At 42.2% G+C, this 144,179-nt stretch overlaps 1 protein-coding gene across 4 annotated transcripts; it reads left to right on the forward strand.

Moving 5' to 3' along the window:
* The first annotated feature begins 27,987 nt into the window (after positions 1-27,987).
* On the forward strand, positions 27,988-96,412 carry FAM53A (family with sequence similarity 53 member A). Of its 4 annotated transcripts, none has more exons than XM_061994068.1 (5): positions 27,988-28,102; positions 47,882-48,128; positions 53,776-53,830; positions 56,064-56,863; positions 95,214-96,412. In XM_061994068.1, the coding sequence occupies exons 2-5, from the start codon at positions 48,051-48,053 to the stop codon at positions 95,538-95,540; spliced, it is 1,260 nt and encodes a 419-aa protein (XP_061850052.1). In that variant the 5' UTR covers positions 27,988-28,102; positions 47,882-48,050; the 3' UTR covers positions 95,541-96,412. The 4 variants fall into 4 exon arrangements, with proteins under 4 accessions (XP_061850052.1, XP_061850049.1, XP_061850050.1 ...); XM_061994065.1 differs by having other exon boundaries at positions 27,991-28,102; positions 56,061-56,863; XM_061994066.1 differs by having other exon boundaries at positions 28,059-28,123; positions 56,061-56,863.
* Positions 96,413-144,179: the final 47,767 nt, after the last annotated feature.

Here is a 144,179-nt window from a genome sequence, read left to right on the forward strand (position 1 = left end):
CTGTGGGGCAGGGAGGGCGACACTTGGTATGGGGTTGGCACGTGGGAGCCGGCAGCAGCCCACACTCATGGGCGAGTCGTTCCATGCACAGAACAACCCAGGCCTGGAGCAGCACAGCCGCCTCTTCTGGCCACTCTGCCACAATCCCAGGCTCAGCCTGAGCTGAGGCCTCTCTGCTTTGTGCTCCTGGTGCTGTGAAGAACAGAATGGACTTCAAGATGATCTGTAGAGGTCCCTTCCAGCCCCTACCATTCTGTGATTCTATGAGCGCTGCACCCATCAGGCGTGACGTGGGAGAGCGCACAGGCACGTCAGGGACTTGGGAACCAGCCAGGAAGCAGCTTGCCCCATTCCCAGGCCCGATGCCCTGACTCCTCTCTCTGACTTGAGGCTCTTGGGCAGGTTTCTCACACAGCACATAAGGCTTGTTCTTTTTTTGTTTGCCTCGGTTAGGAAATACCTCCTGTATGCCATGTCTGGGAGAGAAGGAGGGAAACAGATGGAATCACAAGGAGGAAGGGGGAAAAAGAATCATGGGTTGCATTGTGTATGAATGTAGAACAGAGGAGAGAGGACTTGAGGAGAGACTGGCTGTGGAAATGTGATTTCTATGCTGCTTCTGAAGCATATTTAACAAAGGGCAGTAAAACCCTGCAGCCTCTGAAATATCATAGCAAAATAGTCTCAGATAGTTGCCCTCTCACAGCTGCACCATCAAAGGAATTGCATTTAAATGTTTCATGTGGACTCTTCCTCCTCCCTTCTCAAATCCCTGAGCCCTTGCTCCCACACACATGGAATATAGGAATCCTGCAGCGAGGGTGTGAGGGTCCTGTCACTTGAGCTTGAGGTAAGGAGCTTTCCCTGCACTCCAAGGCAATTTTGTTGCACTGAACAAAACTGATTACTTGTTGACTTAACCAACTTCTTCCCAAAAAGCTTGGGCATCATGTGAGACAGTGGTACTTGGTTTGTAGAGGTCTGTTTGCTTTACCAGGCTTCCTGCAGCAAGGGAAAATGGAAGCAAAGGGGACACCTTGTTAGAGCCCCTCAGCTGAGATCTCTGTACAGCATCCATTCTTAATCTATTCTTTACAGAGTCATTTGCTTCCACTTCTTCTGGTTTTAATCTCCATTGCTGTGTGTGTCCTTTTAAAGAGGGTGTCCTGTGTGCCCTGAGAAAGACAATCAGCAGTGTGAGAATGCAGAGTGCAGAAGGGGAGGGCACTGTGCAACATGAGGACAGAAATTACAAGATCTACCAGCTATTTCCAGCAAAAGAGCATGATGTGCCACATGTGACAGCTGTTTAAGAAGATACAGCTTGCTGGAGAGACCCTTGGGGAGGAGAGTAAATCCAGACTTACAGCCCCTTCTCCTTAGCACAGAAGTGCCTCAGTGGATGTGCTTGCACTGTGTGGCTGCTGGTTTATGAGTGAGGTGATGTGGCAGGTCAGTGAGGTGAATGTCCTGCCTGGCAGGGAGCAGGCAGTTAGCAGATGATACCAAGCTGGGCAGCGGCACAGATCTGCTTGAGGGCAGGAAGGCTCTTCAGAGGGCCCTGTCCAGGCTGGAGCAATGGGCCAAGGCTAATTGTAGGAGATTCACCAAGGCCAAGTGCTGGGTCCTGCATTTGGGCTACAACAACCCCAGGCAATGCTACAGGCTTGGGACAGAGGGGCTGGAAAGCTGTCCAGAGGAAAAGGAGCTGGGGATGTTTATTGACAGCAGCTGAACATGAGCCAGCAGTGTGCCCAGGTGGCCAAGAAGGCCAATGGCATCCTGGCTTGTACCAGAAATAGCGTGACCAGTAGGGCCAGGGCAGTGATTGTCCACCTGTACTTGGTGCTGGTGAGGACACATCTTGAGTGCTGTGTTTAGTTCTGAGCCCCTCACTACAAGAAGGACACTGAGGTGCTGGAGTGTGTCCAGAGATGGGCAGCGAGGCTGGTGAAGGGTCTGGAGCACAAGTCTGATGAGGAGCAGCTGAAGAAACTGGGGGTGTTTAGCCTGGAGACGAGGAGGCTAAGAGGAGACATGATCACTGCAAAACTACCTGAAGGGGAGTTGTAGTGGTGGGGGTTGCTGTCTTCTCTCCAGTAACGAGTGATAGAACAAAAGGAGATGGACTCAAGTTGCACCAGGAGAGGTTTAGATTGGAGATGAGGAAGCACTTTTTCCCTGAGAGGGTTGTTAGATACTGTCCCAGGCTGCCCAGGGAGGTTGGGTGTCCTCATCCCTAGAGATATTTAAAAGCCGTGTAGATGAGGTGCTGAGGGACATGGGTTAGTGATGGGCTTGGCAGTGTGAGGTGAGTGGTTGGACTTGATGATCTTAAAGGTCTTTTTCCACCACAATGATTCTATGATTCCTGCCCTCAGCATGCCTTTGTCAATGGCAAATTCCTCAGTTTTGGAAGGTGGTCATTTTGGTTTTTGATCACTGTAGATGTGGAGGATGGTGGTTAACTGCAGAATTGGCTTAAGCTGTGGGTACTGTCAATGATTTGAGTGCATTCATATCAAAGACCCATGGAGTAAGGTGGTAGCTTATATGTGAGCCAACTGGGCCATTATCAGGGTTTGGCTGTGGGTTGGTGCATCTCATCAGCTGAGTGGTTTATAGTGATAAACAGCTCAGTGCTGCTTTGTTGCTTTGTTTGTTTTGGTTTTTTTTCATTTTGCTGGCAGAAGACAAACCAGCTTCAAAAGGCAAAATTCTCTGTACCTGAAGAAAACAACAGTCCCATAAGGCCTGTAATATTAATACTGCTTGAGTACCAGATTTTTCATCTTCCATGGGGAAAAGGGTGAGGGAGTCCTGGCACAGGCTGCCCAGGGAGGGTGTGGAGGCTCCTTCTCTAGAGGTTTTCAAACCCTCCTGGACACATTTCTGTGTCTCCTGATCAAGGAGAACCTGCTTTAGCAGGGGGTTGGGCTGGATGCTCTCTAGAGGTCCCTTCCAGCCCTCACCATTCTGGGATTCTGTGAAAAGGCAGAATCGTACCAGCTAGGCCCAGACTGTGAGAACAGGCTTCCCTCCATCACTTACATGTAGATGGCTGAAATAGCTCCACACAGAGCTAGTCTGGAGTAAAGGTTCTTTCACTCTTTAGATAAAAATAATTGTTCTCAGAATAAGTCACTTATATGCTGGGACAGAGCCTAGATTCTTCTATATAAAAGGGGTTTTTTTTTGCTGTTGCTGCAATAGCAACAGCCACAAATAGACCTATCCAGAACCAGTTGCACCAGCCAAGCCTTCTTGATTAGCGGGCACAATGTGGGTGAGATGATAAGGAGCACATGGCAAACTGCAAACAAAAATGATGCATTGTTCTATAATTCAGAGGCTTCACTTTCTGCCTATGTGCCCTTCATGCTGTCTTCTTTCCAGGGGAAAAAATACTCTCATTCTCCTAAAACGCTGGTGGTCACTCAACCATGGTGAATGTACTTGAATCTTAAGATTTATGATCACAATCCTGTTATCTGCAGTGTCAGGATGATTATCCCAGCAGTCCTATGAGATCAACCTAAAAATTGTTGGACAAGAAAATTATTTGTTGGGAATTGCAGCAAGAAGATGATTTGTTCTGAATTTGAAACAGACATAGTTATTTGCAGCTGCTCTGGCTGTTCCCCTCCCCTTCCTCGTTGTTCTCATGCTGCCCAAATGAGATGAGATACAGGTTCTTGTCTCTTTTGTCAGCATGTGTAGGCTGACTGGGACAAACTGTGTATATTCTCACTCCTTTATTTTACAGCCATGAGTACACAGCAACTGCACTGTATGTTACATACAACTGAAATATATTTTATCTTCTGTGTCCAAGGGTTTAATCTCTTGTGTTGGGGTGGGTTTATTTAACAGAGCAGACTTAAAATACTGAGAAGTCTCTTGTGTGTAGATATCTGAAGAAAAGTGTCTCTTCACCACCCCAAGCTTAGCACTGCCCGAGTTCTAATCTCTTTAACCAAACAAAAGACAAGCCCAGTAATGTCTTAAAGCCTCTGTCAGCTTTCTGCAACACTTTCTGAGCAAATGGAAGCTGGCCTTCAGACCAAGGGAGTGTGGAAAGCCACGAGGTTTCCCTGACAATGAGAGGGAAAAAAATGCTTTCACACTTTTAAAAAGAACTTCATTAAGATTCCTTCTCTAAGCACTCTCTCCCCTCAACTGTGCCTAGACCTCATACTACAAAACCACTTCAGCACTGGTACAAATTTGACCAGATACCTGATCCAGTGGCCGCCGAGGACTAAAAGATACTGCTGTCTAAATGCTTTGTGGATAAGTTGTCTGATAGAAGACCTGCTGTAGTAAATGGCAGCCCCACTCCCCCTGAGCTCAGGTGGCTCCCAGATGAGGTGCTTGGGAAGGCCACAGACACCTAATTCAAGTTGTATTCTATCAGGTGTTCTGTCTCTGTCTGATTTCTCATTCCAGGCGATGGCACCATGTTAATTGTGCTGGGCTGCTCTCCTTGGGAACTTGCTGAATAGGGCTTCTGAATGTGGAGCCTTCGCCAGGCACCTGGCTGGCCCAGCCAGGTGGTCAGATTCAAATTCTTCCAGCTACAACCGTAACCTGTCTGTCTTTAGCATCTTTCCTGAACTGCTAGGGGCAAGATGAAGGTGTCTGTGAGGTGTGTCACAGCAACTACCAAAAGATTTTTGTGGGTTTTCTGGGAACTTGCTCCTCCATCCATTGCAGCTGCATTGTATTGCCTCACTAGGCGCCTGTGAGGAGAGTCTGCCTCATGTCCTTCATAATCCTCATTAGATATCCACAGCAGGGGATTTAGTCCTTTCCAATCACTGAGAAGAGGGCAGAACTGTGGAGCAGAAATGTTGTAGTCCCAGCCTTCTTCTCTTTCCTTCTTGGGATGATTTTCATTGAATAATGACTTTGCTTGGGACTTTGGGGTGGTGTTTGGGCACAAAATGGAACACGGGAAGTTCAACTTCAACATGAGGAGAAACTTCTTTGGTGCTGAGCTGAGGGAGCCCTGGCCCAGGCTGCCCAGGAGGGTGTGGAGGCTCCTTCTCTGGAGATTTCCAAACCTGCCTGGACACGTTCCTGTGCCCGCTGATGGAGGTGAACCTGGTTTGGCAGGGGGTTGGGCTGGATGAGCTCTGGAGGACCCTTCCAACCCACCATTCTGTGATTCTGTGATTCTGTTCCTTTCACTTTTTCACTTTTTATTTTTTTGGGCTCCATTGACATCATAGGGGTTTTTTTTTCAGGAAAGCTACACTCTGCCTGGCTTCTTATTTAGCCCCCAGTGCCATGATATGGAAATACTGTTATGAGTTTATCACCACCTGCAGGGACACAGGACAGATAGTAAGGACGTGCAACAGAGCCCCTGGGTTGGGTAAGAGGTTTGAGACCTCTGCAGTGCACCCCAGTGCAACAGAGGCCAACGGCAGCCTGGTGTATGTTGAAGGCTCACAGACATTTTCTGCTGCTTCTGGATCCCTGTTGAATTGCTGAGCTTGAGGATAGGATCAAGGTCACGATTAGATCAGCTTCAGAGGACTTTGCTGGGGTGGGATAAGCTTCTGCTCCCTGCTTGTCTGCTTCCCCTTGTGTGGGAGCTCAAAGCATGTCCAGTACAATTGTGTGCCAACTTCCCAATCACCCTGAGAACCTGCTGCCTCCCTTCCTGGCCTGTCCTCAGCCATCTGTGTGAAGGTGTTGGGCCATAACCTGTCAGCCCAGGCCCTGTGATCCACTGCCAACCCCCACTATGAAGTGCAGCAGCACTTCATAGAATCACAGATGGTGGGGTTGGAAGGGACCTCTAGAGATCATCCAGCCCAACTCCCTGCTAAAGCAGGTTCCCTTCGATCAGGGGGCACAGGAACATGTCCAGGTGGGTTTGGAACCCTGCAGAGAAGGAGCCTCCACACCCTCCCTGGGCAGCCTGTGCCAGGGCTCCCTCACCTCAACAGTGAAATAGTTTTTCCATGTGTTTAAATGGAACTTTTTATGTTCCAGCTTTTGTCCATTAGTCCTATCACTGGACACTACAGGAAAAAACTGTCTCTCCATCCTCCTGACATTCACTATTTAGGTACTTATAAGTGTTGATGAGGTCCTCCCTCAGTCTTCTCTTCTCCAGGCTGAACAGACCCAGATGCTGCAGCCTTTCCTCATCAGAGAGATGCTCCAGTCTCTTCGTCATCTTGGTGGCCCTGCACTGGACTCTCTCCGGAAGGTCTCTGGCTCTCTTGAGCTGGGAAGCCCAGAACTGGACACAGGACTCCAGATGAGGCCTCACCAGGGCAGCATTGCATCTGGATCTGCTGGAGTTTCTCTATCTCAGAGTCCTCTCTAAAGCATTAAGATGGCAACAGATAGTTTATCTTCTGCAAGAAAGGAAAGCCTTGCACCAGAGCCAACTGTGTTGCAGTGAAAGGCATTTGTTTCAAGTCATGACTTGGTCCCTGCAGGCGAATGAGCTCTGCTGAGTGAGAGCTCCCTGGTGTGATTTGCATCACTGTTTTCCATGCATTCAGTAAAACCAGAGCAAACCTGTCCATGGGCGCTCCTTGCTCTGGTTTAGGTTCTCACCAGATTAAAGGGAATGGGTAGCAGTCTGCTTTTAATACAGCACAGGAGCGTCTGTCCCTCTGCTTGCTCCAGGGTTTGGATTAGGTTAATGAATTGCTTTAAATTAACATCTAGTTGAATGAGTACAACTCTTTCATGTAGATGAGGCCTGAGGCTATGAGATAAACAAGAGATGAGGTGAGAGGACCTTTAAATTCTTCACAGCCCAAGAGAAACTTCTATGAATGAATTGAGATCTATTTTTGTCTTTATTCTCCTGCCTTTTAAAAGCAATCATAAAATGGCTGGAACAACTCTTAGAAGAAAGACAGGGCCAGGGAGTAGGTGGAGAAGAACGCCAGGAGGTCATGGGTGCAACTTTTGGAGCTCATACCTGGGAGTGCCTCATCCCAAAGGCAGGGAGCTGCCAGCAAGCTACACATGTGTAGCACAGGGATGGGTAAAGAGAGGAAACACAGAGGAAGGCTGCAGGGCTAAATCCCAATCCTGTTTAAAGTCGGTGGCAAAGCTCCACTGACTAAGGCTGGCCCTCAGCCCTGAATTTGTTTGCTCTGAGGGTTTGCTTGTGCAACTGTTGAACTGTGCTGATGAGCAATAATTGCTGCAGGAAGGGAAAAGCGAGGAGGAGGCAGCAGCAGCAGTACAAGAGCCGTGGAATCCATCCTGACCCTGCCTGGACATTTCACTGCGTGGCTTCACTCTGTGTTGCTGGAGGGGAGCATCCTCTCTGTACCAATGCCACATCAAATGCAGTGAGTGGTGTGAGATTTCGGCATGGCAGGGTAACAGACAGGAGCAGCCTGAGCTGCCTGTGGGATGAGCTGGGATATGGGACTGCAGCCGGACAGAGGCTCACCTTCCTTTTGGAGATGTTTGGGGAAACATAAAATCTGATCAGTCACACAGAGGGATTCAGGAAATTCTTACTGTACAGAGAAAATGCACGTGACAGTCACACACAGAGGTTTGAGGTACCGCTGCTTCCCCAAGGAAGGTGGTTAACATGAGCCCCAGTGACTGATGGGAAGCTGAAGCACAAAAGAGAAACAACTCACCTGCTGTCATAGAATGATAGAGTAGTGAGGGTTGGACAGGTCCTCCAGAACCCATCGAGCCCAACCTCCTGCTAAAGCATGTTCCCCTCAATCAGGGGGCACAGGAATATGTCCAGGTGGGTTTGGAAACCTCCAGAGAAGGAGCCTCCACACCCTCCCTGGGCAGCCTGTGCCAGGGCTCCCTCGGCAGCCTGTGCCAGGGCTCCCTCAGCTCAGCAACAAAGAAGTTTCTCCTCATGTTGGAGTGGAACTTCCTGTGTTCCAGCTTGTGCCCATTACCCCTTGTCCTGTTACTGGGCACAACAGGAAAAAGCGTCACCTCATCCTCTTGACATCCACCCTTATACTTAAGTATAAATACTTAGATATTTATAAGCATTGATAAAGTTACCCCTCAGCCTTGTCTTCTCCAGACTAAACAGCCCCAGTTCCTGCAGCCTTTCCTCATAAGGAAGATGCTCCAGTCCCCTGATCATCTTGGTGGCCCTGACCTAGCTCCTCTCCAGCAGTTGCCTGTCCGTCTTGAGCTGAGGGAGGAGGCTGAAGCAGGAGGTTAGAGGCATGGCAGAGAGACAACTGCCCTGGTCACACATCTGCCTTCTGCTTTATCTGTCAGACAAAAATGACCTTCTGCATTAGGCAGTAAATATCTAACAAATACAGATATTTCTTTTTAATACCACAATATAAATGGAAAAGAATTTTAAGGTGCACCACAGACCAAGGGTTTTTCCTTGGTGTGGTTCTGGGGTGGCTGGAGCACTGTTTTTTTTCATTGCTGCTCATGTTGAAATGAGGCATTTATAATGACTCCTCCTAATAAACATCTGTTTTCATGAATCCAATCATCTGGGAAGCATTGCAGATAACGTTGCTTTTAAAGATAGCTGAAGAAACTGAAGATGAAGCATCAGTTGTCCACAGCCCTGTTAAATATCAGGATATAGGGATTAGGTTTTTTCAGAGCTCTCTTGAGTTTTAGCCAGAACTGAAATTGAAACCCTTCTTAAGGAAAGGAAATAAAGCAAGGCTGGTTGTGAACACTCTGGGGAGGTTAAAACTGTCTCATTTTGCTGCTCTCAGTGGGTCATAGCCTTAATTTAAAGTAGACATAAATCTCGTGTTTGTAAATGAACAAACATCTCCTGTGGCTGTGTTACACTGACCCTCCTTGGTTTCTCTCCTCCTGTTCTGAAGCACCCAATGCCTGCAAATGTTAGGGGATGATCCAAGAGACAAATTCAGCCTGACTCTTCAGTCTGCACATCAACATCCACACCAAGGCATGGTGATGTCTGTGCAAACTGAGCTCACTCTCTGGTGGTTCCAGAGACAGGAGAGCCTCTCTCACAAATTTACCTTCCCCAGCCTTACAAGTTGCTCTCTTTCAAACCCTTGGCCGAGCCTCATGTGCTCTCCTCAGCATAAGTCACAGTGGGGCCTTATCCATCACTGCTGTTTCCAAGGCTGTTTCCCAGAGTTTCTAACTGCATCACTTGTTCTTGGCCCCAGGTGAAGGCTGTGGGTGTAACAGGAGCCCAGCTGTCATTATTGTGGGTCAGCTGTAGTCTGGTAGTCGGTGATATTTCTCCTGGAAGAGATGATTAGATTGTCCTATGCCACTTCTAACTTCACCAGCTAACTGGGTTTCCCTCTTGAGGATCCTTTTTTCATCTCTAGCTGTGGTGGGCCAATGGTATAACCCCTGGGGCCTGGGAGGTAGCTCAAGGTCAACAGCAGCTCTTTTCCCCTTTTACTTCTCCATCCTGTACGTGGAAGAGCTGGCAAGCTCCCATCTCTCATGAATGCCTGAGACTGCATAACTTCTAATCTTGGATATCTGGCGCATTTTCATCTGAAAATCTTCCCTTCCTCCCTCCAGCCAGCCAGACTTAACATCTGGAGGTGAGTTGGAAAGATTACCATCATGCAAAGGCTTGAAATTTCTCTGAACCACACAAGTCAGGAGGCTGTCCCTTACTGCTGCTTCCTCTTTGAGCAATATCCCACCTAGTGTATGCTGCAAATAGTAGGTAGCTAGTTTTGGTCTCTCATGATTCCTTGTCCAGACTTTATTTTCAAACTGGAATGGAAATATCAGTATTGATTTAATTATTGTCATTAATCTTAGCAGCAGAAAGACTCTGCAGAACTTCTGCAGTTACCAGCTCAAAGTGTGTTTTCAGAGTTTGTCAGAGTAAATACCCAGAAGTTTTTCTCATGTTTCCTCCCATTCTCATTTCAAGTATTGAAAATAGAATTCATATATAACTATTAAACAAAGATTATAATTAAACACTATCTCCTCATTAAACCTACAACCTTCTGCTTTGCTTAGAAGAGATCTGCCCAGTAAAGCAAATGTACCTTCATAGTATCTATTGCACAGATGGGCAATCTGTACTGAACAGCTACACAGAAGAGTATCAGAGCTTAAAAAACATGGTTTTACTTTTGAATTAATTGGAATCTTTACAGTTCATGAATTACTTTTTTCCTCCTTGCAGGGTTATACACAGAACAAACATCTGCTAGATCAAGAGATTAATAGGGACACGGAGTGAGGCTTTAATGAGTCTCCAAGTCCAGCCCAGATGATATAGGTCCAAATGTCCACTTTATCAAACACTCTCACCTTTCATTACTTGCAGCAGGGATCACATGTTACTCCACAGAGCTGGGACCTGTTGGTTTTGCCTGCTTCCAGTAAAGCTTAGTGATTTCAGTCTGGCTGGTGAGGAGGCAAAGTGCAGTGGGCAAAAAACCCAGGCCTGCCTTGGGAGAGGCCAAGAGAAGATGGAAACTGAGGTAGATTCCTTAAACACAAGGAAAAACTTTGCTGTGAGGAAGCCCTGGCACAGGCTGCCCAGGGAGGATGTGGAGGCTCCTTCTCTCGAGGTTTCCAAACCCACTTGGACAGGTTCCTGTGCCCCCTGATTGAGGAGAACCTGCTTTAGCAGGGGCTTAGGCTGAATGAGCTCTGGTGGTCCCTTCCAACCCCCATCATTCTGTGACACCAGGTGATTCTATGATTCCTTCTGTCACAACACCGTGTGACTGTGTGGGATGTCTGTTCTGCTCTAATGTGGAGTAACTGTGCTACAACACTTCAGAGTCCCAGGCTTGATGTTTCATAGCTTCCATCAATGAGGATGATGCAGTTGGCTTACTTGGTTTATTTTATAGAATCAGAGAATGATTGGAAGGGACCTCTAGAGATCATCCAGTCCAAACCCTGGCTAAAGCAGGTTCCCCTCAATCAGGAGGCACAGGAATGTGTTGAGGTGGGTTTGGAAACCTCCAGAGAAGGAGCCTCCACACCCTCCCTGGGCAGCCTGGGCCAGGGCTCCTTCATCTCAACAATAAAGAAGGTTCTCCTCATGTTGAAGTGGAACATTTTGTGTTTCAGCTTGTGCCCATTTTAACCCTTGTCCTGTCACTAGGCACAACAGAGAAAAGTGTTGCTCCATCCTCTTGACACCCACCCTTTAGGTACTTTGTCTGGAAAGAGAATTATCATAGAATCATAGAATAGTAGGGGTTGGAAGGGACCTCGAGAGATCATCTAGTCCAACCCACCTGCAGAAGCAGGTTCACCTAGATGAGGTCACATAGGAACATGTCCAGGTGGATCTTGAAGACCTCCAAGGAAAGAGACTCCACAACCCCTCTGGGCAGCCTGTGCCAGGGCTCCCTCACTCCCACAGTGAAATAGTTTTTCCTTATGTTTAAGTGGAACTTTTTGTGTTCCAGCGTCATCCCATTACCCCTTGTCCTGTTAGTATCTACTATCTAATTATCTAATTATATACTATCTAATTATTATATTATCTACTATCTACTATCTAATTATGATTTATGAATGTCCAGAAAGAGACCAAAGAGCCCACCCTGCCAGTGCTGCCCAGCCCCGTGACTCCAGCAGAGGACAGCCGTGTCACTGTATCTCAGCAGCATGCACTGCCTTCCAAATACCTCTCCCCTCTGGCACTGTCACACCTGCTGGGGCAAAACTGCTGCTCAACATCCTCACTGCTCCCCTCTCATCCCAATTCTTGCAGGGGCAAGGTTCTTGCCTTTTGAGGGCAACATCCTTTTTTTTCCCTCCATGAACCCAGTGATACTAAGAATGAAGCCAGAGATGGCTGCAGAGAAATGCTAGTCTAATGAACATTTCCATGCAATACTGAAACACCTTTTCCCCATTGTCTGCCTGCCTTTCACTCCCACCTTCTCCTGCTTTTGTGCAATAGGAATTGCTTTTCACCAAAGGCATTGACCAAAAATTAAACATTTTCCTTAGACACCTTGTTTTAAATCTTGTTATCTCAAACTGACTTGGCTTCTTCTTGCTCTTAGAGTATGTAACCTACTAACCCTACTCAGTGAAGTAAGCCTTTTATTTCTATCCAATAGAACCATCCCAGAGCAATTTCAACAATTCTGCAGCAATTTCAATAATTTCTACTTATAAGCAAAAAAACCCCACCCCACTCCAACCCTAGAGCTCAGAATGCCAAGGTGTGCTTAGCATCCATTTCTTCCTCAATCTGTTGTTTCCCAATTTGTGCACCTCTTTCAAATCTTTGCTAATTCATCAAAGGGTCATCTGCCCCTCTGTGCAGCCAAATATTTCAGTGGACACTATTGTCTTCAGCCAGATGGTATCTCATTGTCAAGGTCCTCTGCAATAGCTGGAAAATGGAACTCAAAATGTGAGGAGCTGCAGCTCCTGTGGTATTTTGCTTTGCATTGGAGTCTGAGTGGTTCTGCAGCTTTTATTCCTTCCTGCACTTTATCTTTCCTTGGTTACAGCTGAGGGGTGAAATCAACGCAATGCTCAACTACATGCAAAGGAAGCTGGTGTGATTAGAGATAAAGGTTGCCATCCATCTCTAGATGGAACTACTTCTGGATGGATGAAGATCCCCCCCCACGTAGTAGGTATGCAAAGCATTAGTATACTAATGGCTCTCTGTCATTTAATAACACCATAAAGTAATTTTTCTGTACTTTTCCACTTGTGCTAGACTATTTTTTCTGGCATCTGACATTCCCTGTTGTCTTATAACCTCCCTGTTCTCATTGCCTCATCAAAAGAAGAGACCAAGTCTTTCACTGTGTCCTTCAGTGTTTCTGAGTCAGGGTTTTAATTCAGGGCATCAGACTTTGCCCTGTGGTAAGTCCCAGAAGGTGACAATGTTCCTGTCCTTGGTGACACCTATATTGCTAAATAAAACAGCAGCAGGTGCTGTTCTGGCCCAAAGAAAACTAGCACAGCCTGGATACATATAGCACATCTATGGTGTTGTGTTCTCCTCTGGGCCCATGTGGTGGCCTTGTAGGCCTAAGACATCATGCTCTTAGGTTCATACTATTAAAATAGTACAAAACTAAGGGTGTGTAGGTTTGCTGAGCCCTGACCCAGAGCATGAGGCAGTGTCAGATATCCTTGAGGATGAAAAGCCTACTGAAATAGTGCTGGAGGACCATGGAGGGAGCCAGAGCTGGCCCTGGCCTGTCCATACTGCCTTTTAGGAATGTCCCTCAAACCATGCCAGGCATTCCCTGGGAAGGTACTTATGGGCACAATGGCCTTACAATGAAAGGCATTGCCAGTTTGGCAAGGAGTACAATTAATAGTCTGTAGTTTGAGTTTGATTCAGCTCTGGAATTAAACACACCTGATATATAATTTATAGATATATATTTATCTTTACATTCAGGCAGACTGTGTGTCCCTCCACATGTTGATGAGGGCTGATGACAAGGTTATTTTCTCTGTTGTGGCTTTGTGTTGTTTTCATCACAGAATATTTTTGTCAGTGGCACAGACTGACCCACAGCACATGCTGAAACTGCTCCTCTTAGGTGTTGTGACACTTCCATGGTCATCTTGTTCTGAAAGAGACGTTTGATGGGGTGGGAGGTGTGTGGATTTTTTTCAGGGTCACTAAATATCTTCAGCTGCTCTAAAATTTGCTGGAGCTGTGAAGAATGGCAGTTCTGAGGACTAGGTCTGAAGAAATTATTGTTAAACATTCTGCTGTGCAAGGGAAGAAAAAGGGAGGGGATGGGAAAAGGGAGATAAGGTTTGTCATTTAAACCTAAACACAGAATAGCCTCACCTTATATCTTTAAATCTGCATCAATTATAATGCCTTGTTCACTTGCAAATCTCACTTTAAGATAAAGAACCTAGCCTGGTTTGTTTGCCATTCCTATAGCCAAAGACAAGCTTCACTTACTCCCCCTTTATTTTCAATTACTAAGACTAAAAGAGCTAAATTACATTTCCTTTCCCCGCTATGGAAACCTGATGAACCAGTGTGAACCCACACCTGAGAAGCCCCGGGAACACCGAGGATTTGGCCACACAGATCGGACAGTTGGATGCTTAATTGTGTTCTGGGCAAAAAGCCTGTTTGGATTTGTGTCTTTCATTAAGTGCGTGGGAGGCCAGCACAAAAATTAGACCCCACTAAGGTGCCAGAAGGAGGAAAGCAGTGCAAAGACTTTGTAGTGCCTGTCTCCACTGTGCTCAAGAGCCACAAGCTGCCCAAATCAGAAGCCCTCTGAAAAATGTACCCTGAGCTTGGTCAACATGGAACTCGTAAGCAAGAGGCAAAGATTTGCTGCAGGTGCTGGTGGAGACTTGAGGGAAAACTTATTTGTGGAGCTAATGAATCAGGTTGGTGCCAGAAACAAGAGCAGAACTGGAGCTAAAGAAAAGAGAATGATGTAAGGGGAGCAGCAGAGCATGGGCAGAGCAACAGGACTAGCTGAGGTGTGCTGAGAGCAGATGTGCCCTGCAAGGGAGATGATGGTTCAGTGAAAGGGTTCAGCCAGTGATAGGGATGAGAATGAGACTTCAATCAAGATGGGGAAGCAGTGAAGAGAAAGAAACATTCTATGATTCTATGACCCAGTGGTGTAATAGAATGAGTCCTGGAAACAAACATTTTTATGAGATAAAAGTGTTATGATTTTTCAATTTGTTAAAAGATTAAATTAGCAGTGGAGTAGTCCCTCCAGATCTGGGTTGAACTTTCCCAGGCTCTGCAAAGTAGATGATTTGGAACCTCTTTTCTATAGGGGGAGCTGGTGGGGCGGGGGAGGGTGTGTGTGTGTGTGTGTTACTATTTTGTGCATCTTTGCATGAATTGCTCTGCATGATGAAAACATCCTCACTTGTTGAAGGAGCAAGATCTGGGCCTCCCTTGAGAGTAAAGCAGCCACTTGTGGTTTTCCCCCCTCCTGTCCTCTCGGTCTCAGTGCAGAGGCATTGCAGTGCCGGCACAGCAATGTCTCAGCTCCCGTCCTCGTGATAAAGCACAGTGCACTACAAACACAATGTTTTACTATTTTGAGTACCGAGACCTTTTCAATCGACTCCTCCTTCTATTTTGCAGTTGCAACCCGAGTGGAACACAATAAGGCTGTGCAGTTAGTGTCCAATCTACCTGACGGTGTTCACTCAGGATTTGTAACTCGGGTCTGTCCTTGGACTCTAAATCAGAAGATGAGTGAAACGCATTGAATGATCCCATTAATATAAATAGCACTAAAGTTAAAAGCAGGGCTCCGTGAAAGGACTTTTGATACAGTGGCTACTGCCGCCCTCGAGTCAGCAGGTGGCATTATAGAACAATCAGGAATCACCAACCCTTCCCCGCTTCCAGCTCGCAGCCCCGGACCTGCGCTGCTGAGGAATGAGCATGAAACCCGCCTCTTCAAAACACATGAAAACGCACAATGAGCACTTGCCAATTAGGGCCGGGGCTATTGTCTGCTAAAGGTCAAGTGTTGGCCTCGCTGAAATCTTTCAACGCCAGCTCCTGCGAGATTGGAATTTAATATATTTTATACAGCTGAAAAGTTGCTGGGCCCTATGCGGGGCAGAGCCAGCCTTTCCTCTCCCCTTCCCTGTATTCCCCAGGCCGGCTGTACGTGCTGGGAAACCTCGGGGAGGGAGGAACCTGCCTTTTTAATCTGCTACCACCTCCCTCCCTGTAGGTATTGTGGAAGAATTGAGCTGTTGGCAGGGCAGTAGAAAAGGAGGTGGTTTGGCAATGTGGGCAAGGGGAAGGCGTTTGGGACTGGGTTTGTTTTAACTGTCTCCCGAGAGATTTTCTTTGTAACTCTGGTGGTACATGTTTTTACAGCTTACTACTTTTAGTATCTGTCACTTGAAAAGAATAGATGGTCTAGATACAGGGGAAAAAAAAGCCAAGTGCAAGCAGAAACACGTAACCAACACAAAGAGAACTTTCCCATGGAGTACCCTGGTGATACAGATGTTGCAGGGTGCTTAATGACCTGCAGGTTAGGGAAAGACTCAGGGCCTTCTGGCTGCCTTCTGGATCCAGAAGCGGCACATGAGAGCCTTTCCCCTTCCTCGGGTCTGATGCCAGACGATCCATCAGTCTAATGACCGTGCCAAGACACTGTACCTTCCAGCAGCTGCAGCTGGCAAGGATCTCTTCCCAGACTCCAAACCACAAGTTAGGAGTCCGTGTTTGCCTGTAGCTCCCATGCTGTAATTGCTGCTGCGTGGCAGAGTTACTGCCCGGTGGGGTTCCCAGTGGTGCAAGGGCTTCAACTCACACGGAGGCAGAAGTAAATCCCCTCTCTCATTTCCCAGTGTATGATGAGCTGCGGACGTTGCTCTTTTGCCTCTCCATTTGGGGCCAGTGTTTGTTAAAGCAGATGGTGACTTTGCTTCCTAGGCCACAGTGATTAGTGACTGAGGTGTCCCCAAGGGCTCAGTGTCCCCATGCAGTGCAAGTTCAGCTTTTAAATCCCTGTACAAGAGCTGATCTTTGTTTCCACCAGTGGCACAGTTAGGATGAGTTCAGGGTGGTCCTGGAGAGGACCACCCTTTACTTGCTGGTGACAACAGCCACAGGCTGGCAATGGGCATTGCCCATGTACCTGTATAGTCTATAACACTTTGTGAGGGTGTTTCCCAGTGGACATTGGCTTGAAGCTGGGCCACAGCACAACTTACTTCTTAAACCCACAGTCCTAACAGGACAAGGGTTAATGGGATGAAGCTGGAACACAACAAGTGAAAAAACTATTTCACTGTGAGGGTGAGGGAGCCCTGGCACAGGCTGCCCAGAGGGGTTGTGGATTCTACTTCCTTGGAGGTCTTTAAGACCTGCCTGGACATGTTCCTATACAACCTGATCTAGGTTGACCTGCTTCTGCAGGGGGGTTGGACTAGATGATCTCTAAAGGTCCCTTCCAACCCTACCATTCTATGATTCTATGATCCCCTAGTTTGAACTACCTGCACTCTGTGTGTGTGTGTGTTGTGTATGTGTGTGTGTGTGGTCTTGAAAACTTACCAGTCTACGTGCAACAGAAAAAGAAAAATGAAATTCATAATATTTGCCCATTTGTTGCCACGGTGATGAGGGAGTGTTGGACAAAATAGAGATATTCCAGTTGCCCCAGGCCTGTGAACAAGCAGAATTGGAAAGAGTTGGTGAGAATGTGCTGTTAATTGTAACCAGAACCTCAGTAGTCAGCCACCATCACTGCAAAGTATTCTTCAAAGCCCCTTTTCATGTCCTGCCACAGCCAAATGACATCCTCTAAAAGCCGGGTGACAATGGAACAGATAGCTGGACTTCCATTGTCCTAGGCTAGACTTGGCCCATAAATTAGTCAAACTGAAAATCTAGCCTTGCTCCCCCAAGGTATTCGTTTCCTAACTTTATCGATGACCTGGCAGGAGCAGATCTTGAATGACACGTTATCTCAGCCCTGCCAGGACTTGCAGGGAAACTGGAGGGGGAAGGCAGTGCCCTGGCTCCCAGAGATAACAGGTGGAATGCAACAGTCGTTGATTTTTTTCTGCCATAACTTTACTTAAGGCTCTCAAATGCTGCCAGACTCTTGGCTGTTCTATCCCCTAGACCATGATAGATATAACACCCTCTTGATAGCCTGGACAAAGGCATGCAAGAGAGATCCAAGGTATTTCACAACTTCCAGGTTCTGACAACATTGAAAAAAAATGCATAAAACCCCTCTATAACCCTTTCCCCATGCATTTGAGGCGACAGTTGCTGCTTCCTGGGTATGGAACATGGGCTTAGGAATGAAGACATAGAATCATTTCATTTGGAAAAGACCTTTAAGATTGTTGAGTCCAACCGCTAACCTCACACTGCCAAGCCCATCATTAAATCATGTCCCTCAGCACCTCATCTATGTGTCTTTTGAATATCTCCAGGGATGGTGACTCCACCACCTCCTCAGCAGCCCATTCCAATGCTTAATGACCCTCTCAGTGAAAAACTTTTTCCAATTGTAATTCTGTGCATTTCATGCCAAATGTTGCACATGTACAGAACTAGAATTGTAGTGGTTGGTACACATGCAACGTTTGGCATGAAAAGCATCTGCATCTTCCATAAATCCTTCTTCAATTAGCACAGAATCCCAGAATAGACAGGGTTGGAAGGGACCTCTAGAGATCATCCAGTCCAATACCCTGCTAAAGCAGGTTCCCCTCGATCAGGGGGCATAGGAATGTGTCCAAGTGGGCTTGGAAACCTCCAGAGAAGGAGCCTCCACACCCTCTCTGGGCAGCCTGGGCCAGGGCTCCCTCACTTCAACAGCAAGAAGACTTTCCTTGTGTTTAAGTGGAACTTTTTGTGTTCCAGCTTATGTCCATTACACCTTTCTATTTGGGAGAACCCATGAAACCTTCTTATCAAGTCCATTATTGAAAAAGCTGGTACACTTGATTCATGCGCCATGAGGATGCCTAGGGACACTATTTTTAGAGGCAGTGTAGTAGAGTTCTTGCTAGGTAAAGTGGATTTTTCAAGAAGTGAAAGGGTAGTGGGGTAAAAATGAAATTAAATGCAGTCTTACTGATGCAGTTTTAAATACACAGCTGGACAATATAAAGATCACAAGATCTGGCTTATAGTCAGAGATGGAAAGATGCTTATCAGATAAAGCTGTGTAAGAATATAAAATAATATGTAAAGTTCCTTCCTAACAGAGGACTGGCTCTCATCTTTCATTGTTCTTTCTTCCATTAACTTGATCTTTGATCTCAGTTCCTGTTAGAAATAACTGTAAGCACTGATGATGTTCTAGGCCATTAAGCAGATGTAGAACATAACAGGATCCCCGCTGCTAACAGACCATCTGAAAAGACACATACAAGAGTAATGCTTGAAGAACAATAGTATTGTCAGGAAAGAAGATGCAGCATTTCCATTTCCTGCAGGGTCCATCTGTCTAAAGCAGACCAGGCTGCTGGACATGTGGTTCACAATAGCCCTTCTAGAACCATCAGGCACAAGCATTCAAAGCCAAGCTAATGTTTCAGTTTAACCATCAGAAGTGTTCAGTTCATCTATATTGATAATTTGGTACCCATTCCACCAGCAAGTTCTTGACAGAAAAGATACTTGATTAACAGATGTTACAGAAATTGATCTTAGTGTCATCACGATCTTAGTTTATCCTGGATCAATGAAGGGTTTGAATCTTAAAGCTTCCAGCCCCATACAGGTGATGTGCTGAGTGGCTCCTGGAGCACAACCAGTGCTGGGGAAAGATCACATTCTGGAACAGAGCTGCCCTGGAAATCCTGCCCAGAAAAGACCAGGCTGAGCCCAAGCTGATGGTGTTCAGATAAAACCTCAAAGTGCACCTTTTAATTCAGAAAGCCTTCTGCCAATCTAAGCTATAAATAAACCCATGTAGGAAGTCTTCTTCACCGGGGAGAGATCGTCAGAAAAAAAGCCTTGCTTTGAGCTTTTATAGCCTAGTGATTTTGTACAGAGTGACAGGCAATATAGAAAGGAAAGATGTGTGGAAGAATCAGGTTAGAGACTGAAATGGTATGTGTTATGCATCCAGTATTTATAGGCTTTTGCTAAAGCATTAATTAGTCCCATTCGCAATCCTGAGTATGTAAAAGCTGAATGTAAGGCCCATCACTGGAAAAATGAAGCAGAGGAGGAGATCTGCTCCAAATGTACTCCTAAGTACTGCTTGACGGCTTTTATGAAGAACAGACCGTAGCACTTCCTTTTGGTTTCTATTTTGTCCTGTTTCAGAGGCTTAAGGGTGATGTCATAACAGGGAGAAACTTGTCACGGACACACATTAAAACCCAAACGCACGGAGAAGACCTTTGATAGCAGATATCTGGATGCATAGATGAGTAATTCAATAAGGGGAGGAAATGCTGAATTAAAAGACATTTTTAGAGTTACTTATATGTACGTCTCAGAAATTCTGCCTCTATTCAGAGAGGCACATGCTGAACTGCAATCAAATTACTACGGCCAGCTCTGCAATTTCAATCATTCATCTCATTTATAGGGGTCTTTTTGTCTTGAATTAGGCAAAATGTGAGCCCAACAGGAAATTAAGCAAGCAAGCAAAATCAGGAAATTCACTCAAGTGGTTAGCCAGTGGAATGCCACTGCTATCTTCAAACTGAAACTCCAAAGAGAAGAGGTCCAACTGCAGTCAGATTCATTTCCAAAGTGGCTAATGTGCTTTTAATTTGTACAAGGTTGGTAACCAGGTGAAAAAAAAAACAGGCAGAGCCTTACATTGCTGTTATGAAGTTTGCTTTTGCTTTTTTTCCCACATGAGGCCTTAGGAAACAGACATACAGATAGATAATGAGTTTAAAAATGCACCACTTGTGAAAAAATTAGGACAGTTATCATGATGACAAAGTGCTTGTTATAAATGAAGCACCTACTGGCTTTAGAACACTAAAATTGAACCAAAACAGGAAACATACACTCAAAGATTGCACTTCTTCCTCAAAAAACGTATCTGATGATAGCTGGAGGAGTGGAGGCGGGGAGAGAGCAGCTCTTTTAGCTGTTTACAATGGTCTCTGCATCTGGGATCGGCAGATCTGTATGCAGAATATTTTAACTGATTTAGCGGGGAGCAAGCTTCAGTTTTGGTTCACAGAAGATAAACTCCTCCTCACATCCTCAAAGCAACTTCTTGCCTGCGGATTATCATTGTTATTTATCAACTCAAAGGACTTATGAACGATAGCCATGGGCCAGGCCCAGCTTGTGCTGGGCACTGCACCAACGTGGGCTAAGTGTATAGCCCTTGCTTGAATAATTGCAACAGGAAGGATGAGGGAGAGAGCAGGCAGTCACCAGAGTTAAGGGAAAAGAGTATGTGCATGGTGACATCTTCGTGACATCTTCAGCCCTGTCAGGCTTTGTCAAGCCTCTGTTGATCTCAAAGCTTGTGAGGGGATGTGAGATAACAATGTAACCTTGCAGAAACCTCGAGGGAGCTTCAGCCTGAAGCACAGGAGAAAGCCAAGAGGTGTCTGTTGGTAGCTAAATAAGATAGATAGATATTCCACAGCTGATCTTTATGTTGGACTGTGGTGGCCCTCAATGGAGTAGATAAAGTGGCATTTGAAATCACTTACACTTCAAAACTGTGACTGTAAATATGCATCGCTGCTTACTTAATTGATGTAAACCAAACCAAGAGATGCTGCATTAGCTTCAAGAAGAAAACCATGGTTGTCCACGGTTAGACAACCTCAGCTGAATTTGGTAAAGGTTTAGAGGCCTTTTGGAGGTTGCACACAAGTTATGGAAGTAGCCAAGTGAATAGAAGACAAGCTACAAATGTCCCATTGAAGACAAAGTCATTTAATCAGCTCCTGCAGTCTTAGACAATAGAGAACACAGTAGTGATGAGGAAACCTGTCTTTCTGCAGGACTGAGGGATGTCTCTTGCTCCCTTGCACAGGGCCAATTGGGGGTCAGGAAGACATTTTCCTCCCAGACAGGGGAGCAGGGACATGAAGGTTCATTTGTCTTTTTTTATCCCGCTCCTCTACAGCCAATGGCCTGGCTGACCTGAATCATTCAGGCCACTGTAAAGCCTCTGGCAATGGTGATCACTCTTGTTTTCTGCTTGTGAAACACAGGTTAGTCTCATGAGAATTAAAAAGCTTTAGTTTAATCAAAATCTTTGGGTTTAATAGGAGTATCTTTGCTACACATAAAGGCCTGAGGTAAAGAGAGGTCACAATGGGTGAACTTACGGTATAGTTCATAGCGTCTGGGGGGCTCAAGAGCTGTCTTTGCTCAGTAAAAGGTAGAAAAAGCTGGAATAGGCTATGAAAGGCTTTGCAAGGAAAGACAGGGAGCGTGTGGCTAATACAACAAAAATAAAGCCAGAGTTAGAAGGCTAGTGTTGCTGAAGAACACTGCAGCAGCAGTTTGAATGGATTTGAATGAGATGAGATTGTATTAGTCAAGGGAAAAAGTGAGAGAAAATGAAAAGTTGCCTTTGAGTCACAAGGGGCTCCACCTGTCAATTATGTATCTGGATGGAATTTCTGAGAGACAGGCTGCAATTTCAGTCTGAGCAGAGGAGGAAGGTCTGGGAGCATGGGCAGAAACGTGACATTTGATTTGCCTTCAGCAGGGGAAATTATCTAGATTTATAAGATGCAAAAGAAAACCCTTCAGTACTTGAATATACCTGATGATTAGTATGTACAAACCTATGTGAAGAATCCATGTTAAAAATCTCAGGTACACATCAATCTGCTTGGCTGAAATGCAAATGAAAGTTCATCCTTAAATCCCTGTTTTGATTTGATGATTAAAACAGTTCTTTTATCTAACCACAGTCAATTCAGGAATGAGATGAAGTGAAACATGGTTATTATGGGTTTGCAACAGCTTTACTAGACAAGAAACTTTACTAAAGTTTCATGTCAGAAAGATCTTCGTTTCCTGGAAACTAGTAAAAGATATTAAGGCCTGACACAATGCCACTGCTCAGTTCACATCTTCCAGCACTTCTCAGCAGACTTGGAGGGAGAATAAAAGCAAATAGTATCTATGCAGGTATAAACAAATCTTACACCAATAAAGTATTTATCCAGTGTGTTTCCACAGGAAAATTTATTTGTTTCTTGCTCCCTCAGATTCCTGGATAAGTAATAACAGAAAAGCAGAGAACAGTACAAACTACTATCTCCTTAAAACAAAAGAATCCCAAACCAAAATGGAACAAAACCAATTAAAAAACCTCAAACCAAACAATCCCCCCCAACCAACTCATAAAAAACGAGAAAGAGATAAAATGGCTCACATAGAAATTCTGTTTATTTGGTAGTGATCTGTCTTTCCTGGGCCTTGCATTGCAAATCACTAGAGGAGTTTGCAGAAGCCCTGGCCTGGCACCAAAAAAAACCCCACAAACCTGACAACTCAAGCAGCCTTCCTGACTGCACCAAGATGCAAGTGACTGAAGTGCCTGCGCTGCCCCTGGCTTTTTTCAAGGAGAGATGAGTAAGGGAAAAGTTTAGGGGTAAGAAAAGGTCACTCAGGAGGTGAAGAAGCCATTTGGTAATGCAAGGGAGTGTAGAAAAGGTCTAGGAAGGAAGTGCTGTATGTTGCAAAAATGAACAAGGTACCTGGAAACGTATGTAGGACTAGAAACTTGAGTAGGCAGAAGATGCCTTGGCTGAACTCTCAGTAATTTAGAGTTCTTATGAGTGGGACTGCTCCTGGGGGACTGCAGGGGAAAGCAGAACACTGCTGTGTTGGCTCAGCACTCAGAGCTGGATTTGCCCTTTTTGAAATCCTATGGCTAATTCATACCCTGAAAAATGAAGTATATCCTAGCCAGATGGCTCAATTTAAGAAGAAGAAGGCACCTGTGTAGCTGGAATAGCAGGTAATGGGGGTGAAAGGCTGGGTGTAGGAAAAGTCAGCTGTGTGGAGGGAGCACGGGATGGAGTCACCCTTCCATGAAATCCAATAAAACCTGATCTGGTCACGATTAACTCAACATTTTCAAAATCCTTTTAAGAGTTAACAAAGAGCATAATGTCTAGCCAACTTGCAGTGGTATATGAGCCCCTTGACTCTAATATCCCAGGATGTCAGCCTTCTAGTTGTTTCAGGTTTTGATGCTGAACACTGCTTCACTTCTCAATTCTGGCTTATTTATTGAGCCTTCTCATCACATTATCTCATTTACTACAAGCCCTTGAATGCAAGTAAGGAAAAGGACCTTACATAGAAAACTTGAACACTCTGAACAAGGTTTAGATTTAAACCCTGCAATTGGTAATTAGTGTCTGAACTTCCTCAGACTGAACCTGTATGCTCAGCTGTGAAACTGCTAAACAGAGACAATGGAGAAGTGTGAAAAGCACCTTTGATGAGGCTCAGCCATGCTCAAACATCCCCTCAAAACACGCAGGATATCACAGGACCCTTCAATACCTAAGCACTGTACCTTCTCTATGTCAGACTCCAAAGTCAGTCAGTTCCTTTCTTAACTCCCTTGTGTGGGGACTCTCTGGGCCATGAGGTGGAATCCACATTGTCCACTTGTTCCTGGGAGTGATTGTGAAGTGACCTTGAGGGAAACAGGATCAGTCAAGGATTTTATTGGATCTGGAACCTTTCTGACAGGCCTTCATAAAGTCGTCTTTTAAAACAGAGGCCCTTTTTTGCATTAGACCTGCTTTATGGGGAAAGAGATGAATGACAACAGTGATTGCTACATGAAGAGAAATACCGTGATTTGGGGTAAATTTACCCTAGACTTGCTGTCAACATTCCAACTCACTTACTTGTATTGCTTCTATAACTCACTGTAAGAGGACCACAGTATGTAGTAAATACACTAACTTTGGGCTAATACTGTGCTAAGCACACAGCAAAATACCTTTCAGCCAGTTTAAATTTTGTTGGAAATGCTCATTTGAACCTTACAAGCAGCTGTGCAAGTTACAGTGTCTGAACTATTTTTGCACTTTATTCAACTACATCAGATAGCTGCTGGGCTCCTCATCTACAAACAGCATGAAAATAATAACAAACAAAGAAGAGTTGCATAGTCTCCTCTGTTTCCCTTCTTGATCTTGGGTGGTAATTTGCCTAGATTGGCAGAAGCTTAGCAGTAACACACACGGAGCATTAAGGACTATCTGTTGTTCTCATGAGGCAAAGCCAGCATGTCACTCATGCCATGTTCTGACTAAGAAGGGAAAAACATTCCCTTTTTTTGAATGACTGGATCTAGAAGCTAGGTGTCCAGACAGGATGTACAAAAACCTGCTATTCTGTTATGGAAAATAGGGGTCAAAATGGACCAAACTGAACATATCATCTGTATAGTGAAGACTCAGCTGCATAAAACAATTCCCAGAAGAGTGTCTTAGAGCAACTATGCCATACATCACCTCCCCTAGGAGAAAACCTTCTCCTGAGGTTCATTCTGATAGCACCTGTTTCAGAATGTGCTTTATTGTAAAAGACAGCTTTCTGTCTCTCTTGAGGGTTTTTTTTGTTTTGTTTTCTTTTTAATTTAGAAACCTGTCTGCATTCATGTCTCACTGTCTTGCTGAAAACAGATGGCCCTTCCTGGAGACACACAGTTGAGTGAACAGACACCGACCACTTTAACATGTGGTAGCATGTTTGTAATTAGATATTTAAAGTGCTAGACAATCACTATCAAAACCTTGTCAGGAGGGAAATTTAGGTCCATGTTTACCCAGATCTGAATTACAAACTGGACCCCTGCCAGAGCTTTACTCTTGGGTATAAAATAAAAGATGACTCCAGTTGAATAGTGAGTGACGTTGATTAAAGCCACCACCTGCCCTCTCTCAGATAGGATCGCACCCTCCTAGTTTTTGACCGTTGCATGTGATCTGCCCACGTAGATAAGTTTTGGGATGCAACCAGCTGATCATTGGAGGTACCACCTCTGCAACATCACTAGTTTAGGCCTCAGCTTCCCACATGTTTATGAGCTACAGGCAGGTAAAATCAGCTCCACCCAAGAAGAAGAAGAGAGTATCAGCAATTGTTGCAATGGGAAAAAAAGGCTGATATGGTTGGAGAAAAGAACAGAAAGTGCTACAAGAAATCAGGGAAGAAATTACACGGGAGCATTACAGAAGATGAGATGGAAGAATTAAGGGTTATCTAATCCATAAGATAATTTCATTACTGCAAAGTTTGCACTCTAGTTGGAAATATCTGGCCTGTGGAAGTTGAGAGCAGAAGTGCTGGCTGCTGGGGGCAGTGTGCCTGCAGATCCTTTCATGTGCCTCCCCCACCACTGCAACCATGGCTGCAAGTAAACAGCCAACAACTGAGAAACAGTTCAGTTTCAGAAACATTGAGTTCCCTCTGGTTTTACCTTTACTTGCAGCAGAAACAGTGCAGGGGGCAAGTATTGTGGCTTAACAGAGAGAAACATTAATGTTTCAAAACTTGTAGGTGAACTTGTAGGTGAGGGGAAACCAGTTTTATATCAAATGGTGATGCCTGAGCTGCTAAACTCCAGTGGAATACTGAAGACACAATGATTGTGAAAGAGAAAATTATATTATGACTTAATTTTTTAAAAAAATAAATTGCTAACTCTAAGTTTGGGTAAGAATTTAGCAAAGAAATGCTTCAGGGATAACTTGTTTTCAGTGTGGAATTCTGTGTACAAAACTGATTACAGGATGGGGCCAAATTGGTGCCAAAGTTACGGGCAGGATCATGAAAGTAGATGAACTACTGTTTCCCATGCACTAGAACTCACAGTAAGGCCAGGAGCAAAATGAGCACAACAAGAAAGTATTTCAAGAGCCAGGACTGAGCTATGGGAGAAAGTTGTGCACTTTCTTCATGCACCTTTAATCGCTTGTAAGATCTTTCTAAAGAGAGGTAGGTGTTGATCTCACCGAGAACTAGTACACTGATTTAAATACTCATTGTATAATTTGGGAAAGCTATCTCGGAAAATTATTTGAACAAAGTTCTGCCTCAGGTTTATCAAAATAAACACACAAGTGTTTAGTTTGTTGTTTTTTTTTTTTTTCCAAGAAACTGGGTACTGTAGGGCTGTACAGAGTGCAAGCGAGAGGATGGTGATGATGAACAAGCAGCAAAACCTGATAATGCTGTTTCAAGTTAAATTGGTTTTAAGTTACCTGGCATTTCAGGTTAAATTTTGAAAGGCTAGAAAGTAAGCAAGCTCAAGACACGATTTCCCAGGAACACAATTTTGGTTTGGACTCATCAGTGCAACATTAATTTGGGTATCGATTGCAGCATTGTCTTGTAATTCTGCAAAATCTTACAGAAAAATAAGGCAAAGTCAGCTGAAAAACTTTTGGGTCAAAGGAAAGATGAGGGAGTGAAATACAACGCCATGTGCAAACAACTGAAGAACAGGTTGCTGAAGGCTGAAGTAACAGATGCTTGTTAAAGGGATGAGAAGAGCTTGGTAATAGTTACCATTAATAAAAAAATACCTGTACCTCAGTAATGTCAGGCCTGTAGGCAACAGTAAATCAGGGTTTGGTTTCTCATGATGTTAAGGATTATGCACCCACATAAAACAGTCTCTGCCCTGACAAGTGCACAATGTAATTGTTGTCCAAACACATCCCACTTCCTCACTACGGCTGACTCACAACTCCTGTTGAAAAACTCCCATAGGAACATTTCTTGCAGAGTAAGAAGCAGATGTTGGGGTTTGGTTGGGTTGGGTTGGCTGCTATTTAGAGAGCCAAGAAAGGCAGCACCAGTTCGGGCCCATGCGGGACTCCTCAGGGATGAGGCACTCCCAAGCCTGGAAGCCGCCAGCGGAGGGAAGCAGGGAGCAGGCAAGCAGAGGGCACTGTAACCACACCGCTACACGGCCGCGGAGCGGCAGCAGGAGGGTGGGAAGAGCCAGCTGCGGGGAAAGGAACATCAGCACTGGGAGCTAGTTAAGGCACGGCACGGCTCGCGGGGGATGCCTCGGGTGCCATCCCTGCGCCCACTGGGATGCCGCAGCTCCAGCTGCCCGCGACTCAGCCTTGCTGTAGCGAGGCTGACAGCGGCGCCAGGCTGCGGGGGCAAGCCCAGGGGCCGGACCAGGCTCCCCGCTGCCTGACAGGGCCCAAACCCGGCAACACGGCTCTCCTAAGAGGCGTCAGACCCGCCGCGCGCCCGCGCGCCGAGCCCCCTGCCTGCGCCACGCGCGCCCCCGCGCTCTTCTGCGGCTCCATCCGGGCACGCGATGACGTCATCGCCCCCTCAGGCGAGAAGCCGCAGCTTCCCCCCCCCCAGCACCTCCCCGCACGCGCTCTGGCCAGCCAATGAACGAAGGGCATTGCGCCACCGCAATGCATCCTGGGTGTTGTAGTCCGGCGCGTCTTGTCCGCCCCGGCCGGCGCTACAGCTGTGCGGCGCTGCCGGGGTCCGGCCCACCCCCCGCCCCTTGTGGGCCGGCCCTGCTCTCCCGGCCGCCCTATGGCAGAGCGGGTCAAGGTTCGGCGGGGGGCGGCCTAGCCAATGGGCACGGGCGTGTGCAAGGAGGGGGTGGAGCCGGCTGTGTTTTGTTCAATTGCCATTGAGGAGCCCGGTCCATAGGCGGAGGGGAGGCTGCCCGTGCGGGCGCAGGTACCGGTGACCGGCGCTGCGGTGAGGGAGTGGGGCGGCGGAGGCCCCAGGGGCATCACCCGTTGTCCGAGAGCGAGCGCAGCCGGCGGCAGCAGCTGCTGCGGCGGCCCAGAGGCGGAGGGGAGGCGGCCAGGCCCGGACCCGACCGCTTCGCGGAGCCCTGGGCGGCTGTAGGGACCGGACAGCTCTCGCCGGGCGGGAGGGACGGGGCGAGCGCTGCCTCGGGGGGACCTTGTGGAGTGGGGAGGGGATGTGTGTGACACCCACTGCTCCCGGCGCTGCCCTTCCCCGCGGCGCAGCCTCCTGCAGCTGCAGAGCTGAGGGCTGCGCCGCCCTTTAATTAGGCGAATAGATAGGTAGAGGTGTTATATGTTTTATTGTCATCGATGTTCAGACTGGAGGCCGCGCTGCTTCATCGCAGCTGGAGGTAAAGACTCGCTACCTTGCGCCCTGCCGTTAGCCAGAGGCTTCGCGTGGAAGCGAAACGGCGGCTGTCCTTAGCCCTGACAGAAGAAAGACATCCTCTTCCCACCCCCAAAAAAATTCCCCTGCTTATTAATAATTGCCGCTCGGGATGGGAGCTGGGTTGGCTGTGCGGCGGTGCCATGTGTCCCAGCGGGGCTGCTGTCGGCGCGGGCTTCGGCCTGGCCCGGCGCGGCGGGGAGCGAGGGGAGGAGGGGACGGTGCCGGGCCTCGGTGGGGCCGGGCCGGGTGCCGGCATTCTTTTGTGCCGCTGCCCCGCGGGACCTACGTCTGCGGGCACGGACCCTGGGATTTCTGAGGCGATTCTCCCCTCTGTTGCTCAAGGATAGGGTTACGTCAGAGTAGGTGCGTGCTTTTCCACCATAGCTGCCTTCCACAGCGATTCCTGGGTGAAAATGGAGGTTATTTTTTCCTTCATCTCCCTCAGCAATAGGAAAGTTGATTTCTAATTTATGGTTCGTAAGTGTAAAGGCCAGTGGGGTTCAAAAGTCCGGTATCGGTGAGTGAATAGGCTCTTTGTGTTATTCTGTCTTTTTTAAGGGCAGTTACATGGCTTTGTTCTGCTTATTTGGCATATTAAATGTCGTCTTGCCTGTGCAGAGGCTAAACAGAGCCGTGTTCTTGAAATTTCGGATGCTATTTAAGCAGGTCGCTTTAGGTCTTGTGAGACAGAGGCCGCCGGTTGTGTATGATCCTCTGGCGTTGTGTCAGTTATCTGAACTCTTCTGGTAAAGCCCTTGAAAGTTAAAGGCGTTTTCTCTTCAGGTAAACGATCATAACCGTTCAGAAAAGAGCCGTTATGGAAATAGTGCTTTGTAGTAGCACTGTAACATTGAGCTTGTGGGGTTGAGAATGGCCCGGTGATTCAGCCCAGGTCAGACGCTGGTTTTTAATGTGCATGCCGAGTTCTAGGCCTCGGGATGAGTTGAGCCAGCTGGTCAAATCTATTTTCTGGTTCACTGTGCTTACATTAAAATTAGCTCCTGAGAACGATTATTACAGCCTTTGCTGTTACATTGCCTCCCATTCATATGCCTGACTGCTAAGAAATATTTTTGTCAAAGCCACTTCTGGCAAGAACCAGTAAGTTTGTGTGTCTCGTGGCAAGCTGAAATGTTTCTGGATGTGTTTTAATTATGAGTAGTCTGTTTGCTTCAAGTTGGGCTAATGAAATCTGGAGTGCAGTGTTTGCCAAATAGCAAAAACTTTTCTAATGAAGCATGTGACTTGAGTTTTACTGGAGATGTATGTGGCTGATCCCAAAGAGCTTATATCTTTATAATTATTGTAGTTCTGAAAATGCCTGGGAGAATTTCACTTGGAGGCAAGAGATCAGTATGTGAGAGGAAGTAAACCACACATTTCAAATAATTCTACATGAGCTGGTGGAACTCCTGACTAGCAAATGGGTTTACTACTAGCTCGTTTTGAATTTCTAGGAAATGCTGTTCATATTAATGTTCATTAATCATCCCTAGTTTTTTGTCAGTAACAAGATGCTGCGCCTCATCATATTGGAAGCATGTGCTGCTTATTAGGCATAAACTTAAAATACTGATCTGCAAGATCATTCCCCTAAATATCTCCTTTCAGGGTCCTCCATGCTGTCCTCTAGCAGCATTTACCTGCCAGGTTGTAACCAGTTATTATCTCTAACTTGAGGATTAAAGTTGATAAAATAACTACAGGGGGATATTTTAAATTTGGCACAGTTAGACTTCCCTACTTCCTCTTGAAAAGCTGTTTTTCTGCAGGGTGCTATGATTCAGAAAAACGAGGAGGCTGAAAGAAGAAATAGTATTTGTGATCACAGCCATTGTGTTTAAAAGCTTTGGAAGTTTAGTATAGGCATAAAACTGTATTTATTAAAATGTGGTGGGCAGATAAACTGAAAGCTTAACGTTAGTGAGAAGACTGCAACTTATGGCATGGACTGCTTCATTTTAAAAAACCATGAAGGATTTATTCTTTCCTATAGGAATTCCTTGAGGGTCTGGTAGCCATTACTGTAGCTCCCTTTCTTAGTTCCTTCTTTTCCCTTCCCTGTTCTTTCTCCCCCTTCCTCTGTTGCCTCCCCCCAATCTACATTCCTTTGTGTTAGCAGTGATGATGGCAGTTCTAGTCACCTCCTGTGGTTTGATAGATTATTCCCTTTAGAAACATGGTGTACTTAAAACTTTCCAAACACAATTCTTTCCTTGCCCCTACACTTTTTTTGGATGCTTTTTTTTTTATTGAGTTTTGTTCTGAGACTTTGTCCTTTCTGGTTCTGCTTTGAGTTTTCTTAAGTAGTAGCAAGAAGTCTTGTTAAATCTTTAGTGGAAAATATGATACTAATATTTTATATGGTGATTTACATGTATTTTTGTGTATTTTAATTATTATAGTATAAACAGAAATCTTGCCTTTTGGCAGCAGTGAGTTTCCCTCTCCTGCATGCACACAAGTCTCTGCTTTCTTTTCAAAGACAACTTTGCTTACTTTAAACTTTGATTTTTATAAAGTAAACTTCTTGGACTATTTTAGATTCCTGCAATCCTGAGATCTGATATTCATGTAAGAATGATCTTTCAGGTAAAAGTTCATAGGACCTTGTCTTTAATCTTACACAATCTACATATAAATTTAAATTTTGAAATAGATTGTGGTAGGACATGTAAGAGATTACTGACCATTGTGAAAGTAGCTGTAATTTTTATTCTAGATACTGTAAGTAACATAAGCTTACTGGGGAGAGGAATGAAACTACACACAGAAACCTGTGCAGGACTTTATGAACACTCCTGAAGGAAGAGTTAATGAGCAGGAGGCAACCGTGCTCATTAATTCTAGGGAAGAAATTCACAGCTAGGAAAACAGCTACTGGACCTCAGTGTGGTGGCTGGTAGGTTCTTGGTAGATAAGTTGTTGTAATCCATTGACTGTGTATACCTGAGAGGCAGTCATTTATGTTGACAATGTCATGAAATTTGTGTAGTTAACATAATCTTAGCAGTGAAGTGTTAAAATCTCATGATGAGAGTGTCGGTATAAAACCAAAAAAAGCACTTTGTTGATTTCTCTTAACTGTAAACATGCTGTTGGGGAGTTTGAGGCAGTTGTGTTTTCAGAAAATGATTTTCTTTGAGATTTTCTTTCTCCCCCAAAAGAAGGTCTGTAAAAAAAACCCTCAAAATAGGCATATTTATAACACTTTTTTTTTTTCTAGGGTGTTTTACAAATTTGTGGTGGCCCAAGTGGATATTGCAGTACTGTTGAGTACAGTCAAACCTGAAAGATAACTATCTTAATATTGTCACTATACTCAGTGCTGTTGTGGCTTTTCTGTTTGGTCAGTTTGGAAAATGTCATCCACAAGCTAGCAAGAAACTCCCCCACTTATTTGTAATGTTTTGTAGTGGGCACAACTTCCGAAGGCCATGTTTTGGTAATTTTTAGGTTGAGGGGAGGAAGTAGGCAGGGTTGTTACTAAATGCATTATCTGGGTTATGGCTCTTGGTTTACTGTCAGCGCTGTTTTTTTAAGCAAGTGGTTAAATACCCTGCTTTAGAAAATGTTTCAATTCGCAAACTTACAGAGTTATAAACCCAAAACTAATACATTTTCCTTTCCTCTGTTTCATCTTGATTATGTTTTAGTGAAATGTGTGCCATCACTTATGTTTTGCTTGGTGGGTGTTAACAGTGAGATCAAGGGTTCTGATTACCTAATGTTAGCGCTTTCTCCCTGAGTTTGGTATGACAACACTGTTTTAAATTCCTGTGAAAACTGAACTAAAGCACGGGGAGGAGTACTGTCACTGAAATATCTTATTGCAGGCCTAGAGCTTTGGAGATACAGTGATGGCAATTGCTCTTCAATGTGCCTAAGTCTGTACAAATAGAGCTAAGAGGATGAAATCAAACAATATTTTGCCTAGAGTTGTCATTAGAAGTGTCATTTGCAAAACTGACTCTGTATATACCAAGACCTCCGTGTAGTTGTGGGAAAGGTATTTGAGGTGGAAGAAAGCTGTTTCTGCATTTATTGAGCTTTCAAATTGGAACCCAGCCGGTACAGGAAATAGTTGAAGGAATAATTACAGCCCTCACTGTCTATACATTTACATTTGTGTTTTAGATAGAGATCCATGATGCTGGAAGACGGCATCTGAAGGATAGTTTTTTCTCCTTAACATCCTTTCTGTTGAGCCACCCAGCCTCAGGAACTGGCTTTTTGTTTATTTGTTAATGCACTTGGAACTTTTCTGGGTTCATGAAAGATCACATTTATAATTTGACAATTTCTACACCAAAGTTAAGGTGGATTAACTTTAAAAATAAAGAATAACCTTTACTGTCCTAATAAGACCTAATACAAGAAGGCTGTGGCTTCACTTCTGCTGTCACTTCCCATTGAGCCATGAGTGGGAATAATAGTAACTTCTGTTGGTGTTATATTAACTTTAAGTCTCTAATTTGCATCTGAAATCACATTGTGAACGGGTGCTAATGCATTTAAGGAGTTTGGGAGGGTTTTTGATTTGTAGGGTAAATGTGTTTTTGAACCTAATTGGGCAGTTTAAATTATTTTTGCAGCATGTTTAACTTAGTGCAGTTTGTGTTTATGTCAGTAGCACTAAATCATCCTCCAGTGCTATGCAAGTGTATTATGTTTCACTTTCTTAACTGTGGCTTAAGATTTTGTCATAGTAAAGTATTCCTAGATTTCATATGGTTACTACTGAATACTGTGTGATGTTTCTCCAAAGTTTGTTTATAGGGAAAATTATTGTTGTAAAGGTACTGCTTCCTTTAAACTTCCCTTGCTTTTCCAATGAGAAATTCACTTTCTGTCTTCCTTCAAGGTTGCTGTTGATTTGGCCTCTTTTGGTTTTAGAGGGATGAAAATTTATCATATTTATGGAAAGGTGCAAGTGACAAAAGCTGTATTTCATTTGGATCTGTCAAACCTTGTAGCTTTTTCAGCTTCTACAGTCCAGAAGTAGCATGCAGAATACAACAAAGGTTAAAGTTTGGAGCCTCAGGTGCGGTGTAGATAAAAAGATGTGGAAAAATGCTTAAGGTTAGATGGATTTAGATCCCTTGGGCTTGTTCTCTTACCACTCAGCATTTCCTAGTCAACATGTAAGTGGCCAGTGAATTTACAGGTGGTATTTGTATCATGATATGAACCAGCTTTGTTTTCATAACATAGGAGATTTCTGCTCTATGGACCCTTTGAGGGTGTCATCTTTAAGTTATGGTCTATATTTAGCTACATAGGATCTAGTTGTATGGCTGCATAAGTTTTATGAACTGGCAATTAGAATTACAATCCCAGTTTAAAAAAAAGGAACCTTTTTGCTTAATTATCCCAGTCTGATAGTAGTGGCAGATAATTATTCATTATGTCCTGTTTAGAATAGAGCGTAGTGGTGTGTAAGCATGCCTCAAGATAACTGCTGTGCTCCAGTGTGTAATTTGATGCAATATTTAGTGAGGAGAAGAGTAATGGAAACAGCATTCAATAACTACCTACTTGAACTGCCTAAATTATGGTATGTATTCTAGTGGAGAAGGAGTGGGTACCTAGGACCTCATCTCTTCATTATTTAAAAGTGATGAAATAGAAGTTGAAACCTAATGAAATTGAGAAGTGTGATAACTTGGAGGCTAAATTCAAATGCTCTTGCCTACTGTCAGGGGCTATTGAAGGTTAAGGTACAATAGCAGAGTTGCTAATTTGAAGAAGATATTGCTAGCAGTGGAACATGAGTGAAGCTTAGCCTGATCCATTCAAAGTATGTATTGTAGTCCACCCGAGCTTAGCCATGTGTGTACATACTTACTTCCTCATCTTCTTCCATCTGGTTCAGTGCTGTCTGATTCATTGTATGGATAAGAAATTGCTGAACTCCTGGAAGGTAAGATGGGACTATTGCAATTCAGAAGAATGGTATTTAAACAAAGCAAAGTACTTGGATAAATGCTTATATTGCAGAGGATGAAAAAAGATAATGTTTTGTCTTTTATTAGATGCTTCTTGGGTGTCTTAGAGCTCTTAAAAGTTAGTTCTTCCCCAGTTTAGTGACTTTAGATTTTGCAGTTTAAATGTGAACATGCAACTTATCTCAGACATGGACTTCCTCTGACTGGCTGTAACTAGCGCTGTCTGCTTCAACTGCCCATCTTTAAAATCCTGCACATTTTAACTCTTATTTGGTTTGTGTGCAGTGTTTTCCATCCTTGGGAAGTCCTAACTGGGCCTTAGGCTATAGTTGTAGTAAAAGGTGCACACAGTGCTTTGTGACACCACATCAATGAAAGCTATTACATCACTGTTCTAGGTTGTTAGTAGGTTGTTAACAGGCTAAGCACGAAGTAAATCAGCTTCTAGTTTCTGTTGGTCAGAGGAGAAAGATACAACAAGAGACTGCAATACTGCTGAAATTTACATACTGCTATGGGAGATGACTGGAGTTGATTTATGTCCTGGTGAAGAGAGAGGCAGGTGTGAGTTTTGTTTTGTTGTGTTGTAAAATAAACTGAACACACAAATCCTGAGGTTTTAATTTGAAAAATCGGGTAAGTATTGAAACTTAAGCACCTACTGTAGGAGGATAAGCAAAGAGTGGCTTGAAATTGAGTAGTCATTTAAAGAAACAAGCGTAGTACTGAAAAAGGTGTAGGACTGTTCTGAGAGTCTCCTGTCCTGTATTATCACATCTAATGTGATTTGTAAAAGAAACTTGAGCTCCTCTATGGTCTCCTGAGTCAGTGGTTTGCTGTACTCAGTGTTGAAACTTGTTCTGAATATGGAACCGAACATCTTTACTGCTGGTCAAGCTTGTTGCCTAATTCCTTGGGCATGAAGGACAGCTATGATTACCCCTGTAGTAAATAATCTAAAAATATTTCAACTGTTCTTTGTCATGTTCCCACTTCCTTGTGTCTTGCCCTTCACCCTGCAGACTTGTGATTCTTTAGGCCTAAATAAAACTAGTGTATTCACTTCTTCCAAGAGGTCATGTTTTTTTTCAGCTTTAATCGTTCTTGTTCTTCTCAAGTTAGTTTGCATTGGTCTTTGAGTGTGGTGCTTAAAGCCCAACTTTGTACTACAGCTGAGGCTTTCCTGTGCTGAGTGGGGAGTAAAAAAACTGTTGTTTCATGTGCCCTGGAGCTGACATTCCTGTTTATGCATCCCCATACATTTGACTTTCTTACAACAGCTTAACACTTGTTTCAAGGTCAGCTTGTTGATCCAGCCTAGCCCACAGCTTTCTTCTGAAGAACTCGCCTTCCTGTTGGCTCAGTTAACACTGCCTGAGCATAGCTTTCAGAACTACCACTAACTGCTGTCTTTGTACTGTTATCTGCCAGTGTTACATTTACTATACAGCCTTTACTCACCTTCCAACAGAAGTCGTTAAACCTAGGTGTATGACCTCAATAGTTCTCTCCTGATCTGAGAGGATCAAATGAACCCAAGCCTATTTCTAAATTCAGAACTAGTTATTCAGCTAATGGTTAAACGGAGACAAACTGCAATGAGGTAAATGTCTCTTGCACCTGCAGAAAAGGCTGCAGCTGTCAAAAGTTTGTTTATCACTTGAGTACTTCTTGGATCCAGGTGCTCAGCCAGTAACTTCCCATAATGCAGTGGTTTGATGTTTCAGATCTTCAGCTGAAGAGATGTTACTGCTTTATGCAGACTACAGTGTACTTAACCTTTGTGTGAGTGAAGATGCCAGAAAGCCAGATGTAATTTCAGAGGCTTATTTTAAAGTATGTTTAGATCAAGCATACTTTTATCAGTACTGAAAAATCATTTGAGTATGAGTTTTCAGGTGAAGAGCTGAAAGGACGTGCTTTCATATCTTGTGACTTTATCAGACATATCTTTACTGTTTTGTCCTTCAACTTGATTACCAGAAGCTGATCTTTTCCAAATGCAGTCTTCTGTAAAGATAACTGCCCAAGTGAGAAGACCTAGATTTCCCTTCCAAACACTCATGGTTCTGTCCTCTCTTACACTGTTGTCTGCGGAAGTTATGTGCTTGACTTGCTAGTCAAGTGATTTACCTGACCCCATTTAAAGCTGCTAAATTTCTATCCCAGTCAGTGGAGATTAAAACTACAGACTCTTTCCTATCTTCAGTTTTCATTTCTCAGCTGGCATTTTTGTGCTCAAATAAAACTGAGTTATTCTGCCTTAAGTGAAGTGTGGCCCATAATACTTGTGTACTGATGGATACCTTGTGCTTATTTGGTTCCTATACAGGAGCATGGCTTTACATTAAGGCTTCAAGCCTGTACTGTGTGAGTAAACTTCACGAGTTGGAGTCTTAGTGACTTCTATGAATTCACTTTGGCAAATGAATTTTTTTCACAGAACATGCTTGTAGAATTAATTACTCATTCATTAAACATCTGATAGAGCTGAAGTAGCACACAGTGAAAATACTGAGCTTTTCCATCAAACAGAAGGTCTTTCAGTATTTAAAGAAAAAAAACAGTCACTCTGATGTAGTTAATAGCTCACTACTTTTTTTTTTTTCAGACTTAACACAATCATCTTCACTTACATGGTGTAACCTTGTTTGACTCATGAGATTTCTTTTCAAGTAATTGTTACAAATGCTTTTTCCAAGTACCTGCTGCAATTGCATACCTTTTGGGTTTGTGTCTTGACCTCTAGCACAGCTTTTCATGAATGCAGCTGTTCATGTGTTGTTGAAGGCTGAATGCATGGACAGAGCAAGTGGCTATCTTGCTTCTGGAATGGTCTAGTGAACTGGTAAGAGCCACATTGCTCAACTGAACTAATTCTGATTGAAGTACCTTAAGACCAGCAAGAGGGGTATCCCTGGTGACACTTGAAGTAGTACATGAATGCTGAAAGCACACACAATATTGACATATGTACTGCTTTTGTCTTTGTATTTCATTCCATTATTTTAATGGACTTCAATTTGCAATCTGCTAATAGAACATTTGTGGGCTGTTGCTAAGGGTTCACTTCTAGAAGAAGAGTAGTTCTACTAGATACTACTAGATAGTTCTACTATCTACTAGTGGTGTAGATATTATCAGAGACTTCGTTTGAAAATTCATGGGATGTGCAAAACAGAAGCTGGATACCAACAAATGATATGTACTGTAGGTTACAGAAGTAAAGGAGCAAGAACCACAAATTCTTCAAACTAGCATTCAATTTTAGTATTTCTAGTGAGATACCTGAGACTTCTGTATGTTAAAGAAAATTCTTACTATTTGAAAGGCTACTTGAAAGCTGTGTGATAGGCTTTTTCCCTGAATTTTAATGGGTCATGTAACTAGATGAGTGTTGTAAGACTTAAGGCCTTTCAGTGTGCCACCTCTTGAAGTGGTATCTCCTGCCAGATGACTTCAGGTTTTTTAAGCAGCAAATTACATATGGTCAGCCATGATTGAGAACAAGTTTGGGCCATGAGAGGCAATTTGGTTGTCTGTTACACACCAGATCTCATATCTGTTAAATGCATTTCCATACTCTTTAATGATAGATAATATAGCAGAAAGCTTTAACTACTGTATGCCAGCCTGCACAGAACTTCACCCTTCTTGTGTAGCTCTTCCTGTAACTATCTTTCTAGAGTTTTGGGCTTTATATGAAAGTAAACTGTTTGTCATAAACTGCTAAAATAAGGATATGCACATGCATGTGCTCATTCAATAGTTGCACAATAATCTTCTGGAGAGTTTGAATTTTTGAGACAAAGACGCAAACTTTCGTTACACCACTAACTTGGGCATAGTACTTATATATAGCACTTGTATACATAGTCAGGAGAGGGGAAATACTACTCGTAGTATGGAGAATTAGTACAGTAAGACTCAGGGAGAAGTGTATTTAATATTACTGTAAGCATTGAGATGTATGGTTATTTACACAATACTGCTAAGCACTTGAATTCTAAATTTAGCAGTATCTGCAGCTCAGCTGCTGTACTAGTTCCTGAAAAATATTTGGACTACTGTAGGTTCCTTGTTTTTAATTTCCATAGTTGTATACAAGCTAATGTTAGGGAGACTTCCCTGTGTGCAGGTTATATAGATTATTAGATCCCTGAAATGCCATGAAGTAGCGTCTTAACACAAATGTTTTTTCACCTGGCCTGAGGCTTCCAGCAAGAATGTTTCACACTCAGGATCATAAAAACAAATCTACAAGTTGGGCTTTTTGTTTTCAACAAGCCAACCAGATGTCTGACACTCTTCAGAAGGAACCTGAAGGCAAACAGAAGGTTTATTACCTGTGTATGTTAGGGGAGCAGGATGTATGGAAAAGATTTATGTAATCCCTCAGCTCCAAGCCTATAGGGTTTGGTAGTAGAACAGTACTTCAGTACTGACATGATTTTGATCTGTCCTGCAAGAGCAGGTTGTGCATGAACTAATTGTCACTGCCATACAAGTTAAGGATAAATGATACACCTTTTTTTAGGGCCCCAGTATTTTCAAAGTACGTACGTGCCCATTTGACCCTTCTTTAAGGGCAAACACAAAGAGAAAGTAGGCAGTAGTATTGCTAATCTCTGTTTTCTCCTGGCTTTTCTCTATCTGATGGAGTGAAGCAAATATCTCAGTAGTAGGGCAAGTTAATCATCTATGTGTTTTTGGCGTTTCTCTCACAAGCCTTAGAATAAAACAAAATCTTGTGGGGCTTACATAATCTGGATCACTTGCTTTAGTGGGAGTGTAGTAGACTTAGGCTGGTGGTGTGTATATTTCTTCAAACTAATGTTTTTTGTATAAATTATTATTTTAGTCAGATCTTTATATCTTGCTGGAAGTTTTGTGTACTAAATAAATACTTTGGTTTTAAATACTGTTTTTATAAATATTCTGTGTGGAGGTGGAAATGATTTGTTTAGGACTTGAGCTCCAAGCTTTCAGTGATATCACAGACTGAAAGTTACAGTAATAATCTTTAGTGGTGATTGCCCACTAGGTTTTGTTCTGAACTACTGAAGCAGGCAGTAATTCTTAGTTTAAGATAGCTTATTCTTGAAATGATGACTGTTTGCACATTTGATTCGTAATTATGGCAAAAGCAAAGGGCTTAGTGTTCGTGCATGAAAGCCTCAGTAGATCAGCCTTACCATTCCTCAGCACTGTACACCACAGTCTTGTGCTTTCTGCAGTGATGCTGAGGAGAAGAGTCCAAATCACCCTCTGCAGGGAGATGATTGGTCAGAGACTGATGGATGTTGATGCTCAAATGGAACTTCAAACATAGTGGATGTAAATATCCTTCATCAAAATCAGCATAATTTGGCCTGGTGTTTAAATAGTGGCAGTTACTTATGTTCTCTTTTCTAACATTTCAAAAAAGAATCTTTGTACATGGTCAGACACAAGGCGCAGCTCATCTGTTGTCCTGTCAGACAAAGATACTTTAAAAGATGCAGGATGGCTTGTCTGTGGTGTGAATGGTAGGTCTTCCTTGAGTCTGAAAGACAAGTTTAAACCTGGCAGACCGATGAGACTTCTTACTGAAATAAGCTGGCAATAATAAATGCTTTAACCTCTGACTGGGTTGAGTTCTTAGACCTAGTTCTTGGTGGTGATACATTCTCTGCTTTAATTAAGTGTGACCTGGAAAAAAAAGTCTCTTGAGTTTACTTCTCCACCACTTCTGTTGCAGTGAGAAATACACTTCGGAAACTGTGACAAAGATTTAGCATCCCGTGTCTCCACCCTTCCTTTGCCTTTCCTCTTAGTTTAAAAACAAACCCAAACCACCTGATGGCAACTTGAGAATTAAAGGGTAGTATATTTATTACAGACAAGATTTCACTGTGTAACACAATGAAGTCTTCAGTTTCTAATTCAAATTTTACTAAACAATTTTAGATCTTTATTTTGTATGTGTTTCTCAGCCAAGGTGGATAAATTCTGCATCTGAAGAATAACACATCTGAATACCAAAGTATTGACCTTTAACTTCTTTCCAGCACATCATCTCACTCTGTATTTTGAATCTGGAAACCACCATCTTTAAGCCATGATAGTCTCCTTAGTTTGCTTCTGGTGCTTCTCCTTGCAGGTCTTTTGTGTCTCACATGGGAGGCTTTGAACAAGGTCTGTTTTTTCACTTGGTAAACTCTGAGTGCTACTCATTCCCTTTGAGCTCCAGGCGTTTGTTGAAATGTGTTTCATTTTAAGTAAAACGGAGTCCACAAGCTGTGTACGATGGTTGAGGCTTTGCTTCTTTCTCATAGGAGCTCTCACATCTGAAGTGTGGGAGATGGAGTAGAAATGAGTGTGTAGGATTCAGCCTTATTTTAGTAACAGTTTATATTTTGTCACAGCTGTCTCAGTGACCAGTTGGTGTTAGAATGATGATGCTTCAGGGTCAAAACCGTCAAAACACTATGAGCTCTATAGTGATTTGCAGCATTTGAGGCAAGTGGATGTAATATTTATTCTTGTCTTCCCTCTGGAGGCAATAACAACCCAAATCCTAGTTTTTAAACCTTAGCATGGTGAAATACAGTCCTGTCTTGCACATTAAGTGAAGTATGTTCTTCAGCAGGCAGTTTTGAGCTCTTGATACTGCTCATGCTTCCGGAGCCTGTGGAATATCTGAGAAACTTGACTCCAGTGGCCATCGGTTAATATAAAACATGCCTTCTAGCATATTTTTCCTTGTCTCTTTCTGCAGATTTGTGCTGGAGCTGTGGCAACCTTAATCTAGGCTTGAACACGTCATAATGTTGAGGCTTCCTTCTAATAAAAACTGTCTTATGAGCACTGCCTGAAGAAAGCTAAGAGATTCTGTAGCTCAAGAAATATCTTTAGTCTTAAAGAAACACTTGAATTGTGAACATTGGAACTAACTTCAGCTTCATTTTGAGTTATAACGTGTGTAGTGTGTGTAGTTCAGCCTTACATCTGAACTCTTCAGGGAGAGGAACTACTATTTAAACAGGACTTGCTAGATGGTTGTGAAATAGTATCTGTAGATTGCTAATTTGGGTTATATAGATTTTGTCACTTTTGTCAGGAACTGTTGTTCTAATACACTGTTCTTAGTTGCTTTGTAAAGAATCTCATAAAATAGGAGTGCTACTTAATTGTGCATTAGGAGAGCATCTCTATAACATGCTGGAAACTAAGGTGTCCTCCTCGAGTACCTACCCCCCAAAAGCATTAATAGATAGTTCTATAGCTGCAGGAGACATTCTAATTAAAACGCTTGATATTTTTTTTTTTAGACTAAATTAGATTAAATGTGGAATTTTGGTAGGTTGTAGAATAACCCATTCTGCACATGAATGCTGAAAAGTATGGAATCCAAATAATTCTCTTTAAATGCCTGCTATTGGGAATCTTTCTGGGCTGAAAGTTGTTAGCAATAGACTTAGGTTACAAGGAACGCTTAGCCTCCCTGTCAAGTCCTTAGTACTGTGGTAAATAATGTTTAATTTTAGGATGGAATGTTCTCTTTCCATTTGGAAGCTGAAGTCTTGCATTGCAATAAACTAGACATTATGTAGCTCTCTTTCAGATGACATAAAAGAAATCACCAGTTTCTAAAAAGCTGGTCTTCCAACTTAATCTTGCTTTAAGCATAATGAGGATGGGACTAGACAATGCTCTGTTAAGACTTGATCAGTTCTGTGTGATATTTCAGTTTTGAACGGCTTCTTGGACACTGCAGAAAGTGCCAGGAGGCAAAAAAAACCCAAACCATCTTTCATCTAGAGTCTAGTAGCAAAGTCATCTAGATCTTGAGTTAGTACTGCTGGGGTGATTAGCTGCTTTGGCTTGCTGAAGCAGAGATAATATTTGAAAGGACCTACTTATCCGAATTGGAATTTTGACTCTAGCTAATCCTTTTCTTCTGCTGGGAGCTGGTTAAGTACACCTTTGGGATTGTTGGTAATAATGGTTCCATGTAGCTCTCCAAGCAAAGAGTAGGAAATAATGTAAGGAACAGAAGAGGGAACAACCTTCTGTGTTCTCACTGGGTAATATTAGACCTATAGGCAGAAAAAAATGGAATTATGACCAAGAAACACCTACATTTGTGCTATGGGGAAATCATCTAAAATCTTGTGATCCTTTCTTCTGTATCCAAGATGGAACTTCCAGAGACAGGAGAAATTGTTAGAAGTGTTTCAAACAAATGTAAATTTTCCCAGTGAGATGAGCTGTTACTGGAACATTTTGTCCTGCAGGATGCAGAGGAGGAGGAGTGGGTTGGAAATGAGTCTGGCTGCCTTACTTTCTTAGAGCCAAGAAGACATTTTTTTTTTTTTGAATTGACTTTATGTTCTTCATCAGGACTTCTCATCTCTTTGAAAGCAGGTTGTCAAATTGGATGAGCCTCTGACATCCTTTAATTGACTGGGAGGGGTTGGGTAATCCATATTTTTAGTAGTCTTCCCAAAAAAGATCCTAGTGATGTCACTGAAGATACAGAATTCGTGACACGAGTGCTTCTTTTCATCTATCTCTGCCCTTAATCTTGGCAGAGATTTTACAAGTCATTTACTACTTGTCGCTAAACATTTAAAGAAATAAAACCTCTCCTCTTCAGTAGTATTGGAAAGACAGAGTAATAAATCTTTACTTTTCTCAGACTTCAGAATGTGCCATAGAGCAGAACTTTAAATCAGGGATAATGGCGATACTGATTCCATCACAGCTCATTCTGCAGTTGTGAGGAATGTTAGCTTTGGCTTGCATTTGGAGCTTGATTTTTATATTCCATTTATTTTATCCCTTTTCATTAGTCTACCTTTCATCAATAAAAATAGCTTCTTTTCCCCACACCTCTTGCCTCTATCCCCGAGCTTAAGGAGATCCCACTAAGATTAGATCTCTCCCAGTACAGAGACTGACTTACATCTTTTGTTACACGTGTTTGTCTTGGATGGCTCAACTTTCTCACTCTACCTAATCAGGCTCCATAAAATATGGTGTGCTAAGGGAAAAACAGTCATAATCTTGTAGGACTTCATCCAAGTTGGAGCTCCAAGGGCTGTTATTATTATTACCTCAAAGCTTGGAGTACCTTTATGTCTGCACTTGCGAGCCTGGCTCAGTTGCTATCTGTAGAGACTTGGTGACGGCAGAGGTGCGTATCTTTGGGGTACAGGTTGTGTAGAAAGCAGGGCATGTCCTCACAGTGATAGGCAGTGTCTATGCTGTAAGGCAGCTGGAGAAATGCAAATTCAGCAGGATTCAAGTTGTCCTAATAAGGATGGTCAAATGATTCCTATGACTGAAAATCCAATTAGTTTGAAGTGCTGAGCAGTTTGAGGGGGATTCAGCCTGATAAGCATGAAGGGCATCATAAGGAGAGACTGAAAAAGTTAGCTGCTTTAAACCAACTCTTTGGAAAGAGAATGCAGTGGATAAGGTACATAAACAGCTTACTATCTCTGTGGGTATGTTAAATACATACCACAACAGAGGATCTTGAAACAAAAAATCCCAAAAATGTGAAAATACCATGAGGCATTTTCTGTAGTGCAAAGAGCTTTCTTCTAGGAGTTACTGAGGGCCAAAAGCTTGTAAGGCTTGAAAATATATATTGATGGAGTTTAAAATGACAACAGCATAGCAAAGCTAGGGGGACTTGTATAACTCTTTTATTTCCTCACAGCCAATATAAATCAGCAACCATGATGGAAGCAATTCCTGATAGAGTATAAATAGCAGAACTAGAGTGAACCTGGACTTTGGTCACTTTAAGGTGCTGAGGTTGCAAGGACAGCTTAAGATGATTTTTGCTGCTAAGTTTAACTAGTCAAAGGAGTATAAATTGGAAAACAAGAGCAAAACATGCTCAAACCATGCTTTGGAAGGGGATATCTAATTCCTAATTATAGCCAGATGTACTTGACTCAGTGTGGGAAATACTAATGTCAACTGGCTTTCTTGTGTGGCTCTTCTTTTTCTTTTCCTGATGCTGTAGTTGGACAGGTACTTTAATGAGCAGTGTCAGCATCCCACAGTGTGCCCACATGAGCATTTGTGTCCAGTTCATGGCAAACCAGACTGGGGACCTATCCAGCTGCAAAAAACAACCTTTCACAGAAACAAAAGGAAACAGTTTTGTTTTTATCCAGTCTAAAAGTTCCTTGATCTAGTTCTCTGTGCAGTAGCAAAACCACTTGTGCTGGCATACTGCTGAGGGCAACAAACGGCCAGGGAAGAAAACGTGTTGACAGTTGTGATGATAGCTGAGGTATATCAAACAGCAACCTAGAATGGCTTTCACTGGTAGAAATGTGGTGGTGGTAACTTTTTCTTTTTTTCCACTTAAATGTTCATTATGTCAGCATTAGCAAGGGCTGCCCAGTATGAACAGATTTGTAAATGTGTAACAGTTAGTAGTGATGTGGACAGTGTATGGCCTGGCCTGCTGGGTTGCTTTGGAGCAGGCTAGTGCAGCATGCCAAACACTTAAAGGTGGCTGCAATGAACCTTCTGGCTTTGTTTCAGAGCAGGTTAGTTCTGGGTAAGGCTAGTCCATAATGTAAGATGAAGCACATCAAGAGGATGAGGAAGGAATTCACTTCTAAGTATGTTTTTGGCCCAGGGAGGGTGTGGAGTCTCCTTCCTTGGAGGTCTTAAAGACCTGCCGGGACATGTTTCTATGTGACCTGGTCTAGGTTGACCTGCTTCTGCAGGGAGGTTGGACTAGATCTCTAAAGATCCCTTCCAACCCTACTATTCTGTGATTCTATGCTTAGGGTTTGTGCTTGGTATTGAGAAATGGAATTTGCTGATAGGAAGTAGAGCAGTAGAGACATGGAGCTGGTAAGTGGAGGTTTGTCTGGCTAACATCTGTCTGTCTCATGTAGCCCTTAAATGCTTACTAAAAAATCTTTCACAATTGAGTATTGTTGGTAAGTGTGAGTTGCCAGAATGGGTAATTTTTTTAAATTTCCACTTTTCTGTGTTTCAGAAGTGATTGGGCTGTACACTGTCAGGACCTGAGCAGTCACAACTCTCAAGAACTACTTTCAGTAGCTGGTGGGATTAAAAATGTGAATAACTGTACAACTCTGTTTCTGTGGTTTAATTTGTCTCCCCTTTATCCTTTTATGCAGTTGAATGAGTGATTCATTAACTGGAAGATTAATATTCTGTCTATTTTTTCCTTATTCTATTGTGTTATTAATTTCAGTGAACCATCTGACAACTAGAAGAACTAAGCAAGATATAAGCGTTTTAGCTAACTGATTACGAATCAAAACCTTGTTCTTCTGCTGTCTTTGGTAGTTTTATTAGACTTACTTTTTTTCACTGAGGAGAAAAAAACCCCACACATTGAGTGAACTTGAGTGTTTTTGGTATTTGACTTGGTGTGATTTTTTTTAGGACAAGATCTGGTAAATATTTCAAGTTGTTGGATGCTTTCCTGAAAGATAGGACATTTTGAGTAAAAACCGACGGGGGAGTCTCCAGATACCTGGGTAGCATTATTTGTGGTTGAGAAACGCTTGTAAGCAATGTTACAGCAAATAAAAGTAGATATGAGTATGAGCCAAAAGGTGGGCAGAATTTTTGATTGTGATGTATCAGACATCGGTGAAGGTGAAATAGTGTACAGTTAGCATACGGAAGTCCTTTGAGGATGTACTCAAAGGCAACTGGTATAAAAGATAATCTAACACTACTTTTATTATTAATACTATTAATATCTTGGTTTGAAATGAGTTTACCTTGAGTCATGGACTCAAGTGACTTTTTTCTACTACTAGTTATTTAAACAGTTGATAAGTAGCAGTGTGGAAAAGAGGAAGTACTTTATGGAAACATAAATCGAAAATTGCTGTTTTCTGGCATGCTTTTTATTATTTTAGACTTAAAAACCTAGTAAATGGAAGTAAACTTCAGGTCCTATCATGAGTGATCCAAAGAGTCATGTTGCTTTGTTTAAATTTGGAAACACCTGTGTGGATCTCATCCTGTATGTCGTAATTTGCCAAGCAGTCACTAAAAACACTTGACCAGCTGAAATCATAAGCAAGAATGCTTAATGTGTCACTAACAGACTATCATCATGAGTTGAGAAAAGATATTTTTGTTAACACAGTAAGGCAAAATTATGGGAAGAAAAGGTTGTTGAAGGTATTGTGAAGAAATTACAGTTAACACAAATATAAACTTGGTTTTGAAAGCTGAAGTGAATTTGAGAACTGTGGTGAGCCTGAAAGGCTTGATGACAGAAGGGGAATGAAGAAGCTGAAGTCCTGTGGTTTTGTTCTGGTTGGGTTTTTTATTGAAGTGGAAGAATGAGGTGGAGTTGAGGAAAGTACAAGGGTCTGTTTGCTGGGGTGAAAATAACCAGCTAATAAAGAGTGTTAGAAGATGATTAGGAATGATATTGCAGCGGTTAAAGATTACTGATGCTGAGTGAAGAGAGGAGGAAATTAATGATATAAAGGGTATTTACGATAGATAGAGGCAGATGGTGAACCTAGTGCTTTTGATTTAGGTGACTGCTCACAGGATAAAGATATGTAAGCTTTTGTCAGTGATGCTTTTATGTGTGTGGTAACCTGTCCTGATTACAAGTTTAAGATCTGGTGTTTGCTGACAGGTAACAATTACATAACCTTTAAAAAAGAAAATGCACAGGGAATGCATTAAAAGTAGCTTAGGTTTTGGGAAGTGGATGCAACATTTGAGCTATCCACTGCTCCACCCTGCTTTGTAAGAAGGGTTTAGTGATGAAACAATATGGTAGAATGTCTTAAAATGGCAAACAGTGTTACAGAACAGTATGGTAGTTATCTTTATCTTCATGTGTCATATGCTGTTGTAGTATACCTGGCTAAGACATCACAGGACCTTAAGGGTTGGAAGGGACCTTGAAGGATCATGTAATCCAACCCCCCTGCCAGAGCAGGACTACCTAGAGTAGATCACACAGGGGTTTTCAGTGTCCCTAGAGAAGGAGACTCAACAACCCATCTGGGCAGCTTCAGTAGCAGTTTAAATGAGAGAAAGCTTTCCTTTTGCCTGTGATAAAAATCCTGGGCAGAAATAATTTAATAGTAGGAAACAGTTGAATAATATCCTGATCTTTACTATACATGAGTGTCATTTCCCTTCTGAAGCTGTAATCAATGAAAACTCAATAGGGGTATTCTTTTATGAATAGAGACATGTGATCTGAAATGCCAGGCAATAGCATTGGTCAGACTGGGAGATGTGCACGAATGAGTGGTCCAAACACTGTTACTACAACCCTAATTATGCAAGATTTTTTCTGACTTTTTCCTTTTCTGCCCCAATCTTACAGAAAATCAGACATGATACACTGACAACATTTGGAAAGAAACTTTGGCAAGAAGATGGAAGCGTAAATCTCAAGACTTTAAACCAAACCAGAAATGGCTCATGAGTATTGAAACAAGAGATTGAGGAGCCTCCAACACTTCTATGTGAGCAGTGGAAAAGGAACAACTACCATGGTAACACTAATAACAGAAAAGCTACAGAACCAGAGCTTGGATGATCTGACATGTAAAACATACAATATTAACCTGGTAAGGACCTACCAAAATATCATGTAATAAACATGAAATGCAAAGTACGTTAACAGTAAATGAAAACTACACAATATATATGTAGATATACAGCCTTGAAATTATGCTCACTCTTAAAAGTGCTTGTTCAACATGTATTTTTTCTTTGGCTAGCTTGATGAAGCACTTGGAATCTGCATTTTATAGGGGAATCTGTGGTGATCTTAAACTGGCACACTCATGACTTGTAACTAAACTCTGAGCCTAGGTGTGAGCCAGTGATGACCTATAACCAGTAGCAGTACTTGCCTCTATGCTTGGCAGTTGGTGACTTCTAGGTTTTGAGGCACTGAAGTTTGCATAAACTTAGAAACTGAGCTATCTTTTTACTGATACTCACTGTAGGTTTTGGACCAGAGACTTGTAAAATCAGAGAAGTCTGTATTGCTGTTTTTACACTGCGTAGAGCCTATATAGGAATGTGTTGGCATGCTGTAATATGTTGTAGGTTGGTTGTTTGTTATTTCTGTCCTTATCTATACTTACAACAAAGTGTGAAAAAGAGTGGAATGGAAAATTGCAGTCTCATCAGTGGTTTTACCTTCATCTTTCTCCTGTTCTTCTCCTTTAATCCATCAAGTAATTGATTTTTGTAAGTGCTCTAGTTCTTGCAGTTATTGGGTTATGAGGGTAGGGATAAGTTCTGTTTGTGCACAATGGCAGCTTGAAGTGTAGAAATGGAGGAGAAAATGTGTCTAAAAGTGTGCAACTAGATTGCCTCCCTGCTAAAAAGGATTAATGGGACCAAATGATGGCTTCTTGACCAAATGTGAACCTAAGGTAATAAAAAGTACACTTTTTCCACTGAAGACAATTGCTGAGTTTTAAGAGAAACAGTCTGCTAGTGGAGGTCTTGAATCAGCTTTAACACATTTAGACTTTTTGGCAAGAAGTGGGGGTTAATACTGCAGTTCTTTTTCTGATAGCAACAGCAATTTAGAGCAATTCTGAAATGCTCTTGCCTGCACCTTTCATTACTTGTGCTGGCACAAAGTTCAGTGGAACCATATGGTGAATCATCTTGTGAGCTGGTCAAGGATGAAGAGTAACCTGTCTTGACTGGGTTAATGTTAACCCTTATCAGTTTCATAGTCCCTTTCACAGTGCATCTGCAAAAGTGTTCACCTTGGCACAAGTAGATAAAATAGCTGGGGAAATGCTATTCTGTAATACAGCTCATAAATGAAGGTTATAAAAGAAAGAATAGCTCTTTCAAAACTATTTACCTTCCAGCTAGCCAGACTGGGCACAGACACAGCATGTATAGGACTTAGTTTACACAAATGGAAGTGCACTGTATCATGACCAAGTACCTTTCTTAACCTGTTGCCTGGATATATTGTAAAATGCTGGCTGCAGCTGCTTTTACTGTTCTGTTAAATGACAAGCTAATTTTCCAAGCTGGTGTAATTCATTTGGCTAGTACATGTTCAGTTAGGCTGTACAGTCTTGTGCTGCACCTGCCTTCAGAACAAGCCAAATGATTTGGTTTCCTGCTGTAGAAGCAGGAAGGTTTTCCTGAGTTTTCATCTCAAGTGGACATGGTAGCTTACAAGGTAGAATGATATCCCTGATTAGTTGACTGTACCTCAGTGAGATGTTCTGCAAGCATAATATGGTTTTCATGAGTGGACAGCATTATTATATAAAATAGTTGGTGTCTGTTTCTTTGAATCACCATCTGTCTCTTGAATCTAATTTAAGACTCTTGAGGGGTTTTCTGTATGTTATGGCCACGCTTGTACATTTTTGTTATTTGTGTAGAAGATAGTATTGGCTTGTGAAGTAACAGTGTGTGAGATGCAAGGTGTTAAGAAAAAAAAAAAAAATAAACATCTCCAGACAAATGTTCATGGAAGGAAGAAGCTCTGCTGTTAAACCTCTTCTGTGAACATGGGCTTTCATTACCTCAAATTTTCATGAAACTGCCTTGTGTTGAAAGACTTAGAATTAGGCTGACTTTCTTGGATGGAAAGTCACTAGGTGAAAGACTTGAGGGTTCAGTCTAAGATGTGACTTGATCACTTCTTCACATTCTGAGAAAGTCAAATGCTTCTCCGCACCACTTCCTCTGTAGTCATATTTGAAGGATATTTAGTAGAGAAATGGAGGTCTGGCATGGCTTGCTCAAACAATGAGCAGTTTGTGTATGTGGCAGTGGTTAAATTAGTGCTTAATTAATAAACTCCAACTTTCCTGTGGTTTGGGAAGCTGATAAATTAAAAGAACTTGAATAAAAGATGCCTTGAAAGTAAAGAAATTAGTTTTCAATTATGAAGATCAGGAAATCCTTCTGAGTGAGGACAGCAGAGGCTGTGAGGTTCTTAATGTAGTAGATTGGCGTGTATGTAGAAGAATAGCTAGAATTATTTTTGTTACAGTTGGATTCTTGCTAGCAAAGAGTGCTTCTTAAACTAGTGATGTAATTTATAATTCTTTGTCAGTCTCACTTGTGTGCCTCTTCCATTTGCTCAGTTAAAGACTAGGTGTCTTAAGTGAATATTGTAATGAAAGAACAGCTGCAAAGACTCAGTAAACCAATTGAAGCTTGCAGTGCTGTCTTAAATGTCATACCACGCAATTCATTTCCTTCAGAGCATGATCTCTCTGAATGCACAAAAGAGGTTTTTCTTTTGAACAAGCATTTCAAAATAGATCCTCTTTCTTGCACGAAGCAAGCAACTGCAATCTTAGCTGAAACTTGTAGTTTCATTGTTTTGTATGTGTCCATCTTCAAATGTGCACTTTTACACCTAGAAAGCTCTCAAGAGGGATCAGGTCTTGGTGGGTTTGTTTTTTAAACTTTTGTTCAAAAAGCAGTAGTTGGAAAATGAATGTATATAACCTCTTGAGTTTGACCTTGTTGTATAATTTGGCCTTATTCTAAGGGAGCAGACTTCACTGTCAAAGTTCTTAGTGATTACAATCTCTTCATGAGCATAGAAAGAGCTCTTCATTCAGGAAGCTTCAGGTAGACCATAGCACAAAGGCAATGAATAGGGGAGGGTAGAGTGCAACCAAACTCAGAGAGCTGATAAACTGGGTCAGTACCCTCTTACAGTAATATCTAGTGGGACTTCTGCTATGTGCTGTATGGATAAAAAGAACCTCCTTCTTGTGAACAATTTACTCAAGTTTGTGTTTAGTCAAGTTTGGACTTCCAGATATCATTAAAATTTGCTATCAGTGTTTCTCAGTATTTCTGGTAGCCAAGTATATGTATCATGAAGGACATTCTTGTTCTCCCCTTGGTCACCCCTTATTTCAGTGCACCTTTTATTTAGTTTTAGCTTTTCCTGGAAATAGTGCAGCTTACTCTCCTTCTTATGCATGTGATGTCCTTTGACACTCTTAGTGAGGGATTTTGGTTAGAATCTCCAAAGAATTAGCACCTCATTATAACTTAACAGGGTTCTGTATAAATGATCTCTTAAGAGAACAGGCTGCAGTTGTCAGCTTTGTCACAGAACTGAGTACAGACTTCATTAGAAGCTGATGAGAAATAGCTTGAAGGATGGAGTTGCTGACTGCATTAGAGAACACTGCAGTGGTTCTCTGTTGTACAGATATGTATGTTTGTGATGGTACTTTTTCCATGTCCTGCTTGAAAACTGCTTTCAGTACTTGGTGGCTGTCAAAGATGTAGTAGTTTAGTCTCTACCTGATGGACAAGGCTTTTTAAGGTTGTTAAAGTGCAGGTAATCAAATAACCTTAAGGACAATACCATGTTGCAATTATTAGATTGATACTAAGGTTTTACATATAGTTTTCAACCAAATGTCTTTAACATGATTCTCTTCACAAATGCCTGAGTTCTGTTCTTTCTAAGCATTCGAGATCTTAGCCTGTGTGAGCAGTCTTCTAAACATCCCTAGTTGTGAAGAGGTAATTCCTATTGCTCTTTTCCACGTGGTTCAAGATATGCTAGTTTTAAGATTTTTTTTTTTGGCACAGAATTCTGTTCCAAACAAAATTTTCCTTAACTACTATCTGATAATTGAATAGAACAGTATTGCCTTTTGTTTGTAGAAAACTGGAGAGGGAGAATTTACTGCAAAACCTTATCTACAGATCTAATTAGTTTCTCCTTCAGGGACAGCTGAAATATAACTATTACCATTAAGAACTCTTGATAGCTATAGGTATTTAGAGTAAGGGATTGATTCTAGCTTTTTCAGTATGTATACTATGTGAAGCAAACTAGTAAAACTGACTGCAGCTTCTGCTGTCAAGGTGCAGACTTCAGATGTTTTGAATAGGGCTAATTACCTGCACATCTGATGGAGAGTCAAACTTGGGGTTCTGCTGTTTACTTAAAGTAGCCTTCTTTAAAAGGAAGTTGTAAATAAATGTATCTACAGATGCAAATGTGAAGTAAAAATCCAATGGCTTGTTTAGTATGCAGAGGTTGTTAAAAATTAAAGTGATGGCTGTCCTGTTCATTCATCTGTTCCATTATTTTCTACCTCTAAAACAATAACACCAAGAGACTATTACCATAGCTTAGCTTTTGTATCTTATGTGGGGCTCAAGGATATAAAGTTGTCACTAGCTCTGTGTGATGTTACACAGAAAGAAATAAAAGCTTTGTAGCCCAAGGATGTTTGTTTAAAAATTGACTTTGTATCTGGAAAGGAAATGTATGTACAATACTGTCGTCTTTGGCTATACACAAAAAACAATGTTCACATAAAACGTGTTGCTCTTTTTTTAAAGCAGTCTTCCTCTCTATCCTGAGGTGGTGATGGGGGAATAAATAATGGCCCTTGGGCTCTGTTGGAACCTTAAGCCATTTATTTATAACTCCTCTTTAGGAGGCTGGATAGCAAGCTCTGTTCTTTGTCTGAAAAATGTAGGCTATTTAAGAATGTCGTTGCAGTAATATTTTTCTAGGTAAAGGAAATGCAAGACATTCTGCATTCAAATGTCTTACTGTACAGATGCTACTGATGAAGTTGAATAATAAATTCTGAAGCCCTTTACACATGGACTTTATGCATGGCCTTTAAATTGTTGCTAAGTAGTGAACTCTCACCAAGAAATTGATTTCAAAAACTAACAGTCTGCAAAAGATGATTTATGGATAGGAGAGACTTTTAAAAAGTAGGTTTTGTACTCTTATGACCTAACATTTTGATCCACTGATTCTTAAGAAAATATGAAACACTAGTAAAGCCTGATTTGGGCAATATTCACTCTGAGGTCCCTTTAGAGCTTGTATATTTAACTTATTTTGTATATTGAAAGTGGAAACCTGATTGTCAGACTGTAATTTCCTCTCCACTGAAATGAGACTGGGATCAATCATTTTTTCTAAGAGGGAATTATCACTTTTAACGTTGCAGCTTATTCACGTGGGATAACATTGCAACTTTTGAAACAGTTTGATACTTAGTAATACATCAGCAGTCATTACAGAGAGTTGGATGCCAGAGGTTTTGTTTAGGAGTGTCAGCTGCTCAGGAATTTCTCCAAGCTACCCAGCAAAACCTCACCCTTTTGAAGATGTTGCTAAATGCACATGTAGGGAAACTGAAAACTGCATGCAATTTCCTTGAGATAGAGACTCTCTCACACAGTTAAAACTCTTTTTCTGATTAATTTCAGTATTCGTCTGAGAAGCTGAACAAAAATGGCAGCTTGTTCCCTTTTGAAATCAACGGTAAGTTCTTCAGAAACCTTGGTTGTGTTTTACTGAGGTAATTGGTATAGCAGGCAGCCTTTCTTTTGTAAATAAGGTGAGGGGGATGGAGCATGCTGTTGTAGAGCCTGCTGGTTTAAGCTGCTCTTTGAACAATACTGGGAATGGCTGGTTGTTAGTTTTGTACTTGTGATCTGCTTTGCATAGTAAAAGCCCCTGTAACACTTTCTTGGTTCACTGTCTGCAATGATGTACAGAAGCACGGAGATGCTGTTTTTCAAGCTAAACATCAGGTTTCTCAGCTGGCAGAAAGCTTTCACATCTTTACACACTTTCTTACATGCTTTGCCACCTAGAATATCCAGCATGATGCAAACCATAAGTTGAAGTCCAGTGCCTTCATAGAAGTGTTACTTGCTTTACCTCCCTTGGTCCTATTAGAGTAAGTTTTATCTTGCAAAAATAAAAATGCTACTTATTGATATGGAAGCTTACTCTTGCTTTATAAAGGTATGGAGATGAAATTTTGCACATTCTTTTGTGTCTCCATGTGTGGAGGATTTTTTTATTTGCTGAATGGAATTCCCCATAAAATGTGAATCTTTGGTTTGTTTGAGGTTTCAAAGGGAAATGGTGTTTTAACTTAAAATTTAACATTTGAAACACATGTGCAACTCTTGGCTTTTTTTAAAGTGAACACTAAACCAACTTTCCAGCCTGGGAGAAAGCTTCCTAAGGATTTTTAAAAATCAGGCCAGCCCAAGCTAGGAAATTGTCCTACAGTAGATGCTAGGAGTTTCAAACACTATCTGGATCCCATTGTGTTGGCTATTTTACTTGCATTGAGTTATGGATGGTCCCTGCCTTGAAGAGCTTACATGCTTAAGGCAAAGCACAGTATGTGGTTGTACCCATCTGAAAGAATGGAGGAGGAAGGACAGAGGAATTCTAATAAAACATGTTGTTTGAATAGGCCAGCTGTCTGCACAGTTAAATGATTTTGAGACAATAGGGTGTTCTTTAAATAAGATTGAAATAAACAGGATAATCCATGACATACTTTGAGCATGGAACATGTACAACTATTCGCGTTTGCAACTCCTAAAGCTACTCAGCAAATCTTTAATCTACTGATTACCCTAAAACTTAGTTTAGGCAGCCAGCTTTAAGAATATACAAGTATTTAATGTTTAGACTATATTTGGATTCTTAAAATAGGCATAAGGAAAGAACTTGGTATTTTAAATATTCTTTATTTAAAGCTGAGATAAGTGAAACCTTCTTGGCTAATTGGTTTAAATTAGCAATTTTTCTACCCAAGCATGAAGCACTCACTGGCCCACAGTTTTGCTGCTTTTCAATTTGCAAATCCAAAGTCTGCTGTAGTTCTTCTTACACTTCATTGTATAATGTGGAGGAACAGCTGTAAAATGTGCAGAATGTTCTCAAAGAAACTCTTCACAAAAGAGTGAGAGGCTTCACTGGCAGACTGCTTTTAACCCAGCATTGCCACTTCAGATGAGAAGTTGTGCACCATGGGTTATGTCTGTATTCATAGGAAAACTTGCAGCAGGTTCTTAAAGGATATTCACTTTATTTTATGCATTAAGATTTTTTTTCTTTCCCTACACTTCAGTATGAGCAAGAAAAAAAGGAAACAATCTGCAGTCTGATTTTATCTTCATACTGTTTCTAATTTAAAGCTTTTCACACCACAGAATGTGAATACTCCTCTCTTAGAAACTTTTCTTTAGTAAGGTATTCTTAATAGAAAAGTATAACAGCTAAATGAAGGACAGCAGTCTATAAAGAGATTATCCTCCTCTTTTATTTTTTGAAGTATTCCCTGGTGGGTTCTCACATTGCTTGTTAATCCATTTTGGTTGTACTATAGGCTGTTCACTGTTACAGGTTTTAATTGTGGTATATGCCATGCACTAGGAAGCAGGTAAGGAAGCTGTTCCTGTTGCTTGCTAAGTGCTCTAATCTTTTGGTATACAGGAAGAGCCATTAACAAGGTACATATGTACTGGAATGCCTGGATTGGCTTGAAATACTTTGGTCTTAATGTTTTTTGAGTTTTCTGCCTCTTTCAAAATGAATATGTAACTGTAGTGTGAAACTTTGGTTAAGAGATGGATATTTTTCGGCTTATCCTTCTAAGTTTGAGTTTGATTTATGGTTTTACCTTCAATAAGGTTTACAGTTTGTCTTTTTCCTTTGCATCTTTCACCTCTGTCTTTATTTTCAGAAGAGAGTCCTTGGAAAGCTTTAAATGGAGGTTGCCCAATCCAGACTGACACAACAAGGAATTCAGCTTACCCTTTCCCAGTGTGCCCATTCAGCACCGGCACTGCCAGTAATGGCAGTCTGCAGTGGCAGCAAGAATCTTCCAGTACGTCTATGGTGTCAGGATGGATAAGTGAATTAAACCTAAATGAAAACTCGGGTCAGCCCTTGGCACCACCAACAAAACGCCACTGTAGGTCCCTCTCCGAGCCAGATGAGCTGGCTCGCTGTCGGTCACCATGGAAGCCTGGCAGTTCAAAGGTTTGGACTCCTGTGTCAAAGAGACGCTGTAATAGTGGCGGTAGTGCTACTTTGCAACGCTGCAACAGTCATGGAAGTGCAACCTTACAGAGAAGCACAAGTATCAGTCTGCCCCAGAACATACTGTCGCTAAATAATGTCTTCACCATCACCAGCTTCAACACATCACCAGTACCCAGACCTTCCTCTGCCAGCAGCGGGTTTGTGGACAGTAGTGAGGGCAGCACAAGCTCGAGTACCCGCTGGAATTCCGGAGGCCCTTGTGACTTTAACCCAAGGCGCCGCCTCTCCCTCTCCCAGGAGCACATCACCGAGACGGGAAATCTCTTGCCTTCAGCCAACAGCACTCCCACCTCCACACCCGAGCTCAGCCGGCGTCAGGGCCTGTTGAGATGCCGCTCACAGCCTTGTGTGCTGAACGAGAAGAAGAGCCGGCTAAAGCGCAGACGGGAGGAGGATGTACGATGGAACAGGCCATCCTTAGACTTTTTTAAAATGACACGGGTGAGATTTTACTTTCCTCAGTGTGTGAAGGGAACTCTTGCAAAGAGAACCTACTACTAGATAAACTCTATTAATTTCTAGTAGTTCCAGATTTGCTTGTGTTCTCGTAGTGCTGTATATCACCTTCAACAGTATATCAGGCTTCTTATACTTCTTGGTGCTATCTTCTGTAGCAACTTTGTGCTCCCAAAGCCCAGTTCTTGAAGTCTAGTCTGCTTGGTATAGAGTAGAAAGAGCTATGAAAAGATGCTTCAAGCAGAGGCCAAAGAAAAACGGCTTGTTTTTAAAATGCAAGGTAGTCCTGGAAAGGAGGGGTAGATGGGATAGCAAAAAAGTTATGCCACTGTGTTCCCAGAGAACAGCATGCAATGATTCTCAAGTCACTTTGGTACAAATCTGTTTGGTTGAGCCTCCTCTTAAAGTTTGAGTAATTCCATTTAGCTAAAAAAGAAGCAGCAAACCCATATATAAATTAAATAAATTAAACTGCTAATAAGTAATCAGAAATAGAAGTAATGTTCTATTTCAGTAACTGCAGGTGCTCTGTCTTGAGAGGAGTTTTACTCTAGTTATTCAGAATTTTACTTACTCATGTGATGATGAAGGTGCTCATTTAAAACTTCAATTCACATCTATGCTTTCTATGTAATACAAACACATGTACACAGCTTGTTTTTTCAAAGCTTCTGTGTCCACAGAAGCAAGGACTACAGTTTAAAACTGAAGATGCTCATTAAGTTTCTGTAGATGCAAAATTGAGTCTTACCTTATGGTCAGAGAACCCTTTATGCATGTGAGAATATCAGCCTGCTGCCTTCAGCAGATGCCAGGCTCGGGATGTTTCTAGGAGTAGATCTAAGCAATGGGAAGGGGATACAGTTTGCAGAAGTAGCAATAAAAATATATGGAAGTGAAATGGTTCTGCACCAGTGTCCTTGCACTTGGTGCACTGTGCACAGAAAAAGCTGAATAGAATGGGATGCTGGCTAAAGAGTCCAATCCACAGTACCTTGGTGTTAGGTTTTACATGGAAATATGTGGGGAAAAATACTAGTAAGGCACTGGAACTGAACTGTCTGCTGTGGGATATACAGAGTTAACTGGTTTAAGCAAGCAAAGTAGACATGAATCTGTATGATTGCATCTCTGCTTTTACCTTTGAGATGACTTATAGCTTAAAAGATTTTCTTCTTTTAAAAATATAGCACTTTGGGAAGCTGGGGTAGGTAATTGGTTTTGAAGTCATAGAGAATAGAATGATCTGCTTATTGACAGAGTTCATAACCAGTTTTGTTCTAGATATGACTAGATGCTGTTACAAGTTTTGGTTAAGGTGCAAGTTAACTAGTTAGCTAATCAGATCTTATCTGTTTCTCTCTTAATTACTGCTGAGATGAGTTTGCTAATGTACTCCAAAAATATTAGTGGATTTTCCTGCCTTTTAACTGTCTGTGTGGTCTAGTGCAGGTTTCTTTACTTAAACTGAATGTAAAACTTAAAGCCTGCTTCTTTTTTGGATAGACTTGCTGATTGCATTCTTCAAGGTGAGATGTAGTATTTCAGACTGGTAAAAGTTTTATTTACTTGTTATACCTTCTAAATAATCCATATAATGCTGTATATGGAGAAAGCCTGATATAACCCATGCCTATAGAAAGTTTTTGGCTGTTTAGATTTGCTACTGAATTGAGAAGTACGTGAGACTAATATTCAGCCAGTCTTGATCACTTTTTCCTGTAAGACCTATTTTGAAATGATGTTTGTTGCATAAACTACCCAGTTTATCACAAAAAGTTCATTCTGCAGTGTCAAGGCCTGATGGGTTTTTTCCAGCTGTTTCAGGAGAATCTTCCTATGAAGATACCACTGTGTGTTTAATCAAAGGCACAAAGTATAGTTTGGAAATACATGGGTTTCCAAACAAGCTAAACTTCAATGGAAACATCTGCTTAAAAACCAAAAGCAAGTACTGAAAACATCTGAAGTAAAAATTGAATTTTTCAAGCAATATTGGGATTTTTTTGAGAATGACAGCTTGCTTACCCACTGCACTGCTAAAAGTCCAGTATTTTTTCATAGCCTACCTTCTCTTCCTGCCCCAAATTGTGGCAGATGTATATGCTTTGTAACTTATATTGTGATCTTAAACTTTTTTCTCTAAACGTCAACAAAATTACTGCTATGCAAAATATTGTAAGCTAATATTGCAGAAGACTTGTTTTGAAGTGTCACAGAAGTGGGTGTTCTATGTCTGCATACAGCTCAGTGCAAGTCAGGACTACAGTAAGGGCAAGTTCAGTAACACCTCTCTTATGTATCTTGATGGCGCTTTATTGTTTCCAAAAATACCTTCCCTGTGATTTCAAATTGAATTCTGAGACAGTTTATGAAAGACCTATGTTGAAATCAAATGCTTTTAAAGATTTTTGTTCTTAGCTTTGCTGCAAATATTTTGATGCCCTTTTAGCTTCCTAAAAAGCTGAACTTAGTTGCTTAATACCAGGTCAGTAATTAGGTAATTAATACTGCTTGCAGATAACTTAAGCCACAGTGGACGCATGTTATGTTAGATCTAAAGGTGTTGGGAAGGGAGAGTGCTTATTTAATATTTTGGTGATATATTGGAATCACAACTCTGTGAAGAGGGGAGTTTTGGGTCTGCAACTGTGTCTGCCTGTGCTCTGGAGTCCTGAGAGTTTGGCATCTGTCAAGTTTGCAACTGCCAAAGTTGCTCAAGGTTTCTCAGCTAGGAATTATCTCAAATCAGTATTTATCAGAACTAAGTGATTTATTTACTTTAATCTGAAGCAAGTGCTGTTGTATATGAATGATGATCTTTAAAAGCTTTGGTCAGGTAAAGCTTTAGAAGGAGGAGCTAAGAGGTGTTTTTGATTTAGAGTTTGGTTTTTCTGTTGTTGGTTGTTTTTGGTTTTGGGTTTGTTGTTGTTTTTTTTTTTCCCATTAATGTCCTAAAAGGCAACCAAGCTGGTGAAGAATCTAGAGAACAAGTCTGAGGAGCAGTGATGAGGCAGCTGGGGATGTTTAGCCTGGAGAAGAGAAGGTTGAGGAGAGACATGATCATCATCCTCTACAACTACCTGAAAAGAAGTTGTAGTGACGTGGAGATCAAAATCTTCTCCCAAGTAATGAATGGGAAGCCAAGAGAAAATGGCCTCAAGCTGTGCCAGAGGAGGTTTAGATTGGACATTAGGAAGAACTCGTTCCCCGAGAGTGTTGTTAGACACTGGTACAGGCTGTCCAGGAAGCTGGTGAAGTCCCCTCCCTGGAGATATTTAAATATGAGCTGCTGAGGGATGTGATTTTTTGGTGGACTTGGTAGTATGAGGTGAGTGGTTGGACTTGATTGACTTAAAGGTCTTTTCCAGCCAAACAATTCTCTGACTCTATAACTGTTTTCTGCCAACTGAGTTCTAGAAAAAAACTACTTGGTAGTTGCTACTTCAGTCACTACTAATTTGTGAAATGTAACTTGTAGAAAATCAAAAGCCTGACTCTGAAAGCAAAGTTCTCATTCTCACTGCTTTTTAAGCTTAGAGCTCATAGCTGAGTAAGCAGGTTATGAATCTATCCTTACAATCTGTCCTTAGTTTCTTGTTCATGGCTTACTCCTTTACTGTTGCCACTTTAATATTCTAATTTGTGCCTTTATTTTAAAGAAGGAAAGAAATCAGTCAGCTCTTAAGACTATCAACTGTTTATTTCTATCTAATATATATATAACTCTCCCTCTGGTTTAGATTTTTGTGCATTCTTAGAAAAGAATATGATGTACCTCCAGTTCTTGTGAAAAATACTACTATTTAACAAAATGAATAATTCACATATATAGAAATGGATTGAACCAATCAGGCAGACTGCTGTACACCCCTGTTTAGCTGTCTGTTAAATTCAGGAAGGATCTTTTTCTGGACTTGAAGATGAAAATGCACACTTGTGAAACTTCAAACGTTCTAGAACATGAAGACAGCTGTAAAAACAAGTGAAAAAGACTGTAGGGAAAGATAACAAAATATGATAGCTGTTTTCAGCCCCCAAGGACTCAAAGTTGCTTTCTCTATTCAGTGACGTTTGCAAGAATAACTGTGTGAGTTGTAGGACAGGGGAGCACAGTATCTTTGCCTACCCAGTGTTTGTTCACGGTTGCCCAAATAAGAAGCTGACTCCAGTGAGGAGTGTCGGTTCCCTCACTGCAGCATGCATCTCATCATCCTGCTATTTCAAGATGACTGCATGACAAAGAGCCTCTTTGGACTTGTCCTCTTCTGCAGCTAATAAGCTCTGTCACAGAGGCTGCCAGAGAATAAGTAAAGGTGACATTTAGGCTGGTAACTGCAGTGGGAGGGTAGAAATCTTTCTTTACTGAAAAGAGGAGGACAGTGCTGAGCTTTTTCAAATGTTCTGCTCTGTGAATGACGTCAATTGAACCTGAGGTGTGACAACTAAAGAAAAGCCGAGATGTTGCACATGTTTTTCAGTGTGTAAGCAAGTTTTATTGTGACAGTGAGACTGAATTCTGTTTCAGATCAAACATCACACTGTAGTTTGAAGTCTTTCCGGTGTTTATGTTCTTGTGCTACTCCTTCCTGAATCCTGGTCTTTGGTCTGTCTAAATAGATAATACAAAAAAGCTGGCTTTATCCAAGGAAGTTTCAGCATACTATAGTTTCAGTAGTTTGCACCAGTACAGATTGGGGGTGATCAGCAGCTCTGTGGAAAGGGAGCTGAGAGTTCTGGTGATCAGCAAATTCAACATGAGCCAGCAAATGTGTCAATAGTATCTTGGGGGGTCTGAAGAGTGCGACCAGCAGGTCAAGGCCCTCCATCTACTCTGTGCTGGTGAGACTTCATCTGGAGTCCTGTGTACAATTCTGGACCTCTCAGTTCAGGAGAGACAGGGAACTGCTGGAGCGAATCCAGTGGAGGGCTATCAAGATGATGGACTGAAACATCTCTGCTATGAGGAAAAACTGCAAGACCTGGGGCTGTTTTACCTGGGGCAGACTGAGGGGGGACTTTATCAGTGCTGATAAATATTAAAAAGGGCAGGTGTTGAGAGGATGGGGCTAATCTTTTTTTCTGTAGTACTCAGTGTCAGGACAAGGGGTAATGGGCACAAGTTGGAACACAGGGCATTTTACTTGAATGTGAAGAAAAACTTCTTTGGTGTTCAGGTTGAGGCAGCCCTGGCATAGGCTGCTCAGGGATGGTGTGGAGTCTCCTTCTCTAGAGGTTTTCAAGCCCACCGGGACACATTACTGTGCACCCTGATCAAGGGGAACCTGCTTTAGCAGGGAGTTGGACTGTATGATCTCTAGAGGACCCTTCCAACACTGACCATTCTGTGATTGTGAACTATTCAGTGCTGTGGCATTTCTTTAAGGTTAGACTGAGTAAGACACCACAATGGAAAGTTTAAAGGGTCTCTCAACAATGAAAGAACTCGGGGACTGAAGTTGTGGTTTCCTAGCATAGGCTGCTTCTGCCTTCTTAGAAATGCTTTGAAGTCATCTGGATTTTATATTACTGGATTTCCTTGGTACAGACAGTGATCCTGAGTGCCACACCAGGTCAGGCCAAACTGTCACCTGGCACCCAGCCTGGTAGAGAACAGCTGCTTTGAGGCATGCAGGAACAATGAATGTGCAATGAGATACTTCCTCTGGCATGATGGCCTGGCTTCTTCCAGGGTGCATCTTGAGGACTTCAAAGCGTGCTTCTGTGGTTCAAACTGACAACTACTGATACATCTATTTTCTGTTGGTAATCTGTTTTTTAATTCTATCTTGGGCCTCCACAGTATTCCACAACAGTTACATTTGGTAAACTCTGTTCATAATCACATTCTCCAAACCACCTGAATGCTTATTTTCTTTCTTGAAGTTTAAGGTTTTGAATCAGCAAGGCACTTGAATAACTGATCCTTAGAGTAAATTGAGCTTAAATTGGCTTTGGTTTATGGTTATTGACTTTATGCTTCAGATCACAATGATTGGACGGCTTTGTGGATCCCTACAGCAAGGAGGGCTTCTCACAGATGACATCTGAGTGTTAAAGATTTATCAGTTCTGGCCAAAAAAGCAAGGCTAGTATCACTTAGGTATGAGGATAAGCAGAGGGACTAGCTGATGGCAATTTCCATAGCAGTTTAAAAATGTACACAAGTAGAGATAAATGGGAGGGATATATTTCCCTGAAGGGTGTGATGCGGCGGCAGTATTTTATGAAGGGAAGAACACATCCAGAGGGCTGTAGCTGAACTTAGATCAAATGACCACTACTTTTCCTGCAGAGACCTTTTTGATTCTTGATCTCTCTTGTGGAATATCTGCATCTGCTTACTGAAGTTTTACTTTGTGTGGGACAGTTTACAGAAGTGTGAGTAGACCCAAGGGAGAGCTGCTTTAATACTAATTAAAATATCTAAGTCAGGGTAGGAAAACTTTGTGGCTGCTATCTGGGAACTATTAGGTATTCATTTTGTTTTGTTGCTCTTTGAAGTCACTGTAATTTTTAGTATGTGGATAGGTAAATGAATTAGCCATATTGTGGCCTTGCTATGGTTGAGCAAAATAAGCTCTAAAGCTGCTGATTTTTTTGATCATCGATCCTTGGAATTCTTGTTGTCTAGCAAATTTCCAAGTGTGCCCTGTTAGGCATAGTTGAAGTAGATTTATTCACTTTGGTTATGCTGCACCAAAGTGGATTCATGCTCCCAAGCTGCACAAGCAGTGCCACTGCTCTAAGTAGAACTCCAATATGGACATAGAAAAGACACTTTGTACTTATGAGTAGTGTAGAGAAGCTGCTTACTTCTGTTAGACTTCTCCCAGGCTGCTGGTTTAGTGTGATATCAAGAGTCCCTTGCTCACAGGTTACCCTACTAGCATTGTAAGTCTGGACTTGCTGAAGTAGGTTAAGTAGAGGCTCATGAAGTTCATTCAGATTGTGTTCTCTAAATAGTAAGCATGTTGCTTTAAATAGTTTGAGATGCTTATGTAAAGCTTATCTCTTATAGCCTCCTGTCAAATTGGGAGCAAACAGGTTATTTGGAGTAGATGTGTTTTTTGCTTGTGGATACAGTTAAGTCAGCAGAGGCTGTTCTCTGCCTAGCCCACTGCACTTCTGTAGTGTGACTTGGGGAAGGTATTTAATACAATTTCAGGTCTCAATCACCTATGTTTTTGTGGTGCTCTTGCAAGAAGATTTTAATAGAGCATCTTGTTGTCAGAATATAGGTCTGATTTTTGTTTTTCTACCTGGGGATGACACTTTATATTTCAGTGATGAATTTATGTAGATGTCCTTACAGCGTACTGAGGTATCTTCTGCTTCAAGGCACTCTTTATGGTCTTAGCTTTTGGAATATGACCTGTGGAAAACACAATACAGTTGAGCTTTATTTAGTGAAGGATTGAACTGGGGGTGATTGGGATCAATAAAGTGGTAGTAAATGTAAATATGCAACATTAGTTAGCTTTCTAGCAGTTTGCCTGTGTACAAGAGGAAGGACCACAAAGAAAAACTATGAATGAAGCAATTGAGCCATTGACGGAGTTTTGGTTCTAGTTTGAAAATGTAATACCTATTCCAAGGGGAGCCTTTAACTTCACATTTGAAAAGTAGAGCTAATCCTGGCCTACCTTTGCTTTGAAAAACAATTCTGGGGCCTTTTTTTTTTCCTCCCATGGTAGTAATTTCTGTAAGTGACCATAAACCAAGAAATAAAAGAGAACACGATTTCTGTTTCAAAACATATGAAATAATTTTAGCTCAGTGGTCTTTTTCAGAGGAAGGGAGCCTGGGTATCAAAATTGTCTAAGTGAATCAGTAGTTTAAATCCCCCTTGTGTAATTCTAGACATAAACTTAATTTATAGCTGAAAAAAGTCAGCAATGGACCTCAAGGAAAATGTTTCTGCTCTTTGCCTGTACAATGTACCCCTGCATGCAAGAGGCCAAGGACTTCAGCATTTCCAAAGTGTAAGTGACTTTTTCTTTAAGGGCAGCCTTGTGACTTAGAAGACAAATGTCTGAATGGAAATGGATACAATAAGGTACTTGTAGGTTCTCCAAGCTTCATCCTAGTGAAAACAAACTACTGCTATGTCTACAGGGTTTTGAGTAATGAATTGCAAATCAATTTTGATCTGCTAGAGCTTGGTCAAGCATTACATTCATTGCTAATTACTTTAGAAGCTAGAGAATTGCTAAAATTGAGAAGAGCTACTTTTTGGAGAAGATCAGATATGTGGAAGGCTAGAACAGTTTCTTGACATCCACGCTCCTCAGTGGCAGTTATGAAATGGAGTGTCTTTTTGAGCAAACTTCACTGATTACTAGTGATAGATAATCTCAGCACCACTGTCATCTGTGGAACAGCATAGATATTCTTGAACTCTTTGCACCTGTCTCTGGATAACAGATGGCTAGCAAACTTCCAAGTATTTTGGCTCAGATTATAGGTAAAATTGGCTTGAGCAATATGTATCTACTATGTAGTGTGATTATGCCTCTCGTATCCTCAAATTAAATGAAAAACTAATGTACAGCAGTGAGTTGAACTTTGTGTGAGTGACTACATTTGGCTTACTATCAATCTGTGAAAACCAATTGTGGGAATCGTGAGCGAGGAAAGATGTTTTAAATCATCCTGTCTAATTCTCTGTTGATGCATGATTACTCCCCACAATATATATTTTTCTAGTATTTGATCCACTGTAGCCTTTCAAATGCCTCCAGGGATGTGGTTTCCTTAGCAGATAAAGAGCCTTTTGTGGGAAGCAAAAGCAGTTTCATTTAAACTATAAAACTCATTCAGACTCACTTAAAGATAGTGGTATGTATTTTTGGATTGCTTTCCTACTGTCATGATAATATTTTAAGCTTCCTGGTCTTCTGGTTAATGAAAATATATGAGCTCCCTTAGTCTCTATTTGAAACCAACTTCTGCAGGAGTGGGAGGAGGGATTGCAGATATTAAGTATGGTGTCTAGAGACTAGGAGTCTGTATCCAGTTATTGTTTTCTGGTTGGTGAAATTATTAGGAATGACTGTACTTTTTGCCTTTAATTTTTTTTTAGGAGAGCTAGAGGAATCACACATGAATTAGACAGTTTTTGCTGTAAGAAATAATAGCCAAGGACTTAGGTCTTCTTGCAGAATGTTCTGAAGACTTAATTTGAGTATGACCAGCTAAAGCGTTCAGATGGGTCTCTGTTCCCAGTCAGATATTTAGTCTGTTTCACTTAGTGTCTCTTAATAATTGAAAGCTCTTCAAAGTACTCCAGTAAAATAGGTTAAGCAAAATGAATATCTTGTAGAAAGTGATGAACCTTTTCAGTCGTCTTCTTATTTACTTTGTGAAGTGTTTTATAGATGCTGCTTCCTGTGTTGACATTCTTATGTTAAAAAACCCCAACTGCTGTTTTCAAAACTTAACAGAAAAAATTCCTTAACCTATATTGCATCAGAACAAAAAGCCTGTATTACTGTGATCTGTAGTGAAGATTTACATAACTAATAAGTGGACTTAAACTCTAAACATATTCAAGTCCCAAACTAAAATCAAAACCCCCAAACCTACACAGCCTGGTTCTATGCAATTATAAATCAATAGGGGGGAGGTTCTATGGGGAGATGCTTAGTACAAATGGTTTCTCAAACCAGGTTCAAACCTTTCTCAAACAAGGTTCCCCAAGGGGAATGAGCAGTAACTTAACACAGAAAAGCCAGTGCAGACTTCTGACTTCAGAGAAGCAAGCTATTTCCTCTGCTATGTCTGTGTTTTCACCCAAGATGTGATCTGTTGGGTCCAAACTAGATTTTTTTTCCTGTATTTGAGTTCATGTAGCTTAAATAGATCTGTATTTTTTACACTCTTCTGCACTTAATCATGTGTAGCATCTAGTGTTTGTCACTTTCCACGTACATTGTTTTAGCAGGAACTTGCTTAAATAGCAAAAGTATTTTCAGGGAGGTATTAACATTTTTACAGAGTACGCATTTGTGGCATAAGTATTTCCCTTAAGTTTAAGGACAGCTTTTTAACCTTGTTAGAAAAGTGCATTTTCCACTGGGCTTCATGTTACTATCTGACAACCTGTTTGGATTTTGTCATTTCATGCATAGTTGTATGGCTTTTTTTCATCCTTCCAAGCCTAAATAGATGAACTGCACATCTGTTGTGTGAAAGTAATGTAGGAAGTATCTAAAGTTTTCTATTTTAGGCATGACTTTGTTAACATCAGTTAAAAGGTTTATCTATAATTACATAGTTCTTAACACTGTGGTGTTTGAAAACTGATGTTTGTTTTCTATAAGCAAGGCTACTCCTTTTTCCTTTCCAGATAATTTTTAAATGTCAAGTGCTAGAAAATCTTGAGGTGTTTCTTTTTTTAACTCCACATATTATGCTTAATAACTAATACAATGATGTAATAAAACTAAGTTTTAACTTCTAACAAGTTCAAACCCTGAATGAGATGAAATCGGAGTTACTCTTGTACCAAAAGCTGAGTCTTTCATCAAAATGTGTGTAGCAGCATTGACTAAAGACAGCCTTTGTGGCATGACTAACTTAGAAAGGAAAGACTGGGGAGCAGGCCTTTTGAGCTTTTACTGTTGATAGCGAGTTGCAGAGACTTAAGCGTGGCTGTTAGTTCTTTGGTGTGCTGTGATGAATTCCAGTGGAAGTGAGAAGAGTCTGAGTTCCTAAAATGAAGGAAGATGTTAGGTTATGTGTTTCTTTCAGGGGAAGGTAAACATGGTGTAAACCTTCCCAAAATTTGGCTATAAGAAAGGCAGGTCAGGTTATAAGTTAATTTGACAATGAATCTCATAAGGCTTGGCATACCAGATAGTATGACAGTGTGTGGCTTCTGAACAGACTTGTCTGAGCTTTTCATGTGAAACTCCTGCATTTTATCCAAGTGCATGGAAGTAACATGTAACTCGGCTAAAAATGGGGAAAAAAAACTCTCTTGGATTTATCAGAGATGCTGCCCTGTGGAATTATCTTTCCTTTTCAATGGTGTATGTGAACCTTTATGCTTGCAATACATGTAGTTGTAAGGGTTTTCTGGCAGGAAAATGCTAACTTAAGAGTACAATTATTACAAAAGCAAGGTGTAGGAGACTGCTTAGTGGCCAACTTGAGTTGATGAGTTTGGATCCTCTTTTCTCAATGATAGATGTTGAGTCCAACTAATTAAATGGGGAAGGACGTGCAATTTTTCAAGACTTTCAATTTTTCTTTTCCTTTATGAAAAATCACAGTGGATTTTTTCAAGTAGAAGCATCTCTGATAGCAATTAATGTTTATTGTATCAATTTATTGACTACAGTACAGTTGAATACAGCTTGAAAAAAGGGCATCCTTAATCGAATGCAAAATGAGATGTCAAAACTACTTGTCAACTTGAATATGGGATAGAATTGAGATTGAGACTCTCCCCTGCCCTGTTCAACAGAGTGCTTCTTGGGAACTTGAATTAGTTTTTTTTTCCAAGAAGGTCTGTGGAAAAAAAGTTAAACTGTATCTTTCCTTGTTTTGAATTACAGGTCCTCATCCCTCCCTGGAGTTTTTCTTCTGTTTATTTTGTTATATAGATAAAGATGTGCTAAAGTAAAACACTTCATTCTTTTCACATCCAACTCTTGTGTAATTTTGAATTTTCATAATACTTGAATTCTTATGTTGATATTCTAATGATGTTCTTAAGCAAATGCCAGTACAAAAGGCATTAATGATTATGATGTTCTCCAAAGCTGTGCTTTCTTGTGATCATCCTGTAGCATGTTACTGTTGTGCAGTCCTTCTGTTCGCTCTGAAATGATGGAGTTTTTGGTTATAGAAACCACTTCAGTATTTGTTTTTCTCCTTTCTCAGTCCCCTCCCCTTTCTGCTGCAGTGGTTTGTTTTCTATGTGGAGGACTCAAAGGAAGGGAAGCTGAATTCCTTTTCCTTGTTTTCCTCTTTCAAATACAATAGTGATTACAATGTCTGCATGAAACAGGCATTATATTTTAGTAATAATGTTTTGTCTTGGAGTGAGTCATCCTCAGACTGCTAAGCTTCAGAATATGATAGTCCTTAACTTTCCATGTGGGGAGGCAGTAACAGATTTGTGGGACAGCTAATGAGTAATAGGTAATTAGTGTCCTGCTCCTGCAAAGCTAAAATATCTGGTAGGTAGTTTGCCTTTTAGTGGGATGGTTTAGAGAAACATTTTCTGCCTAGTTTATAATGAAGTCTTTTAAATATGATTTTTTAATATCATGGTACAAAACCCAATGCGAATTGCTCTCATAGGGTTACCTGTTGGGGGGGTCCTGTTCACCGAGTTCTTGTGAATTTATTCTAGGGCAGTAGACATTGAAGTTTAATCTATAAAAAAATAATTGTTATAGTTTGGGAGACAAGTGATATTTTGGCTGTATAGATATCCATATAACACTAGCTTCATATTTTATTTAAATGAGCAGGAGAAGTATCTTTGATTTAATTATTTTAGACTTTAAGTAGAGTTATGGTCACCAAATTGTTTTTGGGATAATTAAGTTATATAGCTTTAGCTTCACTTAAAAGTATTACAGAGAATTATTTCAGCAAGCTATAAGTTTCTAGTTGGCAGTATTGGGCTGCTTCTGAGTAGCCTGGGATGCTTAATCATCAGAACTCACCCCTTCTATTAAATGGGAGTCTAGCCCATAGTGCTTAGGGGCTCAATTGAATGTGAGTGGTCTTCCCAGTCTGTGCTGTTTCAGTGCATGTGGTGTTCAAATATAGCGCTGTGGTTATACAATTTCTTGATAGCCTTCTCTTACTGATGAAGGTGTTACCCAAATTAACAGCTGTGGTGTCAAAACTTTTCTAAGGAACAGCCATTTTGAGAAGGAAGGCCTTTCAAAATAGATGTCCTAGAGCAGGAAGCCTCAGAGGTCTAAGTCACATCTGAGGCTTGTTGTGCAGTCTCAGACTGTCCCAATACCTTCAGACTGTACCAGGCTTGAGTTTGAACTTGCTCTTAAGTTTTCTTATCCTGTTTAAATAAACAGGCCCAGTTAACCAAGACTTGTTTTACTGTAGTGTCAGTACAAATACCTGAGGATGAATCTGCAGTTTGCCAGGTTGGAGATAATGCAAGTCTTAGATTTGCTGTGTTACCTTTTCCACCCATGAGCAAGATTAACTACTTAGCTAGCCTAATAAAGGTGGGGGGAAACACAGAGTTGCTGTCCAGCTACAGTTCCATTTCAGATGCATTGGAGCTTTAATAATCCAGACCTTGTTTAATTCCTGCCTTTTTTATGAGGAAAAAGCTCCTTTACTTATAGTTCTAATTGCTAATTAATGAAGTGCTTAGTTTGTTAGAAATAGCATTTTAGGTTGAGCAATATTAGAGGACCACTTGTTCTGATCTTGCACCTTAAATGATGTTGCTGTTAAGAACAGATTTAAGTTTTCTGTACAGAAGTGTAACTGGTAACTATCTTCCAAACCAGAGTTGTACAGGTCATAAAGCTTAAGTAATGGTCTTGTGAGTGTTCTCTAACCACAGCAGATAATTTTCTTGACCTAGTTATTTCTCAAAGACAGATTTCTTACCTTGAATGTTGCTGCCTGAAGAAGTTAGTCTATGGTTTGACACATGGTTTGGAGAACTTCTAGTTTTGCCTCTGTTACCATTGAATTTGGATGGTAATCTGCTCAGCTGTGTTCTAAAAAAAAAAAAAACCAAAAAAACCCTAGGTTTTTGAACTTGAAAAGCTTCTTCAGTAACAGGCCTTGAGAAAGCAAACCTTTGTGTAGACCTGTAAGGCTTTTTCTTCGAGGATGGATTTACATGGTACAAACCTAAAGTATGAAACTGTCCTACTGGGAATCAACATTTTTTTTGTCAAACGGCAGTTATGCATCCTCACAAAAGACATGTCTGTGTTTATTGGAAGTTGGCAAGTCAGCATCATGTCTCCTGAGTAATTCCACATGGTCTAAATTTTTTTCCTCCGAAGTGTTGCCAGTTTCTTTCCCTGTTATGTATCTGTGTGTGCCTACATGTGCTTATGTTTTGTAAGGAAGTTACAGACCATTATTTGCTGTGGTAAGTTGTTTTTTCCTTAGGAGGGAGGACAGGAGAAAAGAATGTTGGAAGCAGGAGTAATTCTACTTATTACTGTGTGAGACCAGGGCATATGCTGAATTAAGTAGTTTATACAGCTTGCCATGCGTCAGGTTCTGCTTCTTGTACATTACTGTTCTCTAAGTCCCCTTTGGCTTCGCTCTGAGTTATCTTTGCTTGCTCTGCCTTGCTTTTTTGTTGCTTTCTCATTAGGAATTTTTCAAGTTCTTTGGTCTGGTGTCAAAATCCTGTTTAGATTCCTTTGTAGAGAGTAACTGTCCAGAAGACCAGCTGCGCCTCTTGTTGTTGAGCAATGCTAAATCCTCCATTTTCATTATGGCAGTAGGAAGTGCTCTATGCCTTCTACTAGAAAGAACCAGTAGAATTGAGTTCTTTGGTCCTTTTTTGTGTGGTGACATGTCCAACTAATGGTAGTATCTGCAGTTCCTACATAAATACATTGAGCTTGTCTGGGCTTCTGTAGAAACTGCCTCATGCAAATTACTGAAATATTCCCTGACTAATTAGGCTTGGGATCTAGTGACCCTGATATTTGCTGGATGGCTCAAGTTTAGCCATAGCATGTTTAAGGGCCAGGCCTGAGTGTCAAGCATCTGTGAGGCCATGTGAGCTCCCTCAACATCCCCACCAGCATTTCCCTCACAGAAATTCCCATTATAACCAAGGGTCATCCTTCTGGGATGTAAATTGCCTTGCCTCAAATGTGATCATCTTTATTGAAACATGATCACTGTTTATTGAAATAGCACTTGTTATGACTTGTATTTTTTAGAGGAACCTGTTTCCAAAATGACTGCGGTTCTGAATGTTTAACGTGACTGTAGTAAACTGTAATCCACTTGGCATGGTTCTGGCTTTTTCTGTCTTAGTGCATATTCTAAAAGATACAAAGACCTCTGGGGAGCCATGATACAAGTCTCACAGTAAGATGTACGCCACAGCAACCAGATGATGGTAGCTAAAGGCTAAAAACTTCCCAAATGTTCTGTTCCCAAAAAGAATTTGAGGATGTCTTTTCTTTCTTTACCACTGTCAGCAGTTTGACAATCTGGAAGTTAGTGCTTTAAAGCCATAGGCTTAAAAAAAAGCATGCTTTTGTACTTCAGATGGGAGTGTTGGCATTTGAGGGTGGAAGGAAGGAATCTGCCCACTGCAGCTTTTTTAGCTTATACTCTAGGACTATGAATAGCTCTCAGTGACTGTCTCTTGCAATTATTGTTTCCCTGAGCAGTATTCTTTGTAAAACTGATGTTCTTGAGACAACTTTTTGTTTCAAATGTCTATCTAAGGCTAAATGGTATTTCTTCAAGGTATGAGTCTACTGGTACATGCTGAATCTTCTACCTTGGGAGTTCCTCATGTACCTATGACTCTTGTTCTCCTGAGCAGTGATGAAAGTAGTTGCCTGTCATATAAAGCAAAAATCAATAAACTTACTGCCACATTCGCTGCAACTAATAGTGGCACCATGAGGTGTTTCTCTGCCCTAGTCAGAGTACGACAATAACTTATGGGAGTAGCAGGAACTGTGACCTAAATAGGAAAGAAATTCAAACTAGAGTTACACCATATTGTCTGCAGAAGGAGTGACAGGTTTGGGACACTTTGAATTTTTCCTCTCTTTATTTAAAAAAAAAGACGACTTTTTATGCTTTGATTTCTTACAGGAAATATTGCAAACAGTACTGCTTGGCTGCTTTAGCTGCTGTCATACTCAGTATTTTTTCTTCTATTGTGGGTAAAGTCCTTACCTTATTATGAAACAGACTTCAATTTGCACCTTCCAAGGACAATCATTCGATCTATATCCATTCAGAGGGGAGGTCAAGTCCTGTTTTGTGATAATATAGTTTGTAATGTGTATTAGTAGTTTCACCTTCAAGTCCCAGCAGAAGTAACTTGATTATTGAAGTTCATGTTTGGAAACTGTAAAACCAAGAATTACAGAGAAGGAAACAGAGGAATGACAGGATGTTGAAATGCATTTTTAGCAAACAGTCATATTTGTAATACCCTCTAATCTGTATGAACAAACCTCAGTGGAACTGTTAGCAAACTATAAGTGCTGTTAACACCCTCTACATTAAAACTCCTTCCCCTCTACAAATCAATTCCAGATCAATCATTTAAATTCTTTAGCATGATTCATACCTACTTTGTTTTTTTCTGTCAGAAAAGACTTTCTGTACACAGAGTAAAACATGGAATGATACTCCTTTCCCTAACAAATAAGATTAAAAGGCTTGAGTATCACTAATTTATTCAAAAGTGTTATTTTCTAAATAAAAAATAGATTGTAGTGGCTGGTTTTTCTGCTTCTCAAATTTAAATTTTAGGTATTGGAAGCTTGAAAACCAATAAGCAAGATATTCCGGGCTGCTTAAGTATCCATGAATGGCTATTAGTGATATCTTTTATCCCCTTGCATTCTCTTGTTGTAGTGTGCATTCTGTTTCCTTTTGCAAACTTATTGATCAACTAAACATACCAGTTCCTGGTTATTTCATTTAAATTACTTGTTTTCTTCTCTTACTATACTCAATATAGTTGAGATCTCAGGACAGGTTCCTTTTAAAAATGTTTCTATTTATATTTCTTCTAAAAAGAACTCTTGCTTAGGTGTGCTGGTGTGTCACAAAGGGTATTTAACTGTTGTTACTTCACTGTATTTAAGATACAACTGTCAATATTTTTTTAGGCTGGTTTCACCCTTCACTAACCAACTTGTGTTCAAAATATTTTTTGTGATCTATTTAAATGTATTGTGAGATTTATGATAAGTTTCTTCTTGTGTAACTCTCCCCACCCTGCTAGTTTCTCTTCTGCAGCCTTCTTGGTTAGGCATAAATACTGTAGAAAAATCAAAATCTCCCAAAAGTAATAGCTGTCAAATGTATAGCCAAGCTTAAGTCTGTTGAAAGAGATTACACAGATTCCTAGGCTTCAACTTACTGCAAAAGGCAAGTGAATGAAGCAGAAGTTGATGTGTTTTGGTTTGTTTTTCTTGAAGGTTAGAATGTAAGCACCAGCAAACTGGGTTTTCAAGTACATTCCCAACACAGTTGGCTTTCTAATGTAAGCTGAGGTGAAGGATAAGGTTGTGAGAGCAACCCCTTGAATTTATTCGTGGCTGACTATATCAGTTGTCCTTGCAAGTGTTTTCTCTAGAGCTCTGGTTCTTTAGCCTTTCCTTTCCAATGGATCCCTCTACATTGCCCACATTTAGAGAACAGTTATTGCAGACTGTACTTTCCCTGGTGTAAAGTATACCATCAGACTCATCTGAAGTCGCCTGTCTGTGAACCTTTCCTACCTCTGACTACTTTCTTGAAAGACTACCATTTTTTTTCAGCTTTGTCTGCTTTTGCATTACTCTGTCTCCTTTTATGGCTATATCCCATTGGTGACTGCAGTCACTTATTTCTCGTTCTACTCTGACCCTTCCAACTGATGAATTCCTCATGATGCAGTTTCATGGTGTAACCTTGTGCTTTTCTATAAATGTGCCCATGATATAATCAAGTCCTTGAATATTCCAGCTTTCCTTTGTGTGACTGATGCCACTCAACTTTACATAGTGAAGAACATTAGTATAATGTACTTTTTGGGGCATTTTTTCCCCTTTAACCAATCTTCTTACGCATATAGCTCATTCCTTCCATCTTTGTGCAATTGTTTGATATATTGATTAGGTCTCACTTCCATACAAGGTTCTTGATATTGTTGCTGTAGTCTGGCAAAATGTTGTTTAGCTGGCCATTGAGGTAGGCAACATGAGAGTTGGGAGCAGGTTTGCACCCAACACTCAAAGTAAACATACTAGTGCTGTTAAATATATGAAAGTAGAAGAGCTTCAGTTCTTAAACTCTCTGATCAGGATGACCCCTTGTTGAATGTCCAGGAGAATATTTAAGAAACACTTACTTTCCTCTGGACTTGGTTTTCTGTGTGCTTTTATAGAGTAAGCAACTGAGGTTCAATACTTAGTTTATTTTTTGTAGGCAACTCAAATTTGTTGGTATTAAGGTTTTTAACAGGGACTAGATCTTGCTTTTTTACGCCAAGCTTTATGTCATACTGTGGTTTTGAAGAATGAAACCTTTTTCTTCTGGGATAAGGTGTAACTTCCAAGTCTAGTTGTGTCATGCTGTAGTTATGGGCCCCCTTGGACTGTAATCTGGCTTTTTAGCTGCCTTGCCTATCTTGTTTATGGAAAAGTGTTTTAATCTGCTTTGATTATGTCAACAAGACTAAGTAGACTGTGTTGAGAGTTGCATTTAATTGCAGTGCTGAGCAGGGTGTGTGATCCCTTCAGCTCGAAGGGGCTGAAGATGTGCCAGGGCTGAGGTTTTTCTCTGGAGGGTTTTTTCTTTGGTATTCTGTTTTAAGGCTGTGTGTTTGGACAGCAGAAATGGGCATGAGCAAGAAAACTGAACTAGTGCTAGTTTCTACACCCAAAAAACTTCCTGTGAGATGAGTACACACAGAAAGGAGATAAGGAGAAGATAAGCTGAATTAGTTCAGAAAACTCACTTTCTGTGAGTTTTTTGAACAAATTCAGAAAGACATTTTATATCTATAGGACTACTTTAATATATTTGTCAAGGAATAAAATGGGTCTGACAACAAATGCATCTGCAATCTTGATGCAAAATTAGTTTTTGTTGCTAAAATGACAAGGATGAGGACTTGCATGCATGGAGGGGAGTTTCCATTGTTAACATGAGAATGGTTTAAGTTTGCAAAAAGCAAGGGGAATGTTTTTAGTATTTTAGAATTATCTGGGAGTATATAGTATGAAGAAAGCCTTTAATACTTGAGGGCTTTTTTGGTGTGGTGGAGGGGAGAGTGTGACAGGAAAGACACCCAATGCTAGTGTGCAATCTATTACTTAGGATGTTGAGTACTTCTGGAATCCACGTGGGGACTTCCCAGTAATCAAGTGGTTAAATGAATGATGTTGTTACTGTACATTTTGAAGCAAAGGATTAAATTATTTCTGTTAACCCCCTCCCCACCTTTATGACAGAAGTCAATATAGTAATTTCCAGGTAAGTCTATATAAAAGAAAATGGAATAATGAGACTAAAATTCTTTAAAATCTTTATAGTTTTATTCCTATCTATATGCTTGGAGTTGCTGTTTCTGTGCAAGCAGAGACTTTTAGGTCCCAGAGTCTTTGTTTTTCTTAGTTCTTAAGTACTTATCTAATCTGATTCCTTTTCATGTGTGCTTAGCAGGAGAAGCCAGTTTTAGATTTACTCTTCAGAAATGAAAAGTAGCAGTTTGGAATGAAAATTACTGCTTGTATTTGGGCAATACAGCATGAAGGTAGGACTCGTGTTGTTTTGGTACCAGGAGGTGTTGCAGCTTTTTTCTAGATGCCCATCTGTTGTCATGATTATAGTTTCTGTTCAGTGTTCCCATTGTTGGAGATCATACCATAGATGGAGGTTGCTTTCCCACATGAATACATCTCTATGTTGTGTATCTGAATTTTGGGAATATACTTTGACCAGGCATAACCTGTCTAGTATAAATGTACAATTAAATAGTAGAAGTAAATATTTGCATTAACTAGCAAGTAAGGTGGTACCTTGGAGACTAAGTCTGTTGTAATAATGAAGTGATGGAGACAAAATGCAGCCTCTGAACAGGAGTTCTTAACTCTGAAGTGCAATCTGAGATATTAAAAATGATTTCTAGTACAAGTCATCAACAGGGTAAGTAGTAGATATGTGTTTTTAATTATGCTTAATTTTGCTTGGTAAAAAATATGTATCTTGCTGACAGTCTGTTTTTTATAAACCTGTCATGGCTAAACTGATACTTTGATTTTTAACAAGAAAACTGTGAAAATTTGAAGAGCTTGTCTTAGCCCAGACTTTTTGGAGTCTCAACTTCAGCACCCAGTGTCGAAACATACACCTAGCTGTCTTTCCATCATTGTTTTAAGGTGCAATAGTGGTACAATACACTTTATTCACCCAACAGCCTGTTTTAAGGATCTTGAATTTGCAGTAACTAAAAAAAAATAGAACTTGGCTTATTCAATACTCTTTGCAATGACTGTTTCATCAATCTGGACACTTGCTTAATAGTTCTTCCAGTGTAACTGCCTTCACATAGCTTTGAGAAAACAGCAAAGACATCTTCAGTTCTTAAGATGGAACTGTTCCTACTTGCTCTAACTGCATACTAAGCAGCCAGCAGTGAGATTCCATGTGCTAATAACTTCATTATTAACATGGCAAGCTTGTGGACTCCAACTAAATGTCTTAAGTACTCAAGTGCTCGCTCAAATTTATATATAAAAACTGGTAAATTGATCTCAACTAAAACTTAATTTTAATGAATATTTTAAGTGTAATTAGAATGTTTTAGAACTAATCTTCTTGCTAGGTTGGTTTTTTTTATCCAAACACCTTTTTTCTGGGCATTACAGAGAAGCATAAATGTAGAATACTTAACTGAAAAAGAGGGAGATTTATTTCACTTCTTTGCAGCTTCTTGAACAAATTTGTCTTCCTCTGTCCTAGGACCGTTGCTTCCAGCTGCATGAAAGCAGTGAACTCATCTGAACTGAACTTGTGTTTAATTGAATTGTGCTTGATTAATGCAAGGTACATGAGACAGTTTGACAAAGGATATCTTTGGACTGTCAAACAACTTTCTCCTGTAGAAAGGGAGAAGTGGACAAGTTATATTAAGGCCTCGCTTATATACAACTGAGTTGAGGCTTGCCTGTGGAGCACAGTTATGAAGTGAGGAAGGGTATGAGTTTTGAAGAACAATGATTATTATTGAATAGCTGAATGTAGACACTCTTCTCTTAGAGCCTTTTTCCAGCTCTTCTGTAGGTGCAAAACCTTAGTAATGTCTCTATTCCTCTAAAGAATAGAGAATGTATCACTTGGTATCTTGGGGAGTGCAAAAAAGGGGCCTCTTGCTCACATCAGTGCAGTATTTGAACATGAAGTATCTCTATTACAAGAGTGGGTCTGGCTGTTTTCATGATGTAATAGGATAAAATACTGAGTTAGATTTTGTAGACCCATTGGAAATTAACTACTTGCAGTATCTGTGGGTGCAAGTCTCTCCTTTCACCCAGGAAGGATGTATGTAGCAGGAGATTCCAATACTGTTCATTAATATTTGTTTCCAAGTTCTGTGTGTAAAGAAACTGCCTTGCCTCGGCCTAGCCTGAGTCATAAAACTAGAGGGCACGTAGCTGAAGCAGTTCCTTTTCTCATACAAGAGGCAGTAGACTAGTTGTTTATCACAACTCACATTCCATCTGTTACTGCTTGGGCCACCAAATCCAACTTTTATGATCACAGAATTTAATAGATCCTCTAAGACCAAGGGACAAGCAAGTTAAGCCCCGCAAAGTTACTGTCCTTATGGGAAAGGGTCTGGCAGATTCCAGGTGTTCAAGATAGGCTGTTGGTACTGTATGAAACTGTTTTTTTAATTCATCTAGTTATCTTTCAGCTATCTTAGTTTTCAGTTTTATGTTGATCAGAATGCACTTTGACCGTCTTGTAGACTCATGCATGTTAACAGTGAGAAACAGGAGCACTTTGCAATGTGTTCAGGTTTTAAACTGTAGCATAAATGGTTTAGCAGGAGTAAAAATTTTCTGAACTTCAGCTAGTGCTGGACAACTCAGTTTCAGCTAGTGTGTTCAAATTTGTCCTTTTAAGAAGATATATGTTAGATTTGAAATAGTAGGGTAAAAACAATTAAATGATCTGAAGTAGTGTTAGGACTTACCAGGAGCATGAAGGATCTTATTTAAGATCTTAAAATGCGTATGACAGGTGCCTTGTGGCTTAACTGTCGTATCCTATTTTGTAGAGTTTCAAGGTTACTTGTAACTGCCATAGTGTGTCCTTAGAGTGGCAAGAACTGAATGTGCTTGAAGCATAGTCAACATAAAGCCTCACTGGAAATTCTTCCTTAGTGCACAGTAATAAAATTGATTCAGAAGCTGAGATGCATGATGTGCTCTCAATATTGAAAATGTAAACTTAGTGTGGGAGGTGTTTTTCCCTTCCATCCTCTCAGCTTTTAATGAAGAGTTTACTTTTGCATAATAGCTTGTCTAAGCAGTTTTTTTTTAATAGTCTTATTCACTATACTTATTTTCAGGATACTTGGCTAAATCAAAATAGGGACTTTCAAACATTTCAAAGTGATTGTGTCATGCTCTGAGTGCTCAATGCATAGTAATCGTTGTGTTAAGCATTTAAAAATATTATTTGGGTAAGATATCTCTTGTAACTTGTGTGTTACTATAGATCCAGATAGAATTTAAAGTTCGGTTTCCAAGGATCATTAAAATTACATGTCCCAGAGCAAAAACCCACCTCGTAAATTTTGTAGAGCTCCTGCATTTGCCACAGGAAAGAGCGTTTGCAGGACGTGCAAGCGTGCAGTTGGGTTGGGAAATGGCTCTTAAATTGGTTAAATTTAAGTACTTTGTGTACTAAGTGAGGTGAGTTGGAATAGATTAATGGGATTTAATATGATACAGAAATACTTAACTTTGCACTGGACTGTGTTTAGCTTCTAGACTCACCTCAAATGTATAACTAAATAATATATAGACTTTACATTGTGCTATTCTTATTGTGCTCCTCTCCTGGGGAGAGGACATACCTTCTGGAGAGTTCACATAATTGTGTGAAGAAGTAGGCATTTTCTGTCCTCTGTTACTGTGCCCAAGCTACATTAATTGCAGAAAACATAGACATTTGGTGGTTAAGTAACGATAAATGATCTTAAGTAGTGTGAGTGTATTGGAAAGAACTTAATTGATCCCCATCTTTTTGAGGAGTTATCAAATTCTTTGTTGACTCCCAGACTGCTTTTGTCCCTGAAAAATAATTGTTCCAAATTCAGGTTAGCTTACCTCTTCACTCTGGTGTTTGGAGTCTGGCAAGAGTCATCCTGGAAGAGTGGACAGCAGAAAGAATTAAATTGTTTTAAGATAACTGTAATGCCCCAGTTGAACACAGGGTACCCGAATGTCACGTGTGGTTTTTTTGTTGCTACTTGTAGTGACACAGTCTGATTCAAAACCAGTTTGGTTAAGCTTCAGGATACATTTAGATCTACTAAGCGTGTTGTACTCTTGAGTGTTAAGGGGGGAGTAGGAGGAATCCTTATTTAAATGCATACTTGCAATACCTTAAGTATACATCTACTTCTTAAATCTTAACAACCAAAGACTTTGAATTCCACCTTTAGCTTGAGTAAAGTATTATGCAAACTTGTTCAAATAGCCTCCAAACATTTGTAGTGGATGTAAGCCAGCATGTTCTTTACAGCAATTGTAGGAAATTGTGAACCATTGGAAATAGTCAAGGAAGTTTGGGTACATGTCATGTTCCTAGCAGAAGTGATACCACTCCAAATTAGGAATTAACACTGAACAAGTTCATGTAAGTGACCTTGTAGGCTAGAACTGGGAAGCTTATTCTAACAAGCTTCAAGAGACAGTGATTTGTTTGGTGATTGATTGCTTAAAAAGCACATATGTTTTAAAAATATATATAAAACCAAAATAAAGCGGCTTTTCTGTACCCTTTCCATATAAATGGACTTTATCTGGACTCTTATGACTTGCCCCAGTTCCATTCACTGGCACCCAACCATCTCTCAAATGCATATGGAACTGAGTTAATCACAAAGCCTTTTGATTGTGATCACTGATTTTTAAGGACAGATAACTGTTGTCTTTCCATGGCCACCTAGTGTGTAAGGAAAGGGTGGATGGGCAGATCTCAAGCTGTATCCTGGCTCTTTTTGCCATCTCATCCAATTGCTTTCTGAGACACTGTCCCTATAGTCCTGTCTCAATGCCTGATTGTACTAAATATGCACATGTGCTAGCTAATAAGATGTAAACTTTGTAAAAGGAGTAATGTAGATTTCTTTCTAAATCTGTGTAGAATTGCGCAGTTATGTGCAAGTCTGATATTGAGTGCAAACAAATGAACATCTTTGCCAACATCAGAGTTAGATGCCTTGGTACAATACTTGGAACAAGCTGCACTTTGAAGACTTCCAGATCCTTCACTTACATTCCTGGTTAATCATCAGTATTAATTTGTTCTCATGTTGTAATGTATTTACAACATCCTTAAACAATAGCTCTTAAATTTATTGTGGTAGTTACCGTATATTTGGCCTTTTGGCTGTGTGCTTTATATGGCCACTGTAAGTAATGCAGACTTTGGTTCTCTCCTTTGAAGGGTTTTTATTGAACCTCTCTCAGTTGAAGCAGACTGTCCTTTGAAAAGCATCCTGTCAAAATAACATGGATTTGGAGCTTTTTTTCCCCTTGAGAGGCACAGACTACTCACTAACCTCCGTTGGTAGCAGCTACTGAGCTTTGTTTGGCAGATGGGTCACGGCAGTTGTTGGTAGGGCCTATGGAGATGCTTCTCACCAGGAGCAGACTTCAGTATCCTGGCTCAGATCCTGGGAATGGCCTGATGCTATCACTCTGCCAAGTAGCCCTTCCACCTACCTGGCAGTTTGTTCTAAGTGCTGTGCCCTGTTAAATCCATTGGAGAAAGTGGTAAAGTGGAAAGAAGCATCCCAAGGGCTACTGTTTAGACAGCACTGTTATATTTCCTTCACACTCCAAAGTTATTGTCACATAATGCCAGTGCCAAATGAATGTTATATTAATATAATATTGCTTGCTTAAAAGTTTTAAAGCCCTCAGGACTCTTTGGAACCCATTATAATGGCTCTATCTGTTGTGCATTTGTAGACTTTCATTTTGACCTATGTGCTACATGCTGGGATTTATTCTGGGATTTTTTTTTGTGTGTGTGCTGCATATATTTTACTTCCCAGGAATGCTCAACTTGTGCTGCAAGCCCTAGTAAACCAGCTTGCAACACTTATTCTTTGCAAAGGGCAGCAGCAGTAAGAACCCCATGAGCTCATATTGTAGATGAGTGTTCTACTTTGCTCTAAAGTAAAAATTCTGACACAAACAGTAAAGCTTTCAAATATTTCTGTTACTCTTTGGGATAAGATGGAAACTTTGAGTCAGGCAGATAAAATTAATGTATTGCTGCTCTCAAGTGCATTTCTGAGAACTTAATCAGTATGCAAGTACCCAAAGCCTTACTTCCTTCAGAATTCAGGGGACCAGCAGCCTCTTTACTCCATCTCATGTTGTGCTGCAATGGCCAGCAGCGTGTCCTGTACCAAAAGGATGTAAATGGAAGCTCAGAGAGGCAATGTGAGGTTTGAGGGAGTTCTTCACTGGGTGGCACCTGCAGTTTGAAACACCTCATCTTGCAGAGGCAAGGTGCCTGTGGTAGCTGCCTGTGATTCATACCTCCCCTAACAGCAGCCTGACATGGCAGAATCTACTTGTGACAAAATATCTGTGGGTTTAATGAGGGTAAAACTTGGCAACACTTCCCAGAGAAGCACTGCTATGAGTGTGAACACTTTTCACTTGGCATAACACAGTTAATGATCAGTTGTTTCTTTCCAGATAGTAACCCTCTGTAAAAAACTGTCCCCTGCATTAAGGGAAAATCTGCTCAGTTTTGTAACTGAAGACATCATGTACTGTTGTATCAGCTTAAGACTGCCCTTAGTCAGCAATTTTGATTTCCAGAACATGATAAGTATTGCTGCATGATAAGTATTCAGCATGATCCTTACTTGTGCTTCGGTTTAGACTGTGGATGCTTTTAAATGGGCAAGGAAGAAGCAGCTGTGTAAAGGTATGCTCTTGGCTAAGCAGAGGAACAAACTAGAAAAACAGATGGTGCTAAAAATAGTTCATTGCCAATGTCTAAATATGGCTCTGACTTTTTTCCCTTATAAATAATGCAGCTATAAATCCTGCTGGATATCAATAAGTATTGAATTAATGCCAAACTGCTGAGTGTTACAGAACCTTTTGGCAGCTTTCCAAGCTTACTGTTGCCCTTCATTCATAGGATCAACATTTAATTCCTTAACAGGGGGAAACCTGAAGAATTCATCCTCTTTGAATGGGAACATAGATGCAGGGAGCTTGAATGAGTAGCTACAGGCTAAGGCATCCCATTGCAATGGAAGGGGAGCTGTGCATGATGAGTTCCTGCTAGGTTGCAGCCAGGATGAATCTCCTCCTTTCTTTTCTGCAACGCATGAACAATCAAAGGCTCCTTTTTTATCTATTGTTGCCATAGTGGGCGTCCATTTAAAGTTCAAATTCCAGCAGGCTTGGGAAGAAGGAAAGGAGATAGGAGTAGGCTGGGCTGGGAAATGATAGGCAAGCATCAAAAGTGAGTTAAAGACAAGCCAGCACATTGTCCTGTGACAGGACCAACCAGGCTGGGGGTACTTGGTTTTGAATGGATGCCTCGAAGTTTTTTGGACTCGTGAATGAAACACTCCTGAGGTAGTAGGCACAGAGAGCATCTGGCGTTTTGCTTTCTTTGCATCAACAGAGTGGGTCACAATGTGAAATTAGGCCCGAAATGGCACATAATGAAGTGAGCCCTTGTGCTGGAGGTTCCCTGTGCTCTGACAGCAAGGGAGTATAAGCCTTGAGGATAGTGAAGGAAAAGAAATCTCATTAATAATAGAGGCTTTCCCCTCTCTTTTGTAAATGGTGTTCTCTAACAATCATCTTGTAAATAGCTGGAGCTTCAGAGCCGTTCAGTACTGTGTTGATTTGTCATACCTGAAATGAGCTTTGAATGTTTACGGTACTTTTCTGTAAGCACTGTGCTAATAAGAGGAGGAGGCAGCTTCATATCAGCTGCAGATTTGCTTTTCCTTTCTGGCAAGTTCTTGTTATGTACAAGTAAGTATTCGTTGTTGAAAGAGCTAATGAGTAGCAGACCAGCTGCATTTGACATTATGAGAAAAGGGGCCATCTATTAACTCACAAGCCAGGTTTCAGCCAGCTGTGGATATGTTCTTTTTTAATTATTACTTAGCCTGTCATAAAATTGGATTATATTAAAATTATTGATGATGTTGTTTGGACTACACTACTATATTGAGTTAAGAGCTATGGTTCACTGTTATATATAGGGTACTTATAGTTAATGTGCCTAAGCTGTACCAGAGGGTTTAAAGAGAGGTGAGAGCACTTTCCTCAGGTTTTACCATCTGGGTTTTGGCAGGTGGCAGGGGATTAGTGTGTTTGCTTACTTTGCTCTAAATTGCAAGAGATGGTGGGTAGCAGAAGAGTTGAGTATTGTTTCATCATTGATATGGGAACTTTTTCCAAATCTCTTGGCAAAAATTACAATCCCCATGTAATTTTTAAAAGCCTATTAGAAAATTAGTTATAACTGAGCTAAACTCAGGGAAACTTTTTTAAGAGGGAGTGATTTCAATATTTGGTATTCTTGTAGTAACATGCTAATCCAATGAATAGTTTAGTGCATTGTTATAATACCAGAAGGAAAGGACATTCTTAATTCTGAAACTAGGCTTTGGTCTTCCATACTCTGAATATGACCAGTTGTGTGAAACTTGCTTTTTGACAGTCAGTTTCTCTCTTGATGTGTCATCTTCTGAAAGAGACCTCAACCAAAGTGATTCACCTGAGGTTTTTCTCTGCAGAGAGGTTTATTAAAATAACTTTGGAAAGTCTTAAGTTTAACTGTCACTTTGTTTTTTGTAGCCTTACATTGCACAGATTAGTTCCTGCTGCATTTAATATACTGGTACATAGGTGTGATAAAAGCAAAACAGATGTCTTAGGCATGTGAAAATGAACTGATGTCAATTTGTTCTTCTATTAGGATGAGAAATATTAACTTGTTTACCTGCTCTTTTTCAAGTATATACAAACGGAAGAGGAGTTTGTATGGTGGGTTTTTACAGTTGCTTTTAGATGTCACTTTTAGTGGAGAACGATTATAAGCAGATGTTTTCTGCCTAAGTGATCTGGGAAGGGTAATGGTTTAGTGTTAGTTAGCTGCAGAGAATCGAATAGCTGTGACCTTCTCATATGGTTGAAAGTACCCAGTTGTTTACATGGTGGTGATGACACGTGTTCTTTAATAACACATCAGTATTACCAGAAATTGGATTTTAAATGTTAAGAGACTTCTGATGAGTTTCCTAATTTCAATTTTCATTATAGTAGTAACCATGTAACTAAAACTTGAAAGGCTTTTATGATATGCCAGGAAGCTTGCAAGTTGTGGTAGTATAAACAAATTTGAGTCTTTAAAAAAGCATATGTAATACTTGAATATATAACTTATACTTGAATGTATAGCTTTTTCCATGTTACAGCTTTTTCATGAGAATTTATGTCATTAGAAAACCAGGAAAACTGAAGCTGGCTGTAGAGTGAGAAGTTGAGCCCAGTTTTAGTGTTAGCATAATTTTTGAATGTTGACTCTGGCTTACACAGCAGTTGCATATATTTTGCTTTTTTTCTGACTTAGTATGAGGTATTTTAAAACATATTTGGTTGGGGTTTTTTGTACAGCTGAAAGATAAAGAACCATGTATTTTATCTACCAACAGGACAAGGGGTAATGGGATGAAGCCAAAACACAAAAAGTTCCATTTGAACACAAGAAAAAACTGTTTTACTGTGAGGGTGAGGGAGCTCTGGCACAGGCTGCCCAGGGAGAGTGTGGAAGCTCCTTTCTTGGAGGTCTTCAGAACCCACTGGGACACATACCTATGTGACCCGATCTAGGTGAACCTGCTTCTGCAGGGGGATTGGACTGGATGATCTCTAAAGGTCTCTTCCAACTCTACCATTCTATGATTCTATGTGGTTTCCTGACTTTGCTTTACAAAACACACATCGAACATCAACTGCTGAGGTGTTGTCAGCTTTGGTATTTGAACCAATAAACAAACTTGTCCAAATTGCATTTATCAAACAAATTTCAGCACAAGTTGACTCAGCATTGAAAATATCCAGCAGACTTGCCACTTGATGTCATGAATACTTCCTGAGCCATGTGGCTTCAGAAATGTTCAAGAGAGTCCAAAATCAGATACTAAGCTAAAAAAAATGCAGTACATGTATCAGAGATAGGTGAACAGTGCTAATTCTGTTCTTTCTAAACAAATGTGTTGTGTTCCACTTGACTTGTTTCTGGAAGTAATTAGTGGCGAGAGTCCACCTCCAGTTTGAATTAATGCTCCTACATGAGTTTATTGTTAGGTTGTGGGTTTTGCATTGAGCTGAGCAAAAGATTTCTAACAGCATTTGTACTTCGTCTGTATATGTACCCTCATGTACCTGTGGGCACTTGTGTAACAAGATCTCTAGGTTTTGTTTTGGACTAGTATTTCTGTAGTGAAAAATCTGCCTGAAGAAGGGGGAACTGTTCCCAAGCTGAGATTGTGTTTCCCTTTCTCTCCCATCCCCCTTCCCTGGCAGAAATGAACTTTATGGACCAATTATAGAATCTCTTAAAATGCTAGTTATGATGGAGTGCCAGCATAACCCAATAATATAGGTGAGGCTGATGTCTGTCAGTAACTAATGAGGTTAGCCTTAGAATTGGGATTTGGAGGTTCAGTTCTCTAATTTCTTATAAATTTGACCCATCATATCAACATAGTCTCTTTTTTATTCTCAATATTATGCTAGAATTTTAAGAGAAATTGGTCTATGGGTGCACTCTGCAAAAATCAGTGTGTATGTGATTCAGTTGTGAAAGTAATTGTTTGCAGCTCACGGCAAAGTCATGAAGGAATAAGACCTTGGCTAAACTGCTCAGGAATAGAAGTTCTCTATAAAAATAGATGACACGTAAATGGCAGGAAATGAAGCCAATATGGTCGTGTTTTGAAGCTGCAAGGGTCAAATGCTGTCCTGTGTTACTCTGGTGCATAATCAGTCAACTTAAACCCTGTTACTTGAGAACAGAGTTTGGCATGGTAAAGTGAGCTTCACAATGTGACTGATTATTAAGAGTTTCATACAAGCACAGCTACAGCTTTTTCTCATCTTGTTTAAATCTGCATCTAGATAGAAATCTGGAAACCTAGTAAAACTCATGTTTGGAGGTAATTTTTTTGTTTATCTTGTTTCAGAGATGATTGTAGTCTGCAAGTCTTATTATTCCTCTGACAGAGGAATTACGTTACAAGGCTTTGGCAGCCTGGGGTGGTCTTTTTTGTTTTTGCATCTTGAATGCTGAACAGAGATGATACTGCAAGCAATTATGTTGTTAAACAGTTTTTTAGCACTGCTCACTTTAAGCACCTGTGTGAAGTATGTTAGCCTATGTGTCTGTGAAAGGGATGTGTGTGTAGCTTGTTAATGGTGTGAGCATGCTTCCTTATATCCCAGTAAAAAATGCAGAGAACTAGCTGCATCTTTGTAAAATCTATGTGAAGTGGATACACTTAAACTAAGAATTGAATATATTTAAACAAAGTCTCTATACATTCATTTCTTTGTGTTATTGATGAAGCTAGTGACATGCACTTAGGCTTATTTCTTGTTTCAAGAGCCTGCGTTTCATTTCTGAAGGGGAAAGGTAAAAGTTCTTCAATCGGAAAAGATGGAACAAGTCTGGCAAAACTTGACTCATTTCTGTTGGGAACATGTGTTTATGTTGTTTCCCTCGGTGCCCTTCTACTACAAAACCAGATGTGTTCATCATCCCTGTATTAACACAAATGGTGCAGCTGTTTGTTCATCACACCATTGCTCATTAATGCAGTGAAAGCCTCTAAAGCTTGTGCAACTCAAGCATAGTAGAAGCCCTGTTCCACATTGTTGAGTTCTTTGGTTTATTCAGGAGGCAGATAAATCCACAATCTATATTAGAGATGTGCTTGGGTCAAACAGGGAGTAGGGAAATAACTAGAATAATAACTAGATGAAGGTGTGCGAAGACAGGTTTTTTTCTGTTAAGGCAGAGCAATTGCTTGAGTCCTACAAGAGACCCCAGACTGCAGCTGCTGCCTAAGGCAGGACAGGGCTAGAACCATCTTTCTGGCCACTCTTCCTGCTATTTCAGTGCCCTTTTGAGTCTTTTTCTCTATGGTGCTTCTTTCCCTGTGAGGAAACCTCTGTTCTAATGCATCAATGCGTTTCAGATGGACACTGCTGCTGTATCTAGTAGTTGTCTTGTTTGGCTTAATCTTCTTTCTCCCTGGCCAAAGTCTTGTACTGTAGCATTCAGCTGAACAAAGCAAATGTCATTATGTTCCACTTTGTTTGACACTATATTGATTATCAGCCAGTTCAGAACAGTTAAGTCTACTGTGTGAGCCCCTTCTGGTCTAGTTAATGGAATAATTCATAGCATCTGTAGGTATTTATGCTTGCAGAGCTGGTACTAGGAATAGTTGAAACTTTTTTACTTAATTACATGCAGGTGAAATAGGTCAGCCTGATGTTTGTAGAGTGTAACTCCACATTCTTGTAATAAAAGATGGCATAATTTATACTTACTGAAACAGGAAAGGTAAAAGGTTGCAGCTTACAAATTCACTGGATTAGTAAATGTAAGATGCCAACATCTTAATAAAACTTCTTTAATTAAACTTTTTAAAATGCAGGTTAATGTTGGCATGGGGTTTATATAAGGAAAAAGTTGACATGTATGTTTACCCCCTTCATGTTAGTGTTGCTGTTGAATCATGTTCTCAACTGTATTGCACGAAGTGCTGCATTAATGCACTTAGCTTCCAGTTTGTCTTTAGAAACAAAGTTAACCTGTGACAAATGGTTCTGGACTTGTAGAAACTGCTGAACTCCAGCACCGATGTTTCCTGCTCTAAGCTGCCTCTATCTGACAGAAACTTAATTATGAAAGGAATAAATAAAATGTGTCAGTGGTGTTTTGTCTTTCTAAATTCAGTTTAGAGAAATACCTTTAGACTGGCAAAATTTTCTTCAATCTGCTTTAATTCCTTAGTTTCTTATGTTACTTAATGTTGGAACTTAAATTCATACATGTGCACACAGGGGACATGAGGGAGTGAGCTAATAACTCTGAAGGGGCCTGTGGATTTTCTTCTTGGTTATGGTTTGCAAAGATCATCTAAACTGAGGGAAAGATGTAGAGAGGATATTTACTTTGAGTGTGAAATGTAATTTCATATGTGGAGTGCCTGTTGTTAATAATTTTTATGTCTGACTTTGGGGCAAGGGGAAAGCAGGTGTTCAGGTTGAACTTAATCTGTGGTGGTTGTAATCTGTGCTGGATCAGGGATCACCACTCCTGTGACTTTCCACGTGCCTGTTTATTACGTGTTGTGTTCGCAATGATGTTAATTGGATCCTTCAAAGTTTCCTAGGCAAACGAGTAGGCTGTGGTACGTGAGTTCCCAAAATGTCCCCAGCAGTACCAGTGGGCTGCTCAGGAGAACTGCACCCCCAGGCCCCCCAAGTCTTTGTGCACTTTGTTTTTCTCACTTGTAGACTTTAACTATTCCAGTGGCTCTATCAGCTCTCTCACATGATGAACAGCCTCATGTTCTTGCATATATAAGTATACAAATTCAGCATTTCACCTGAACATTTCTCTTAAGCCCTATATTTTTTTTTTCAGTTAATAGCACTAAGTAAGAAGCCAAATGAAATCACAAGTTCTTACAGGTAATAAACAAAACTTAGTGGGATACTGTGGCACAATTTCAAATGTAAACATAAAAATCTAGGCCAATAAATAGATCAACTTTCATGGTAGACTACACCAGAAAACGGCATGCTTAAATCTAGAACAGTCTGGCTAGTGGAAGATGAAAGACTGTTACTTCATGATGCTGTTTAGCATCTGATATGAAATGCGTTGATGTCAGTTTACTTCTCTTCCTGTGCACCTACATCTAAAAAATGAAAATAACCTTTTGAAGATATGGTAGAGACAAAATACTGAATGACTTTTTCATTTCAAGTCATAGCCATGTTGCTGCGTGTCCGCTCGTATTGGTTTTTAACAAGGTCTTTGGTTCTGCAAGTGGGATTTACCTGATTTGACTGCAAGACTTGCAGCAATAATTTTTCTCTCTGATGTAAGGAATGGTTATTATAGGCAAGTGTCTAATTACATGGCACAATGGTAAAGGTTGATTGCTTTTTCTCATTCATATACAGTTATTCTATGGTTCTTGTACTTACTAGTTCCAGATAATGAGATGAACATTGCATTCTTGAATGTAATAACACGTCAAACTTCCAGGGAAATGAGAGATAACTGCAGGACTACAACAAGTAAACAGCATGTTTGGTTCCCAAAGTGAATTTGATCAGAGGTTAAATTTTGCCCATGAAGGTGTTGGGAATTTTCTAGAGATTGGATTCTGTTCCCACAAAATACATAAATAGAAATGGTGTTGTTAACCGCTTGGTTTGCAGCTCAGTGCAAGAAAAAGAAAAATTACTTATTTTTTTGTTTATTTCAAATACATAGTCTTAAAATCTGCAAAAATTTTTGACCTGAATTATTTTGAGACACTTGAATTCAGAAACTTAATGTATTTCATAGAACAATAGAACAATTTTGGTTGGAAAAGATCTTTAAGATTTCTCCGCCTTTTGAGTTCTCATTTGAGCAGGGAGAAGTTCTCTCCCAGTTAACTTTGCTCTTTAACTTTTAGAGTGCATTAGCAAGATTATGAAGAATACTACATTGTTTTTGTTCTGTCAGCAGTACTTCAACCAATGAAGCAGTATTTCTACTCAACTGCCAGGTTCTTAAAGCTGAGGTTATCTGTGAACACTGAAGTGTTCAATAAATGCTCAGTACTAGTCAAGACAGAAAAGTCAGGGTCAAACATAAAGATCTTTACTCCCCAGAAAGGTTAATAGTTTGTTACATAAACACAACAATTTTCTTACTGGGGTTTTTTTTTGCCTTATGTATAGCAGAAGATGCAGGGATTAGGACTGTGGTGGGGATATGTTTTGATCTTTATAACCAGTTGAGACTTCTAACGATTTGTAGTAGACACTGTACATGTCTCCATCTGGAATCATCACAGGTATTAATGCAAGTCACTACATTCATAAAGTGAAAACTCATTTTTTCAGGGAGGAATGTGTTCATGTCCATCTGTAGTAGGCTGTCATTTCAGGTGATGCTGTGTTCAGAAGGCAGTTTTCAGCATGATTCCATGAGCTGCCTGGGACCAGTCTTTTTGACAGTTTCCAAGTTCTTCCTTAGTGCTCCCTCTTAGCTTCATGAAATGATGTCTCTCTAGTGTAATGAATTTGTACTATGGATGGATTTCATTATTACTGAGGCTGAAATGTAACCTCTTTGGGGGGTAGCTTAAGCTCCTTCCCCATCTCTAATGACTTAAGTACAGGGAAGCAACCAGAAAAGCCATGTATTGCTCCTTGTTTGGGCTGCCTCTTCAGTGTTTTATGCTTGGATTGGTTGCTGAAACCCCAGGGAATTTCAGGATCTCCTTGTGATGGGAACACTGCATCACACACACATTTCATATACCTGGTAGAGACCTAACCCTGGGTGTCAGTATCTCTTTAAGCAGGGTAGTCATAGCACAAGTCTCAGGATGGGACAGAAAGCAAGCCAGGTAACTAGTCAAATTAGTCTGAGTTCCTTCTTCTCCTAAGCCTATGACTTCAGAGAGCAGCCCATCCTGGTGGGACGGTGAGTGCTGAGAAAGCAGTAGGATGGGCTTAGGGTTTGTGGTTTCAGGCTTCCCCTGCTCCTTGCTTTTTGCCAGCTGCTGCAGCTGCACCTCCTCAGAGTAGCTGTCTCATCCACCCCCACTCCACACTGAGGGGGGGAAAATGGGTGGACTGGTGTATGGTGGGGGCATGGGGAAGAAGCATGAGAACTGCTGCTCCCATTATACACTAGCTTTTCCTGCACGTAAATGACTTATTTTTCCCTTGACTACTGTAGCAAATGCTCTAGTTTTGTTAGTAAAACAAAAACAACCTCTTTATTGCTTTTTATATTTGGAAAGTGATGTATTACGGGTTTCTGAACTGGAGGTTTAGTGAAGAGTACAGACATTAGCTTCCTTTCAGGCTACTCTGGGCCTTTCTTGTTTGCTTTGTATGGCAGTGGTCTGGAGAGATTTCTTTTATTTCCTTCCCTGCCATTGTTTTCAGTACAAAGTTTTTTTTCCTTAATATTCAGACATTTTATCGCCTCACTTCTTTTAAAACTGAGTTTCTTTTTCTTCTTCTTTTTTTTTTTTTCTTCCTCAGTCACACAAAAGAATACTTTTAGCTGATTGAGTTCTATCCATTGCCAACTGTGGACTCTTTTGTCTTGCTAGTCCAGCATCCTTTATAAAATGAGGACCATTGAGCAAGTACTCGCAGGCTCCCCACTGAGCACAATTGTGCTTGAAAGGTGTGGTACTGTACCAGTGTAACATGTAAAGCTGCAGTTCAGAGGGCTTGAATGCATTGCAATTTCTACCTTTTGCTTTGTGAAAGAAGTGGGATTGTGCTGTGAGATAATAAATCCACCTATTTTTAGTTCGGTGCAGTCGTGACAAGTGGGTGAACAAAGAACCAGTTGAATGCACTTGCTGTTGTGTTGAAACTGGCTAAAAGTTCCCATTCAAGTGGTTTCAGCCCAGTACAGCTAACAGGCAATTTTCCATTTATGTACACAAACCTTCCAGAAAGACAGCTGTGTGGTTGGATTAATTTCTAGCAGTAAATTGAATACAAGATATTTTGAAGGGGGACTGGGGAATTCCTTTCTAAAACATTGAAAGCAGGACTTTCAAAGCTTTCCTTTATTTGATTCCTTTCCTTCCCAGTGCCTACTCTGAGATTTAAAGAACTGAAAATATTGTCCCCTATATGGAGAGACACAACAGGAAATGTGTTCTTTTTCAAAGCAGTGAGATAGAATTAAGATAAAAATATCCTTCAACACTTTCTGCTTTAAAAATACACAGTTTTGCTTTTAAGTAAATATGAGAGAAATTTGCACCTCTTAGTCATAAAGAGGAGCTCAAATGTTTGTACTTGAATAAACCGTGAGCTATGTAGAAATGTTTTGAAAACAACAATGTGTTTGATATCAAAACTGTTTTCATGGGAGAATGACATCTGGGAATTGAAAGCTTTTTGATCATTGCAGGGCTATCAATCTGTTTTGATACTGGTCCCACGCAAAACTGGATGTGAGTTTTAAACATGGCTAACAATGGCTTTGCATTCCTCCTGGTAGAACTGTGCTCAACAGGTTAGGTTTGGAGTGATGTTTGGATGCAGGTCTTGGAGTTACACAATGAGCTCCTAAATGAACTCTAGCTTGTGTCTAAGCAAACTAGATTATCTGTTATAGACCCCTCTGGCCTGAAAACCATGGCTTGTTAACTAAGCCTCTTAGGGTATATTGTAAGATATGAAAGGTACAAACCTGTGATCAATGGTGAAGTGAGGTGCACTGAGGTGTGTTCCTGCAGTTCCTTCCTCAGGAAGGCTGCACCGTCTTACCTATGGAGACATAGGAGTGGTGGTGAGCCACCACCCCACACTGGTACTCCTGGTTGCTCCTCAGCCTAGTTGTGCTCTGATTGAACTCCAGAACTTGAGTGTTTTGCTTTTTGCCTTTGCCTGAGCTTTCCCTCAAATCAACTTTCTATGTAGCTTTGATGTAGAGATGTCTAAGGAGCTGTAAGAATCTGCAGAGTGGAGAGTCTGCAAGATGTTGCATATGGAACATGCACCCTAAGGGATCAGGCATATCCCTTTGGTGAGATTTCCTCACTCTTCTCTCATTCATCCAGTTGTATACAGTGAAGGCTGACTCAGATTTCTTCTGAATTTGTTAAATTTTGTTTAAAAAAGCACACAAAGATATTGGTAAGTTGCTCATATGGAACTGATGTGCACTGGTGAAGCAGAAAGATTATCTAGTGCTCTGGAAAAGCATCTGGAATATAGCACACTGAGAATGTTGCAATGTTCCTGTTTCATCTGAATATATCAACAAATATAAAATACTTAAGAAATGACAAACTGGGGAAGGAAGCCGAAAATGGGTGTGAAAGTTGCTTTCATTCCCTGTGGATCTCCTTGTGTGTGAGGGACTGGAGTCATTTAACCAGTAAGATACTGGAAGTCAGCACAACTTTATTCTCCTGGCTCTGGCTATCTCTGAGAGGAAGGGTTCAGAGCACTATGTACTTGTATGAAACAGAATGTAGAAGTTTCTCACTTACTGAAGTCCTAAGTTCTACTGTCTATATAGTGGGCTTTTTTCTGAAATGCTGCTTCTGGTTTCTAGTCAAAGACCCCTTACAGTTGCGTGAGGAGCCTGAGCATTTGATTCTGTTATCTGAGGGGTAGCACATTTACTGAGTTTTTATTTTTCCTTTATCTAAATAAAGGTGAGTGCCCTTTGTTTTAATACATCTCTTGAACAGAATTGCTCAAATTCCTGAACTCTTGTTCAAATGGTGCCCAGATGTAAGGCAAACACAGATGATCCTGGAGCAAGAAGCCTTCTCTAGAAGCTTGGCTTTCAGCTGTTTTGAGGTTACCTAAATGTGCCAGTTGCCTTGCAGACTCTTGCTGAGGTGATGCCTAAGGGCTCATTGTCTGCACACTTGGGAACTTGGGAGAAATTAATTGTCAACTAGTCTGCAGTGCAGCTGTCTGACCTAAATGCTGATGTTACCAAGTGCTGTGCTCTGGATTTGCCAGGAAGGAAATACATCAGGCTGGGTGTCTGTAGTTAACTAAAGCTAGGGTTTTGAGTCTTTGTGCATGAAAAAGAAGACTGGGAGTCTCACTAATAGGAATCTACATGGGCAAAATAGCTGTTTGTGTAGTAAGTAAATACCTTCCTCTTTTTTTTTATTTCCATACCCTTGATGTTTCCAGGATTACTTTAAACACGTTACTCCTGAGTAATGGGACATGAGGAAGTGAGTTCAAGTTGCACCAGGGGAGATTTAGATAGAAGATTAGGAAGAACTCCCCTGGCACAGGCTGCCCAGAGAGGTGATGGAGTCCCCATCCCTGGAGATATTTAAACATGAGGTGCTGAGAGACGTGATTTAGTGATGGGCTTGTCAGTGTGAGGTGAGTGGTTGCACTTGAGGATCCTAAAGGTCTTTTTCCAACCAAAACGATGTGGTACTCTTCATTTATTTTTTTTTAGTACATTCTCTCAATCCATTCAAGAATTTAAGGAATTTATTCTGCTCCTCCTATAAAGTCATGGTTCATATATTCCTGTGTCTTTTTTTTAATTGCAGACTTTAAAAAATTCCAAAAGTCTTTGCTCCCTTGACTATGAAGATGATGATGATGATGACACACAAATGAAGACAATCGTGTCATCCCCATGTGACTCAAACGATCTTATGAACATCATCACCCCTGGTTCCAGTCCGATGAAAGAACAGCTGGATGAAGTAAGGCATCATGGGTCATGCCAAGGTAGCTTCAAAACAAGGGATTGTAAGAAAGCAGCTGCCGTGTGCGAAAGCGATGAGGACACGAGTGATTGTGAGAGCACTGAAGAAGGCATCTTTCCTCTAGACTGCGGGGACTTGGACCTAGAGCAGATTGAAAACAACTGAGACTCAACAGTTGTGTGCTAGAATCAGAGTTGTTCTAAATTAAAGTGATAGAGGATTACCTTTGCCATGCATAATCCATGTCCCTGAATCTCTGTATTGCCTACCTTGGGCTTGTGTTAGAAGAAATGTTTCAGGTGGGGGAAAAAACGTGAACCATTGTTACCTGTTTAGTCTATTGTGGATGACAACAACGACAAAAAGTAGGAGGTTAAATGTTATTTTGAACATTAAGGGATAATTTTGATTAAAAATTTCCTACCAGATATTTTGCATTTTTATGGCTTTTACAGTTCTGGAGAAAAAGCATCTCTATTTTGAAATGAATTTTCAGAAGGGCATTCTATAAAACTGAATCTGTCTACAGTGATTCTGGTGCGGGTACATGTTGCTTTTGTTAAAGAGCTTAATGTGAAAAGTGAATTGCATAATGAAATTGGTAATAAAACCTTCACATAGAACTCTTAAATATCTGGTTGACAACTGGTCCAAAGTACTTAACTGCCATCTTCAGCAGTGTCTGGTTAAACAAAAAAAACCAACTCACAACACTTCATAACATGTACAAATATTCTGTTCATACATTCAGGACTTTTGATCAAAGTATGGTAGTGACCTTAAAGGTTTTCCATTATTTTACTACTTGAATTGTTTTCTAGCCTGAAGCAATGCTAATTTAGGTGGGATAAAACTTGGAGTAGCTGCCCACCTACTTGGTCATTATGTTTTCTGTGGTTCAAAAGAATGTACAACAAGAGCACTTGAACTTTTAGACAGGGACTTTGTAATGATCAATTCCCCAGGAGGTGATCCCTTCAGCAATACTAGAAGGAAAAATAGTCCTTGAATTAAATAAAATGACATTTTGCTTTGCACTTGTGTCTGCTTGTGAATTTTACTAGTGGAAAATGTGTAGCCTGTGGCAGATTCTGTAATATGGCACTAACGTGCAGAATTGGGTGGAGGGGGAGAGCAGATTTCTGGTCATCTGAAGAGAAAGTGACATCAAGTCAGTCTGGGGAGCTGGGGTATAACTCATACTGGATCCCAGAAGAGTCTCAATGATCGCATACACTGTGGTTACCTCACATGTAACATGAGTTTGCTTGCAGACTGTTGCAATACATACTTAGTTTGTGAGTTCAGCTACAACAAGCATTTTCCTCAACAAGGGGGAGATTAATCTCCAAATGGTTTTAAATAGGGTAGAATTGGGGAAGCTTAGATTGTGGTGTTTCATTGCATCATATCTGCTTGAGCCATCTCCTCCTGTAACTTGTGTCATAAAACCAAAATACAGCAACATATTTGAAGTCAGCTAATGGCAATATGAAATAAAGAGCTCGTGGTTTAGGACAAAAGCTGTGCCAAGGTATGACACAGGCTCCATCCCTGTGGTTAGGGTCAGCCTTTCATCTTAAAGAGAATGGGCCTTTAATTACCCAACCAGTTTACATAACTCAATGTCTCTGTAAAGTTATAAAAGTTAGGGGAGCCAGCAAGAAGCTCTAAAAGTTTCTTGCTTTGTTTGAGTCTTCCTGCATGTATGAGTGGCAGTGATGTGTGATATTGATACTGCTGTGTGTGTGTAGTGAGGTGTGAGAACACTGAAAAGGCTGCTTGGGTTCTTGATATGTTAGTACATATCGTGTGGGAGAAAGTGAAGCTGCTCACTGTTGACAAAAATCATCTTCCTTTTTCTAGAAGAGTAAATAAAGGAGGTGCTGTTGGAGCACAGACTCCATTCCTTCAGAAGCTCCTGGTAAGCCTGTGTATCTCACCCATGGGTGCTTGCTGTGGTGTAGAAGTGCACAAAGCTATTGGGAATGAACTTGTGCCACTCAGGATCACCGTTCTTGCTACTTCCTCAAGAAAGAGCTCCTTCAAGGAGCAGCAAGGGAGATACAGCTCCTTCTCCTCATGGGAGGTGGGAAATGGGCTATAGTGAGGTGATCTGTCATTGTGGGTAATGGAACAACCCAGCTCCCTCCTGGACTGCAATTATTAGTTGCAGAACTACAGTCCTCTTTGTGTATTCTTTTTAATTGAACACTAGAGGTAAGTAAAATTGAATCAGCTTTAATGCAGGATTGTAGCAAAGGCCAATAGTCCAACTGGGATCACTTGAAAGCTAATTTACCTCTTTGAAAGCACTCTAGTTAAAAGTGTAATGGCATGGAATGGGAAAGCTAATGTGGCAAGCCATTTGGCTCTTCCTCCCCCAAGGAAGATGAGCTCCTGGAAGAAGTAAAAGAAGCAAATACCTCCAAGGGTGTGAATAAAAGGAGGTAAGATGGCACTTTGTCAAGGGAAAAAAGGGGAAGTGAAGCTGTTAAGATGGTGGCAGAGCAAAGGTAGGAGTGGAAGACCAGATAATATTTATTCTAGCTCTGAAGTATAGTCTGACTGCAATGAATTGACTTTTGTAGCCACAAAGGCAAGGTTTCCCAGTTCCCTTTTGTAACTGCACTGTTTTCATTCAGGACAGAGCCAAGTTCCCACCCTGATGCTCAGAGTAGGAAGGGGTTTCCCAAGTGAAGGTACAGATCCATTTGCATGTGGATAACACAGGACTTGGTTTCCTGGCAAGCCACTTGTTAAAACCCCCGAATAGCCCTTTTGTGGAAACAAACAGAAAGGAGTGGTTTTAGATAGTGAAGAACAAGTTTAATGAAAGTAGGAAGTAGTAATTATCTAGTTTAGGCTCTCGTTAGTGGGTGGCAGTAAAATCAGTAGTTGAGCAGCTGTGCAGTAGCACTGACAAATGAAATCTGCTGAAAGGAAATGTGTGCACTTTATCTGCAGACACTACTGTAAATCCTCCCTGAGAACCATGAGCAAAAGGAATTGTTTGTTCAAGTTTCCTTCAGGTGTGAGGGAGGCTCTGGATTCGCATCCCCCACCAGATCTGAAGTCTTACTCCTAAAGAGACTCACAGATGGTGAATTTGGCACCTTTGCTGCCCTCAACTGTAGGATCAAAATGTTGTGGCTGTTGGGCAAGTACAGGTGGTGGTTTGCAAAAAGGGAAAGCGTGGTTTCAGAGATTGAATTGTCCTTGGTAGTGGGCTGAGCTCAGCCATATGCAGCTCTGCTCTGGGAGTGGTTTCCTTCCACCCTACAAGCCCGTGTCAGAACGGAAGGCTGTGTTGCGTGGGCTTGTGGGAGTTGCTCTGGGTCACTTATCTTTCATTTTTATTAACAACCTGGATAACAAAGCAGCATGCATGTTAAATTTGCAGTCAACAGGAAGCTGGACAGATGTGAAAGATAAGATAGGGTTAGAATTCAAAATAGTCTAGTAGAAATCGTTGTGACAAGGAGAAGAGATGGTGGGGAAAGACAAGATCCTTGACATCAAGGCACTAAATTCAGGCACAGATTCAGAGTCCCACCATCTAGTTAGCATTATTTCAAATAAAACATCTGGCCATTTGTCCTGTTGGGGTTGGAAAAGCAAGTTTCAAGCTAAGGCTCACAAGTGGGGATGCGTTTGGTGGGACCTGAGATAATCCTGTGCCTCACATGAGCACCTGTAAGGATGCAGCACTCAGGACTAGAGTGTGCAGTGGAGAGCAGCATGACTGGTGTCTTGGCAGTGTGGGAAAGCACACTTGTGAGGATGCACTGGAAGAGCTGAGCTTGAAATCATACAATAGGCTGGGCTTACATTGCAGCTAGGATGTGAGATGTTTTCTTCTAAGGGCAAAGGTAAAAAAAACAAGTCTAGGTAATTGCTAGATGTGTGGAGAGGTGAAGGTGGTGGTAGTTCCTCCAGGAATGGAGATTTGTTAAGAGCAAGCATCTGTCAGGAGCAATAGCTGCATTTCATTCTGCTTTGGGGCAGGGGAGAAGGCTGGCTGCCTTTCCCCATCCTTTCCCTCTCGTCTGATCTGACTTACATCTCCAAGCAAGCCTTAAAGTTACAAATAGCTGCCAGAAGGAGAGGAGCTGAGAATAATGTGGCAAAGAAATCGCCCTGGAGCAGAGGTAGGGAGCTCCCAGTGCATGGTTCAACTGCAATCTACAGACCCTACTGAGAGTTGCCATTTGCTGGTATACAGGCCCATGTTGTAAGCTTGGGATAAATTACCTCTCTGAAAAACCCTTTAACATGTTTGTCTGTGTCCAAGTCCATTCTGATGGGGTGGTGCCTAATGAATTCTCATTTAATTTCAAACTGCAGGTAAAGATGCTGATGATCTGCTGGTGTCAAGCCAGCCTCTGCAGAGCTCTGAGCACATGGCTTGTTGGAGAGCCCTTGGTGGTGGTTGGCACATGCCAGATGATAACTTTTTCTTCCCCTCAATCTGTTCACTGTGTTTATTTTGTAAACTCTATGGTGTTGGTTTTTAAAAGCACCATGGTTGTACAGTGGGCTTTCACAGCAGGGCTCATCCTCACAATAGAAATCATCCAGTGCTGCTCAGACAGGTGACTTAGGATGTTTCCTTTGGGGGCCCCTGTCTGTATGAGAGATGATGTCTCTGGGTTGGTGGCACACTTTGCAAGAGCTCACCCTGCAAAGGACTTGGTCCAGGAGCCATGGGCTGCCGCTGCCACCACATCTCTGTACCCTTTCCTCAGCATTATGGAGGGGTCTGGGACCTGGCTGCTGTGGCTGCTTATCCTTGGACCCCTTGGTGGAGCTTGTTAGTTGTTTAACGCATATAAAATACCGTTTCAGAGGAGCATTGCTGCCATATGCTTGGCAGCCTCTTCTGGGAGGGGGGAGGTTGTTTCAAAGTGAGTTTTGACATCAGTTGTTTTGGAGTTTGTGTGTAATTAACATCATTCAAGTTACTGCTCCCACCACCATCTGGTCAGCACAGTAGTCATTGGTATGCAGAGAGCTGGTGTTTACTAGGGGGAAACGAGGGTGCTCTCACTATCTGCAGCTTCTTGGACACATCCATCAGTACTGCTTTTATGATTGGGGTTTTTGCTATTGTAAAGTGACTCAGAGATCTGTGCTGCAAGTGATTTGAGCCAGAGAAGTATTGCATGAACTCTATGGAGAAAAGATTAAAACTTTCTCAGAGCAGCATTTCGCTTCTTAAACTCTTTAAAACCCAAACCATGAGATTAAATGTTTTATGATGTCTCAGTTTGGACAAAGAGCTGTGGTGTCCTGATTCAGGTAAGCTCGTCTGATGTGAATTTAAAGGCAGAGCTATTCTATTGAGTACTCTAAACTTGTGTCCCACTTTCCAAGCCAGGCTTGTCTGCACTCCTCCCTCTAGCAGCATGGAGCGAGAATGTGTTCCCAGAGCACTCAGCCACGGACTGAGGTGATGGTCAACTGCCCCAGCTGCCTTCTCTTTTCTTTGTCTTTGCACTTCCTTGGTTCATCTTACAGCTACTCTGTGTCAGGTGGGGGTTTGAGAAACTGAAAGGGTTTCTGGAAGCGTTAGAGCTGTGACTCATAGCTGGGTATTTACAGCAAGAGAAAGGTCAGTGCTGCAGCCCTTACTTACTACCCAGTAGCAGTGGGATTGTTCATCAAAATATAGGGCTGCTCCCATCTCAGGAAAGCAGACATTCCTCAGAATCCATTCTCATATAGTTCTTAGGCAGGAGAAGAGAGAGGTCTTGGTAAAGAGAGACGAGGGATGGCTCTGTACTATCGACAGCTTCTGCTTTTTTGCAACTAATGAGGCTTTGGCCCAGCACACAACGACCTGATTTTGCTGTGTGACCCAACTTCATGCTCCCAACGGCTCTCCCCCTGTGCTGAGTGCAACGTGTTCCTGTGGAAGAGGGAGCACATTGTTACACCAAGGGAGAATCTTCTCTACCACAGAAAAGGTGCAGGAGAGCCCATGGTGGGGCTGTAGGCAGCCCTAATTCTGACAGACTTGGCAATTTTCATCAGGTATTTTGATTTCATCCTGCCTAGGGAGCATGGGCTTTCCTCTGGATTTGTTTAAGTCTGGTTACTACAAGATGATGCAGTTCTGTTCTTCCCTTGGGCTCATTGTCGTCCCTAATTCTTCCCTGTCCCCATCAAGCCATTTGTCCCCCATTCTGCTCAGTTACATCCATCATCCTTCCTCAGCTTGGAAAATCTGGTTTGTTGGGAGAGTTTAGGGCAGCAACATAGAAGCTGGGACAGCAGGCCCATGCCCAACACGTGTGAATTGTTTAGAGTTGAATTGCTGAAGCCTCAAATCTCAAAGAAAAGTTTAACAAATGGAAGAAATCAACCCAAAGCAAATAGCTGACATGGAAGAACTTCAACCTGGACACTTTTAAGCCGTTGAAAGCAAGTCTAAAATTAGGATCTTGTCATGGAAAGCATTGGGCAACCTGATCTTAGAGCTCTTCTCCATCATGTAGGGAAGGGTGAGAGTGTCTGACTTGTCAGTCTAATGTGAACGTTTGTACTTTCAAATCATTACATTGGAGTCTGTGTAGGACAAATGGGGACAGAAGCAGAGAGGGGAAACAAAATCAACAGAAATAGAGAAATTTGAATAGAAAAAAAATCTAAGAATCATCATTTAAAGGTCAGTCTACCTTAGCAGCTGTCAGTCTAGTAGTATCAGTAGCTATCAGTCTACCTTTGAGCTAACAGGAACAGCTGGACTAGTCTTTAAGCATCAGCCTCTTTATGTTCCTGGCAAGAAAGTTTCCTAAAACCATTGCACTTCAGGAAAAGAATGTGATTTTAGGCCACAAGCAAGGAAAGGACTGAGGCTGTAAGTCTCATGTGTGCATACAACAAGCTCTCTAGGCCTTGAACTCCTGAAGCTCTGTATATAGCTTAGTATATTGTACAGTAAGAGCTGTTCAGCATGCTAGCAGCAACCTTAGAGGCTCTCAGACAGGAAAAGAGCTACTCCTAAATGGTTTGGGGTTGGTTTTTTTTTTGCTAGTTAATTTGTCTAATGCTGTGTTTTCACACGCTCTGGTATTCAGGGTTACACCTGTTCCTAAATCCACTTGCAAATGGCAATATCCAACCTCATTTCCACACCCTCCTTTCAACCTCCCTCCCACCAAAGGCTCTGCCCCAATTATCTGTTCTCATTTTCCTCACCCATGTGCTCTTTTACCCGAACAAACTGAATTGCTGGAGAGGGGCTGAGCTGGGAGCGCCTCAAGTGCCACTGCAGCTCCCCAGCCTCTGAGATGCCTGAGTGGGGAGAAAAGCTTGAATATGCAAACAGACAAGGGACAAAAGGGTGATATAATCCAGTTTGCAAATGGCCAGCTGTTCGGCTGCAGGGCTTCCCAGCTCCCCCCCCCCCGGGGATAGTCATGCAAATGGAGTGGGGGCTTGCAGGAAGGCAGCTGGGCTACTGGCCAAAGCAGTGAGCTGGGCTTTGTAACAGTGGGCTTGCTCGTTAGCTGGGCCGTGGTGTGTGTGCAGGGTGCTTTCTTTGGGACAGGGCTTGCCACTTGCCAGCCAAAACTTTACCTTCTGCTCCACAGAAAAGCTCCAGGTTGTTTAAACAGAGGGGGAATGCTGGATCCCCAAGGTCAGTGCAAACGGCCTTTGTAAAGTTGTCTGGGTAACTTTTCCTGTGCATGACCCTGCTGCTCTTAACTCCCACCCTCAGCTCTTCAATGTAATGAGCAAAGTTTTGTCTGAAATTGGGCATGAATGTATAAAAAATGTTGATGCTTCAACAACCATCCAGGCTGTGCCACAGTGTCTGGTCCTGTACTATTGCCCCAATCTTAATCCCTCTGAAAACATGCTGAGTTTTGTGGAGCAGTGTATTCACCTGTGGTTTTTTGTCCTGGAGTCAGAGTTGTTCTGCAATGAGGTGAAAAGCTCCAGGTTTGGGAGAGAGCTGGGTGGGTTGTGATGCAGCTGATGCTGTCTGGCTTCAGCCCCACTGCCCCAGGGAATATGGGGCTTTCCAGCTGCATCCAACTGCTGGGCTATGAAATGGGATGTCAGGTCTGGAGATGCACGTTGGGGAGGGAGGAATGGGTGCCATCAGGGAGTGGGGCAGCCCTGAGCATCAGCCTTCTTTGTGGGGATGGGATGAGATGTTAGCCTGGATGTCTGTCCTGGCTCTGTGGTGCCCATAGTGGGGAGGGCATCCTACAGGATCACAGGGATAGGGACTGATGGCCCTGGGCTGGGCTGAAACAGAGTCAGAATGCCCTTTTATGAAGGATGCCCCTTCCCTCCTTCACACCTATTCCTAAAGCTTTCTCAGCCCCACAGGGCTCAGAGGGCAACAAGAGTGACCCTGATGAAAGGAGGAGGCAGGGAGGAGCATGGGCTGCTGCAGTAGGAAACCAGGCAAGGGCAGCAACTGTAACCCAGCAGTCATGCTGGTCTCCCTTTAATGCCATCTGCTGGGCTCTGGCCCTGCTGTAGGCCCACTATCTCCCCAGCACTCATTGTGAAGAAGATGACTGAGTTTCTCATCCTTTCCAAACACCCATGAGTGCCTGGGAGTGTTCTGTTTTGAAACCAATAGCAAAAGCTCCCTGGAGCTGCACACTGTGGGTGGATGTGCTGCACCAGCATCTCCTGCCCTGTCTTGGCAGCTCCCACCATGTATGTGATCAGCAGGACTAAGGAAATGATTGTCCCCCTGGACTCAGGTGTAGATGAGATGCTGAAGGACATGGGTTAGTGGGGGACTTGGCAGTGTGAGGTGAGTGGTTGGACTCAGTGATCTTGACCTTTTCCAAACAAAATGATTCTATGATTCTGTGATTCATGGCACCTCTCACCTTGCCATGGCACCTGCTTTGTTGCAAAACCCATGGCTCCTGTAAAAGCTGTTCTTGTAAAGCACACCACGTGTCTCTGCTGCCATCAAAACCCAATGCAGGGGGCTATGGGTAGCCCAAGGGTGGATGTGGGGATGCTCAGCTCTCAGTGCAGCCAGGACACTGGTCACATGGATTCCCTGCATCCTCCTTTCTGACAGAGGTGGGAAGAGGGCTGGAAAAAAGTGATCAGCAGTTCACCTGGCAGAAGGCTGAGCACCTTTCAAAGACTGGGACCTCAGGCAGTGTTGAAATCCACTCCTGAGAACTTTGAACTGCAATTAGTTGTGTAAATTGTTGAGCTCTTGAATGTTTAATGCATTGTTTGAAGTGGGGGGAGTCAGGAGGGATGGGCAAGCAGTAGGTGTTCATGGGATGCTGAGGGGAAGCTGCTCTCCAAGGGGAGATGTTTGTGAGGGAGGAAGGTTGTCTTGGATGGGCAGGCTGGTAGATGGGTTTCCAAAGCCAAAGGAAAACTGGATCACAGATCAAATGAAGAGAAGTGGATTGCCTTTTAGGATGTGAACCAGGTTTGAGTGGTGCAACCCACGGAGGATTTTACTGTGCTTGGCAGCAGCATTGGCTGCATCTAGCAAGATTTTTAGGTGTGGTGAACATTATTGTCACACAGTCTTCCCACCCTAAATGCTTCACTAACTTGCACCTTTCAGATCCTCTCTGTGCCTTGCTGGGCAGCAACCCAACGAGGCAGCAGCCAAGCATGAAGAAAAAGCTCACCCTCATCTGCAGGCAGCAAGTGTTTTCCCCAGAAAGACCCTATTTGACTTGTCAGGTGTTTGAACCCTGACTCATTCTCCATTTCTTACTCTCTCAGCAGAAAATCAGTGCTTCTACTGATGTTAATTCTCCAAAATAGCTTTTACTGTCTACTTTTAATGCCTTTTCCAAGTAGTACATCTAAAAATGGAACTGATTTTTATGCAGATAGTTCAGGCTACTGGGAAAATAATGTGCCTTCCTAGGATGCATTTATTGTCTGGTAGAAGGCATTGGAAGTTTTTAGTAAAATGTATTTGGTATCACAATTAATTCTCCTTTGTTTTTGCCTGCCTTCTGTGAGTGAAATGGGAGATCTGATCAGTGGAGAAATCCAGCATTTCCCTAATGAGGTTAAGTGATTAGATGATGAAAATTCATGACCGTAATATGTCCTGGCCTAGACACTGCAAGCAGCAGTCTGTGCTGGGAGCAAGTCAGAGTCTTAGCCAACACTTTTTGCAGCAGGGATAGAAGTATCATAATGTTACTGGAAACTGGACTGCCAGGATGAGTCTGGGCTGTGGATGGCAAAGGAAGACTTCCTCCAAGAAGCTGTGCTTGCCTGACTGCAGCTGCTTAGACACTACACTACCAATGTACTCAATTTCTGCTACTTTCTTGTACACTCTGGGGTCTGTACTCAAGTCTTCAGAGGGCCCTGGCCAGGCTGGAGCAACGGGCTGAGGCCAATTGTACAAGGTTCAACAAGGCCAAGTGCTGGGTCCTGCGCTTGGGTCACAACAACCCCAGGAAACGCTACAGGCTTGGGGCAGAGGGGCTGGAAAGCTGTTCAGAGGAAAAGGACATTAATCAACAGCAGCTGAACATGAGCCAGCAGTGTGCCTAGGTGGCTAAGAACACCAATGACATCCTGGCGTGTATCAGAAACAGTGTGACCAGCAGGACCAGGGCACTGAGTGTCCCCCTGTACTCAGCACTGGTGAGGCCATACCTTGAGTGCTGTGTTCAGTTCTGGACTCCTCACTACTAGAAGGACAATGAGGTGCTGGAGCGTGTCCAGAGATGGGCAACAGAGTTGGGGAAGGGTCTAGAGAACAAGTCTCATGAGGAGCAGCTGATGGAGCTGGGGATATTTAGAGAAGAGGAGGCTGAGAGGAGACATGATCTACAACTACCTGAAGAGGAGTTGTAGTGAGGTGTCAGGCTCTTCTCTCCTGTAATGAGTGATAGGACAAGAGGAAATGGGCTCAAGTTGTGCCAGGGGAAGTTTCGATAGCTTTTTCCCTGAGAGGATTGTCAGTCCCTGTCCCAGGCTGCCCAGGTTGTTGGTGGAGTCCCCAGCCCTGGAGATATTTAAAAGCCATGTAGCTGAAGTGCTGAGGGACATGGGTTAGTGTTGGGCTTGGCAGTGTGAGGTGAGTGGTTTGACTCTATGATCTTAAAGGTCTTTTGCAATCAAAATGATGCTACAATTCTATGAAGTCCTGTGCTTGATCTAATTGTTGGGACCATACCTTAAAACTGATGAATAAGCCTGAGGCAGAGATGGGGATGGATGCACCAATATTCCAATCTCCCTCCCGTGTTGCCTCTCTTGATTGCAGCTACTTTTATAACTGCAACAGGATACATCCCAAAGATTTTCTGCACTGTTTGTAGTCTGGTTTGCTTTTGCTTTTTCAATGTTCCCGCCCTGGCTGGAAGCTGAGGAGCTGTCTCCATTCTGCCCACTCAGCCTCAGCCTTTCAGTTGAGGCGGTTTAACGAACTGCCAGCGCTGCCCTCATTGTGCTGCATTGTTTTTGGTGGGTGTCTGCACCTTTCAGGCGGGCTCCAATTAGAAAGAGGGCTGGGCGGGGAGGGGGGGATGTGGGGGGAAGAAGAGAAGGAGAGAAAGGAAGTAAATAGGGGCAAAATGATTCAGCTTTCAGCAAATGTGTTTGCCAGCCAGATGGAGGCACGCAGTGGATGGCTGTGCTGCAGCCTGGCCCCCGAGCAGGTGGGCATTTTGGAAGCGAGGAGCAGTTTGCCCCTCTAATTCGTGGCCGTGCGGCTTACACCAGACATATGTTGATTAGGACTTGAGTCGGCTCCTGCTGTTGCAGGAATCACAACGTGTTGGCCCCCTCCCCACCGGCTTTTAAAAGAAATTACTGGAAGAAAAACAAAGAGAAAAAGTTACAGATACTTGTTGCATTGGAGGGGGAAGGATAAATGAGGGTTCTGAACCACCCAGGCACGATTTCACTTAAGTAATAATTGCTGAGTGCCTTTCATTAAGAGACCATCGTGGTTGTCCCATCAGCATTTTGAACATATATGCAGATGGGCAGATGGCCCTTTGCAGAAGTACAGGCAGACGCATCTAGTGTTACAGATGGATTATTATGTTGATTCATCACTAAAAGAAAAACTTATCTCACAATAGGGCATTCGTTTGAGCACGATTCCTTCTTGAGCTTCTGTTTCTTCTCAGTATTGCCAGCTTTTACTACACAAAACAAAATTTTCAGTCAGCAGGGCTTGTGTTTCCCCTTCCATGCTGCAAAAAGAGAGAAAAGATTGAGAGCCTGTTGAAGAATAGAGCAGTCCTTTGGGGAACCTAGAAGGTGCTGTATAGCTTCAACTGCTGCTGGGCAGGAAGAGCACCTTTGGTGTCATTAACTCTTCATCTTTCTAACCTATGCTGGGCTGGATCATTCCTAGGTCAAGTACTTGATCATCACAGGGTTAGGAGGAAGATCTGGGTCAGGCAGATCATGTTGTCCTCAATGAAGAGGAATCGGTTTCAAGCTCAAGGTAACTTGTCCAGAGAATGATATTTTAGCCCCAAGCACCAGTACAGCTACTGGATTGGTAAATGCTGATCAAAATACGTGCTCCACCGCTATGGTGAGATGAACGTGGTACTTCCACAATGGGTGCTGACAAGATGTGTTTGTAAAGACGAAGATGTGTTTGTCTCCTTCCTTGGAGGTCTTCAAGACCCACCTGGACATGTTCCTATGTGACCTGATCTAGGTGGACCTGCTTCTGCAGGGGGATTGGACTAGATGATCTCTAAAGGTCCCTTCCAACCCCTACCATTCTATGATAAAGACTGCATGGTACCTTGCCTAGTTATTTTAAAGGATGCCTTTGCAACATGGGGCAGAAGCCATGTGAGGCCTGCCCTGTCCCAGGTCCAAGAGGATCAAGACAAGGAAGGAGGTGGATGGTTGGCTTATGGCAGACTCTGACTCTCCTTGGGCTGGTACCAAAACTGGCTTTTGACTGCTCCAGTGGTGATCTTCCTGGCCTGCATATTTTGTCACAATCTTGTCAAAGAAGTTCTTTTCCCTGGGACATCTTCCATGGGACACTGGGCAGTGAGAGGAGGAGAGTCAGCCTCTAGCATGACTTGTCATGGACTATGTTGCAGTTGTGACAAGAATAGCACTCTTGTCTCACTCTCTTAAAAAATAAACCCCACAACAAAAAAGCCCCAAAACCACTAAAGAAGGAGATTAGATTTATTTTCTGCTTGACTCTATCTTGATGCTGAATTTGTACCCATTAGAGAAACTCATCTCCTGCTCCTTATCTACCCAGCCTTTGTAACTTAGTGCTGTCACCCTGAGCAGAGCTCTACCAGGGGTTTGGCTGACAAGAGAAAAGCAAACAAAAGATGAACTCAGAGATAGGAAATCTGGAGCTACACCTGCTGCAGACAAGGTTATTCTAAAGCTGGCTGGCATTGCAGGCTTTAATAATGAAGCAGCAGCAGCAGGTCCCATTAATAAGAGCAGAAATTATCCTGAATCTGAGGCTGTGTCACTCTCCAGTAACTGTCTTGAGATCACATCATTTCTCTTTCTCTTTATGAGGTGTGGTTTAACACATCCATCACCCCTAGGAGGTCTAGGGATTAAAAGTTCTCTGATCAATGGCATTTCTCCAAATAAAGGGAGAAGTTGTGTGCCAAACACTGAAAATGAACCTCAAGTCGTGCCTTAGCTTTGCCAGTTGTTACTTGGGCAGACATGCCTTCCCCCGAGGCTTGATGCAGCATTTCTGGGGTTCAGATGTGTCTGGACAATCCTTAAACATCTGAGTGTCTGGTTCAGGTTCATAGCTTATTCCAGTGATACCTGCTCAAAGTTTGAGTCCAAACAGTCCCCTCCAGTTCCTGTGCATGGGGCTTGGTGGTGCTCTGCAGGGATGGGAGCTGCTGGAGACTCCAAGATGTGATGAAAGCCTGCAGATAAGGGAGATCTCCAGTAAATAAGCAGAACACTTATCTGTGGTAGCAGAACAGACAGCTATGGAGGCCAGCAGAATTTTGGACAGACCCATAGGTAAAATACCAGGAAAAATGGTTATGTAACATGAAGTAGCATTACACAACGTGGGGAAAGGGCTGCTGTCCTTATACCAGAAAATGAACTTTTGGTTTTAGTTTCTAAATGGCACTGACTGAGATTATGCAACAGTTGACCTGTCTGTAAAACAGGGGAGTTGATATTTACCTACATCCCCAGGATGTGGATCATCAATTAATAATTGCATGGCAGTTGGAGGACTTTGGATGAATGGCTTTTGCAGGCACAAAGATAAGGCATGGGAACCTCCTCCCAGACAGACCACACAGCAGCCAGTGCCTCCACGTGTCTGCACACACCACATGTGCCCATAGACAGCTTTCCTGAAGGAAGGTTGTGGTTTCAAATGTGCACGAAAGACAATTCATTGCTTGTTAGGTAACCTTACCCTGAAATGTCTTATGCCTGGGAGACTTTATGGTCACACTAGGGATGCATTTGTCGTGTTTGAAGGAAGAAACGGTTTCTGTCCTAGACATATGAGGCCAAGCCAGATGCCTGCTGTGGAAACTTGGTTTCAATGAGTCTGTGCATTCTATCAGAGATGTACCTGCTTAATGTACCTGCTTAAATACTCCAGTTATATCTAACACCACTAACTTCAGTGGTCCCCACCTTCTTCAGCTGGCTGATGCTACCAGTGTGAGCTTCCCAAGCTCAGTGGGAGGCTGTAGACAGAAGTGGCTCAATCACTCATCTTGTTTGAGACAAGATTTGGTAGAAGGTCTCTGCCTTCAGTAGCTCCAACTGTTGCTTTTTTTTTGACCTGATTTTTCAAAGAGCTTCTGAGGCCTGGGGAAAAAAACAGGCCATTTATTTGCCTTGCCTAAATGGGATTTGAACTAATCTTTGAAAAATCTGTCCCAAATATATCCTCTATAATTGAACAAAAAAAAAAAGGGGGGGAAAAATTCTAGTTCTCAGAGTTATAATTGTCAGGGAAATGCTGGTGCCTTTGTTATCTGAGGCATGGCCCTTGAGACTTGTCACGTCTATATTTTGCTGGGAGGCAGTGTCTTCCCATATGGCTCGGGAAAACAAGGCAGTCAAAGCAAAGACTGAGGGAATTGTAGGATAGCAGTGATAACATCTTCTGCAGAGTTTGTAGTGACCTCATTGCTTTGCTCTGTGATCTATTTGTCTGTTTTGAAAAACATGGAGTGAATAAATCAGGATTTGAGGGGGGAAACGAGCAGCCCATCAGTTTGAGAAAAAAAGGCAAGAAAATCAGCTCTTTCCAGGAGCTTGTTCAGTGCTTTCTCTGTAGAATGGAGACCCCCAGCTCTCTGCAAAGCATGGACTCAAGCTGACAACAAGCTGAGACATCTCTGTGAGGGTGAGAGAGAACATGAGCATTGGGGCTCTGCTGCCTTTGAGACCACCTTTGTATGAGCAAGAGCTGGAGCTTCCCAGCCAGAAAGGTAGGCCAAGCATTTCACAGAGAGAGCTGATCACAGTGGTTTGTTGCTAAAGCAGGAGATGAGCAGGTGTCTAAATTGCCTTATATGTATCCAGATCTGGATATGAAAAGGGGAGATATTTTCCCTGTAAGATCCAGAAGCAGCACCTGCAAAGCAGAGGTTATGTTCATGTTTGGTAGGGTCCCATCCACCCTGGCTGAGGTCCTTTATTTCTCTAGGTGATTCACAGCATCTGTAGCCTCCATTCTCCTTTCCCCCTTGCAGAATCCCAGTCTCCAAGCTGTCAGCCCCACTGCATAATGGGAGACGCTCAGCTCAGCGAGTTCAGACCTTTCTGAACATTTGTAGTATAGAGTGAAGAAAAAAAAAGTAAAGGTGAAATGTGCAGCCCAGGGCTCCCAGTTCTTTCTTATATGCTCCTGGGAATGGAATTTTTGTCCATTGGACTCGAGCTGCTCTAAAAAGCACAGAACAAAAGCTGATCTTAAAAGTGATCCGCAAAGGAATAAATGGCAGGCTCACTCTTTGTTATTCATGTGTGGTGCTCAAAGAGCACTTGAAATACTCAGGATTTTCTGCTGGCCATTTTCCTTTTTATTTTTTTTTTTAATTCTACTTGGGTTTTTGGGGGGTTTGGGTATTTGTTTTAGCAGTGGCTCAGGCATATGTCCCTCCTGAAAAACATGATAGCTGGCTGGGAAGCCCATACATTATTGATGCTGGGGGACACATGTGAGTGAAATGGGCAGAACTGGGAAAAGCTGGGTGGTTGAGGGGGTGATATTCTCCAAGAGGCAGCCTGGCCTTTGTCTCTTGCTTAATTTTATTCCTGTCTGCCCTGTGCTCTGTGCCACACGATTTACTCACTGAATCATGCTCAGCCGTATTCACAAGCTGGCATACGTTTATTTTCATCTGCTGGCCAATTACACCAACTGCCTCAACTGTTGTTTATTTTCTTCTGTTGCATACTCTTGATTTACTGTTAACAGTGTCCCTTTTGAGTAGAGATGGGCTTTTTGGCACGGGGTCCTGCCAAACTAATGGACCATATCTGTTATCTAACTAGTTGTAAAGGCTCCAGTTTCAGGACAGCTTGCAGTTGCTGTGGCCACCTGTAGTGCATTGGCAGGGGTGGAGGCCACTGCCCACGTGGGACGTGTTACCCAAGCTCAAGAGTGTCCTTTGACACTGACTTGCCCTCAGAAGGGATACTGATGGGCTTTGCCTTGAAGAACAACTGCCTTTCTGTGGCTGAGGGTCTCACCTCCTCAGGGATGGGTGGTAAGAGTCTGGCTGTGCCAAGGGAGCCTTGCTGCCTGTGGTGGGCAGCAGGTCCCCTGCACACAGCTGCTCTGGAGGCCCCTCCTCCAAATAGAGAGGAACCTTGATCGTAGGGTGGCAGAGCATTGCAAGGCAACAGCCCCTGAACTCCCAGGGCTGGGGAAGAGGTCAAATTAAATGAGGAATTAAACAGCCTGAAAAGCAGGTTAGAGTAAGGACATCTTTCACTCTGTCAGTTTTAACTCTGCCCTATTTTGAGTTGCACCTCTGTGTAACAGAGGTGCCAGCAAGGATGGGCTCCTATCTTTGCAGGATGCTTTGGGCACACAGCATTTGCACCCTACAGGATCTCCTCCAATTCGTTCCCTTAGCTTTGTAGGATATGCTGGGCCTTGGCCAACAAATGCTATTTGTGCCTTGCCTACATGCAAACCTGGCACCAGCTCCACTGAAATCGCCCCTGGCTTGCGAAATACTCCAGCCATCTGAAAGTAGCTCTGTTGCTTTACTGTCTGTCTGGTTCCATTTGCTCTGTTTGCTGTGGATTGTTTACTGCCTGACTTGGAGACTCAGCTGGGAACTGGGAAGCTGAGCCTCCTCCTTTCTGTCCTCACAGCCAGGGTGACCCTGTGCCAGTAGACATAGCAGGGTGCTGGAGGACTACAGTCTGTAGCCACTGTAGCCACAGCTGCAGCCCAAGGGACACTGCACTGAGGCTGTGTGTGAGTGGGCCCAGGAGGGGGGTTCAGACCACAGCCTGCATGTACAGAGCTGGCAGTCAGGAGGAAAACATTGTCTTGCAAGTCGACAGAGCACATTTGAACTGTGCTTTCTGACCCATGCACTCCTTGTTGGATCATGGGGACGGTTCCTACGTTCACCTTTTATACGAGGAGCTTTGGAAGGACTTTTCCCAGGTGAGACAGTGAGTATGTTTTAGCTGATCATTTTGAACAGAAGGGTCCTGGGCAGAGAAAGAATCCCTCACCTTCACCTGGGGAAAAGCCTTTGCTTCTCTCAGGGGTGACAGTTGTTGCTGAAGCTGTGGGAGTGAGTCATAGGTAGTCATCAGGGTCTTGACTCTCCATGCTCGTGCAGCAGCAGCTTTGCTGGTAAGCAGGGAGGTGGGATCTGTGCCATGGGCTATTTTTATTCCCTTTAGGCAAAATCTTTTGTATACCTGTTTCTTCTCCCCTCAGAGGTTTTTGACCTGCTGTTCATCACCCTGAGGTCCCTGTCAAGAGCACTAGTGCACAGGTACAAATTGTCTGTGCATCGTCCTTTGCAACATCATTGGTGGATCAAACCCTGACCTGCCCCTGTAGAGAAGGAGCAGCTTTTCTCTTTCTCTTAGATTTCCTCCTGAGAGAGTGGGAAGAAAGACATAATATTTGGTGGCGAGATCTTCTTCTCTCCAGGGGCTCTTGACTTTTGCCTCCTAAGTGGGCAGGTATGTGTTTCCTAGTGCACTGATGACGGTTGTGGCTGTTCACCACTGGCTCTGCCCAGTGTCATCTGGGGTTACAGGAGACAGCAGAGTCACCCCAAGAGGACTTCCTTGCTGGAATGGCTCCTTGCTGTATCCATGAGGGCACACAGACCAACCCAAGGAGGAAAATGTTACTCAAGCCCCATATCTTGCTTGACAGGGCAAGGACATGGATCCTGATGGCTGGTTTGGTTGTCATCCTCTGTGCTGAATGAGGGAGGACCATGTTCCCTGAAGGAACCATGTTCCCTGGCACTGCATTGTGCCAGGCCTGGAGTGGGGGTGGGGAGACATGACTGGCAAGTGGTTTGGTTAATATGTGAATCTCCTTGCAGAGCTGCCAGATCCCTGCACGTGCTCCAATGTCTGCACTTGTGCTCATAAGCTAAGCCATCACGATCCGATTTGCCTGTTTTGAAGGCAAAGTGGCTCTTGTGTTTGCAAACCAATGTTTGACTCCTATTGAAAAAAAATTTGAGCCTAGAACCCTACACATGTGCCTTTACTGCAGGAAAAAGGGCTCTGCAAGTGCTGCAGCAAATTTTCCCTCCTTGCTAATGCAGTCTGGACAGGGGAAAGTCTTCCCATAACTCTTTGGCAGCATGCCTGAGGTTTGTAGGCTAGAAGCATGCACACATGAGCATGATAAGCAAACTCAGCAACCTTGAGGTGTGAGATCTTTGCTCCCTTTGAGACACTTTCTTGAGAAACCCTGTGTGATCCCACAGCAAAACAGCTTCATTTCTGAGTGTACAGTTGGCTTCACAAGGTCTACAACCCCACCAGACCAGGGAGTTCCCTTCGTCTTTTAAAGTGCTGTGGCTTGCTTTCACTCTGAGGGCTGTGACAAAAAGCAGCGCTCTGCACACCTCCTCTGAGGTGTTTTGCTTTCTGCTCTCCAGCAAGTCTTAGGACATGCAGGCAAAGATGGGCCTCAGGTTGCCAAGTCTGGAGTCATTTCCTCCTCCCAAGTGCTCTAGGCTGTCTGGAACAGAGGCTGCACTTGAGGCTCATCTGTAGCCCTCAGCAAACTTTTCATAAACAGGAAAGAGCCCCAGGGAGGATGACAAGACAGAAATCAGTCCTGCTCTGATCTTTTGTTCTTCCTCTTCTCTTTTCTTTTGAAACTAACAATGTATTGCCTGATTTGTTGCGCTGAGAGCTGCCAGATGGAAGCAAAACTCCTTCCTTCAAGAGCACGTGGCAGTCCTCAGCAAGGCCTATGGATGCAGCTATCTGGTGGTCCTCAGCAAGGCCCATGACTGCATCTATCTGATGGTCCTGAGCAAGGGCTGTGGCTGCAATTGGCCACACAGCCATGGCCAGGCTTTGTTTCCAGCTGAGGACGTGCCACCTATGGGACCTGCTCCCTGATTGCAGCTGATATGCTTGCAAAATTACTTGGTGTAGGAGAGGAAAGGAGGTGCAACCACGGTCACTGCCTGGAAGAGGGCTTCAGGGTACATGCTCAAGACCATGCCACAGCGAGTTTAGCAGAAATTAGTTCAGGATGGAGGGTCCTTTAGGTGCCAGCAAGGAACAAGGGCCTTGAACTCTGCAGCTAGGGCATATTGTCTTTCCCAGGGAACTCTACTAGAGGGTTAGACAGCATGTAGGACGTTATCTCAACCTTGTGTCACTTTTTGTTTCCTTCCATAATGTCACTGCTTCGAAGGGGAGGGAAACCTTTTGTTTATCAAATGTTCTCTCCAGCTTTTCATTGCAACCCCCTGCTACTTGCTGGCAGCCTCTCCAAGTGCCAGAAGGCGGTTGGGAAATCCTCCCATGTGCTAATGAGGCTTGTCCTGCTCTGAGGGGGCAATGGGCCAGGGACTGCATGGCAGAGAGCAGCTCTCTCACAATAGATCTCTTCAAAACCAAAGAAAAAGGACCAGCCATCTTCTTGTGATCTCTTCCTAGCCCTTCAAGATTTAACAGGCCACTGAAAATATGAACAGATGAGGAAAAGTGAGTGATATGATCCAGAATCTGACCTGGAGACTCTGATAAGGATACTCAATTGGAGCAAGAAGTAGGAGCTAGGTCTCTGCTGAACACCTGAATTACCAGCTCTCATTTCTCTCCTGGCATCCTTCTAGCTCCATGAGTCTTTCCTGTGTGGCTACTTGTTGGGCCAACTTCAACAGGACATGCTTTGATCTAGCCATGCCAGTACCCTTGTGTTTCCAAGCAACACAGGGAAATGAGTCTTTTCGAGGTGGAGGAGGAACTCTTGTTTCTCATATCCTGGGTGATCTGCCAGTGAGCAGTACAACATGGCTCCTAGCAGCAGTTTGCAGGCTCTGTAATGCCTCAGCTCACCTTCATCATTTGGCACTGCACATACAGAGGATCCTGACTCCTCTTGTGCAGCTAGAGTATCATTGAAGCCATCATGTGAGTTTCCTTCCAAGACTCCTTCCTTTTACTTCTTCCTCAAGACCCCAAGAGAGTGTGTGAAGATTTGGATCCTTTAACACATTTACAAAGCATTTGTCTGTAGAGAGCCACATCATGAGGTTATTATGCACTGTGTGTGCCTCAGTGAGGGTGAGGTGGTTAATGACTAACTTGTGAAACTACTCGGTGCATGGGTGAACCAAGTAGGTGTTTTCAGAAACAGCTGTGTCAGTTTCCCCTGTCAGGATGGGCTTGGGTGCTGGTCAACGTTCCTGTCACACTCTCCAAAGCTTTGTGGGGTTGAGTTTTGGTTTCTGAAGCCTATCAGGCACAACTGAAACTCAAAGTGGCATTGATTGGTTTTGCAGGATGCTATAACAGTCTTTTAGTATTCTTTAAGAACCTGAAGTCAAAATTCTCCTGCCACGAAGCTCTAATCTGTGACTTACACATTGATTATACCAACAGGAGAAGCCCAAATCCATTTGAATGATGCTCATTGCACCAACAGCTCACGGATCTATACATAGTGTCTGGAAAGCTGGGCTTGAGTAGAGGTAGGAGCTCCTAACTTGAACGTTTCGGTACCGTGACTCTTAATGACCTACATCATAAATCTTCCAATGTATTTAGCACTTTGTATGAGAGTCATTCTAGAAAGGACTATACACCAAATACATGTTTATTCAGTTGTCACAAAAATCTCTGTCAGTTCAGGTCCCTGCCTCTTACAGCCATGTGTGGCCCAGACCTTGAGAAAGACCGTTTTAGCCCAAGGGGCAGACTGCTTTTCTTTCACTAGACTCGTTACTTGGGAGCAGTTACAGACAAGTAAGGTTTTGTGTACCAATCTAAATTCAGCCCATGCAATACCGTGTCCTGTCCACCACTGTTGGTACCCAGGCTGCTGAACCTGTCACATCCCCTGACGTTGGCATTTCCAGAGGGAGCGGAGACTTCTAGAGTGATTTGTTCCCTTACAAAACTGGAAATAGGAGTTTCCACCCACTGATACTATTTATAAGTAAATAGTAATGGCATTAAATTGGAATCCCTGCTGTTGCTGACACCACTCAAAGACTGTGTGGTTGTTACAGTCCCATCATGGGGCCTGCGGGTGTGAAACATGCAGCTTGTTTTGAACCGTTCCTCGTTTATTCTTGTCACACCCCAGCACCTGTGAGTCAGAAGTCTGTCTCTTGCTTACTTTCCTTCTCTCAGCCTACCTCGGCAGACTGAAATGTGGGGTTTCTGGTAGACCTTGTCAACATATATGTTATTTGGCCATCACAGAACGAAACACCTAAATGGCCCCAGGCTGCTAATTGGGCTGCTGCTCTGCACAAGTTATGGGTGGCACCTGGGTGCACTGGTATGTGTAGTCAAGCTTTTTCAAGGAAATCTAAGGCAGAGCTGAGGGAAATTATACCCATAGATGAAGCAACCTATTTCTGGGGATCCATCTCTTCATCAGCAACTTTTCAGCCTGAAGAATTGATGCAATCACTTGGCATACAAGCGCCACTCCAGGTCTCTGATCAGTGTTGCCCACTTTTGTACTTCTGCTATTGAGAAATATTAACCAGGGCTATCTGAAATGTCCAAAATCTGAGGGTGTGCAATGGACTTTTTTATTTTGTTCTGTGCTCTTTTCTGATAAATCCTACCACTCTCTTTTTCAAAGCTACTGAGATGGAATTTGCAGATAATTATTCACAATTACTTCAGTCCTGGTCCTATGTATGGCTGGGATGATTTCTCCCACATATATTAATCTGTGCTTATTGACACTGACTTTTAACTGTGGTTTCATTGGCTGGTTACTCAGCGTCATGAGATCCTCCTACAGTTTCCCAAATTCGGCCTTAGACCTGAAAATCCTGGATAACTTTTAGCACTCAATCATTGCCCATGTAATTGGTCATCCCCTTTCCAAGTGACTATGACTGCACTAAAGAGCATGAGCTACAAGGTGTTGGGAGGACTTTCCAGAAACTCTTTCATTTATTACATGTCAGAATGTGTATAAAGACAAAAATGTACACAATTTGTCTGTATGCATATGTGTTGTTATTTATGCCTACTTTTAATTTCTGTGTTTAAAACTGAGTTTACAATAATCCATGACAATAATTTCTTTAGAGCCTTTACCAGCTGTCAATGCTTTTCAAAACCCAAGTGCAGTGAATCAACCAAGCTGCTCTGGCCCTCATATCTGGCAATCCTTCAAAAAACATCTAATAGATTTTTTAAGTACAGCTTAGCTTTACAAAAGCTGTATTGACTTCCACTGATCAATGTGACAGGGGCTAGGAGCAACATGTCCCCCCTACAATTCAGGAGGAGATGGTCAGTGACCTGCTGCTCCACATTGATGTGCACAAATCTATGAGGCTGGATGGGGTACATCCTACAGTGCTGAGGGAACAGTCAGGGGTGCTCATCAAGCCACTGTCCATCATTTGTCAGCAGTCCTGGGTGACTGGGGAGGTCTCATCTGATTGGAAGTCATCTAATACAACACTCATATATAAGAAGGGATGGAGGGATGACCTGGGAAATCACAGGCCTGTCAGTTTGACTTCAGTGCCCGGGAAGCTGATGGAGCAGATCATCCTAAGTTATGCAGCACATGCAGGACAACCAGGTGGTTAGGCCCAGTCAGCATGGGTTTATGAAGGACAGGTCCTGTTTAACAAATCTAATCTCCCTCTATGACAAGGTGACCCATTTGTTGGATGAAGGAAAGGCTGTGGATGTTGTCTACCTTGACTTTAGTAAGGAATTTGACACTGTTTCCCACAGTGTTCTCTTAGAGAAATTGTCTGTTCTTGGTTTGGATGGGCATACATCTTCCTGGGTGAAAAACTGGTGAGATGGTTGAGGCCCGAGAGTTGTGGCCAATGGAGTTAAATTCAGTTGGCAGCCAGTCACAAGTGGTGTCCCCAGGGCTCAGTACTGGGGCCACTCCTGTTTAACACCTTTATTAATGATCTGGATGAGGGAATTGAGTGCACCCTTAGCAAGTTTGCAGATGATACCAAGCTGAGTGGAAGCTGAGTGGTTCATCTGCTTGAGGGTAGGGAAGATTTACAGAGATATCTAGACAGACTGGAAGGCTGGACCAAGGCCAATGCCATGAGTTTCAAGAAGGCCAAGAGCTGAGTCCTGCCCTTGGGCCACAACAACCCCCAGCAGTGCTACAGGCTTGGGGTGGAGTGACTGAAAAGCTGCCAGGCAGAGAGGGGCCTGGGAGTGTTGGCTGACAGCGGCTGAACATGAGCCAGCAGTGTGCCCAGGTGGGCAGAAAGGCCAGTGGCATCCTGGCCTGGATCAGGAACGGTGTTGTCAGCAGGAGCAGGGAGGTGATCATTGCCCTGTACTCAGCTTTGGGGAGGATGCACCTGAAACTCTGTGTTCAGTTTTGGGATCCTGTGTACAAGAAGGACATTGAGGTGCTGGAGAGGATCCAGAGGTGGGCTGCCAAGCTAGGAAAGGATTTCGAGCACGACTCATATGAGGAATGGCTGAGGGGTTCGGGGCTGTTTAGCCTTGAGAAAAGAAGGCTCAAGGGAGACCTTCTCACTCCCTACAACTACCTGAAAGGAAGCTGTAGCAAGTCAAGGGTCAGTCTGTTCTCCCTAGTCACAAAGCAATAGAACAAGAGGAAACAGCCTCAAGTTGCACCAGGGGAGGTTCAGGCTGGATATGAGGAGGAATTTCTTTCCTGAAAGGGCTGTCAGGCACTGGAACAGGCTGCCCAGGGAGGTGCTGGAGTCACCATCCCTGCAGGTGTTTAAGAGACAGGTGGATGTTGCACTTAGGGAAATGGTCTAGTGGGTGATAGGGCTGGGACAAAGGCTGGACTCAAGAATCTTAAAGGTCTCTTCCAGCTAAAACGATTCTATGATTGACCTATATATTTACATATTCACATACACACTGGTTGAAAGACATCTCTGGAGGTCTATAGTCCGACTTCTCATTCTGGACAACTCTTCAAAACCTCCAATGGTGGAGTTTCTATCTCCTCTCTATTTATAGATCTCAAAGCTGACATTTTGAGACTTTTGAGCTGCAACTTGGGAATGTCTTCTACTGCCCTTTATTACTGATCCTTGCGCTACCTTCTACTGCTGGCAAGAGTTTAGTTCCATTCTTTATTGCTCTTCTTCTGGTAGTTTGAGTTTGGGGACTCTCCATCCTTGAAGGTGCTAAAAACTGGAGCAGACAGCTCTGAAGGTGACCCTATTTTGAGCAGATGTCGGAGCGAGGATCTCCAGAGGTCCCTTCCAACCTACATTATTCCATGATTTTGCAATTAGGCTGTATGGTAATAGTAGGTTTCTTCTCAAGCGACATCAGTCCAAGGTGACATATCAGGAGATGTCATCTATTAAAGCACAGTTCTGGCATGCTGGGTATTGTTTGGAAATTTTCCAGCCAGGTATACTTGAGAATCCTTCACATGTTGGAGCAACATGAAACAAACAGCACAAGCAGTGTGCCTAGGTGGCCAAGAAGGACAATGGCATCCTGGCTTCTATCACAAATAATGTTACCAGCAGGACCAGGGCAGTGATTTTCCCCCTGTACTTGGTGCTGGTGAGGCCCCACCTGAGATACTGTGTTCAGTTCTGGGCCCCTCACTACAAGAAGGACACTGAGGTGCTGGAGCGTGCCCAGAGATGGGCAACGGAGCTGGTGAAGGGTCTAGAGAATAAGTCAGATGAGGAGCAGATGAGGGAACTGGGGATGTTTAGTCTGGAGGAGGCTGAGGGGAGACATGATCACTCTTCATAACTACCTGAAAGGAGGCTGCAGCGAGGTGGGGATTGATCTTTTCTCTCCAGTAATGAATGATAGGACAAGAAGAAATGGGCTCAAATTGTGCCAGGGGAGGTTTAGATTGGAGATCAGGAAGAACTTTTTCCCTGAGAGGGTTGTTAGACACAGTCCCAGTTTTCCCAGGGAGGTAGTGGAGTCTCCATCCCTAGAGATACTTAAAAGGCGCATAGATGAGGTGCTGAGGGACATGGGTTAGAGATGGGCTTGTCACTATGGGGTTACTGATTGGACTTGATGATCTTAAAAGTTTGTTCCAAGCAAAATGATTCTAAGAAATGTTTTTCAAGCCTTTCCTCCATGTGTTCAGTTGCTGTTTCTGGGTTGTACCTGTCTTCAGAGAGAGGCTGTAAATTGATAATTCTGCCACTCTCTTATCTCGGGTTGTCAGTCCATTTTTGGATCCAATGCTTGTTATGTTAAAATGGTGACTGGGAAATAAAGTTTGTGTCAGCTCCTACCAGAAAGGGCACTCTCTTGAAGATAAAGAGCTGGAAGGCAGCATGGTAGGAGCAGTGAATGCTATCAGAGCCAGCAGCAAAACACTTTAAATAGTGAAATAATTTGTCATCTGCTCAGGGCAAGAACTATCCATATGAAAGACACTAATCTGTCATAGAGTTTAAGACTGGAAGGGATTATGATGATCTTTCAGTCTGACCTCCTATGTGATTCAGACCATAAGATATCATTTTACATCAAGCCAAATGAGCTTGAAAAAGGCATCAACTCTTGAATGAAGGACTGAAAGGAGATCATGGTAAGGTTATCCTCACAGCTGAGAAAAATGCTATTTCAGTACTTTATTTCAGCATTTACCCACTGGGATTGGTGATGGCATTCTAGTACTGTCAGTGGAGGTTTAGCATCTGAGAACAACTTTGACCAACTTAGCTTTTTCAATACCTTCAGCAGGACCTAGAAGATCAGTTTCTGGCTGGGCTGTAGACATTTCAGATAACCTTGACCTTACCCTGTTTCTGCTAACAGTGATCCTCTGTATAACTGAGATAATACTCCTTCCCTCCCTCTCACAGGTGTTGGCTGGAAAAAATAAAATAGACCATTAACATTTCTCAAATGCTACAGTGGGAGGCAAGTATTAAGTGAGTCAGAGATCAGAGGCTGGATATTGCATTCCAAAACATGGTTTAGTGCAGCAATCTTATCTATGGGAAACCAAGTCCTCTGATATTGCTGGAAGACAGGGGCTGCACTTTTGTATATGGATATTGGTGTTCTGAATCAAAGACAACATCTGAAAACATTTGTGGAAAGCAATAATCGGATACACGTGAAAGAGAGGAGATATTTGGGGACAGTATGGTTGAATTGTTTCCCTTCTAAAAGACCTTCAGATAAGGCCAAAGTAGACCTTGTTAAGAGTATTTCTCATAGGAAACGTCTTGGAAAGATGTTAAAACCAGAAGCTGGTCTATTTGAGTCAGTTGATCTGTTTAGACGGGGCTTTTACTTGTAATGGAGCCAGTGGTCTCAGCTATCAGCCACACCATTTACAGTCAAAGACTAGACCAAAATAGCTCCCAAGTCCTTCTGATTTTCTATTTTTGTAAATGATCTACTTAAAAGCTGACTACCTCCCATTTAGGACACTCAGATCAATCTAATTGGCTGAGCACCAGTTAGCTGCTCAGTGGCAGAGGAGTGGATCACCGCTCTATATTTAAAATGAACGCAGATGTGATGTCCTTGTGGTGGATGGCTGTGGGCAGGCCTGGCACAGCTAACTGCAGAGTCATGGCTGAGAGCTGGGGAAGAGGTGCTCCACCTCAGCACAAGGCTGGTGTCTCCCACACTGTTCTGTGGTGCTCAAGACTCAAAGGGTTACATAGGGATGAATCAAGAGGATGCTCTCCCTTAGTTCCCTCCTGTGTGGGAGTCAGCTGGAGTCTGTTGAAAGGACACTAGAGATGGGATGTTGAGCTTTCTTGGTGATGTGGAGCTTCTCGGTGTGGGAGTGCTCTCAGCCACGTGTCATAGAACTGGTGTCTGCTCTTGGCTCACCTCTGACCCTCTCCTGAAGGCCTGAGATGGTTCTCCCTTTTGCCTACTGTTTTCTGAAATCATAAGTGATGTAGGTGGCTTTATTTATCTAGTACATCCAGCACATGTGTTGGTGAGCTGGTATTTGGGCTTGAGCAAAACCCCAGAAATCCATCCACATTTTAATATGCAGACACTGAAAGGCTAATGCATTCATTTCTCTCTGCCACCCTGTTGACAGGTTATCAGAACTGTCTCCAAGCCTGTATGACAGAAACCATTTATCTTCTGTGGCAACACCAGATACTGAATCAGAAATGTGAGCCTTCTTCCAGATTATTCTGGAGTGAAGGTTTCAGTCCCGTGTCTTGTGTGACTGCTGGAGGTCATTTCCAGGTTCAGAAATGCAGGTTCAGCATTAACCTGCTAAATAGAAGTGAAGAAGAGGTTGGGTCCAGCTGTTAGAGACATCACTTGCCTGTGCAGTGACAAAGAGTTTCACCTTCTGATTTTCAAACCTTCAATACCATGCAGGAGTGGATTTTTTTAAAACCTCAGCCAACCCCCTGCCCTTTGTTATTTCTGAGGCTTGCCAGGATCCAAAGAAAACAAAGGAAAAAGGAACTTTCTTCTCTCCTCTCTCTATTTTTAAATGTAGCCAGCTAGAACAGTTGAGTCTTGGGATGGAGTGATTCATGGGGAAAGGGTTGGCCCAGATGTGTGTTTGGGAGCTGTTGGTCACATCAGGGAGATTGTGCTCAGTGGCATTGGGTGCTCTCAGCCTTGGTTTTGTTTAGAAAGCATGTGCAGTCCATCCAGGGTTACTCAAAACATCCCCAAACCAAAACACAACATCACAAGCCCAGACACAAGAAACTCCCAGTAGTTTAGACACAGCTTCCAGGTCATAACTGACCGTGTCAACACCAACAAATTCTTTACTGATGTTACGTATCACTTTAATTAATTAAACACTGATTTACCCATATCATAGGCCAGGTCTCTCCTGGGGCAGTAATTACAAAACCTGCTTTTGGTAGAGTCATATGTAACTAAAATTGTTTGAGGGTTTTTTTCGGTGTTTCCTTTTCTTTTTCTCTTTTCTAATACTTTTTTTTCCCCAGTGAGACAGGTTTTGCAAGTGATGATTTCCTGTCAGAAATGTCTGGAAAAATGAAAAAAAACATCAAAGGAGCCTGGTGTTCTCCCAGCCACCCATCTTGGATTTCCTTCAGAAATGCTGGGATCATGACAATATTTTGGCTTTGACAAATGGGAAACTTTTGGATGCCAGTATGGAATCTTCCTTCTGCTGAAGACATGCCCTGTGTTTTTTCACTAGTGTTGTTCCTGTTTTGGGCTTTTCTGGTATCCTATTAGCAATATAACCCAGAATATTTTAAGTAACAGTGTTAGTTACAGGCAGGATGCAAACATATTTCTTCTCAAAAGCTATCCTTCTAATATATGACAAAAGAATATATATTAAATGGATAAGAGCATCCAATCCATGCCATGTGCAAACAAAACCCCAGGTGCTTACTTTTTACAGCAGTAACTTTCCTGGTGTTACCCTACACATCATTCCAATGGCACTAGTGCAGTTGAAAAGGAATGGAAATTTCAGTTTTATTTGATCATATGATACAGGGAAAACTCATATGGCATCGTTGGTTTGAATTCAATAGCACGGGCTCTGTCGATGGGGTGTTGTGTTGCTACTCACTGACCTGTCGTGCAGCTGAGGACACAGGAGCTCTGAGCAGGCATTTCCTCCATCTCTCCTCTTTTCCTTTCTCTGAAAGAAAAACATTTGCCAAGGCAGTCTGCTCTTGGATAAAAGCTCTGTCTGTGAAGTTAGCCTCTGTTTGGGAACAGCTTTGCTTCAAAGGCAGCACTTTCTTTCAGTGGAGAGGTACGATGCTCCATATTACACAAGTGCTGGACAACATGCAAGTCCTCAGGCTTCCTGGGAATTTCTGGGAACTCACATCAGCAACCTCACTGCTTTTTTCCATCTCTTCCCATGCAGTAGTGGCCTGGTGCCCCTGGCACCCCAGCTGCCCCTGAGGTCACGACGTGTTCTGGAGAGATGAGTGGTCACCAGGTGAACAGGCTGCAAATAAATAAATAAATAGATTCCTGGAGGGTGTATCGGGTTCAGGTCTCCGTGTGTGACAGGGAAGGAGCACGGCACGCAGAATGGACAAGAACAGATTTTGTTTAAATTTAGCAGCAGTGTTGTGGTTGGAAAAGGCCGACGAGAACTTGGCACCTAACTCCTCACCTTGCACTGCTCTCTCCCAGGCTGTTGGCCTCCAAAGAGAGAGAGCATTGCTGGTGCATAGCCTGAGCAAGCACCCTTTAAATAACCTATTCCCTTCTGTGGACTGTTTTGCTGAGCAATTCTGGTTTCTTAGTGGCCACAATGTGCCAGCACTCTAATGTGTGGAGGGGTCCCAGGTCCCCACAAGGAGCGAGTGGTCTGTGAACCAGTGTGAAGCTCCCCATCAGGTCACCACCGTACTCGAGGTAGGAGATACTTCTGGTCAGGCTGATCTACTGTCTCTTGAAGCCAATAACTCCAGGTACCATGGGACCACACTGTGATGCACAGGAGCAAATTCCACCTTCCTCTTCTCCTCACTCTCTCCCAGCCCCGTTCTTGTATGGATCTGGCCCTGTTATTGCGAGCTGTTCATCATCTCGGCACCACTTCTAGGCTTCTCCCAAGCCCCACCGTTTGTCTTCTCCAATGTGATGCTTCAAGATGCCCTAGTGCAACCTTAAGTTAGGGAATGCTGACACAAGATTTTAGTATCTGGCAACCACAGGTCCCCTAAGACTATCTTCTCTGTACAGTTCTGTGAACTTTCTTAACTCAGAGCAAGTCAGGGAGCCCACTGCAATATGGTGGTGTCAGCTTCTTGTCTGTAGGGTTAATGATATTCCTTCCCCCAAAACTAGGAGAGTGGCATGGTCCCATGCTCATTTACAGGTCCTACAGCTGGGAAGCCAGCAAAGAGAAAAACCATATGCCCCACCTATCCTCCCTACCCCAAAGGAAATAGTGCTGCATTTTTTTTTGTGCTGGCACATCATAAACACCAATGATGGCATGTTTCCTAATTGCACCTTCAGCCTCTAACTTTCAACCACACAGATGCCAACACTGTCCCCACCATGGTCTTCTGGTGCTGTGAACCTGCTGAACATGGCTGATGTCCCCATGGTGGGGACAGGGCTTCCCACTGCATGTACCATGTACAGAAAACACACAGTGGTTCCAGTGGAAGTGAGCCATGGGTTTCACTGGGGGCAAGTGCTACAGACTATCAGTTCATCACAACTCTTTTCAGTGCTGCTGTTTGCTTTATTTTGGGAGGCAGATTTAGTCACCCCTTAAATTAGTATTTACAGATGATTTTTTTCCAGCTTACTTGAAAAAAAAGAAAAGCCTTTTTCAGAGAGCTGGATGCCCCTGTTTCATGAAGCAACAACCTCTCTTTTTCCTCCTGCCTTACCATATTGCATCCACCAAGCTCAATGTCTGTTGTCTGCTCTCAGGATTCAATTGCAGAGTGTGTTAAGCACCCTGAAGAGAGAATCGTCACTCAGTGTCTGTGCTGCAGTGTTGATGTCAGCAGGGTTTCTAATACAGAAGGACTTTTAATGCCTTCAATGCTGCAGGTATTGTTGGACTCTCTTCCAGGGATGGGAAGAGAAAGAGCGGGCTTTCCTTTGTATGCTAAGATGAAATCAAAATGGTGCATTGAATAATCCAGAGGAGATTCTGAATGGGAAGCCTAATGCTGAAAATATGAAGCTTTAAGCCAGTGCTTTTCTGCTCACTGCAGTGGCCAAGAACTGTGTCCCCACTGAGACTGTAGGACGGATCATCAGTAAACTCTGTCTTATAGGGATTGAGGGAAGCTGGGGATGTTGCTACACTTACATTTTAAGGCCTTTTTCCTTATCCTCCTCCCTGCACAAGAGACTAGCCTGGAATGTCTGGGGAGAAGACCTCTGTCAAAGCAGAATCACTGACAAATGAAAGCTCCCTGAGATTACAGTGAGAATGAGAGGAACTTTCTGGTCATGGGAAACTTTAGACAGATATATGAGCCTCCACCTCCTGCCCTGGAAGTGATCCCAGCTCCAATCTCAGTCCTGCAGCATGCAACCATGACCGGGGCAGCTCATGACTCCTCTTGGCCATGGACCTCAGAGCCCATAAAGGCAAAATGTGAGGAAGAAGCTCCAGAGGTATCCTGTCCCTGTGTGGTGGCCCCCTATGAACATAAGGTGAACAAAGCTGCTGGAGCATCCTCACACCATGTGTCTGTCGAGGAGCAGCATCACAGTGCGGTGCCTTGGCACGGCAGGGAATGGCACTGGGAGCTGTTAGCCACCAGGAAAGAGACAAAGAAAAGGCAACTGGCTGCCTGAAACAGAGCTTGTTGCAGTTGCCTGTGGAGCTGCCTTGCAAAGTGATGGGGTATGTGCATGGGGGAAGAAAAAACTATTGGAAATAGTAGCAAAATTGGCCGGCTGGCAGGCTAAAACTGCAGCAGAGGCTATGGTTATACTTGTCACTATCTGTTAACTTTCAAAACAGGTGCTGTGGGTTTGAAGTGCCAAAATGGTGCTCAGACTGCAATCTGTGTGTGTGCAGACCACAGTGATAGGAGCCTGGGCTGGGGGAAGGGCCGAGAGGCTTGCCAAATGGGCACAGGCACGGAAAAGGGCTGGTCCTGGGCAGACAGGGCATGTGATGCCAGTGGATTTGGCTGGCTTTGAAAGGGGGAGCACCTCCTGGGAGTGTTGGGGCTGAGCAGGACATGTCCTTGACTGATGGCAGAGGGTACTTCAGTGAGTACCCCAGAGGAAGGGGAGCCCTCACTTTTGTAGGCTGATTTAGCTGTTGAAGTGCTTGGGCCAGGTTTTATAAAGTTCTCAGGTTACCGAAATTCAGCTTGAAGGAACCTTGACTCCTGCCAAGATGCTGAATCTTTACTTGATTTTAGGAATTAGGACTATAACACTTTGTTGCAGTCTCCTTGCAGCTCAGTGTCTTGAATACATTTGGGGTTTGTTTCCTTTTTATAAAAGCCATATGAACTGTTAAAATTTGGGGTTTATTTTTCTCTTTTAAAAACTTAGGATGCAATATTTCAGTGAAAGGAAAAAAAAAAGAATACTTTCTTTTTTCTTCCAGGGGGTATTGATATTATCAAACATTGTGACAAGTGTCTTGGGATCTTACAAGGCTGCATTGCTAAATCAACAAGCAAAGTAACACTTGGCATGTGTGGAAGGTGAGTGAGCAACATTCAACTGGGAAGATTATGTAGAGCTCTGGAAAAAAATTATTCAAAGAAAAATGTCAGGAGTGAAGATCAGAAGATTGTAAGGTGTTAACAATGGGCAGTTGGCATGGCTTGCAGAGCAAAAAGACTGTCAGTGCACTTAAAGATCTCCCCATCTTGTCTAACTAAATGTCATTAGCTTTAAAATCCGAGCTCAAACTGGGGTGAAAATGTGCTTATAACATATGTATGAACGAGATAATCTGTATCTAAGATTCCTTTTAATGCAATCCATGTCAGGCTATCTGATTGCTTTTTAAATTAGTGTACAGCTGCATCATGCCCTTGTCCCAAAGGAGAACAACTGAGGCACACGCGTGGCAGTCATCAAGCAGAAATAGCTGGTTGTTGACACAGTAACAGATTTTCTCTGCTTGTTGATGAAACTCCAGAGCAGGTATTTGTTTCCTCCTCCCAGTGTTTATTAAACATTGGGTGTGAAGTCGGCAGGTGTGGAAAATCTGTTTCTATCATCAGAGGTGGTGCTGCAGGGGATTGTCTCAGCTTGGGGTCTTGTTTTATATTCTATTCTGGAATACTGCAAATCACGGTGTGATAACTGACTACCTACAAACAGTTGCTTGGCAGTGTATCTTGATTATCAGAGATGTGATGCAAATCTGTCTTCACACCTCAGGCGTTCTCATACCCTGCACCTCCCACTCTGCTCCTGCAGGAAAGAGAGTTTGCACCGAAGGTTACAGCTTAGGGTGACCTGAGCAAAATTGCTTGTCATTTCTTAGCTCTCTGCTGCAAGACAGAGATGCCTCCAGTTTGACTGTCTGAGGAGGACAGTCCTGGCACAAGGGATTTGCATCCCTTGCAAGCCCAGCTCAGATGCAGCTATTTCCCAGACAGAGCTGAGAGTGCACACACAGCATTTGGGAGAACATTGTAATTTTCCTTCCTTTGAAAGAGTCAACAGGCACATCCAGAAGTGAGGAGGAATAAATTCTCAGAGAACAACAATAACAACAAGATAAATAAATGCAAACTTTAGATTTGTAGTTATGCTTGAAAACAGACATGATGTTTGCAGAAATCTGGGGGGTAGTTGCACCCTTCCATCATTATACATGAAGAGGACAAAACTGTGAAGGAGAGAAGTTTTCAGGAGGAACAATGGGGTCTTTGGACCCCATTTGCAATAAACCAATGCCTCTGTATGGTCCTAAGGAGAAATTCTATTATAGAGAGAAACACATATTGAAATATTCCCTTGGAGAAGAGAGCTTTGTTTTCCTTCTGTAAAGCTTTGGATCCATCTCCCTGAAAAAATAATGAAGGGACTTGTGTGGGATTTAACCTGCTGATCAAAGCAGGTGTCTTCTTCAGGCAAATAGCTGTCTGTGAGAGAAACACTGACCCTGTTGACTATGTTTCCACTGACCACAGTGGGAATTTGGACACTTCGCTATGCCCCTGTGTCCTAAACTGCAATTTCAATCCTACCCCTCAAATCACAGACAATTTTAAAGCAGGTTTGATGGTCTGGAGATTGAAAGTTAGTTTTGTTTTCATATGGTAAAAGGACTGTTGGAAAATGCAGAAATAACTGCACAAAGCAACTAGGGACGTGAACTCAAGTCATTCCCTGAGCTCAGTAACCTGACGTTGTGTGCTCCATCTGGGAGAGGTGAGCATGTGCTGGGATTATTTCACAACGTTCAGGACAAAAAGTGAATTTATCTCTTCACCTCAAGGAATCTGATGTGCCTTATTTCAGCAATGAAATGACAGTAAAAAAGTGTTTCAGTTACTTACAGAGACCATGCCTGTTTCTGACTTGGGTAGTAATTGCATGAAGTTGACTGTTTCTCTTCTAATTCTTTCAGAGATACCTTATTTCTTTATTTTGGATGCTAATTGCTGAAGAGTATGTAAAAATAGAGGGGAGAGAGACAAGTATCTTATATCAGCTACAAGTTTCTGCAGCTGTGCTGGATCACATTGCTTCCAAGCTTTATACCATTGCTCAAATAGGATACTAACAAAAAGCTATCATTGTATCACTACAACTAACCAAAACACTTACAGATTACAGCTAGTAACTTTCAATGAAAAGTTGTATCAAATGATACCAGCTCTAATTAGGATCTCCTCCATCCTTCTAAGCTTGACAACAAATGTTTTTTTCAAGGAACATAAGTCTGAGTTTTGTGTCACATTTTTTCTAACACCAAAATAATATCTAGGGGGTAAAGTGAATATTTTGCATCTTGTCTGGAGATGAGAACAAGTGAAAGTGACAGTTCCTATCTGTCTTTTGCAGTGATTATATTAGCAACTTTTGGAAGCTTTATTTCCCATAAATTCTTGCAAAATGTTATTATTTAGAGTACCTGCTTGAAATCTTTAGCAGTTAAATCTTGTATCAAATTTTCTGTTATTACTCCCCTTGGTAAGTGTCAAGCTGACAGCCTTATTTGATCATTTCCTTTACCGTGTCTAAATGTTGCCAGAATATTTGATTTCTCTCAAATTTCTGCAAGTTCTGGACCTAAGTTACTAAAATCAGGATTAAAAGGAGCTTCCTAACTTTCTCCAGTTATCAGGTTGTACTGATATTAAAAAGTTACTTAAGCAGTGACAGTTTACTTTCAATTATGGCTAGAGCAGAAAACATTCATCCTTTCCCTATGATATGAACACAGCTTCTGGTTTTCTCCTGGGCAAGGAATGGATATATTTGTTAAACAGTTCTGACTTTCTGCATTATTACTCACTATTCTGATGCTCTTACTATTCATGAACTTTCAGTATTTTTAGGGTTACTTTTGATCCCAATGGATTCAAACTGCTACTTCTTACTGTCCTTTTCTTTGGCCATATGTATTTCCTTGCATCCCTCTGCTTCTTTATTAGTTTTATATAGCTCCAGGATGTATTTTCAGTGTTTGCAACATCTGTCTTCTAAACACCCATCCATTCATCGTTATTGTTGCTCCTTTTGTGTCCTTTTCTATCCTAGATTGTTTTTGAACCATATTTTCTTACAGTTTTAGTTTGGTTTTGTTGTTATTTGTGTGTGTGGGGGGGGTGTTTTACATCTAGATAAGTAACTTCATTTCAGGCATCACATTTAGTCTTCAATTCTTCCTTAGAGCTGGCTTGGACTTGATTTACCTTTGTGAAACTAGTTGTCTTGAAATACCATGTGTTTTTAACTGGCTTAGACAGGAATCAAACATAATCACTTCCACCTTAGTTACAGTTAACATTTACTTCTCAGTCAGAAAACTGTCGTCCATGATTTGTAGAAATTCCAGAGAAGTTAGTACTGCTAGCAGGAGATTTTGGTATATATCATGCAGGGTCAAATTCCCCATGACATTCCTGTACCCATGGTAGATAAATGGCTTTGGAACCGGCCCACATAATTTTTAGGGTAGTTTAGCATTTTGAGGCAGGCAGCTTCTTTAACCTCATTTCGTACTTTACCCATCTGGATGTGACCCATAAGCAATCAAAATCATTTGCTCCTGAGCCATCACTGCTACAGAAGAAATTAATGCCAGTCTTGGTCTGCTTTACACACCTGATGCTTCTCTGGAAAGTTACGATCGCTGTCCCTACCCCACTCATGGAAGCAGATGTTTTCTCTGGATTTCATCAGCACAAATGAAAAATAGCATTTTGACAATGGATTTTGAGGAATACTTCACAATGTTGATGAGCATTTTAAATTCTTTTTCAAAGGTTAGAGTTTTGAACCTAAACCCATCAGAATACCATTTTGTTCTCTCACCAGCTTTAGTTATAACACCTACAAAATGCCTTATCTTTTAGTTTAAATTCTCTTTTAAAAGCTGTGAAGGAGAGAAATAAAGGTCCATTGCTTTCTGAACTGTGCTCTTGCAGACCTCAAAGAGAACATATGGTGAAGGAAGCAATGACAAGAACTTCAGAGGCTAAGTCACAGTTGCTGTGACTTCTGTGGTCATCAGCAAGAAAAAACTCTCCCTGTAATCAGGGAGAAAGAAATCCAAATGATCCAGAATAGGACACTTCTGTTTGCTTTCTGCTGTTATTCATATGTCCAGGCTTGCATCATCTTTTTGTGCTCAGCAGGCCTCACATGGAAGAATTCCCAGCATCTCAGTGGCAATTTTCAGCATTCAAAACTGCTGGTCCAGAAGGAGATACGCAGGAGAGTGGGGACGTCTCTGGAAGTAGGAACTCCCATGGAGACATTGCTGTCCTCAAGGTGGTATCTCCCAAGCTGCATGCAGAGGATAAATGTGCCTAAAAGACAGATATTGACCTCTGACAGAGTTTGGAGAAATTCAAGTGGGTGTTTCCAAGAGTTTATGAAACAATCAGGAATAGAGATAAGTCCTAGGCTATCTGTTCCATCAACTAAGAAACTGTTGACTGAAGCCTAGCACGAGCCAAGTACCTACATGCATGGTGTCTCAAAGAATTAATCATGTCTTCAGATGTGGAGTCTGCTAGTTAGTTTAATTACTGTGCTTTTTTTTCCTCTTCTTTCAGTAGCTAAATGGATCCAGTGACAATGAATCTCATTTCATTTTTTAATAGATGAAAGAGAAGCAGGCTTCAAAACAGATAATGAATTTCTTCTAACTTGTCTGGAGACCGACGAGCCATAATTCTGATTGATCAGATATGGTCTGCTTCAGAGAGGCACCAGATGTGATCCAGATTTTAAATAGATGCTGCTACTGTCAAAATGCATTCGCTCCCTCCTGTTATAACAAAGTGAAGTCCATCTGTCTGGAGTTGTGCACTTTTTTTAGTGGTAATAACAGTTAACATCAACAATAAGCTTTGTCTCATTAGTATCACATAATCCCCACTCCCAAGTCCCCAGTTTCTGGTCCCCATATTATCTGCCATGGAAAAAATAAAGACCACAGCAGGAGCTAAGAAGGTCAGTGCATTCTCAGGGTAATCAGCTGTAGTAAATTCAATTCTGACAAGACAAGGCTTGCAAATGTCTGGGGAATTAAGGGATCATCTATAATTTCATATGTTGAGTGGGAAAGTGTCCTTCCAAACATTTATTAATTACAGATGAGGATGTGTATGGTGGTCATCCTTGGAAAAATAGATTTAACTGTTTACTGCTTCTTCTAAAGAAAAATGACTGATCTTAGCAATTGGCCTTGCAGTAGTTTCAGTCACTATTCTTTCTCTCCCAGTTTTCATTGCTCTGTCTTAGCAACTGATGCCTGTCATCCTTTATGAAACTTTTTGCATAAAGGTTTCACACCGTGATCAGTAGAGAAGCCTTTCCTTGGCTTCAGTCTGGCTCAGTGCCATCTCTCCAGGGTCTGCAGTCCTTAAGAAGTAACAAGTAAAGAACGACAGACAAAAGAGCTTCGCATTTAGAATTGAAGCTTTCACTTGAAGATCTCCCCTTTGAGGTCGGTATTGTTCTGTTTCTATTTTACAGATGAGGAAAGTAAAGCATAGGGAGGTTAGAAGCTAATGTTTTCCAACTTGGACAACTGAAGGTAAGCACTTACATCTACACCTTTCTTCCTTGAGAGGAAGTCCTCAACACTTTCAAACTTATTTTTTCAGATGTTTTTGAAAGTATGGGCTATAAGCTTTCCAAAGAGCTTGTCAAATGTCACTAGAATTACTGATGAGGCCATTAAATTGTCTTAAAAAAGAGATTGAGGTGTGTGTCTTATTTACTTCACTCAGTGAAAACAAGGCCAAGGAGGAGAAGTAAATGTTAACTCCATCAGGGAGGTAAATATCCAGAAAAGGAAAAAACTAGTTAAGTAAAAGACTAAACCTGCTGTAAGAACAGGTTGATCTCAGTTAATCACAAACAAACAAGGAATGTAAATTAAAAGGAGGTTTATAACCATCAGAGGAGTGAGACCTGGGGAGCCTGGGGACAAATAGTGTCACTTGGGTTGAGATGGAGTTGTATCAATGTCCAGGAGTGACGAAAGGCTGCTGTCCTTGCACCTCCAAGGGACTGGCTTTGGTGTTCCAGTGTGTCCTTCCCCATGCTGTGTTCACAGGATTGCAAACCAGTTTCATAACTCCTGGACACACATAAATGTTGCGATAAGTGGGTCTTCCTCCCTGCAGAGGTCCCTGGCTATTTCTTCTTTAGGGTTTAGGTCATTTGGGTAGGAAAATGCTATTGCTACTACAGGAAGAAAATGAATACCTGGTGATATCAAATATTTTGCTCCTTTTTAGACCTGCAGTGCCTCGTATGCCAGATTGCAGCTATTGTATGAAGAATTTTAAGTTCCTTTTTGTGCCTGGCGGCTGATTGAAAGTTCATATTATTTATGGCAGAAAACAGCAGTGTACTTTTGAGCCTGAGGAAGCTGGGAAAGTGCAGTGGGTGTCAATCAATTAAGCTATTCAACTTATTTATGAAACAAGACAAAACAATGTCTAGGATATGAATTCCCATCTCAATAGGATCCTCCCTGATATAAAATGTCAGAGCTGAAAAAGGGTCAGCTCATGACCCTTGAATATTCAACTATTTGCAAATCAATACCTCTTCTCTGGGTTTGTTCAGGGACCATCGTTCCCTTTTATTGTAAGTCATGGGGCATAGACTGCTTATCAGCGAGGATGGAGACAGATCACTGCACCAAAGGACCAGCTGGCTTTGGAGACTCAGCCTGACTCACTTATAGAGGGACTCAGTTTACAGTACTGTGGCAGTGCAAAAGGTTTTAAAGTTAATGTAATTATGGTTTTTGCTGACTCTTGGACTTTTTATATCTGCTGAAAGAGCAAAGAAGTCCTTTGCTGTGCATGCAGCTGGGATTGTCTCCCTCTTACTAGTGTCTACATCAGCCATGAACATCGTGTCCCATTTTCATTTCCATGTGCTTCGTGTCTGGAGATCCTTTTGTGTCCCTGTGTAGCTAGGTTTTGAATTTGCAGTCCCAAATGATCTCCCTCTATGTCTTAACAGTTCTGCTAGCAATAACCTGTTTGGTACAGGTAGGGCTTGAGCAGACAGATGGCCTGATCCTCAGCTGAGCATCTGGCCTATTAAGCTGTCTAAAAAGACATCATCTTTATAAATCCCAGTCCTAATCTCGTTGCCCACTGTGTGACACATGGGGGTTTCAGATCAGTGCCAAAGGGGGAAGAGGAGGAAGAAGAGGGCAACCGCAGGATCCATGGAGTCACGGGGAGGGAGGCAGGTGCCTGCAGGGTGAGTTGGATGAACTGAGCACTGGGGAAGTAGCTGTTTCTCACAATGAAGTCTTGGAGAAGGTCAACAGTCCTGACTACCTCAAGCTCTTCTGCAAAAAACGATACAGAAAAGAAATCCTTGAAAGAGTTGTTCCAGGCCTTTGGGTAGGTTTATCTAATGGACCTCCCATTCCATCTCCTTGTGGTGTCTTTTCACTGTGTTGTCTGCTGAGTTTTGTCAATATGAAGAGAGATTTTTGCAAATGGGAGATGAAGAAGATGATGGTTCACAAGGGAGTGAGTCGTTCATGTCAGTGATCCCAACTACTAGCAGCATGCCATTTCCAATGGGAAATCAATGTACCCATATTTTGTCTAGAAGGCCAGAAATGCAGTATGTCCATCAGACCCTTCTGAAAAGCTGACTCTTTATCTTATTTTCCCTGTTGTAGAAAGAACCCCAAGGCAGATATTTGGTAGTGGTAATAAGCTGGGAACAAGTGAAGAATTTCCAGAAAGTTGAATTTGCATAGTGCTGAATGACCTGGAAATGATACTGAATTTGACTCTGATCTCTTCACCTATGGACTGGTTTGGAGCTAGATGTGAATTGTATGGGTTTGTAATGGATGAACCCAAAACACCAGATCCAGATAGAAAACAATTTGGAGCAGGTTTGGATCAGATTATTTTAGAATTATAGATATTCAATTGACTATTTTAGTTCCCTGAGCAAAATTCAGGAGAATTCTTTAAAAATTACTAAGCACAGCTACATTAAGTTCTTATCACAGAATCACAGAATGGTAAGGGGTTGGAAGGGACCTTTAGAGATCATCTAGTCCAATCCCCCTGCAGAAGCAGGGTCACCTAGATCAGGTCACATAGGAACATGTCCAGATGGGTCTTGAAGACCTCCAAAGAAGGCAACTCCACAACCCCTCTGGGCAGCCTGTTCCACTGCTCCGTCACTCTCACAGTGAAATAGTGAGAGAGATGATCCTCTTCTATTTTCAAATCTGATTATTTTTTTTTAAGGGTCAAGATAGCAAACTTTTTTTCTTCAGCCAACTTCAATACATGAAAAAGTGAGGAGTTTGGAGAGTGTGTGCTGCTGGACGAAAAAAGTATTGGTGGAATTCTCCCTCACATCTGTAAAGGAAAACTGGGATTCTGCTTCATGTGTAAGTATTTTGCAGGCCTGTACTGACATCTGCTCAGGTAGGAAACACAAAACAGAACCCCCTAAAGAGTCTCTTGTTGTTTGTTTGGGTTTATTTTTTTAAAATACTTTCTCTTAATTAGAGAATCATGGAGAAATAGCTCTTCACTAGGAACTAAGGTGTGCAATTCCTACATCAAATCAAGATGGTCAAAAGGAAAACGAATCCCTAGCTATGAGCTGGTCTATAACACAAGCTTTCTCTGCTTATTGTAGAGAGCTGGTCTTCAACTTTAAGCCAGTCATTCCAAGTTTTTGATTCAGGCTTCAATCTAGCAAAGCTATTTAGAGACATTCTTAACTTTAAGGGCATATAGTTTTCCATAAAATACCATTCCAAAGGACTACTCACAGACGCAGCTTAGCTCTGATAGGTGTAGGGAGGTGCTACAAAGCAGAACATTTGCCCCAAAATAATAAATAAGAAATGTTTAGGATCAAGCTAAAAGCCAAGCAGCTCATTAGCTGTCGATTTGCAACTAAGGTAAAGAAAGAAAGTCCAAAACTAAGGAAGAAACGTCTAAGCGCAAATAACAGGCATGAAAGCAATATGTTTAATATAGCATTCACTGCAAAAACTTTCTAGACAGCTCTGTCATTGAAAAGTGAAACAAAATTGGGTGAAAACATCTCAAAGAATGGAATGTGAATGTTGAAAAAGGAAATTTCCAGTCAGGCGAAGGTTTGTTATTAATAGACATTTGCCACACAATACTTCTTAGAAATAGATTTGGAGTTGAAAGTTCACCATGATGTAGCTATTAAAAACAAAAAAAAAAGAAAAAGCAAAAGCTGATGAATCGCAGTTGCTTCCCTCTAAATAAAGAGCAACTAACTGAGGAACCATCTGTCGGTGTATGATTACGAACTTTCTTTTTGTCTTTCAAAACAGCCTGAGAGATCAGGGGCACGGGGAGTAAAGGGGAGCACACACACACATACACACACACAAGCTGTAGGCTCGCCAGCAGCCAGCCCCAGAGGGTCAGATCTGATCCCTGCCTTTTTTTTCTCTTGGTGCACTGATTTTGTGCTGCTGGTTTTCATCTGGCATGCCTGCATATTTCAAATACACGCTAAACACTGCCGGGGTTATTCTGCAGTAAACGTGGCTAATTTCGGTACAGTTGAGATCTGCAAAGTGAGGCTTTTGTAAGAGAGGAAAATCCTTAAGTCCCTTGGTTTGTGAAACCAAAGAATAATATTAAATCTTTTTTTCCCCTCTGTTATTGAATAGTAAAAAGCCTGGGGTACTCTGAGAAAACATATTCTTTAATGGTTTTCTTAAGGCTGAATGCCCTACTAGCAGTAAGAAAGACAAAGCAGTGAGATCTAAGGCCTCTTAGTCTCTAGAAAACTGTGTAGGTTTTTATGTTGGAAAAATGAGGGATTTATTCCTTTTTTTCGGTCAGATGAGTTCAGGGTCAATGTACAACTTCTCTTTTTGTTTCTATTCCAATGACTACCTATTTTGGGGTGGTTTATTCCCCCAAACTCCATCTGACTCTGATCAAACTCACCGCATCTGGCTCTTTGTTCCCGAAGGCAATTTGCAGTGTGTGTTGTACCCTCAGCTCACACGAAACCCAGCACCCCACAAACCCCTTTGTAAAGGAAGAGCAGTGGATGCCAATAGGTTTGTCAATAAAAACCTACTCAAGCTCCAGCCAAAGTGATCTTTCCCGCGTTATGTTTTTTACAAATCCAACCCCTGTCCATGACTCCAGCCCTTGCCCTCCCTCCTCTCCCACAGCTGTTCTCATGCCCCGTGGACAACTCTGCCCTGGGCTCCCCTATCAGATTCTTTCCCTGTTGTGCCCAGCCCTTAATTCATGCTTCCCACCTCTGGCCCAGTGGCTGAGAGCAGGTGGAAAGCCAGATGATAGTATAAATATTTATATGTCAGGAAGACTGAGCCTGGAAGCATTTCCTCGTGGTGGTGTCACCCTAAAAAAGAAAAAGTCAAAAATCCTATCCCAAAATGCATGTGCAAATCTTCCAGGAGGCATCTGGCCTTTGCATGGCCACCAAAACAAAGAGTCCCTCTGTGTAATCCATAGTGAGCCCTGGGTGCGTGACATTAAGCACACCTGAAGTTGCCAGAATCAGGTACTCGGTGTATTTCTAAAGGAAGTTTATGATGGGAAGCCAAACAGCAATAGCTGTCTTACAACTACATGAGTAAAACAACTCTTTACATGTGCATCTTGTCCATTTGATAGTTGGTTTCTGACTCTTGTCAAGTTTAAGTGGCAGTAATCCCACTGAGGTTTCTATTTGTTTATGTAACATACTGGTTTACACGTCAGTATTCCACCAGCCAGGGCAGCATTTAAGTGCCAGTGACTATCCTGTGGGCACAGAATTAAGCAAATAAACCAATTTGCAAGCAGCTCTAACAAGCACCATCCCATTGCATGCCTGGAAATTCTTTAAGACTCATTAAGCAGTCAGCAAATAAGACACATTTGTCTCCCATTAAAGAGCAAATTGGAAATACTGAAAGGAAACCTATGCATGGCTGTGATTTGTCAGAAAGCATATTAGCAGGAACAGCCACAGTGTGTTTAGCAGTTGGGTATGAGTTAAAGCAGGAACCAGAGTGAGAGGAGCTATTTTAAATCAGCTCTATTAATACTCTGAAAGTACATTTAAAAGCATCAGCAGTAACAGCCATCTTTGACTCTTCCAGGAGGAAGCTGCCATTTGTTGCAGAGCTGCTGTTGCTTTAATGTGACACTCAATATGTGTTTTCCCCACAGTATTAGATATCTTGGGCTCTATCCAGGACACATTTGGAAGTGAACTGATCCTTGTAGTTCCTATGAAACGATGAGATTTACTACTTAGGTTGACACGTACCTTTGGTGAGTCAAATAAACAACAGGAGCATTAATTAGGGCTGCTTGAAGAATTTAGATTGCATTCACACAACCTGATATGGGAGCTGGTGGGGCCAGACTGGTTCACCCGAGGTTGCACAGGGTGAGATAGGCAGTGATGAGAGCCTGGTTCAACCGTGGGCTGAAAATTAAACCAGCCTCCTACCCAGGCTCTAGGCTGACTTTGGGAAACTCTTTGGAGTTTATCTGAATTTAGAGAATTAAGGCATTAAAAAAAAACCCCAACCAAACAACCTTTCCTGGATAAGAAGAGGTTTGAGATCATTTAGGGACATGTCAGCAGGAGAGTGCTTCTGTGATATTATAACTGATGCTTTGGCACACCACATTAGTCAGCCATGTGTGTGAGTCAGTGAGTGTTATAGGTGTTAAAAATGCATCTTTAAAATATTTTAAAATCAGGTTTTAATCTGGGAAGTTTGTGAGAGGGGCCCAAAAGGATTGTTGATTTCTGTTCTCAGCCCCTCATTTATGGTGGTCTCTAACAAAGACAGTGGTGCTCTGTGTTTCCCTCCAGGTGCATTGAAATAAAATAGCATGGGCTGCTGGTTCAGAAATCACACCAGCCTTCCTTTTTCTTTGGCTTCTGAATGCCAAGTCCTTGCCATCTCAAAGAGGAAGAGTTTTGAGGAGGTACATGCTGGGACTAAGATACTTCCCAAAAACTATGCTTGGCCAGTAGATGTATCAATGCAATTGCAAGCATTTTGCAAATCATTTGGCATCTTGTGCTAAGGATGAAAGCTATCTGATGAGACCAAGCTCAAACTTAGCAGAATCACTCCTGTTTTCACCAAGCCAGAACTGTACAGAGGATGTCTCTGGTGTCCTACCTGCAGGACTGCAATCAGCTCTTTGGTCTCTGACCTGGACTGGTGACCACCTCTTTTCCAGAGCCTCCTGTCACCCAGGAGGCATTTCAGACTGCTACAGGGTACTGTGCTGGAACCTGGAACTCATTGCTAAGCATCATGGGGAGAACAGGTGAGGTTGCAACTCCCTCTTGTTTTCTGGAGGGTGAACCTCCCTTGCTCAGAGATCCCCGTTCTGGAACACAGGAAATTCCCCTTGAACTTGAGGAGAAACTTCTTTGCTGTTGAGGTGAGGGAGCCCTGGCACAGGCTGCCCAGGGAGGGTGTGGAGGCTCCTTCTCTGGACGTTCCAGACCCATGTGGACACATTCCTATGTGGCCTGATCTAGGTGGACCTGTTTTGACAGGGAGTTGGACTGTATGATCTCTAGAGGTCCCTTCCAACCCCTATCATTCTGGGATTCAACAGCCTGGACAGGGAACAGCAGGACAGACTGAATACATATGAGGCTCCCAGAATATCTGTTTGAATTTTCCTTACTGTGGGAATTGCTTTTACTTTTTATATCAGATGCTTCTTTCCAAAGGAGATATATGATTTAAAGATGCATACATTTTTAACAGCTTTGCTTTGGCCAGTGTGATGCTAATTGACTGCTCACTTCCCAGAGTTAGACTGGGGAAGTGTTGGTTCCTGTGTGCAGCAGGGAGGAGGAGCAGAGTAAGACAGACCTGCACCCTTTTAACCTTACCACAGTGTATCTGCACAGACAAGTACTCATCTCTGCTGCAGATGAAGATCAAATAAATCTCAAGATGATTCTCAGGTGTTCAGTAGACTTGAAAACTGGGGGCAGATTACCGTGGTTTTCACTCACTGATGGGGCAGGAAGGCATTTCTGTAACACCCTGTTCAACTCTCACTGGATGCTTCCTTGTCCTTTGCTGGTATCATATCCCTGATATGGCCCAGATATGGGGCATACTCCCTGTCTATGGGTGCTGGAAGGACTGTGAGTAATTTAGGTGCTGTGTGGTAGGTAAAGACTTGTCATTCAAGTGAGGTCCCACACCTTGGCAGATTTGCTCAGCATGGCTAGGAGCTGCAGCTCTCCTCGCAGGCAGTAAGCACTTGAGCCAGGGTACATAGCTCACTGTAAAAGATCCACCTCTACCCACTGCAGATAGCCAGAGGGTAGGATAAGGCTAGGAGAGTCCCAGAAGAATAATTTTAAAAAGGAGAATGAGGTCACATTACTAAGGATGAGATCAAGGAATAAAATAAGCATGTAGGGCAGAAAGGTTGCAGTGCTAAATGAATTACAACCACTGAGGAGTGTTAGGAAACAAGGAGAAAGGTGCTATAAATACAGTAAAGTAAGAAAAAGACAGCAGCAGGCAGAAGCCCATTACCTAATGAGGAACAGGAGAGGTACGGATGACCTACAGAAGGATGAAATATTTAATGTCTTTTTGCTTCAGTTTTCTCCAACAACACAAAAAGCACTTCACTGTGATATAAAGACGGCAAGACATAAGACAGAATAGGAAAAGAACAGAAAAAAGAGAACATAGTTAAACTGAATCTATTGACCAGAGGGTACAAAAGAAAGCAGGCAGCTTTGGGTGCAGATATCATCTCTGTCCTCAAACGAGAGAGGAAGGTGGACCTGAGGTGATATGAAACAGCCCCAACAAGTCAGCAGGAAAGGCGTTGGAATAAAAAACTCTGTGCCTAGAGATCTATGCAATTATAAGAAACAGCCTTCTGGATTTGATGAGGGGCAAATATTGTCCAATGAATCTTGCATTTGTCTGTAAAAGGATGAGTGTCTCAGAGTGCCAGGCAATGCAGCCACACTTCTTGACATGTACAGGTCTGATCAAGAATCACAGAATCATTTCAGTTGGAAAAGACCTTTAAGATCACCAGGTCTTAAAAAAGAGGAGACTGAGGGGGGATCTTATTAATATTTACAAATATCTAAAGGGTGGGTGTCAGGAGGTTGGGACATCCCTTTTTTCTATAGTAGCTAGCAACAGGACAAGGGGTAATGGGATGAAGCTGGAACACAAAAAGTTCCACTTAAACATAAGTAAAAACTATTTCACTGTTCAGGTGAGGGAGCCCTGGCACAGGCTGCCCAGGGAGGGTGTGGAGGCTCCTTCCTTGGAGGTCTTCAGGACCCACCTGGACACGTTCCTATGCTACCTGACCTAGGTGGACCTGCTTTAACAGGGGGGTTGGACTGGATGATCTCTAAAGGCCGCTTCCAATCGCTCTATGATTCTATGAAGTCCAACTGCTCACCTCACACTGCCAAATCCAGCACTAAATTATGTCCCTCAGCACCTCAGCTACATGGCTTTTAGATATCTCCAGGAATGGGGACTCCACTACCTTCCTGGGCAGCCTGTGCCAGTGTTTATGCCACTGGGCTTATCTAGTGGTTCCATCACAGCTTCTAACGTGGCTTTGCAACAACTTTATCGATCTTTGTAGAAAGAAGTGGGATAATTAGCATCTCATATTACATCAGGAAGCAATGAGACTTTATCTTCTTTGTAAACAATTTTGGGTCTGTTATGTGTCTGCAAACGGGGCCATCACTGGATTTTTATTTGCCCCCAAGTGCATTTTGGTGTTCCCATGTACAAAGTGCTGGATGCACTCACATGAGAGACCTCCTTGTGGACTGCATGTGCTCTGCCACTGCAGGCTGTATGAGGGAGCAGAGGAGGACAGTTCAATTAGATATATCTTGCATTTATGTATGGTAGGTGTTTCAAAAGACTGAAAAAGCGAAAGAGAGATGAAAGTCATGGATGACTTGATGGGAGGCATTTTATTGGTAAGTTTGAGTGAGAATAAACAAGGGAGAGAGAGACCCGTCACGGTCTAGGAAGACAAAGGAAAAAGAGATGGTTTTTAGGATTCCCACTTCCTTGTACTTCTTCCATCAGTACCTGCTAATCCTACCACCAGCCTTCTATTTGCAGGTTACAAGAAGTTCAAAACATCCTCAGATACTCATTCGAAGGGCAGAGTGATGTTTGGGGATTACGCAACAGGAGATGCACGGCACAGGAAGGCAAATCTGCACATACGGTCCTGTGCAGGATTAAAGTGTACATGACACCCTGTGCACGTGACAGCCTATATGAGTTTCATGTGTTGCAAAAGCTTTGGTGTACTGATCAGAACCTGATGTATTCAGCTTATGGGTTGGTGTTACTCTTCTATTTATGTGGTCTAAGAAAAAGAAAAGAGAGACAAGCCTTCAGGGGCAATGACCCTCTCTTTATTCAAACCTGAACAGAAGGAGGGCCTTCACTTTCAAGAACTCATTTTTCCTTTCTTCTTGCCACACAATGAGGGCTCTGAAAAAATAGGTCCTTGGAGCTAACAAGGTTGATCATCAAGGAAACCTCTGTGCCTTCTGAATCCTAGGGCTGTGGAAAAGATTTAGTGCTTTAGTGAACCAACCGTTGGAAGCAGAAGTTACGAAAGCCCGATTTAAAGGCTGATTTTAAAACTGACTCTGCACAGACATTTTCCACTCTTCCCCAAAACAACACAGCATGGGCCTCTGTCTGCCTTCATCTCCCCAAGAGCCAAATAATGCCCAATATTTCCTATATGATTGCAGCAGATGCCTTCAACAGTCAATAGTGGGCCCAAGGTTAATGTTTAACATTGACAGGAGGGTAGAAACACAATGGCACTAAATTATGGTCATTATAATGGTAGGTTAAAAGCAGGGTTGCTGCAGAGAGCTCCTGCTGGGAATTCTCCTCTCGGGGGGCATTAAGTAGAACAACCTGCTGGAAAGGACAGCATGAAGAAATATAAATAACTACACACCAGGAGGACGGGATGTGCTCCAGAGGAAAGA

Source organism: Colius striatus, chromosome 3, assembly GCF_028858725.1.
Source record: "Colius striatus isolate bColStr4 chromosome 3, bColStr4.1.hap1, whole genome shotgun sequence".
Lineage (NCBI taxonomy): Eukaryota > Metazoa > Chordata > Aves > Coliiformes > Coliidae > Colius > Colius striatus.

Excerpts from the sequence above, each read along its gene's own strand:
- FAM53A (XM_061994065.1), top strand. The coding sequence starts at position 48,051 with ATGGTAACACTAATAACAGAAAAGCTACAGAACCAGAGCTTGGATGAT. Across the intron at positions 53,831-56,060 it reads GTTCCCTTTTGAAATCAACG|AAGAGAGTCCTTGGAAAGCT; the intron begins GTAAGTTCTTCA and ends CTTTATTTTCAG. Across the intron at positions 56,864-95,213 it reads ACTTTTTTAAAATGACACGG|ACTTTAAAAAATTCCAAAAG; the intron begins GTGAGATTTTAC and ends TTTTAATTGCAG.